We start from the raw sequence: 144,179 nt of genomic DNA, 5'->3' as shown, positions 1-144,179 counted from the left end.
TTAATGTGCGCTTTGATGTTCATCTTCAATCTTAGTTAGATAACTGAAACTTATACGGTATCAGAGCGATATTGATTGATTTGCTGAATTCCATTGTCGTGTTGATCGTTGTTGAAGATTTGTGATGAAATTGATGTGTTTGTTGAAGATCTCTGATTAATTGAGTGACTAAACGTCTTGTTCATCTCAAAAAAGGTGTTTTCTAATTCGATCTACGATTTATTGTTACAAAATCTTTGAATGTTGATATTTAATTAGTTGGCATAAGAAAATACACTCGATCGATTATTTCTTATCATCGTTTTGTTGAATCTATGACTATTTTCTTTCGATCTTCTCGATCGTTTTTAATCTCTCCCTGATTTTCTTCCTGATTGATTGTTTTTTTATCTCTGTCAAATTACTTTGATATCTCTGATTAATTGAGAAGCTTGTTATTGTCCTGTTATTCTCTGCAAGTTGAGTCGTAATGAAACAACTATTGTTGAAAGTTATGGTTGATTCATCAACTACACACACAAATCAAGTTAATCAGACAAATCAAGATCCATCGAGTATATACTACATTCATCCCTCTGATTCTTGCATTATCAGCATGTTTCAGTCAAATTTAAAGGATAAGGTTTTAATAATTGGAAGCGGAGTATGATGTTAACTTTTTCTGCTAAGAACAAATTATGCTTTATAAATGGCACAATCAGTCTATGTTAGGAAATGAGTAACACACGGGGGGGGGGGTGAATGTGTTTTACTGTTTTTAGGCTTTTCTTGAAAGTTTTTGGCTTGGTTGAACAAAGTAAATTTAATCTTGTAGAAATGTGTTACTGCATGAATTTAAACATGCAAGAATAAGGAATACAGATCTTTTCAAAACTCAATTTTGTATGAAAATTAAAAATGTTTTGCTACAAAATTTCTAGGCTCTTTGATGTTAAAGTGCTTAACTTCTCCTTGAGAGTGTTACAAGAAATTTGATCTTAATTGTTTTTAACTGACTAAAGGACCAGTGTTAACTTTATAACTTAGTTAACTGCTGGTTTACACAGTGTGTAATAAGACATGCTATTAGCTTTTCTAAACCGTCACTTGTCATTTCTATTTATAGAAAAGTAGATCTTCCATTTCTGGCTTAGCATATCTTTAGCATCCCGTGTTCACTTTGATCTTTCTTTGTCAGTTAATCTTCACCATTGATCTTGCACATTCTTCAAGCTGCTTTTTGTAGACTTGTCAATCCAACTATTGGATTGTTTGTTGATTGTTTATCTTGGATATTGAACTGATCTGCAACTTTGTACTTTGAGATTGTACATCGAGATCTCCAGTTTAGGTCTATAGAACACTTGACATCTTGATAAGTATATTGTCTTATCGAGATCTCTAGTACTCTATATTTAGTTTGGCTTGTAGAGGTCTTCAGTTCTCTATAAGAGATTTTAGGCTTGTCGAGATCTCTAGTCTTCTCATCTTCACTTTGACTTATCGATAACTCTTAGTTCTCTAGTGGCTTCTTGACTTGTCGATATCTCAGAGTTCTCTAGTGAATTTTGACTTGTCGATATCTCTAAGTTCTCTGGTGAATTTTGACTTGTCGATATCTCTGAGTTTTCTAGTGAATTTTGACATATCGATATCTCTGAGTTCTCTAGTGGAACTTGACTTATCGATAACTCAGAGTTCTCTAATGAATATAGACTTGTCGATAACTATGAGTTCTCTAGTGAAGAAGTGACTTGTCGATATCTCCAATCTTCAGTTCTTCAATTTGGCTTGTCGATATCTTTCTGAGTTCTCTAGTAGCTTTCCTGACTTCTCTATAAGCCATTCTGGAGTTCTCGAATGACTTCTCTATGACATTAAATATGTGACTTGTAGAGATCTTGACTTAGAGTATTATTCTCCAAACAAATTTATTCAACTCCAAGCTTCTTTAAAATTCTTCTGAGGCATGATCTTCTTGATCTTCTTCCAGATAGAATCCTTAGGCTTGATACTGTTTCAGGAAAAAGACTCCAGTCTGCTCCTTTGCATTTTTACTGACTTTAAGTGTTACAAGTACAAAATGCAGACTAAGATAACAACACAAATTACTTAGGGTTGACCCCAAGCTTAGCTGATTACTAAAAATAACAGTTCATTAATCTCATCCTTAGATCAGATGTCCATGTGTCTTGCTTCATACTTTGATCAGGGACACTAATGATATTGTTATCTTCAATGATCTTTGACATCATCACTTATATATTACAGTATACCCGAAGATGTTTCTTCTGATGAGTATAAGGCCTGACAACGCTGCAATGACCTTGTTATCTCCTTGATCTTGTTTAATTTGGATGAAAATATAGCTAGGAGTGTTTTATTTCTTAAAACTGCTAGAGCTATATGGAGAGATTTATAGGAAAGTTTTGGCTATGCTTCAATGCCTCAAATCTCTTCTCTAGAACAAAAGTTATATGAACTACATCAAGAACAACTTAATGTATCAGAATTTTATACAAAACTCAAAACCCTATGGGATAGTTTGGATGATGCATATCCCCTGCCTACTTGCACTTGTGAGAAATGTTCCTGTAATTTGACTGGGCGAATTTAGAAAATGCAACAAGAACAAAGAGTTCTTTAATTCCTTATGAAACTGAATGATAATTTCTCAGCTGTAAGAGGAAATATCTTACTGATGGCAGCAATGCTGAATGTGACACAAGCTTACAGGTTAGTAGCTCTGGAAGAAAACCATAGGGAAGTATCAAATCAGACTTCTCAAAATGATGCTTTGGCATTTGTGGCTGATAGAAGAAGGTTCAATGGCAATTACTCTAGTGCTAATTTCAGCAACAATTCTCTAATCAACAATCATATCCTACTTCTTCACATCAGGATTCTAATTTCCAATCTCAATTCATCAGAAAATCCGGGAGTTCTTACTACTGTACGAACTGCAAAATCAATTATCACAGAATTGAAAGATGTTTTAAAATTCATGGGTTTCCACCTTATTTCAAATATAGGGAACGGAAAATAGCTTCATTTTCGCAGCATGCTAATATGTCTAATTATAGTCGCAATCATACTGATGATCAATTGGTTTTTAACTCCAATTCTATTTCTACCACTGTTTCTACCTCTGTTCCTCATATTTTCATGGATCAGTACGATCATTTGATTGAATTACTTGGAAAACAGAAGTTTATAGACAGGGATCAAGATATTCATAATCACAATAAACATACCTTACTTGCATGTAAAATGTGCTTATTATCTTCATTTACTAAAGAGTGGTTTCCAGATAGTGGGGCTACAAATCATATCAGTCCTTATCAAGATGATTTCTCTGCTCTGAATCCTATAGCTGAGACAAACAGTTTTATAACTATACCAGATGGAAGTAAAATTAGGGTAACACATGTTGGAACAGTGATTTTAAATGATAAAATCATATCGAGCAATGTGATTCTCGTCCCTACTTTCAATTATAGGTTGATGTTAGTCCGTAAACTCTGTCAAGATATGCATTCTAATGTCATATTTTCTGCAACACAATGTCATCTTCAGGACACTTCTGAGAAGAATCCACCACTTCTTCTTGGTGAAATCCACACCAGTTTATATACCGTTACCCCTCAACATGTTGTCTTTGCTCCTCATTTCTTTTAATCTTCAGCTGCATATCTCAGCATTTCAGATGATTCAAAGCTAGGGCACCTTCATTTGGGACATGTTCCTTTCTCCAACTTAAAGCTTATTCACCCTACATGTAAAGTGCAAGAAGATACTATTGATTCACTTTGTCAAATCTGTCCCAAATCTAAGCAAACTAGGAACTCATTTTCAATTAGTAGTATAAAAAGTCCTGTTATTTTCGAATTGTTACATGTGGATATACGGGGGCCTTACAAGGTTAAGAATCATAACAATTATAATCAATTTGTTACTATAGTTGACGATTACAGCCGTTATACGTGGGCATATTTGGTTAGATACAAGCCTGAAGTTCCAATTGTCCTCTCCAAGTTTATTGTGTATGCTGAAAATAAATTATGCTGTAAGGTTTTAGCTATACATTCAGATAATGCTAAAGAATTTACTGAAGGGTTTCTGAAATCATTTCTTCAATGCAAAGGTATTATACATCGTACTAGTTGTAGTTACACACCACAACAAAACGACGTTGTGGAATGGAAGCATCGCCATCTCTTAGAAATAACCCGAGCATTACAATTTTAGTCCATTCTACCAGCTAATTTATGGGGTGAGTCCATCTTATGTGCTACATACTTGATAGATAGGATGCCCCTTAAGAGCATTAATAATAATACACCATATTACAGACTTTTCAAGACAACTCTTTCTCTTGATAATTTGTGTGTGTATGGTTGTTTGTGTTATATTTCTTCATTTAAACATACTCGTACAAAAAAAACTCTCGTGCCAGACCTTGTGTATTTGTTGGCTACCCCCCCCTCTCACCAAAAGGCCTACAAAGTACTCAATTTATCAACTTATGAGATATTTGTGTCTCAAGACATTGTGTTTTATGAACATCATTTTCCCTATCATCTATTATCCAGTCAATCCAAATCTCATTATTTTTCATCCATATGTTTTCCTACTGTTACTATTATCGTTCACCCATCCCACTTTGACAATGTCACCACATTATCTAATTCTTCTATCACCATAACTGCTATACATGACACTAATTTTCCTGATCATTCCACTACAACTCTGATTCTGCATCTAGTTCATATTACCATTGTTGTTACTAATCATCCTTCTCCTGTTGAGGATGATGCTTTTGTTACTGTTGGGATCAATTCTGTTCTGGAAGTTCTTCAATCTACATGCATTAAAAAACCACTAGCCTACCTTCAGTCCTATCATTATAAACTTACCACGTTACAAACTCATTCATCTCACTGGTGCAATCTGGTAAAGTATGATGATATGCCTTCCTATTACAAGGCTTTTTTGGCTCATCATGAATCTATCATTGAACCTACTAGTTACACAAAGGCTTCTGCTAACCCATTATGGGTCGATATTATGAATGAGGAGATTACAACACTCAATTCTAACCACACATGGGATCTCGTTGACTTTCCACCCGGCAAGAAGCCCATTGGGTGTAAATGGGTCTAAAAGACCAAATTACATGCTGATAGGTCTTAGGAATGCTGCAAAGCACATTTGGTCGCTAAAGGATTTACTCAATGACACGATATTGATTACGAAAAAACATTTTCGTCTGTTATCAAAATGAGTTCTGTTCGTTGCCTTATTGCACTTGCTGTTAACCATAAATGGCCTTTGTTTCAACTAGAAATGATAACCTATTTCTTCATGGCGATCTTAGTGAAGAGGTATATATGAAAGTCCCTCCGGGTGTTCCTCATAAGGCTAATCAGGTTTGTCGTTTACGAAAATCCCTTTACGGCTTAAAACAAGCCTCTCGCAAGTGGTTTGAGAAGCTAGTCAGTGAATTAATTTCTTTGGGTTATGTTCAGTCATGAAATGACTACAAAATATTTATCAAGAGGTCCTCTAATACTATCATCATTGTTGCTGTTTATGTCGATAATATTATCGTTACAGGTGACAACTTTCAGAAAATTGACGATCCCAAGTCTCATTTGGATCATGTCTTTAGCAGCAAGGACTTAGGTATTCTTCATTAATTTTTGGGACTTGAAGTAGGTTATGTTACGAACGACATTATCCTAAGTCAGCGAAAATTTACTCGAGAAATTTTAAGGGATTGCACGTTCGATATTTCAAAACCAGCCGTGATACCATTATCATTATATTTGAAAATTTCATCTACAAAATGTTCTTTATATTCTCATACAGAGTATTATCGTTCTCTTGTGGGCAAATTGAATTATCTAACAATTGCACGCCCAGATATTTCCTGTGCTTTCCAAACTTTGAGCGAATATATGCAGGATCTTAGACTGCCTCATTTTGATGCTCTTTGTCACACTATTCTTTATGTGGATCATACAGTTAGTCAAGGAATTTTACTCAATGCTGCATTTTCTCTTACTCCAAGCATTTTCGGACTCCGACTGGGCTTCTTGTGTTGATTCTTGAAAATCTATCACATACTATATCATGCTTTTTGGTGATTCTCCAGTGTCTTGGAAGTCGAAAAAATAATCGATCGTGTCTCGTTCCTCAGCAGAGGCTGAGTATCGTGCAATGGACTATGCTGCTTCTGAGGTAACCTGGTTAGTTCGTCTTCTCGAAGAGCTTGGAGTTACCAATCTTAAACCAGTTAAGCTTCACTGTGACAATCAGTCCGCCTTGTACATAGCCAAAAATCCGGTCTTCCACGAACGAACTAAACATATTGAACTTGATTGTCACTTTACTCGTGACAAAGTCCTCCAGGGTTTACTTCAACTTTCTTACCTTCCTACTCAGCACCAACTAACAGACATTCTCACCAAGATATTACATTCATCTCAGTTTAAGGAGTTGCTTTCCAAGCTGGGTATGTATATGTCACACACCATCTCTCCATCTCCCAGCTTGAAGGGGGTATTGGTTAATCTATCAGCATGTAGATTCCATCTCAGCATAACTCATGGTTTCTGTTTATTTAAACAGCATGTCATAGCTGCCACGTGGGCGTAACAGAATTAGTCACTTACACCACATGTATATAATTAGATAGACTTAGATGTGAAGAAACTAACGGAAATACAATGATAGAAATACAAACATACGTTTTCCTCTCTATAAATAAACACTGGTTCTTGTAGATAAAGTTTCGATCGTTTCTTTCATACTTGAATGTTAATGTGCGTTTTGATGTTCATCTTCAATCTTAGTTAGATAACTGAAACTTACATAACACTATATTACTAGTATCCCAACAGTTGCAAATTAATGTTTATCGACTAATATAATCATGGCTTCCTCTTGAAGATGGAAAGAGAGATGCAGGGGAGAACATATTACCTTTTAGTGGTTAAAATTAATTGCAGTACTTCAATCAAGGGTGAAGGTTTGATATCAAAAGATGTAAGAGTGATTTCTCGAAGAATCATCATGAGTGAACGTGTTGATTATGTTTGTGTTTTATATTCACTGTGGTACCCTTTTAAAGTACATTCCAATTTTATTAAATATTTGATGAACTTACTTATGTTCAATGAAGTGATTTCAGTGAGAAATTCATTTAAGGGCATTACTGGTTTTAATTTTAGTAACCAAGATCATGAAGGTTTTTGTGGGTTTAATTTTATTTGAATATAAGAAATTTTTGGAATTGCAATACTTCTTTTTGGTCAGATATGAAAGACTAGTGTTTAATATGTGTATATGATTATCTGGAACCAACAAGATGAGAATTGCACTAAGAGCATCTCTAATAGAGGCACTCTCTAGGGGTGCCAAAACTTGTCAACTCACTAAAAGTAATAATTTTTTATTTTATCTTCCTTCCATGTCAACTGTAACAGCTTTTATCTCCAATAATTAACATCTTTCTTCAAGTTGCCTAAATGGTCCCATATTTAATAAATAAATGAATAGAATACAACAAAATAGGAAGGTATAAATATAAAATTCTAGTACAAAAAGGTATTTTAACTACTTAAAGGGGGTACCAAGGGGGTGTCAAAAATTGACAACTTTTCTTGACACCCTTTGAGCACGCTTGCCTCTCCAATAGGAAGCAGCCAAAGGTGCTTGCCACATGGATGTTAGGCCCCTTACAAGCACCCCTATCGGAGATACTCTAACAAGTTGAATTAAAAATGTGTGCAAGATTTGACAAAAAATAAATTATGCAGAATATCAGGACAACCAAAAATCATTGCTATATATTGTCACAAACTCTTGACTTGAAGCAAAAATAGCAAAAAGACTCCCTTTTTGGAAGGTGCTACAAATTTGGGGCCTGTTTGGCAAATCTTATAAAGCAGCTTATTGGCTTATAAGTCCGTAATAGTTTATTTACGAGTGTTTGTCGGCCCAACTTATAAGTTGAATATATAACTTATAAGCTGATAATTTGAATGTTAGGGCCCGTTTGGGGTTTCTTAAAATTTGTAACTTATGACTTAAAGTTGGAAAGTACCATATAAGTTATATGAACATCATAACTTATAAGTTATTTAGGTGTTTGAATAATTTTAAGTATAAGTCGATGATGTGTTTGGTAAATTATAACTTGTCAAAATTTTTAATTTAAATTAAATTGACAATAACAATTAGATATGTTAATAAAAGTTATTCTATAGAGTAATCTAAGATTCGAATTTCAACAACATAATTAATTCTTAATTAAAATATCATAACTGAAACACATGATTTACCTACTTGGATCGGGTCTATAATTTTTTGGACCTCATTCACTTGAAAAAATCCATGAACCTACTTATATTAAAACTTAGTTTAATGGTTTAAATTATCTAAGGAATTTACGTAATTATTTCACATGTTTAACTAATGTAAATATCTATTTTATTAAAATATATATTTGAGAATAATTATTCAGATATACTAACTTTTTCATAACACGATGTAAATAATAAAGTACTAAAAATAAATATAAAATAACAATAAAATAATTATTTTAAAAAATAAGTTGAATGGCGGTTATAAAAGTACATGTGTGCTCACTTTCTGATTATCTCATTTTTGGTTGATATATGATCATTTTAGAAATTCTGCCAAACAGTCCATGTTTGTTTAGAATGGGCTTTAGCCCATATATGAGGACAAAACGGGAATCCAAACAGGCACTTAGTAACGACGTATTTTTTCAACTTATTTTTTTTATCAATTTTAGTTTTAAAATATATTTTTTTAATATTAATCTAACTTAAAATATAAGAATTAAGATAATTATATTTAAAAATTATTTATTTTAGTTCATTTAAATAAAAAAATTATGACTTATAAGTTAAATTATCCAAACACTTGTATAACTTATAATCATTTATCAATTTATAACTTATCAGTGACTTATTCATTTAAGTTAGAATAAGTCACTTATTTTAAGATTTCATAAACGAGCACTTGATTATAGGAAAGAACTTGGTTGCATAAATGGCTAAGCCAAATAAATGTACTTTGATTGATCTTTCTTATTATGTAAATTAAAATTTAGGCATTTTCCTAGCATGTTATGCAAAACATGACTGTTCACCATGCATAACATAATTTTGTGCGAGTAAAACAAAGGTTCCACGCCATAAAAAAGTCATGCACAAAAATAAATGTCCTGCAAACAGGAATGGATCGAGGAGTTATATTCCGGGGGACACCGACCATATTTTATGAATACACCTTTATATTTTTAAATTTTCAGAAAACACTTTTATATATTTTAAAAAAAATTAATAATAAAAAATGGTAAAATTTTATTTTAAGAGTAACACGTGTCCCCTGGTGCCGCTTATTAGATTCTCCCTGGCCTACAAGTCAAATTTGCCTTTGTTTCTTATTTTTTTTCTTTTCTAATTGATCTTTCTTAATATGTAGGTTAAGGGAAAGAACTTGGTTGCATGAATAGCTAAGCCAAACAAATATATACAATTTTTACTTATTTCGCATATTGAATAAAATTTGATTGAGCTAGGATAAACTACAATTATAATATTTTGTTTTCATATCATTGGATTGCAGAAAATTGTAGAACTTTGTTACTTTGAAATTTGTGGGGTACTAGTTTGATTTTTTTGAATTGATGGAGCACAAATAGTTCTCGTTTTTCTTTTCAGATATTTCAGAACATTTTTAAATAGATGTTGATGTTGGCGTAAAATTAGACTTTTTTTCCTTTACCAAAATAAAAATAAAAAATGTGAAAGTATTTTAAAGTTAGCAACATGATGAGTACCGGGGTCTCTGCAATATAGTTTTTACACACCGTTTGAATATATTGCAATACCGTTTTAAACATACCAGTATAGTCTTCCACTACTGCTCGTCTTTTTGATACTTGTTAATTAGACTTCTTTGCCTTTATCAAAAAAAAATCTGATATATTTTCTCAATTTAAAATTACAAAAATTAATAATAGCATAAATAAAATAAGCGATGTTATAAATATGGTAACTCGTAGTATAACTATGTCCTCGTATTCTTTCGTAGATCAAACTTTCAGCGGGAGTGATAGTCAAAGATTGTTTTATGAATGACTTGTATGTGTAATTAAACTTTTGCGGAGTACGAAAAAAATGAAAACCAAATTAATGAAGGTCGATTGTACTCTCTTTCATTTATTGCTCTCACAAAGTGAGTTGCACAAATCAACTAAAACTCCATTTTTTTATTTTCATCTACCATTCTTGCCCCTTAATTTAAATTTACGGGTTCTCTCAAAGTCGAATTATAAATATTTCATGCTAATATTAACATTATTTTTGGACTATTATTGTTCAACAAAAATCTGTTTAAATTTTTAGAAATATCATTCTTCTGACGAGGTATGATTTTTATAACAATTTGATTATGTTTTTTTTATAATTTGATTTGACTATGGTAGAAAGTGGATTACTGGGTATGAATTATGATATTCGAAAGTAACAGAGGGGGTTTAAGATAGCATTAGGAAACGTGATAATCGTGTGGTGATTTATTTATTTATTTTTAAAAAAAGTGGAACCTGAGTAGTTGTGGGAAATTGAATTCAAATTAACAATTTTAATAGTAGAGAAAAATATCAAAACTTGAAATTTTGATAATTTTATATCATATTTATAGGATGTTTCTTTAATTAATACATTTTAGATTATAGATTCGTAATTAGTACATTCAAAATACTGCAGATATTGTATTCTCACGACTTCCCCTAAGCATTAATGATGAGACGCCCAAACTCAGACCCATTGCGCAAGAAATAAAAGCAAAATATGAAATAAAAGACAAAACAAATAAAGAAAAAACAATACAACCGGAGTCTTTATCACTACCAATGTCCCTCTTTGTCAAATAAATCTTATCCAAACTTATCTTCAAACCCCGAAAATGGGGGATTCTCAACCAATCCTTCCCTTATCAATAGTAAAATTCAACATTGTAATATCAGTTTTAATTTTTGTTTTACCTGGTCAAAATATCCCTTCCTCTTCTTCGTCAGGTAGTCAAAACATCCCTCCCACTTCATCGGCTCGTCAGAACACCCCGTCATCTTCATCACATTTTCAAGACATCCCGTCATCTTCATCACGTCCTCAAAATATCCTGTCACCTTCGGCTCAGTTTGTTCCTACTCGTTAACAGTGCCCATACTTATCGGATGCTTCAACATTGGGTTCGGGACAACCAATTTTCCCCGATGATTATTTATGGGGTCGGTTGTGAAGCCCTCAATCTCGGGGTTAGGAATTGAGGATCCACACACCTTTAAACTATTATAACAATAACAGATATAATAAACCCCGATTAAATACTAACAGGATCTAAACAAGATTAAGTTTTAGACAAGATTATAACTACCAACCAGAATAAGTATATTACAACCCAAAATATAATTAAATTTAAAATCATTCGATTCCGATATGGAACCGAAAGATAAACCATTGTATTTGATAATAATAAAATAGCTCTTCCAACTAACACGTTTGCTCACACACATAACAACTACCTGATCTGACATCTGGAAACCTACAACACGGTAGGGACCGTCATGAACTCTCTTACGAGCGATGCACCTAAGTCTGACCATCTTCTTATTTAACTGTCATGGTTAGATTAAAGTAAAATAAATGAGCACAGAAGCTCAGCAAGTAACTATATAAACAGTTCTACAATACAACGGTAATTCAATATCCACTTTGAGGCATTCTACTTTAAATCTCTAGGTGCCCGCTATACAAGATTGGCTAAGTAAAAGTTATGAAGAAGGTTTGGGATTTCAAAAACCAAGGCTCGGGATGGGGTGAAAGTCGACATTCATCACAAATCATTAGCAGGATTTCAATGAGTTGCTCAATTGAAAGGAAGCATCTAATCAAGCTTCGAGAATCAATATAAAAATCATTGCAAAATAACAGGGTTCTAAATTCCACGATTTAAACGAAGATACAACTCAATCTATTTCATTTATTTTCATTCTAAAGAAACAACTGCATAAAAAATGTAATCATTTTCTCTTTTATTAAACAATACGGAACCCTTGATTGGAATACTCACCTTATTAAATACAATATGGCTCCATCTGGTCGTTATGGTACCTATGGCAGTATTTCAGCCTTATATCGGACTAGCCCCGCTAGCCTCTTACATGACTGGACTAGTCCCGCTAGTCTCTTACGTCTCTATCCAATCCATCAGAAAATCATTTGGAAAACCTTAGCTTTGGAAGTAGGAAAAGTTGACTAAGTTTATTTTATCATTACCAAGAATGTGAAATCATTTGGACTCAATCAAGTCAAAAATCATTCTTAAGTTCAAATCAAGATTTCAAGGAAAATGAATGAATTGAAAGTAAACATGGATCAATACTAGAGATCCCGATGAAAGGATAAAGAGGGTATACTAGTTTGTGATTAGAATATTTCTAAAGATCAGCACATTAACAAGGTATAGGGGTTGTCGAAGAATCCAGGTTAATCAAGACATTGCTAAGGAGGTTTATAAATGTTCTTTTAGGTTTACGAGATCAAAAGATAACAAAGTAATGAAGCAAGGTAATAAGTATCAGGATCGATAGGGATTTGCAAAGAAAAATATCAGGGTTTCTCAAAAATCAATGACAGGCTTATCATAAACATCATAAGAATTCACTACTTTATCATGGCATTGATAATATCCTCTCTATATCCAAATCATAAGAGAAGGCATAGTTACTTGCCTTAAATCGCTTTCCTGCTTAACGGGTACTGAGCTACTGCCACCTAAGATATCCTTCCATTTCCTATGCCTCTGTTATCCGAATATACAATCCAAAACAGAATCCCTAATTAGCAACTTTAGTTCAAGAATCAAGCATAAATTTTAGTTCAATCCAAGAACCACTCATTTGAGTCATTTTCTTCAAAAACCGAACCTCATCATCCAAATTTTCGAACCAAAACAATAGGACCAAACCAAGAAATTAAACATGCAACCTCTTAACGATATCAAGCATACTTTATAGATTAAATCTAAATGAATCAATCACATAATCGAACTTAAGTATGCCATAACAAATCAACCAAATAATTCGAACATTTTCTTTTTTATACTATACTAAAGTACCATTCGGCTTTTCCACTAAAACCAAATGCATTCACTCAAAATTAACATGCATACTTTAATTATAATCCTAGTCTTAGTTTCAAATCAAAACTTATAAACAACTTTATAAATCAAGCTTATCATACAACTCAAACCAAATTTTTATATAAAACCGAAAGTTATATTCGGGTTTTCTAAAAATAGTGACATGCAACCATTGAAATGAGTTTTTCAGAATATATAGAACTCAGACTAGCATCACCGTTCACCATCGGTTCACCGGAGTTCATCACCTGTGGTGGCAAGGGTTCAGGGTTGCCAATAATCGCCCCCCAACTCGAAAACCTCGCCAATTTTACTAGAAAAATTACCATCACTAACCTGCAAACATCAATCAACTAGAAATCAGAAAAAAACAAACAAACTCAATCTTTAAATAAATCAAAAACCCGAATGAGTTTCTTTCTCCCAACATCAAAACACACATACAACCATATTTAGGCATATATAAGGTATAAGGAAGGTATATCATAGACTTGTGTTTGATTTTAATCCAAGATCCATGAAGAATCAAGAGAGGAAGATAGAGTTCGAAGAGAGAGAGACTCACCCGAGAGAGAGAGGGAGAGTTCGAGAAGAAGAGAGAAAAAGGGAGAAGAAAAGAAAGAAAGAAAGAAAGAGTGAGTGGGTGGAGGCCGGGGGAAAAAAGAAACAAAGGAAGGGGTATATATAGACATGGTGCAGGGGCACCATGGTCTTTTGCCTCCAATAAGTTCATAATTCTATTTCCTTTTTCCTCTTTTTTATTCTCAATATCCAATAAACTCCAAATGATCAAATATTATGGCTTTATATATCTGAAAATGGTACCAATACTATTTTTAAGTCAAAGAATATGAATTTAGCTATCTCCCCATACTTTTAAATAAAATTTTGAGCGAATAGATTATTTGTTATGGATTTTACAAATAAATCCCAAATAATAATAATAAACTTTATAAAATCATTTTAAAATATCAAAATATCCAAATAAATCCCACTTATATTTTTAAAAAGTCCCTTGAACTATTTTGAAGGAAATAAAGCAAATTTCACATCTTGATCAAATTTCTATAATTTTATAAGAATGTTTTAAGACCAATAAAATCCTTATAAATCTTTTTTAAAGATATTTAAAATACCACCGGGCGCAAATTTGAACACTCATACATCAAATAACATGCAAACACAAAAGATCGTCAAATATATTTCACACCCATGTTCTTAAATACTTTAAATCCCTTTTTATCACGGGTTCCATTCAACCTGACGTCCCGACGACACAGCTTTAATTCCTCAGCTGATTCATCAAACTGGAACGAGTTACTTTACGTTCTCAGTTACTCTTATACAACAATGATAATTAACCACAAAATTATTTAACCTTTTATTTTTTCATATAAATTCACATTTATAGCACAAAACTATAATTTATTCATTTAAACACATCGCAAAAATCCCAGTCGCTACAATCTACCCCCTTAAAAGGATTATGTCCTCAGAATCTAGTCTAAACAAACAGTTGGGGATACTTTTCTCGCATTTCACTTTCTAATTCCCAAGTTGATTCTTCTATCTTAGGATTTCTCCACAAAACTCTAACCAGAGGCACCACTTTATTTCTAAGCGCTTTCTCTTTTCAGTCCAGAATTTGAACGGGTTGCTCCACGTAGGATAGATCTTGCTGAATCTCCATTGGTTCCAACTCGATCACATGACTAGCATCAGCATTATACTTTTTCAATAGAGACAGGTGAAATACGTTATGAAGATGTTGCATCTGCGGAGGTAACGCTAACTTGTATCCCACTTTTCCGACTTGCCTTAACACCTCGAAAGGTCCAATATATCTAGGACTCAACTTCCCTTACTTCCAGAATCTGGATAGACCTTTCCATGGATAGATCTTTAGCAGTACTTTGTCTCCGGGTTCAAATAGCATATCTTTTATGTTTTGATCTGCATACTTTCTTTGTCGATCTTAAACAGCTACCAGCCTTTCGCGAATCACTTCCACTTTCTCTTTCGTTTGTTGCACTAATTCTGGGCCCAACAGCTTGCGCTTGCCAACTTCATCCCAATAGGTAAGGGATCTGCATTTTCTCCCATACAACGCTTCATAGGGCGGCATGCCGATACTCGCGTGATAACTGTTATTGTAAGAAAATTCAATCAACGACAAATGGTCGTCCCAATTTCCTTTGAAATCCAATGCACAAGTTCTCAACATATCCTCGATCGTTTGAATAGTCCTTTCGCTTTGTCCATCAGTCTGCAGATGATACGCCGTACTCATTTTTAACTTAGTTCCCAAATGATCATAAAATTGTCGCCAAATCTCGAGTTAAATCTCGGATCTCTATTAGATACGATAGACACTGGTACTCCATGACGCATTACGATTTCATCCAAGTACATTTTGACCAACTTTTTCAATGAGAATCTTTCGTTGAAAGGTAAGAAATATGCTGACTTTGTCAGTCGATCGACTATTACCCAAATCGCATCATGATTAGACTTGGTCGTAGGCAATCCTACTACCAAATTCATCGCGATATGCTACCATTTCCATTCAGGTATGTCTAGTGGCCGAAGCAATCCACTCGGTCGCTGATGTTTCGCTTTTAGTCTTTGACACGTATAGCATTTACTTATCCATTCCGCGATTTCCTTTTTCATATTCGGCCACCAATAATTCTCTTTTAAGTCCTTGTACATTTTGGTACTTCCAGGGTGAATCAAAAACCTCGAGCTATGCGCTTCCTGAAGAATCTCGTGCTTTAATTCCACCATATTGGGAATCCAAATATGTGAGCCGACGCGGTATATTCCGTTTTCATCCTTTTGAGCTCTAATTTCTTCTCATTATAATTATCCTTCTCGTGGTTCATCACTTGATCTTGATAACATCGAATCTTTTCCAAAATTTCTGGCTGAAATGTCATCGCATATGTTGCTTCATTTACAAGTTCTGGGACTTGCACCTCTATTTCCAACTTCTCAAATTCCTTGAATAATTCTTCAGACGAAGTTCACACATTCAATCTTTCCTTGCGTCTTAGCGCATCCGCTACAACGTTTGCCTTTCCAGGATGATAACTTATCATATAGTCGTAGTCTTTAATTAACTCCAACCATCTCCTTTGCCTCATGTTCAACTCTTTCTGCGTAAAGATATACTTTAAGCTCTTGTGATCTGTATAAATCTCACATTTTTCTCCGTATAAGTAGTGTCTCCAAATATTAAGAGCAAATACAATTGTTGCTAATTCCAGATCATGCGTAGGATACTTCTGTTCGTGCGGCTTTAACTGCCTTGACGCATATGCTATTACCTTTCCGTGTTGCATTAACACACAACCTAGTCCTTTATATGAAGCATCGTTGTAGATTACAAACTCACCCTTCTCATCGAGTAGAAACAACATTGGTGTTGTTACTAACCTCTTCTTTAGCTCTTGAAAACTTTCTTCACACTTATCCGTCCAAACAAACTTCTCATTCTTTCTTGTCAATTTAGTCAATGGGACAGCAATCTTAGAAAAATCTGTAACGAATCTTCTATAATATCCCGCTAATCCAAGAAAACTTCTTACTTCCGTGGGAGTCTTTGGTCTATTCTGTTGGATTTTAATCATCACGGAAGCATGGTAAAACAATTTTACACATATAAAATCCAAATAACAGCATATAAATCGTGATTAAAATATATGGGATCGATTTCTAACCTTTAAAAGCGATCCAAAACAACGAGCGGAGATCCTTAGCAGCTGATCCTCAAGTGTGAAGCACTCCACCGGTATCCACCAAGAAAACGATGTAATGAAGGAGGAGGAGGCGGAGAGAATTAGGGTTTTGTAAAAAATTTGGGTTGAGGCAAAAATAGGGTTTATAATGGTATATTTATAGGCAAAATTTTCAGCTGAAAATTTCTCATAAAATATTATTATTATTAACCCTTTATTATTCTCTCTAATAATTAAAACACCTTTTAATTATTAATTCTTTTTCTAAACACTTTAGAAATATTTCTCTCTCTTGATTTAATTTCCAAAAATTAAATTCTTGATTAATAATATTAAAAACTTTTCTTAATTAATTTATAATCAATTAAATCTCATTTAATTAATTATTAAATTTGCCAATTAATTATTTATTTTATAAATAAATAATTATCAGCCATTATTAATTAATTCCTCCACCATTAAATCATTCTCTTTTATGGTGTGACCCTATAGGTTCAATATTAAGCCGGTAGTAGAAATAAATAATAATAAAACTATTTTATCATTATTTATATAAATTCTCTAATTCATTGAATATGATTAATTAATTAATCATATTTATTCTACATCGTGAGGGATACTTCTCAGCATATCGCGACTATCCGGATAATAAGAATTCACTGCTTAGAATACCAAGAACCTATTCAGTGAGTAGTTACCGTACAATTAATTGCTTATACCCTGCAATGTTACGATTAAATACAAGGCATGGATCTGGTGTCAAGCCTATCTTATTTAATCACTTGCTATCCCATTCACTATGCTTAGTTTTATTTAATGTAAATTAGAAACTCCTTTCTAATTTCATTCACTCTGGCCAGAGATTCCTGAACTAGCATAAGTGGATCAGCATTGAACATTCTCTTCCTTCACTGGAAGGGGTAGATCCTTTATTGATCATACACTATCTTCGTGTACAAATTCCTATTCCCAGTAGAGCCCTTATAATTGTCCCTGGAGACTAAGAACTAAACCAAAGCATAGTTCAGTGTACACAAGATGACTATGATGACCTCAAGTCTAAGGATACTTGTACAACTATCACTATGTGAACAACTGCTGACACGTGAGTGAACTCCATCAGTTGTTCAGCTCTGTGAGTCATGTTCAGTGAACTTATTCTATAATAAGCACCTACATATTAGCTATAGTGTCACCACACAAATGTCTATGAGAACAGACATCCTTCATAATGAAGCAAGCATAGTATGTACCGATCTTTGCGGATTATTAATTACCAGTTAGTAATCCTACGACCAGGAACTATTTAAGTTTAGAGTTATCATCTTTAAGGTCTCATTATTATGATCTCATCATAATCCATAAAAAACTTTACTCTAAACTGTGGTATATCTTATTTAAACACTTAAATAGATAGAGCCCGCAATAAAAACAGAACAAGTCTTTTATTAATATCAATGAAATCAAAACAGATTACAAAAAAGTTATTCCTAAATCCTCATACATGATTGGACTTAGGACATATCTCTTTCATATCCCAGTTCATCACAGCTTCTTTCTTTGCGGGATCTACTTTGATACCTTCACTATAGACTACACACTTGATAAGTTGACTATTTGTTTGTAAAAACTTGATTCCTTTGTTCTCCGGTTAAAATAATATTTCTACACTTAAAAACTCAATAAATAAATATTCATTTGTTGTTACCGAGGTGGTAAAAATTTGGTAAATTAATAATATCAGTTTTTTGGTATGCTTGATTATATCTTAAAAAATTTGTTTTGTTTGGTATGAATATAATGTAAACCATACTTTTGTGGAGGCTATTAATTTTAATTATTTTATTATGTAATGTATGTGAGTGTGAGTGTGTGTGTCAGTTTATTTAGTTTTAATATTGATTTGTTTGCTAGTTATCACTATTTCATTTTTATATGCAACAGTTTCATGTGTTTTTAGCTAAGTATATTTGTGTTTGTTAGTACTGGTGTAGTTTATTATGTTGCTCTTTATTTAATGAAAAGATGGAGGAAGTGTAGATAAATGAAGTGAAAGAAATTGAGGGATGGTGTAAGCACATTTCTTTTTGAAGCAACTAGACAAACTTGAAGTAAAGAAAGGGTTGTATTACTATAAGTTCTTATTTTATATGAGCTTGAGTTCAATAGTTGAATATATCTCATTTGATTTTTGCTTACATGGTTTTTTGTATGACTTCTCATTGCCTGTGTTTCCAGGGTGTCGGATACACAGACTCACCAAATTGCTGCCCGAAAGGGGAAGCAGATGGAAACATTAAAAGCCGCTTTGGGCATTAGATATCCCGAAAAAATCAGAAGAAGCCAGGTAATCACTCAGATGATGAAGAGAGTGATTTTCAGTGAACAAAAAAACTCAACCAAGATGGCCTATATTTTTGTACTTACAAATAGACTTTAAATTTAATTGTTGACGACTTTTTCTTCTTTGAAATCTTCTCTCGTCAACCCTTCACATATACCTCTTAGCTGTTATCTCCATGTCAAAATATGCAGTGAGGGCATTTATGGGTCTGTTGGGACGAAATAGAAATTAAAAATATTTGATTTCTTGATTCTGCAACAAGGCTGCACCTTGAACCCCATCACGTACAAAAGAGAAATGTACAACTTTTTAGTATTAAATAGAATGAAATATGGAATTTATTCGGTATACTGGATTTTAATCTCATGGTCAGAAATTATTTTATACTTAATGATTAAGGTATTAAATGCTTATAACATTCATATAATATTTTTTTTTCATTCTCTTAGTTTAAGTTTTGTCATGTTCTTTATTTTGCAGTCGTGATCTTGAGCAGTCTGGAGAAGTGGAGTCTCTTTCATTAGAAGGTGATTTTGGTGGCGGATTGGTTCTTGAACGGATGATATCCTTGCCTAATGATGAACCAAAAGTTGTCCAGATTAATTCAAGCATTGTAGCTCGCAGTGTTGGTGCTGGTTCCAGACGATTTTCAAAGTTGAGTCTTTTACTTCTATTATATTCAGTGTATTGTCTAAACATCTTATTTGACTTGACTTTAAATATTATGTAGGCTTGTTTGCTTGAGGGTGCACCCTAAATTTAGCCTTTTACATCCCACAGAATCATATGTCTCATTTGTTTCGGTTGATGGATCTAAGCATGATTGTTGGCCAACTTCCAGTGAGCAGAGTTATGAAGGAGACCTTTGGCCTAATGGTATATATTATGTTTTTTTTCTTGATATATGTGCAAACCATAAAAAACTTATATGCTTACAGAATTTTCCTCTGGCTTTGTCCATTTGTACTTGGATATACACTCTGAAAATTATCAAAAATAAATTTAGGAACCTAGTTCCAAGCCATTTTTTATTCCAACAATTTGTAGCTATTAATTTACGCCAGTTAACTTTTTCACTTGAATATCATGTCTAGTGAATGGATGTTTATGGATAAATGCCTTGGTGTGGCCTTAGTGAACACATTTAATGTCAGTTAGGTTTACAAGTGTCTCATATATTGGGGAACTGGTACAGTTAACTTAAAACTTTGGTCCGAGGATAGGCCTGTTTCAAAAAACTCACCTCTTACAATTTGTCACAAATATGAGGTGAGAGGAGTCTAGGAGTAGATTAGAAGAAATTTAAACCTACAGAATGTATCTAGTTGCATTTGATTGTGTACTGTAAATTCTTTTCTCAGGAGCCTGATTCGTGCCTTCCCAATTAAATATATGGTAATGGTGTAAAATTAGTCTTATCTTAGTATCAAATATGTTATATCCTATTATCGTTGCCAACTTAATGTCGAGTGCCATTGTCGCTGTAGTAGTAGTACGAAATAACCATGGCTTCCATTCTATAGCTTTCCATAGAAGAGCCGGGTCTCCCATCCCTCATCTACTATCAACCACACCATTAGGGAACACAGTCATTTTCTTAAATCTATCATATTCTCTCCTATTTTATTCAGTCTGGTGTGAGGAGTAGTAAGACTACTTTAAAATAATATAGAGATTTAAGTATTTTATTGAAAATTTTGCAGGTGCACAAAATTGTAATGAAACAACTGCTAAACAACAGACTGTAGACCCTCAGATAAACTCTGATGTGCCAAGTGCCGATAATATCCCTGCAGGTCTAAGTACTGATACTTTTCTGCAGTCCACTCAAACTTCTATTCCATCCACCACTGAGGCAATCCCCATTCTTGTTGAAGGACAATCCACTCATTCTTTCAATCCACCTTCTATAGTTCTCCATGAACCTGCTGGTGATGTAGTTGCAGAACAGTCCATTCAACATGAGACCATTGTTGTAGAGTCACCACATCATTCAACTGGTACTGAGGTTCTGGAGATAAATACTGAAGCTCCACCTCATATGGCCACTATTCTTCAAGATTTTGAGTTAAATGTTGAAGGCATGGCAATTTCTGTAGCAGCTGGATCATATACTGCTCCTATTGATGATATTCTGATAACTGCTGATGCTGAAGATGAAGTGGCACAACTTGATAAGTAGACGGTTGCTGATGAGGAATTTAGTCATGACAGAGAACCCGATGATGGAAAAATTCAAGAACTTGATGATGAAATTTTCTTTCCTGAAGGTATATCAGAGAGGGAGAAGAAGCAGAGGTTAGCTGAGTTAAGACCCAAAGATGAGAAGGCACATCCTGATGCTGAATGGGATTTTAATTGGAAGGAGTTCTCATATCCCATCTCTGTTGTCAATGCATCTAATCATTTAGAGACAGAAGAAAAAAAGATTACAAATCCTGATGTCCTTGTTCATCTCAAGGCTTCTTCACTGTTGGTCAAGACTATTCAAACTACTCAGGAGAAAACTAACTCTGAAATTGTCAAGCTTCAGGAGTCCTTCTTAAAAACCAAGCTCACTGCTAATCATGAGATGACCAAACAGATTAGACTTATCCTGACCAGACAATATCTATTGGAAGCCAATCAAATTAGGTTGGAAGTGTTAGGCCCTTAATTAACTGTAGAAGGGAGGGTGAATACAGTTAATACAATCTATTCGACAAAGCTTCAACATAATCAACAGTTTTTATTTTGAATGATAAAAACTTATTACAAATGTACTATCTCTAAAGGATGAACAATTATCCTTGAGAGCTGCTAGGTTATGCGAAAGATATAATAATGTCGCAATGCATATAGCATGAACCTAATATGTGCTTTATATAGAGCACAACTACATAATGTATAAGGAATCCTATTCTATCTACAATAAGAAAACCTATATAATTGCTTCTGAGATAAAGTACTTCACCGCCTTGAGTTCCTTTTTCCTTTTCCTCATCGAAGATCAACTGATGTGACAAATACTGAGTTCATTATCCGTTGACATCATCATCCGTTGATATCATCATTCGTTGATATCCTATCATCCGTTGATATCTCATCATCCGTTGATGTCATCAGCATCCGTTGATATAAAAGTTCTGAAATGAGCTTCTCATAGTTTCTGTTTGATATCATCAATTGCTCCTAACAATCTCTCCCAACTTGTTCATTATGGAAATATGGACAAGTTTCAATTGATGATGTCAAAACTATCTAAATGCAGGAATCGAGTATGCATATTCAATCTTGCTTCAGTGAATATCAGACTTTACTCTTCATCCTGAACTACTTCTTTAACTTGAGCTATGTCAGAAGTTAACTCCACTTTATCAGCTCATAATGCTTCCAAAATCTTCCTTCTTTGACAAGCTTGGATGATTTCTTCTTCTTCACATTTTTTTCAGTACCATGAGCTTGAACTTCTATATAGATTGGATCCATCATAGTTTGAGATTTAGATTTCTTAGATACTGACTTCTTCTTTGTAACAGCTTTGGCTTTAGACTTTTGAGATATTTGACTTTTCTTCTATCTTCTCTTTTCCTTTAAGCTTCTTGTCAGCAGTTCCAATAACTTATGATCTGAGAGATCTTTCATCTTCTTCCTGACTGATTTCCCTTATAACTATACCTCTGGTTGGTCTGTTAGAAGGATCATCTTCATAAAGTACTTAAGAAATAACAGCAATATCAACATTTGCCTTCTTCATAGAATTTTTGAAGTCTTCCTCCATTTTCCTTAGTTGTTCAAGATCAACTCCAGGATTTTCTTTTGCAAATATTCTTCTACTCACCTCAGAGTCAAATAATTAAATCTTTGGATCCTTATAGAACAGAGTTGTCTTTCATCCTTTAACTTTCAGAGTTTGAAGATATTGACTTACTTCAGCACCAACTTCTTTCTCCAAAATACCTTGGTCTTCATCAACAACAGTTGTGACTTGTGAAGATTGTTGCATTTTAGTAGTCACAGTCAAATCTTCAACTCTTCTTTCATTCCTGTTACTTTCTCCTCCTTGTCTAGACAGAAATCTAGTGATTTCTTTTGATGAACCACTAACTCCAACTAGTTCTTCACCTCTTTTTATTTTTGCTCTCCTTCTGTTCCCCCTTATTACCTCAATCAGAATTTTCATCATCAGTGCTTGTCAATGTCAGCTGCTTGCATTTAGATTTAATAATTTTCTCCCCCTTTTTGGCATCATCACCAAGAACTAGAGAAAGAATCAGCTCCATCGGATTCTGTACTTCTGTAAGTATCAGACATTTGAACTTGTTTAGCTTCCAATCTAGCGTGATTGGCTTCAATTGCAGTTTATCTGGAAACTATTGGTGATTTTTTTCCTGAATTTCCTGATGAGTAGTCAGCTTTGAAGCAATCAATGATTCTTTGATCTAATTGATTTGAGTAGTAGTTGCTTCATGAGCTGTGTGTAAGGACCTGACAACTAAAGTTAATGCTTTCAGATGATTAAGCTCAACAGGAATTGTAATCTTCTTTTTTGCTATTTCCAGAAGTGTAACAGCTCGTGTTCTGGAAATGAGATATGTATCATCTTTCCAATAAGCATTCCAGAGATTATCAGAATAATCATGCTTCTTCTTAGCATCTAACTCCTTCATTTTATGTTGTCTCGCATGCATAGGCATATCTTTAGGAAAGAAAAGATCATTCTCAAGATCTAAAATAACATTAGAAATATGATTTTCTTTACCATCATTAGATTCTTCAATAGCAACTGGATCTTGCACTAATTGCTGAACTTTATCACCAGCTTCAGCATGTAGAATAGAATGAGAAATTTGTGCAGTAGATGATCCAATAACTTCAGAAGCTTCCACACCTTCAGCAGTTAACTCCACATCTTCAAGTATTGTAGATAAATGAATTGGAGCTTCAAGATTAACTTCCAAGAGCTCATTTCCTATAGAATGCTGTGGTGATTCTGAAATGGATGAAACTTTATGAATGGGCTGTTGTGCTATTACATCTTCAGCAACAACATGGATTTCCTCAGGTGATGAAAAATTAAAGTAAATGGACTTTTTATCAACAAAAACAGGGATTATCTCATGTGGTGGAATAGTAGAATGTATGGACTGCAAGAAAGTATCAATACTTAGATTTGCAGGGATATTAATAGCCTTTGATACATCAGAGTTTTCCTGAGATTCAACATCCTGATGTTCAACATTTGTTCCTTTAGTACTCTGAGCATCTGCAAACATTTAGCAAATAAATCTTAATCTCTCTATTCTTTTACAATAGTCTCACTACTCCTCACACCACACATCTCATGACTTTTAATAGTCAGAGCTTCCTCACAAGGATTACTAAATACTATCTCTTTCACTATTCAATCAATAGAAACTCCTCAGCCACCGTAGCATCCGAGGTTGCATTAATGGAGGATACATCTACCTCTTGTTTTAAGCGAGACCGTTGTGACTCCCTCACTACCTGGAAATTAAACCATTGACGAATGTTGATTTGTAGTATTTTATTCAAGAAAAAATTGGGAATCTCTTTATGATAGGATCATGATCATTTTAAAATTAACAAAATCCTAAAGTTAATATTAAGTTGATCAGATGCCTTCCAATGAGTCCAATGCATTAACCCCTAGATTGACATGGAGTGGGTTCGCCAAAGCGAAGTACTCTTATCTATCGCGGGAGATGTGTTGAAGTATATTGATACTTTTTGTCTATTGGGTTTGACTTAACTAAGTTACCACAATAGGATTGTGAACTTAGAGGCATAAAGTTTGGCGAGATTTATTAGATAAATAAGAACAAATGTTGTTCCACCAAGCTATCCAAGAGTTATATAGTTGATATAATTGACAAATGTTGTCTACCTAAATAATCATGTTTTAGGAGAAAAGCCAGAGTTGACCTAACGCATGGTGAAATATGGATCTTGGCTCACTAGAAAGGATATAAAAGAAAATCTTTCTAAATTAATAGTTAGGGCTATTGATTTGATAAAATAGTGGGAGATATATATTGTGAATATATATATATATATATATGAAAAATCACTTGGACATAATTTAATGATCATCTGTAGACTAAGTCATTTTAAGCACTTTAATATTGTAGATATCAAATGACAAATAACACAAATGACTTCTTTATGTAATAGTCTTTGAGAAGGACAAGCTGACATGAAATAATTTTCTCGACTAACATGGGAACTTGAGGATTGTCCTCAGGTTCAAGGATGTCACCCAAACCCCTCCCTTATTTCTTCTAGCTAAGAATGAAACATGTGCTGAACAAAATGCTTACCAGAAGCAAATTGATTAAGCAACGGATGTTTCATGTCTCCTGCTTGTAATTATGAGTGTTGAGCTTTAGAAGCAACAAGAGCATACTGATGCTTATGATATCATTGAGCACCTTCAAAGGATATTTGAAGGATAGGCTCGTCAGAAAGATTTGACAATAATAAGGCACTATAATTTTGCATTAATGGGAGAATGATATCCGATTAGACAACATGTTCTAAATATGATAGGTATATGTACCTTGATATTTTGGGTTTCAAGAATAGTCTAGAGACTCATCTTGATTTGATCAAACAATCTTTGAACAACTTCTATTCTTAGATTGTTAAGAACAAAAGGAGTGAGATAGACAGAACACTCACTGAGTTGTTAAGCATGTTTAGAACTGCTGAAAATAACACGGTAAATGCATGAATTACGTCCATATTGATGGTGTACACATGGAATGCAAATGGGAAAGGAAAGTGGACAGGCAAGGTAAAGATTTGATTTTATTCTGTGTCAAACCAAAGTCCAATCCCAAAGGGCTTTTGAAGCCTGATAGTGGTGTTGCTAAAGGAGATGATTGTCATTTCTGTGGAAGTAACTGGATGATTGGGAGTTAAATTATCGAGCTTGTTTGAAAGATCTAGATAAGAAGACTAGCAATGGTCAAGCTTCAGGTATCAGGTTAGAATTGGAGCAAAAGTTGTTGCTCTAGTTGAAGGAACTCGATACCTATTTTTGCCCATAAGGCGAGATTGAGAACTTGATAAATTGTTATTACATGTCTGCCTTTAGCGGATACATTAAATCAATTTCTTGTCAGGACATGAAATGTTTTCATTTTAATTAAATAAACATTAGTTGTTTATTCTATTTAATGATAAGGCTTATAATGTTGCACAATTAGTTAATAATTTATATGTTCTAAGATGACTCAAATCAAACATTACCTCTAGCATTGTCGTTAAGCCATATTATCTCATGTGGTGGAATAGTAGAATGTATAGACTGCAAGAAAGTATCATCACTTAGACTTGCAGGGAGATTAATAGCCTTTGATACATTAGAGTTTTCCTGAGATTCAACAGCCTGCTATTCAACATCTGTTCCTTTAGTACTCTGAGCACCTGCAAACATTTAGCAAATAAATCTTAATCTCTCTATTCTTTTACAGTAGTCTCGCTACTCCTCACACCACACATCTCATGACTTTTAATAGTCATAGCTTCCTCACAAGGATTACTAAATCCTATCTCTTTCAGTATTCAATCAATAGAAACTCCTCAACCACCATAGCATCCGAGGTTGCATTAATGGAGGATACATCTACCTCTCCTTTTGCCAGGAAGGATCCTGCCTCTCTTAAATTCTGTTTTTCTCTCAATCTTTTCACACATCTCACATAAAAAGGCTCAGAAAGATTGTCCTACAGAAATAAGAGGTGGCTAAAGAAGGTGATCTGTGATCATACAACTAGAGGTAATCCTTAAATAAGGTCTAGAAGTAATCATGTCAACAGGATTTATATCATGAAAAATATTATAAATATTGAAAGAACTAAATCAGTATTTAAAATAAATGCTAATAAAGTAAAAATAGAAGTTATACCTTGTGAATTAAAAGATGCATTTTCTTTGTAGACATTCAGTGGTAGTACTGATAAAATATCAGTAGTAGAATAAATTTTTCCTTCAGCATCTATAATAAGAGTAATCGCTGAACGAGTAAAGCTTGTATTGCAACTTTGATGCAATGGTTCTTATGTAGCTGGAGAATCAGGAGTTGTTGGATGACTTTGACAACCAGGTTCTTGTGTACTCTTCTCCACAATTACAGTAATAGACTTTTGAACAGTTTCAATCAGAGGCACTTGTTCTTCAATATATGTTGCACCACTTTGAGGTGCAGGTGTTAGTGTTTGTTCCCTAGAGACAACACTATGATATTTTAGTTTAAGATATTTGGATTATTAATGTTTAAGTTCTATCGATTATTCCCTTTATAATTTATTAATTCTTAGTTTACTGCGATATAAATGTTGGATTAATAAATTTCCTTGGAATATAATATGCAATTTTATATCTCTAAGTACGTGACTTAGAAATGAGATTATGAGAATAGTATCAATATTCCTAAAGGTCCCTGATCGAGTATTATTATTAAGGGACAATAATAATGCATTAAGACTGGTGTGTTTGGTGACTGATGATCACATCTCATTGATCATAGATATAGTGATACTAAAGTAAAAAACACAGGCAGATGTAAATGTACATGATGCTGGACAGACCCAATGTGAGATTCTCCATGTATGTTGTGTCATAAGTAATTCTCATTGTGATAATGATGTAATGGTCCTTAGACTTGAAATCATTATATTTTATATGAGAATTAATGTATTTTGATTACATTAAAAGTTACCTTTGACCGGGTAATGATAAAAGTGTATTTCGGGTATATTATGAATCGTATGAGAAATATGAATGATCTAGAAAAGATTTATCCCTTCTAATTTTAGGAGTGATATTATTGGCCTCTTGTGTAAGCTAGACTATGAAATGCGTGGTCACGCTTAAATGTTGATTTGATATGATAGTCTACTCATTGATTAAGGAAACCTGGATTAAATATTGATGACGATGGCACATAACATGCCTCTAGTTTAATCTATAATATGTGATTAAAGGGATTATATTACATTTACATTATTCACGAAAGGTTTAATCGATCACCGATTCAATTATTATTATTTGGGTAGTAATGATGTATTACTAGATGTCGCTCATTGTTTACGATTTTAAATTAGATTTAAAATTCGTTGCCAATGTAATAATAACCTATAGGGTCACACACAAAGAATGCTTGAAGGATTATTTTATTTAAATTAGATTTAAATTATATTAAAGTAATTTGAATTATTTATAATATTAAGTATGACTTAATTAATTGGATAAATATTGATATTCGAATTTACTAATATTAATTATGAAATTCAGTTGTTAAATAATTAAGTGTAACTTATTATTATACAAATAGAAATTTCGAATTAATAATAACTCTGAATTAGTTAAGAGTTATAATTTTTTTTCTACTCTCTATATAACATCTCTTGTGTGGCTGATTTTGTGTGCAAGACTTTTACTAAAACCCTAGCCACCAAGAGAGAAGATGGAGAGAGCAAGAAGAAACGAGTTTGTGCTAGTACACATCCAATCCTTGAGTTCAAGCATTCGTGTGGATACCGATAGAGCGTAGATCGCGAGAGCAGGATGCATGGTGATTGAACAAACTTTGGATCTCCATTAGTCAACCAATTTATAAAGCTTCTTAAGGTAAACAATCTGATCTACGAATTAAATATCTATTTTTCGCATGGATCCTACGGTGGGTTTCGAAAATTCTGATTTTTCACGTTTTTAATTACTATTTCCGTTGCATTTATGTGCTCGAAATCCAACAACAGGTTCTTGTGGGATTGGATCAGGAGATGTAGTTGTTGTACCCCTTTGAGATACAAGTTCTTGTGTGCTTGATCCAGTGAAAAGTCTTTTCCCTTGCACCCTCTTGACACTGGCTTCTACTTGCTCATGAGAGACTTCCCTCGCTCTCTTGTGATATTGATGACTGGAGTTTCAGACAACTCTACAAGTGCCTCAACAGTAGATTTGATGTCATAATTTAGATTTGATGCACTCTGTGTCTCCTCGGCAATTTCCTATTTAAGCTTGAGCAAGTGCTGATTGAATAGGCTTTGACCAATCTTCTTCTCTTAGGTCTGGGGTTTGCATTAATATCAGCAGCTGTGTCTTTTTTAGTTGATGAAACAACTAGTTTTGGAGAGAATCAGATGAAAGGTTTGGAAATCTAGAAGATAAGGTTACATTGTCCTCATCTGAATCTGATTCTAATCCAGCAAGTACAAGTTTCCTCTTTACAATTTCTGAAGGTTTTGAAGAATGGGGAACTTGAGACGCTTCATCTTTTGACTTAGCTACAACAGGATTTATAGCTCATTTTACCAAGTCTTTCTTTCTTTTTATAACAATTGTCTTTTGAGAGACACCCGAGGTGGCTTCTGTTTGAGATTGTTCCGGTGGATGAGTTTGTGTTTGAGTTGTTGTGCTGAGGTGAGCTACAGGGGGGTTTCCAATGGTGATTTCCTACAGCTTAGCACTTTGACTGTTAAGCAAACCATAAGTTTCAGGAAGCCTTGCTAAAAGCAAGTTTCTTGCAACTAGTGGAAATCTCAAAGGTGCTAAATTCAACCGCTTTTCATCTTATGAAATTAAGTCATAAAATGCCCTTTTTGTCAACTTAAACACTGACACTATTTGATTAGAGGGGATAGGGATATTAGGAAAATAAACATTGGAAATCAACTGACAGAATATAACATAATATACTATATTTATAACAGCATTTATCCTATCACCAATAAAAGACAGAACTACTCTACCATAATCATAATGTGAACCATGAATTAGAGAGTACCCTATCTGCTGTGTCATACGGCATCAAAATTTGAAGATTTATTGTTGAAGGCCTTTGTGATGCAATCAAAGAAGAATTTACATTCCTTCCTTAGCCCATTCCTTTTTAATTGACCAAGGTTCTTCAAATCCTTGTCATAGCCAATCTCAGTAAAGAATCTCCTCATCTCGATATCACCTGCCAAACTTGAGTAGGAGGTATGAATAGGCAACCGTAATGCATCCCTTACAGTTTGAGGAGTTACTACCCTTGTTGTATTGTCAAATTCAAATACAAGGCTTGGAGATCCATTAGCTCCCCTATCATCAAATAATCCAGTCCTCCAGATAGCAAGCACCTGGTCATCAGAGATTGTGGGTGGAGCTGTGAGAGCAAAGCCAATCTCACTAGACCTAAGAAAGTCCTGAAAAATGTGAAAATCAACTTTCACGTTGTTGTTAGACAGGATAGCTGAATAGTTGTTAGTCACAAACTTTGCACCACCATAATCAAATGGTTTCGAAGCAACATGTGAAGTCATGGTAAATTTTCAAGAAAGATTTATGAACAATATTTAGGGTTTCAGAGTTTACGATTTTGAGAAGGGTAAAATAGCGGAGATAGGATATCACAATTAAGTAATGTATCATCTAAAATCAAAAATTGATTTTATACAACACTTTTCTCCACTATATTAGTCGCGTTCAATTTAATAGGACACCTGGTGATATACGATTGACTTAAAAATAAATCATGTAAACGTGTGTTACTATATGCACAGTTCCCGAGAATAAAGTTATCCATTAAACGAACATGTTCCAAATCCTTAATCAACAGCAAACGCCTGTAACCATGAAAAATTTCCCATCTGAGGCGAACTTCAACCTCGTAATTACAATGCTAATTTAAACAATATTTTCATCAAAATAGTCAATCAAAGTTTGACCATAAACAACATGTAATCACAACTATCAGGATTTATCAACTACTGACATAAACTATTAGTCAAAACAAGTTTAACTAATAAAAGGGCATGTAAGAATAATCAGTAGTTCAACATGCAATTTTCACATAAGATCATTTAGCATGATTTGCATGTTATCATGGTATCAATTATTTAGCATAATAATCAATATATAGCAAAAACTGACACATAATAAGATACCATGCTTCAAAAATATCAACAGACTTAATTATCAGAGTTTGAGAATTGTCCTAATATCATTCCCAATTCATTCATCAATCTTGTGAATGTGGCTTCACAGAGAGGCTTGGTGAATATATCTGCTACTTTTTGATCTGTTGGAACAAAGACCAATTCCACTATACCAGCTTCCACATATTCCCTTATGAAATGGTATCTGATACTGATATGATTAGTCATTGAATGCTGCATTAGATTTCCTATCATTGTAATAGCACTTTGATTATCACAATATATAGGAATAGAAGAATAGCCTAACCCATAATCCAGCAGCTGATTCTTCATCCATAGAATCTGAGCACAACAGCTTCCTACAGCAATATATTCTGCTTCTACAGTTGATGTGGAAATTAACTTTTAATCTTGCTATACCAAGAAACCAATCTGCCACCAAGGAATTGGCACCTTCCAGAAGTGCTTTTCCTGTCTATTTTGCATCCTGCAAAATCAACATCTGAATATACAATTAGCTTAAAATCTGAATCTCTAGGATACCATAATCCCAGATTCATGGTGCCTTTGAGATATTTGAAAATTCTTTTCACAGCTAATAGATGAGGTTCTCTAGGGCCAGCTTGGAACCTTGCACAGAGACATGTAGCATACATGATATCAGGTCTACTAGCAGTCAAATATATAAGTGAGCCAATCAGACCTCTGTAGTTAGTTATATCTACTGAAGAACCAGTATTTAAATCTAACTTGATTGCAGTGGCCATGAGAGTTGATGCAGTTGAGCAGTCTTGCATTCCAATTCTTTTGAGTAAATTCTTGGTATATTTGGATTGTTTTATGAAGAACCCTTCATCAGTCTGTTTAACTTGTAACCCCGGAAAATAACTCAATTCTCCCATCATACTCATTTGATACCTAGATTGCATTAGCTTCGCAAATCTCTCACAGAGTTTATCATTAGTAGATCCAAAAATGATATCATCAACATATATCTGTACTAACAACATGTCCTTACCATGGTATTAATAAAAGAGAGTTTTATCAATTGTACCTCTTGTGAAACCACTCTCTAGCAGAAATAGAGCAAGTGTTTCATACCAGGCCCTTGGAGCTTGCTTCAGTCCATATAGTGCTTTATCCAGTAAGTAGACATGATCTAGATACTTTGGATCAATGAACCCTGGAGGTTGTTCAACATAAACTTCATCTTCAAGTTTTCTATTTAGAAATGCACTTTTTACATCCATTTGGAACACCTTAAACTTCTTGTGAGCAGCATAGACAAAAAAGATTCTTATTACCTATAACCTTGCAACTGGAGCAAATGTCTCATCATAATCAATGCTTTCTTGTTGTGAGTAACCCTTTGCAACCAGTTTTGCTTTATTCCTTGTGATAATGCCCTCATTGTCAGTTTTGATCTGAACACCCATTTTGTGCCAACTACAGATTTGTTCTTTGGTCTTGGCACAAGAGTCCATACTTTGTTCCTTTCAAAGTCATTGAGTTCCTCTTACATTGTTGTGACCCAGTTAGCATCTTGCAGAGCTTCTTCAACCTTCTTAGGTTCAGTTTGAGATAGAAAAGAATGGTAGAGACATTCATTCTGAGTGGTTTTCTTTGTTCTTATACCACTGTCAGGGTTTCCAATGATTAAGTCAGGTGTGTGTGACTTAGACCATTTTCTTGCAGATGGAAGTTGACTTCTAGAAGACGAACCTCCCCTTTGATCCATAAATTCTATGTTATTTGCTTGATTAGTACCACTATTGTTTCCTGATGTTCCCCCTAAATCAGTGTTCCCATTATTATCAGTATTTGACTCATCAGAATTTGAGGAAGATGACTCTGATGATCTTTCTACTAATGTCTCTTGAGTTTAATCACTTCTAGTAGTCTCTGGATTTGAGTCATGTTGCTCCCCCTCAACATATGCTTCAGTGTCAGAAGAATTTCCACTGTTTTGTGGAACCTCAAAGCTTTGAGTGATGTCAGGATTTACTGTATCAGAGTCACGACTTAACAGTTCAGCATAAGGTACTTCATTTTCAAATCTCAATGTGTCATGGTCATCTGCATCTTCTAGACCTGTTATCTTCTTGTCATCAAAAGATACATGTATAGATTCCATGATTGTTCTTGTTCTCAGATTATAAACTCTTAAGGCTTTTATAGAGAATGGATATCACATAAAAATTCCTCATCAGCTTTCAAATCAAACTTTATAAGCTGCTCTAGATGAGTTTTGAGAATAAAACACTTACAACCAAATATATGAAAGTATTTCAAATTTGGCTTTTTTCCTTTGACCATCTCAAATGGTGTTTTTTCATGCTTGTTGATCAATGTTGCATTTTGTGTAAAATAAGCAGTTTGCACAGCCTCAGCCCAGAAGTAGGTAGGCACTCCTGCTTCCTCTAACATGGTTCTTGCAGCTTTTATCATATTTTTATTCTTTCTTTCAACAACCCCATTTTGCTGTGGAGTTCCAGGAGTAGAAAACTCTTGTTTTATCCCCTTGAGTTTGCAGAACTCTTCCATAGGGCTATTCTTGAATTTAGTTCCATTATCACTTCTGATGATCTTCACTTTGTATATTGATCCTTTTCCAGCTCCCTCACATGATCAAGAAGAATGGATGGAGATTCATCCTTGGTGTGCAGAAAATACACCCATGTGTATCTTGTATATTCATCAACAATTACGAGTGCAGACCTCTTCTTGGAAATTGACATAACATTCACTGGACCAAAGAGATCAACATGAAGTAGATGATATGGTTCAAGAATGAAGGATTCAATTTTACTCTTGAAAGATGCCTTCCTTTGTTTGGCTTTCTGGCATGAATCACATAATTCATCAGGAGTAAACACTGCATTGGGCAATCCTCTTACAAGATCTTTCCTCACAAGTTCATTGATGTTGTTGAATTTGAGGTGAGAAAGTCTTTTATGCCAGTTCCAGTTGTCTTCCATAGATGATCTACTCAGTAGACAAACTTCTGAATTATCAATTCTTGTGGATACCCTAACTTCATATAAACTACCATGTCTCACACCAGTCAATGTGATCTTGCCATCAGACTTACTGACAATTTCACAATGCTCCTCATAAAAATTGACATGGTAACCTCTTTCACATATTTGACTCACAATGATCAGACTATACTTGAGTCCTACAACCAGAGCTATATTTTCAATAATGACATTTCCAATTTTGATTTTGCCATATCCAAAGATTTTTCCTAAGTTGCCATCTCCATAAGAAACACTTGGGCCAGCCTTCTCCTCAAATTTTGATAGCAGGGATTTATAACCAGTCATATGTCTTGAGCATCCACTGTCCAAGACTAGAACATTCCTCAGAAGTCTTGATATCAAAATTTATGTTAACATTCTTACTATCAGTATTTATACATGCAGAAACATATTTTGTTTTAACTAAAGAGGGTTTCAGTTTATAAAAATCATAATACAAACTGTGATACTCTTTACATGTATAAATATAGTTCCAAACACTGCCACAATGAAAACAAGGATTTGGTGGTTTATATCTAATTGTTCTATTCCTAAACTCTGATTTGGAATGAACAGTTTTTATCTCTTTATTCTTCCTGCAAGAATTAGAAAGATGATTAGTGCTACCACAGTTTGAACAGGTCTTTCTAGGTACATTAGGAGGAGTCACATAATTTCCATTCTTATTAACACCTACCTTGCTATTCCTATTTTTCCTAGACCTTTTCCTCTTGTCTTTCATATGTAAGTCCTTCAGCTTTTGCTTAAGCTGTTTCTGAGTCATTTAACCAATATTTACTGAGTTTGTGTGAACTTGTTCACTCTTTTCAGTAATTAAGTCTGATCTAATTGCTGAGGTGGTACCTTCCTCATGGATAGATTTAACAGTATTAGTACTAGGATTAAACTTAATGGTCTTTATATGAACCTTGTTCAATTTGACCTTGCTATCAGTTTTTATTGGTTTTGTTATCTCAGTTTATTTTCCACTTTTCTTATTAGAATTAGATCTAGCTGGATATCCTAATCCTGATCCCCAATGGCCATTCTCTAATATTTCATGAGTTGACTTTCCTGAGTTGGTCCAAAGTTTAATGACTTCTCTTTCTTTAGCTAGCTCCTTCTCTAGATAAGCATGTTTTTCTAATTTAACATAAACAACATTATCTCTTTCTTTTTGAATTTTTAGCAGGGAAAACAACTCAGTATCTAGGTGATCATTCCTTTTTTTTTTAACACAGAGTTTTCACTCTTGATCCTATTATTCTATAAAGTTTGATCCCTAAAATTAACATGCAGAGACTTAAGAAATAATCTTAATTCATAGATATCATCAGTATCAAATGCAAGATTAGTCTGAGGTACCTTTAATTCAGCATTGTCAGCCTCATCATCAGCATTTGCCATGAGAGCATAATTGATCGCATCATTTGAATCTGATGAATCATCCCAGATTCTCTTCTTTGAGATCAAAGCTTATTTCTTCTCAGTTCTGGGTTTTCTGCAGTCAGTTGCAAAGTGTCCAAATCCATACAGTTGTAACATCTCTCTTTTGACTTGACAAGTTTTCCAGATCTAGATTCCCTCCAATCAGTATTTCTACTTTTGTTCCTCTTATCAGAGTTTGAGGAACTGGAACCTTTTCTGGAAAATCTTCTCTCTTTCTTGAAGTTTCTGTAGACCATCTTCTTGAAACTTTTTACCAGTAGGGCAACCATTTGATCCATATCTTCATTGTCGTTGTGATCACTGTCAGTATCTAATTCAGTATCAGTATTTGAGTCATCATCAGAATTTGATGATTTAGTATCTGACTTTACAATCAGGGCTTTCCCTTTGGAGTAGCTTTTCTTCCTGGTTTTCACCTTTGGCTTCTCTTCAACCTTGAGTGCAACTAGTCTAGCTTTTGATCATTTCCTCTTGCTTCTTTGCTCCATCTCTAGTTCATGAGTTTTTAGAACTCCATAGATCTCATCTAGAGGTATGTCATCAAGTTGATAGTTATCCCTTATTGATGTGACTTTAGAGTCCCACTTTTCAGGAAGAACAAGTAGGAAATTTAAGTTTGAGTCTCCAAAACATATTCTTTGTTGACAATGGATAAGTCATTCAGCAACTTCTGAAATCTATCATAGAACTCAGCTAAGGACTCATTGTCCCTTGAGTCAAAGTGTTCATCTTCTTGATAGCAGTTGTACCTTGACACTTTACTTCTAAAGCATCCCATATCTCTTTTGTTGTCTTACATCCAATGCCTCTATTGGACAAAACACTATCAAGACTGTTCTGCAGGATATATCTTACCTTGGCATCCTTCATGATAGACGAGATATCTTCAGGAGAGTAGTCCTTCATGTCTTCTCTGGTTCTCCTGCAAGCGAAACAACTACCTTCATTGGTCTATGAGGACCATCATAGATCCTGCTTAGTTATTCAGGATTCGTGGCTTCCAAGCACATGACCATACTGACTTTCCAGATTGGATATTCATGTATCTTCAGGATAGGCACCTTGATTGCTCCATACCTGCTTATGTTGCTGCTTATCTGTGATATGACAGGGGTGGTGGTTTCGGATTCTGTGTCTCTTCTTCTTTGTCTCCCATTGTAGATTGATTTTCAGATCTTAAACTATTTTTATGTTAACAGCAAGCTCTGATACCAATTGTTAGGCCCTTAATCAATTGTAAAGGGGGGGTGAATACAGTTAATACAATCTATTCGACAAAGCTTCAACAGAATCAACATTTTTTATATTGACTGATAAAAACTTATTATAAACATACTCTCTCGAAAGGATGAACAATTATCCTTGAGAGCTGCTAGGTTATGCGAAAGATATAACGATGTCACAATGCATATAGCATAAACCTAATATGTGCTTTATATAGAGCACAACTACATAATATATAAAGAATCTTATTCTAATAACAATGAGGAAACCTATAAAATTGCTTCTGAGATAAAGTCCTTCACCACCTTGAGTTCTTGTTTCCTTTTCCTCATCGAAGATCAACTGATGTGACAAATACAGATTTCATTATCCGTTGACATCATCACTTGTTGATATCATCATCCGTTAATATCCTATCATCTATTGATATCTCGTCATCCGTTGATGTCATCAGCATCCGTTGATATATAAATTCTGAAATGAGCTTCTGATAGTTTCTGTTTGATATCATCAACTGCTCCTAACATTAATCAAGCCAAAATGTCTAGACAACTGGACGAGGTACAACAGTCTATGGAGATGATAACTTCTCTACTCCTTGGAGATGATGCCAAAAAGGGGGAGAAGATTGAAATCTAAATGCAAACAACTTAAACTCACAGATGCTGATAAGGATGGTCCTGATGGTGATAGCAAGGGGAGCAAAAAGCAGCTTGTTTCGAAGAAACAAGGTAGAGATCTGGTTGGTACTAGTGGCACATCTAAAACCACTAGTCAATCTAGACAAGGTGGAGAAATGAGGAGATCTGGAAGACAAGCGCAAAGTAAAGAACTGACTGTGACTGAATCACAAACTCTGAATGTCACAAATGTTGAAGATGACCAAGGTATTCTGGAGATAGAAGCTGGTGCTGAAGCAAGTCAGTATTTACAAACACTGAAAGTCAAATGGAAGAAAACAACTTTATCCTACAGGGACCCAAAGATACAAGCTTTTGATTTTGAGGTGAGTAGAAGAATATTTTGAAAGAGAAAATCCTGGAGTTGACATGGAACATCTTAGGCATATGGTGGAAGAATTTAGACTAAACTGATCAGAAAATCTTGCCACTATCTCACCTTATGAAGATATTCCTGATAGTAGACCTACTAAAGGAGTGGTAATTAGAGAGGTCAGTCAAATTGATGCTGAAAGGCCTTTGAGGTATCAAGCAATTTTAAATGTTGACAGGAGTTTTAAGGGGAAAGAGAAAATTGACAAGAAGCCACATCCAAATCCTAAAGCAAGATCAAAGAATAAATCATCATCAAAGACCACAAAATCATAAATACTAATAGATCCAATATATTCAGTAGTTACTGCTTATAATGATGTTGATCAAGAAAAGATTTAAAAGGAAGAAGCCGCTCAGTCCAACAAGAAAAGGAAGATGATTTTTGAAGCTGACTGGGCTAAAAAGTTATTATTGACATCAACCTCTGACAATGCTCAGGTTGGTAAAGAAACAATTGTTGAAGCTCAACAAGTCACAACTACTAAGGGCCCGTTTGGGATATCTTAAAACAAGTAACTTATAACTTAAAGTCGAAAAGTGTCATATAAGTGAAATGTAAATTATTACTTATAAGTTCTTTAGGTGTTTGGATAATTTTACTTATAAGCTGGTGATGTGTTTGGTAAATTAGAACTTATAAGTTTATTTTTTATAAAATAATATAATAATTTTATTACAAAAATATAAAATTAAAAGAAAAAATTAATTAACAACTTTTTTGAAATGAGAGAAAATGAAATTGTGGACTTTTAAAAATTTAAATTATATAAAATATGAAATTAAAATAAAATAAAAGATATTGCGTAAAATCCACGATCAGAAGATTAAGAAAAAAATTGATATATCACGAATAAAAGACTGATTATACAGTTGAATCTCGAGAAAATAATAATCGATATAATAATAACTTGTTAAAATAATTTTCTTTTCCGATTCTAATGAATATAATGTATTGTTATTTCCGGTAAACTAATAAATATACTAAAATAATATTTTTTATTGTAACCAAACATAATACATTAAAGAGAATTAATTATAATTAATTTATAAAAGAGAAAATAAGTTGGATGAAATGATGAAAGTATCACTCGGTTAACTTTCTGCTTATGGAAGATATGAAGCAGTTAAGCTGCGTTTTCTAAAGTTGCCAAACAATAGCTATAAATTGGATTGGTCATTATCATCATTTAAGTTGGCTAAATGAACCCCCAAAGAGCCACTAATACTACTCAAGTTGTTGATAGTTCAAGTCAAAGACAAGTTGTTACAAATACTGATTCAGAAGACTTAAATTCTGATATGCCAGAATTGACCCTTGAAAAAAAAAATTACTTAGGGGAAGCAAGCAACTGGCACCAGTAAGGGATTCTTCTGAGACTATAAACAAGATTATAGTGGAAGTGTTCAGTCTAGAAGAGCTAGTAGAACAAGTGGCTTGGGATACTCAAAAGCTGATAAGTATATTACTGAAGCTTTGGTTTTAAGGGACACTGGATATCTGACAGGAATTGGAAACAATACAAAATTTGAAGATTTATAGAAAATCTTATCAGTACAAGTTGTCACTGATAGAGTTGGAGAAAAACTCATCTATTTTCTGGAATCTGGGAGAAAGTTGAGGCTTGATCAAGAGCAATTGAAGAAGAAACCATGGCAGAAGTTATAATTTGTCACTACTTTACTAAAGCATATTCACGAATCTGGACATACTGTTGATATGCCTATTGGAGGAGCCAAGATTGTTAAGTTCTTAGGAAGAGAAGTTCTTACTTTCAGTCCTGATGGAAAGAAAATTGGATTTCTGGAATTGGATGACTTAACACTTGGAGAATCAAATCTACATGACCTCAGAGCTGCTGTCTATCAAAATGATGAATCAATAGAGGAGCTCAAAGATATTAAACAGAGAATGGAGATGTATGTAAATGTGCTTGAAGGACAACTGCTCAAGCAATTCCTTGATGAAGCTACTGATTGTGCTGAAGTTCAGAATTAGTGATAAAGTCTGGTAAACACTGAATGTAAGATTATAATATTCATTTGTATTTCTACATTTAGATAGTTTTGACATCATCAATTTAGAACTTATCCAAATTTTCATAATGCACAATTTGGGGGAGATTGTTAGAAGAAATTGATGATACCAGCTGATAAACTATCAGAGTTTATATTAATACTTCATATCAGTATTTAGCAGAAGCTGACGTCATCAACATTTGTTATCAACATTTGATGATCAGTGAATGACATCAGTACTTAGTCACTTCGGCTAAAAGACATGAGATATTGAAGAAGGAAAGGATTGCAGAATACATATCGGTGAAGGACTTTACTTCTGGTAGCAATCAAATTAAGGATATGTTTTATGATTCCTTATTTGATTGTGTAAGAGCAAGTCCAACAGTCTCTTAACAGGTTCCTTATAAATATTATAAAATATTAACTCTTAGTGATTTAAGACATGATTTTGAATTTGAACTCCAACAATGATTCTTATCTTCATTCCTTATTATTATAATAATAATAAATTTGAATGAGATATGAAAGGAAGAGAGAGAAAACAATTTTTTATTGATAAAAATGAAATAAGGGATGACTTATGGTTTCTTAAAGATAAGGCATGAGAGAGGTGTCTTAGTGATATAAGGAATCACTACGACACTGTTGAAGTGTAATTTTTTGTCATATTTCTTATATTTGGAGTTAAGAGCATGTTTAAGGGAGCTGTTGGACTTGCTCTAAATGTGCAGTATATAAGCACATATTAGGTTTACACTATATGTGTTACGAATTGTTTTATCTTTCATATAACCTAGTAGCTCTCAAGTATTATTGTTCATCCTTTAAAAGAGTAGTTTTATACCCAGTTTTTATCATTCAACACAAAACTGTTTGATCTTTTGAGTTCTTTGTTCGATTAATTCGATTTGTTTGCAATAACTATATTCACCCATCTACAATTATATTAAGGACCTAATATGCATATTAATGATCACTAATGGGAACAAGGATTCAAATACTCTCAAATATACGAATTATTACTACTAGTTGGAATCAATTACAGCCAAAATCATGCTTAAATCATGTAAACAATAACTCATAGTAAATAACATAAAAAAACATTGAACTTTATAAAACCGAAACATAAATCATGCCTAAAATTGTTCAAGTATGTTAAAATATATGCTGCCGGTTATCGCATATGAACCAACACCACCTCTTTTATAATTATAACAGATTTACAAGCTATCAACAATTTATCACATATACAATTAAAAATAAAATATAGACATAATTGGACTCATCTCAAATCCTATCCCCGAGTAATAGAGTAGTAGATTAGTAGACTGATTTATAAAAATTCGGAGATATTAGATCCAGTAATTTCTTTTCGAACAAAATAAATTGTTGGAACAAAATTTGGTTTTCAAGTGGGCTCACTTCTTATGGGCCGAAGCCCAATGCAAAGCCCAAACAAAACATTGATCTGCTAATATTTATTCCCCAAGCAAACCCTAGAGAGAGACTGAGAGAGAGAGAGAGAGAGCGCGCAGCGGCCGATCTAAAACTTCAACAATCATGGTAAGCTTCAATTCACATCTTCACATGTATATACATATATATACATACATGTTTGTATCTATATATAATTCAATTTTGTATGTATAGACGTTCAAGCGTAGGAATGGTGGGCGTAACAAGCACGGCCGTGGCCATGTCAATAATATTCGTTGCTCTAATTGTGGCAAATGCTGCCCTAAGGTACTTATATATGTATATATGTATGTATATATAATTTTGAGATTTTATATTTTATTGTAAATGATTGTTGATTTTAGTTGAATTATATGTTGTGGTGTTGATTAGTTTAGTTTGTTTTGGATTCGTGTGTTTAGTTTTTTGTTTAGATGTTTTGTTTCGGGTTTGCGTAAAAGGTTTCGATATCTGGATGAATTTAGGGGAGAAATGGAGTAAATGAATTGCTGTTATAGAAAATGAGGAAATATTAGGAGGTTGTGAAGTTGCAGTGATATTCGAGAAATTCGTATATGTAATTGTAATAGTGTAATGCGTTGATGTAGTCTTTGCAGAACCGAATTATGTTCTAATTTGTGTTTAAAAGTTTTATCGTTGCTAGTAGAGATTTTAGCTATGCTATTTGTGTGTGTCAAAATTAATGTAGAGAGATGGACACAATCACACTTTCGTTTGTTTATCGTAGTATTTGTAAATTTTGATAGGATAGGGCGAGGATTGTTATAGTTTAAAGTTTTTGTTGAAAGATAAAAAGGTATACTGGCACTAAAATTGAAGATCTATCTATAGTATAGGCCTGTATCTGAGAAATGTGTTTGCTTTGTAATTTCAAACTTTATGTATTGGTCTCTTGATAAAATTATATAAGTTATTGCTATTTAGTTATCTTATTTTTGAAATATCTTGCTAGTTCCGATATCAATCATGCTTTTATTTTCTTGGGAATGTTATCTACGTTGGATGTTGGTTATTCTGTATTAGTATGTAAAATCAGAGCTAAGAAATGGCCTTTGTGTCTATATCTATGGATTACGCCTTGTTCTTATCATTCAAAATAGTTGTTAGTCGTAACATTTCAGTTTTGTTTGTTAGGATAAGGCAATCAAGAGGTTTCTTGTGAGGAACATTGTGGAGCAAGCTGCTGTTAGGGATGTGCAAGAGGCCTGTGCTTTTGAATGTAAGTATCTGTAATTTTGAGGTCTTTTTCTTGCATACCATTTTCGATGGCAATTAAATGTGACTTCGTATTATTAACAGTGCTTTTTCTGTGTATTGATTATCAGCCTACACACTTCCCAAGTTGTATCTGAAGATGCAGTATTGCGTGTCATGTGCAATTCACTCCAAAGTGGTCAGGGTCCGCTCCCGTACTGATAGGAGGAACCGTGAGCCTCCAAAGCGCTTTACTCGCCCAAGGGTAAGCTATCTTATCATATTATCTCCTTGGTATTTTTTTGCATATATTCCAATCACTTTCCCGGAATATTCAGTTTTGGGAAAATGGTTTTAGAACTTAAAACTATCTGGGTTATAATGATGCGTTTTTTTTCTCAGGATGATCTTCCCAAACCAGGCCAACCACCTAGAGCTCCTGGAGCTCCTGCTCCTCCCCGAGTTTAAGAGCTTTTCCCACCATCTTTACTTCTAGCACCTGGGATTTAGATTTGATGGATTTCTAATGTCCTTCATGTTCTAAAGTTTAGACCTTTCTAATTTTTGTTTAATTTTCTTGTTCGTGTTGATGGAGACATTGAGATTTGAATTATAATTAAGAATGCCAGTGACACAGTTTTGTGCAGACATGGAATTTTCCTTATATTGAATTTTTATGTTTGGTTAGCATGTTCATATGAACGATGTAGTATATTTTCCTTTCAGCTCTACAATGGTATTTGGGTGTTGGAACTTTGCATATGATGATATCATGATAGAGAAGCACTGTCTGTGATTGTTTTTTTAACTAAAGTCTGTGATTTTAACTAAAATCTTCAACTGTCAGCATAATTCTATTATTTTTTTTACTGTCTGTCTCTAAAAAGTTCATTGATAAATTTGCTGTCCCCCAAATCAGTAAGATTGCTGGATGCTGTGTCCCAAATCCGCAAGATTGCTGGATTTACTTGTCTTATAAATCGAGCAAGGTTGATTGGTAGCGTTTGCATACCCTAGATTTGGAGCTTGATTATATCGTTTTTTGCTCATTTCCTTGCGTTTTGGTAATGCATTCTATTTTCTGTGGTCTCAGAAACAGAAAGGTACATTGCAGCGATTGCCCATTCTTTGCAAAGCCTACATCAATTGTAATAATTTAATGTATTGATTTAGTCTTTGCTCATTTCCTTGCGTTTTGGTAATGCATTCTATCATAGACGTACCTGGAATTCGCAATCTATGATTTTTATGAATTTGCTGTGTACCAAATCAGCAAGGTTGCTGGATTTACTTTTCTTATAAACCATGCAAGGTTAATAATAGTAGCGTTTGCATACCATAGGTTTGGAGTTGATTATTTTCTTGCTCATCTCCTTGCGTCGAAGGTGATGCATTCTCTTTTTGTGGTCTCAGCAACATTAAGGGGCAGCTTGGTTCGTCATATTCTGGAATGGTTCCGGCCATTTCAACCCCTTAGGCGTTTGGTTTTGAAAAATAGAATTTTATACTTATTCCTTAGTTATGGGGTTTTTATACCAAATAGGGAGGTGGGTATGTGGGAGGGGTATGAGTATCAATTTTTATTTCACTATTTAATTTTTATTAAGCAATTAAATATAAATATTTAGTACTAAAAGAAATTTATGAACAAAAAATATATTAAAATAATAATAAAATTAATATATTTAATTAAACTAAAATTATTGACTTATCATATTTTAAATTAGAAATATTTATTACAACACTCAACCAAACATATGATATTAGATATAATACATGATCTTCATACCACTCTAACTCGATTCCTGATTCTAACCCGATATCTCATCTTGAACCAAACGACCCCTAAGGTCTATTGAAGCAATTGCCCATTCTTTTTGCGGACAATATATGTGTACATTCCTCTTCAGCTTCTTAGTCAACAATGCAACTACTTCCTTAATGTCCATGGCTCCTTTCACTCACCACCTCCTTTTCTTTTGTACACAAGCTTCTGAATTTTCTGAATAAAACTCTCACAATGCAGAGGTACTTTCAGCAATGATGTTGTCACACGAGGCTGAAACAAACACCAAACCATACCTTTTAAGCCTTATTTCAAAGCTTCAACAAGAAATTACACAGTGCACATAAGAGACTACATATAAACACTTGCATCTTTAGGATTTTTTCTTCAGCTTCTTTGCCGTGACAATCTCCACAGTCCTCTTAAGCTTCTTAGTCAAGAATGCAGCTACTCCCTTGATCTCCACCCTTGATGTCCATTTAAAGCCACTAATATATCACTCTTAGTTATTACTCTAAAAATATTCCTATACAAACTATGTTACTCCGACTCTTCTGTTTAAGTTACCGTTCCCGTGTCGGACACTTGGACACTCGGACACTCGGACATGACACTTATTCCATGTCGGATCCTTTGACTGAACTATGGACACTTTGACCAATTTATAGATCAAATATTAGTCACATTTGATATTCAAATTACATATTTAAGAAGAAAAAAGAAGCGGGAATGAGATAAAAGTAGGGAAGATACTAAATTCGCAATGTTCTTTAGAAAATCAAGTTTAATCGTACTCATATTGTTACTTTATTCTAAGATATCTAACTTAATATACTTATTTATTGATAAAAATATGTCATGTCTCCGTATCCGTGTCCAAAAATCGGAGGTGTCCCCGTGTCCCCAATTTTTAGTCTTCTTAAGTCCGACACTCAGATATGTGTCGTGAACGACAATCCGTACATATAAATACGAGGAATTATGTACAATTTGGAAGTAGAGAAGTCGAAATTATGATACTTGGGCCATTACATATACTAGTAATTTTACCGTGGGCATGTTTGTCAACAATTCATAAGGTAAGCCCGTAACAATTTATTGATTACTGTTTGTGGACCCAATTTATAAGTCGAATTTATAACTTATAAGGTGATAAGTTGAATGTTAACAACGACCTACTTTTTCTCAATTTATTATGATTTTTCACTTTTTTATTTATTTTAGTTTTAAAATATATATTTGTAAATGTTAATCTAATATTAAATTCACGAATTAAGATAATTATATTTAAAAACTATTTATTTTAGTTCATTTAAGTAAAAAAAATCGGACCTATAAATAAAATTATCCAAACTCTTACACATCTTATATTATAAATCTTTTATAACTATAACAAGCTTATATGTAAATATATATAATGTAATAATCAAGGACACACCGGGAGAAAATAGTAAAATACTATTATAAGTAGATTATTTTCTACGTTACTTCGCCTCAACTTTCAGCTCCATTTTATGGTGGTAAGAGCCGTGTATTGAGAAGTACAAAATTAAATATAGGTAGTTTTTTACAATCTAAACTTAGACTTTCATGATTACTAAATTTAGCGTGTAAAATTGTGCCATCCACAGGTTATAAAATTTTACTTTGACAATCACAAATCATATTTATATTATAATAACTTATAAATATTTATGTATTTATCACTTATAAATCACTTATTTATTTTAAATTATTAATTACTTATTTTAAAATTTCTCAAACGGACACGATATGTATCCTCCGAATATTAATTACTTATTTTAAAAATTTTCAAACGGACACGATATGTATCCTCCGAATTTTCATTTACACCAGTGACATTACAACACAAGCGTTGGGCCATCTCATAGTTGTGATCCAAAAATTCAAATTTGGATCATCAACTGATCCAAATTTCTGACCAGCTCGAACAGTGTGATCCAAATATTTGATTTAAATTATTTTTTACATATAATAATATATAAATATCATATTAAACAATTTTATCTTAAATTTATCGTTTAATCATTATTAACAATTTATATAACATTTCATAGATTAATTAAAAAAAATACACATAAAAATATTAAAATTGTGCACTTAATTCACGAAAAACACATTTATTGCAATAATTAACATACAAAATATCATTGATATACACTAATTTTCTAAATTAGTATATTCTTCCCACAAATTCTCAATTAATGCATCTCTAAGTACAATATGTGTCTCTTTATTTTTTATTTTTCTATGGCGGTTCAGGAATTCAAAATCGAGGAAATGAAGATGAAGGTCAAGGATCTCAAAATAATATGAACAGCTATCTTGATTATCTTAGAGGAATTATATAAATAGTTTGTCCGACTAAATCAAAATTTTATGTTTCCAATTATAATTTTCGAGTCATTTTGTGTGTTGTAATTTCTTGTATGCATTTTATGTATTGTTTATTATATGCAATGTACTTCTATTTAAATTTTAATGAAATTATATTTTCTCATTATTTTAAGTTTTATTTAAAAAATAAATTTTATTAACTATTAATTATATTCTGTTATTAATTATATAATTAAAAAAATCAAAAATTAATTTAAAATCTCATAAACTACAAATAACAAAAATATTATTTTATATTAAATCAAGTGATCTAAATTTGGATTAGTGAACAGTAGTGATCACTGTTGGAATGAAATTTGGAATAATTTATACCAAATTTGGATCTTTGGATCACCGTTGAATTTGCCTTTATATTCTCATCACTAAACCACTAAACAGCTGAGTATGCAAGTGAGTATGCAGATAACAAGTTGACATATAACCACAGCCTTTTGCCGTCTCCATGAATCCTGTTGATAAACAAATCAGGAAATCACAAATTCATAACATAACGTTTGAAAACATTGATTTCATTTAAAATCCGAAATTTTAATTCTAGAATTTGAAATTCAGGATTTTAATTTCAAATCTTTTGTTTGAATATTCAAGAAATTGAAATTCAAGAAATTGAATTTCAAAATTTTGTTTTAAAATTTTTCTTAAAACTTGAAATATTTTTTTTATTTTCTCGAAAAATTGAAATATTTATTTTATTTTATTTATTTCAAGATAAATTTCCGAAATAGAATCCCCAAAAGAAAATTTTGAAAAAACTTCTTGAGGAAAAGGTCCCCGTTAAACATTTCCTAGATTTTTTTTCGTTCTAGCAAATTTTCCGAATAAACATTTTCATCCGGAAAATTTTCCGAAGTTTTCGGGAAAAAAATTACTAACAAAAAATTTCTGAGAAAAAATCCCGAGAATTGATTTTCGGGAAAAATATTTCCGAGATGTTTCTCGGGAAAAAGTTCGCGAGAAAATTTTGCGAAACAAGTTGCTCGGGAAAAAACTTGCCGAAAAATATTCTCGGGAAAATTTTTCGAGAAAAGTTTCTCGAAAAAATTCCCTGGAAAAAATTCCCAAGAAAAAATTCTCGGGAAAATTTCCCGAGAAAAGCTTCTCGAAAAAAATTTCGGGAAAACATTTCTCGGGAAAAAGTTCCTGAAAAAAATTATAGGGAAACAATTCCCGAAAAAACAATACCGAGAAATATTCTCGGGAAAATTTTCCGAGAAATGTCTCTCGAAAAAATTCCGGGGAGAAAGATTTACGAGAAAATGTTCTCCGGAAAAAATTCTCGAGAAAATATTCCGAGAAAAGTTTCTCGAAAAAAATTTCCAGGAAAAGTATTCCCAAGAAAATGTTCTCCGGAAAAAATTCCCGAGAAAATTCTAGGGAAAAAATTCCAGAGAAAAAGTTCTCGGGAAAAAAATTCCCGAAAAAAAATTCTCGGAAAAAAATTCCCGAGAAGAAGTTCTCGGTAAAAAATTTCCGAGAAATAATTCTGGGGAAAAAATTCTCGGGAAAATTTTCCGAGAAAAGCTTATCGAAAAAAATTTCCGGGAAAACATTTCTCGGGAAAAAGTTCTTGAAAAAAATTATAGGGAAACAATTTCCGAAAAAATAATACTGAAAAATATTCTCGGGAAAATTTTCCGAGAAAAGTCTCTCGAAAAAAATTCTCGGGAGAAAGATTCCCGATAAAATGTTCTCTGTAAAAAATTTCCGAGAAAAAGTTTTCGGAAAAATTTTCCGAGAAAAGTTTCTCGAAATAAATTCCCTGGGAAGAATATTCCCGAGAAAATGTTCTCCGAAAAAAATTCCCGAGAAAAAGTTTTCGGGAAAATTTTCCGAGAAAAGTTTCTCGAAAAAAATTCCCGGGAAAAATATTCTCTGGAAAAAATTCCCGAGAAAATTCTCGGGAAAAATTCCCGATAAAAAAATTCTCGGGAAAAAATTCTCGAGAAAAAATTCTCGGGAAAAATTCCCGAGAAAAAGTTGTCTGGAAAAAATTCCCGAGAAAAAATTCCCGGGAAATAATTCTCGGGAAAAATTTCCCAGATAAAAGTTTATAAAAAAAATTTCGAGAAATAATTTTCGGAAAAAAGTTTACTGAGAACAATTCTCGGAAATTTATCTGAAAAAAAAAAATTTAATAAAATTTCAGTAAAAAAATTTAATTTGAAATGACATGTATTTTGCAAGTATTGCAAATTCAAAATTTTAAACTATAATTGGGTTGTATTTGAACAAAATCCAATTCCAAATTCTTGGTATTTGCCAAATACCAAAACAGCAGATTTGATCAAATCTAGGATTTGAAATGAAATCTATGTATCCAAACGGGGCATAACAGAAATTGAATGTATATATACGGGTAAACCTGTTTTACTCGGATTTTTCATTTTAGCTTTGAATACCAATATCGGACATTTAACACTTGGCCAGGAACGCTCGGATTTGGATACTTAGGCCAAAAACATTTAATAAATTGTGACACGGACTCGGCCCGGTAAATACCCGAATAATCCGAAGCTGATATGCTTAACCCGAAATAACCTGAAATTTAGAATAAACCAATAAAATTAAAATTAAAATTTTTTAATTTGCAACATTAAAAAAAAAGTTATGCTAAATTAACATAATAAATTAAAATGTAATAAAACACAATATTACAAATGTTTTATAAAAAACCAGCCATGTATATACATATATAATATAAATATTAATTATTAAAAAAAACAACTCGGGTTCGGGTATTTCGGGTCAAACCGAAAATGACTCAATTTTCGCGAGTAAATTTTTACCCAATCCGAACTTGACCCGAAAGTAAAAAACCTCAACCCTAATTCATACTTTTACGGTTGGATTCATGGGGTATTGACCCTAAATATCATTACTTAGGGTAGAATATAGAATGACCTTGAATGTCACTTTTTAAATTGTTGGCCCCAAATGTCACTTCAAAACGGGGTTTCAGTTGAAATTTTTTAAAATAAACGAAAACACAGTTTCGTGTTAAGTTTTTCTATTACAAAACGCAACTTGAAGTCATGTTTTTTAAACGATCAGTAAACTCTGTTTTTTTTAATAAAAGAAAAACACAATTCCGTTTCATGTTTTTGTTTAAAAACGTGGTTTCAAACTGTGTTTTTTTATGAAAACGCAATTTCAGAAATTGTTTCGGTCAAAAACGCAATCTCATCTTTAGTTTATGGATATAAAAACGGGGATTCAAACTTAATTTTCCGTAAAAACGCAATTTCTAATTGAGTTTTTCTCGGGATGCAATTTTTTTGTTTATATGAAAACGGTAACCGAAACAACGTTTTTTATTTATATAAAAATGAGACTCTATTATAAAATGATATTTGGGTCCAATTATTCAAAAAATAACATTGAGGACTATTTCACGCCAAATAGTTACATTTGAGGCATTTTTTCGATGATGTCGGGGTTCTGTCATTTCTGACTTTGTCACCATAATTAGAAGTCTAAGGTTTTTACAAATATGCATGTAGCTTGTATCTTTTGTAATTATAAAAACCGTTAATTTCTTTTATTTATAATTCAAAACAAAATGTAACAGTAAATATCACATTAATCAAAATAATATTCTGGCATAGAGTAAAGTTCTATGGAGTCCACCTTTAATTGGAGTCTTCGGAGTCCATATATGTTCTGCAAGTAAAATATAGCTTAAAATATTGCAAAACATATTATTTTTCGACAAACATCACTATTCTATCAAAAATCTTGTAGATTGCATACATTTTACAAGCAGAACATTGCAAAAATATATATTCTACAAAACATGTTTAGTTTGAAGAACATAAATGTTCATGTTGCAGAACATATTGCAGAACATACATATTGTACCGTAAATATATGAGATTTGCATGATTTTGTTGAAGTTATGCTATTTGTATAACATGTTTTGCAAAATAACACGTTTTACAATATATTTTATTTGCAGAACGTAGATGGAGTCCGATGACTCCGATAAAAAGGTGGACTCCATAGAACTCATTTATATTTAATATAATATATTCGGAAGAAGAACTATAATGTAGTTCTCAACTTAACAACATTCCTAGAGTACAACTTAATCAAATAATATCTATAAATCCAAACTACTAATATAAACACTGATCAATACCGGTGCGTCAGAATTTTGTAAACTTTAACCAATACAAATGATTCATCAGAGTTGGTAAATTTTGATGCAACTTTGTCGATCCGCTTTGAGAGTCATCAGAGTTTGTAAACTCCAATTATTCTTATTAAAAAACAATTATTAATGTAAAAAATATAACAAAATTTCTCGCTCAGATCGCCTCACATTCAACTTTCGAGTCGAGGCGCGGGAAAAGGCATACGATATAACCCATTAGAAATCGGGTGAGTAACAAAAATAGCCCATTTTTAATAAGAGAATGACAAAAGTAGCCGGTTTCAAAAAAGTGGTCAATTTTAGCCGGCGAGATACGCATTCGAGAATAGGGTAATACATATTACGCATTTGTCATAAGAGTAATCTATATTATATTTATATAATTTTACTGAATACGCAAATGGGGTCGGAGTATTATATTAGTTAAGCATTCTTTGAATGCGTATTCTACTCTGATAAGCATTCATTGAATGCGTGAGCTTATTATTAGAACATTAGACTGCACTAACCATCTGACATCACATGTGATAGTTTTTAGTTTTTCACCTTTCTTTTTCTCTTTCCCCACTAGCAAAGAGTAGGGAATATTACGCAATCAATAAAAGGGTATTAAAAAGGCCATAATTGGCCAATTTTTCTAATGCGGTTAGTTTTATTAAAAAATTCTGAAAACAAGTCATATATGTCATTTTTTCTTAGAAATCCATATCTTTTAACAGTTGTACACACTACACTTGCGCGTGAACTATATAAAGTCACAAACTCTCCTTTACTAATTTAACGTGAAAACAAACCTACACTGACACTTTCAAACTAGCAAGTTTTATTCAATTTATTTATAGATTATATTAAGAAAATTACTTAAATTCAAACATAAAAATTTAAACTAACATATCATGAAAACGGGTAAAATGGTTATTTCATCACTGTAGTAACTTGCAACTGAGTCATCAAGTTAAAACAATTTTCAGTCAAATCATGAAATATTTTAAAACTTACAAATTCATCACTGCCGTCAGTTCCGTTAAAATCCCTAACGAAAAAATGACGTGACATACTCTCAAGTTCATCTCAACTTTCAATTAGGTCATTAACTTTATCTCAATTTTCAACTAGGTTATCAACTAAATTTGATATTAAAATATATTAAATTTAAAATTGAACATACTCATTTATTAGAAAAATATCATAATTTTCAGTTTAATTAATTTTTCTCCGAACAGGGCACTACACTTTAATTAAATTTAAATTTGTATAACCATTTAATTTATAATTTAATTTATACTTTATTTTTTTAATTTTTCCTGAATGTTACACTTTAATTAAATTTAAATTCGTACGTACCATTTCAATCCATATTCTTATAATCGATACAAGTGAACAAATATTTAGATATCACATTTTTTTCCGATAATTTCATTTCCTCCATAAATAATGTTGATATTTTCCGTGTGATTAAAATAGAATTAAAATATAAAATTGATAAAATATTGTACAGAATTAATCGGTACAATAAAAGAACTCCCAAAAGAAGATAGTATGCCAATAAATTCATAAAGTGAAAAACATATAAATTATTTTATTTCTCAATTCAATTTTTCTGATAGTAATAATTGGTACCAATAATTTTGATTTTTTTTTGAATGATTACAATTTAAAAAATCATATCAGTTTTTTTAAAAATATTATTTGATTTGTTATATTTTCAATATTACATTTTTTTCCCAATAAGTGACCTAATCGAAAATTAACACATAATTCAGTGATGAATTTGAAAATTTAAAAATGATGTAACATAATTTAACGGTCTCCGTTAAAGGTCAACACATTTTTAACGGCCGTACAAGTATTCTGAATTTCGGTGATGTGATTGCAAGTAATTACAATTTAATGATGCGATTGAGAGCTTTTTTAACTTGGTGACCCACTTGCAACTTGCAAGTTACTAGTGACTACAGTGACCAAATAGCCATTTTACCCTGATGAAAACTCCAACAATTAATTTTCGGCAATTCCATCAACAGCACGTGTAAAATGTGACTTAATATTATCATTTTCTAACCCAGCACACAATATTATAAATTTTATGAATTGAGCGTGATGGTAAAGGAAGTTTATCTTTTTCAAATAATGTTAAGAATCTAAAAGTCCAGTCCAGTCTACCCTCATTACAATTATATTTTTCAAGTGCACAAATTTGTAGTAAACTATTTTCAAAATGAATAAAGCATCATGGATATTACATGTTTAGCCTAGCAGATGCTCAGCACTGAAATAAAGTCTGTGTGAGGATTTAAAATTCTCTAATTGACTACAACAAAAAAAGAACAAAAGAAATCAGCTAGCTACATCAAAATTTTATTCAAAGCAAAGGGAGGGAACATTTTAGTCTTTAGACAAACCAACTTGCGAAAAAGACAATACAAGCTTCGTCACATGGCGGATATATAAGTATCGATTATTCAACTCCTGATTATGTAGTCATTAGAAACGGTTTAATTGCTTCAATTCATAAATATGAACTCTGAAAAGAAAATTCTCAAGAACAAAGTTTTTCTATTTTTCCAGAGACTTAACTGGTTCTTGTCATCATGTATATTAGTACATCAGAAGACAATCATTTGCAGTTAATTAGGTCAAGAATCCTACACCGAGAACAAAATAGATATATACGCATAAGGGTCTAATTCACAGCATTTGGGCACAAAAACAACTGTCGTCAAATTAACAAGCTACTGCATTAGATAATCCAGTCCACTGCCCAGATCGATTCTACCTAAAAGCATCCTTTATAACAAGTTCACATGAGAGTCTAGACAAAATAAAATATTAACTGGCTTTCACAAAGTGGTTTGACAGTAGCTTCGCAATCTCAAGAAACTTAACCTGAACTTTTCCATCGAATATAGTCTTCAACTTTTCATCACAAAAGATCACTTTTTTGTCAGCTGGGTTCTGCAGGAAATAAGTACAGTAATTATTCAAAGAGGCAACAATAGTGTAAGCCAATTACCAAAACCAGCACATCTGGTAGCCCACAACATAAGCATGACAACTCACAACCCCATATTCAAAATATTTCCCAACACAAAGATGATGTTTCTCAAACACTGTTTCTTTTGGCATTTCAAAGACTGTATCTATATATATATATAGGCAAGTGCTCAAATACAAACCAATATTAGAATACAAACTACAAACCAATAAGAGTCACATGTTTAATCCCTTTCTCTTTCTTCCATGTGCATTATGTATTATTTCCCCTTCGTTTTTTATTTGACTTTTCCCGTTAATCGGTTAACTTTTTTTAAAAAAATTTGTTACCATATTTTTCTCCATCTCCCACTCATCAATTTGCATAGCATATTTGCTATATTTTGACGAGAAATCAGTATTTAAGATTAAATGAATCACTAAGCTGAAATCAGTACTATTTCAGGAATCAGTAGATTTTAGTGATTCTCGTAGGCATAATTACTGATTTATCGCCGAAATATATCAAATATGGTATTCATACTGATTGTTGGAGGATGTAGAAAAATACAGTGAAGTTAGATTTTAAAAAGAATTCACCAATTAACGGAAAAATTCAATTAAAAATAGAGGGAATAAGGTGGAGTTGTGTGTGAGATGGTGTAATTTGTAGTTTGTATTTTAATTTAGTTTGTATTGGAGTAAGACTATATATATATATATATACCAATTCAATATCTTTTATACAGGTAACAATAATGGTGAGGTGAAAAATTTAAAGAGCAAACTAACATGTATCATAAATGAACATGTACAATAAACTTAGATATTGATTAGAAAATGGAATAAAGTCCGAAAGAAAACGTGCTCCGAAAACTGCCAGAAAACCATATCAATAAAAATAAAGGTTCAACAAATCAAGACATCTAAGGGGTAATGACTATGATCAACTATTTCACAATTTATTTGCAGATGGCACTCTTAACAAACTATCCACATGCAAGAGCGAACCAGAAGTTTGTATTCCCTCAAAAGACAATTATCTTAATAGCTTCAATGCAATCCACTGACTAAACTTGACAAAAAAAGTTGCACACGATCAACCACTATGGAATATAAACCCTAACTGTACCTCAAGAAAGAGCAAAAACTAGGCAAAATTTCATATACAAACACCACATCAACCATGTAATTGTACCAATAATCATCAGCAGAGTTTCATCACGTTATAATAAAAAAATTCCTCCACACTTACTCACACTTACTTTTCAGTTTCACTAATAATCTAGTATAATATCCTACAAAATCGTCTCTTAAATCCATCAATTAATTAATATACGAACAGCGTATAGCACATTAATCATCTAATTTTACTTCCAATCATCAACAGAGTTTCATAATATTTTGGTTTCACGTTCTCTCACACATCAATATAACACTCCGTATATATCTAATCAGTGCATATAATTAATAATTGTACTCATTATTGACAAAGTTCAATCATAGCATGATCTTACCTTTTTCATTCTATACATTTTCAACAAATAAATATAATATATAATACAATCACCCCATAAATCCATAATTCAATCGCTGTACCGCAGATAAAGAGGTCTCCGACGCGACTCTCCCGGTAAGAACCACTTTTTCAATTTTGTCCGGGTTCGGTCAGGAGGGACGAAAGAAAGTAGATGGTACATTTTTACACTTACAACATCAAATAATTTAGAATTTAGACCTAAAATTCGGAATATTCTATAGATTCGTTTATTTTATAGATTTTATCCACATCAAGCATCTAATCATTTCGGCTTTTCTCATCAACAATAAAACGTAATACACACACAATCAGTACATATACTAATCAACACAATCGCCTCTATTTCCACAAAACGTCAAATTAAAACTCTACCTGAAGATTATGAAGCTTAACATACAACACATTAAGCATTGAATTAGACTTATAATTATCGTCATACTAGGATTATCATAATCATTCTAGCACAACACATATCTAATACATATATAATTAACTTCACAATCGCCTTTTCAACACATAACAATATACAGCAGAACACATAAAGCATTTACATATTTTTATCACACAACGACAACAAATTCTAACATGATGCATACCTACCGAAAACATATAAGAAGCTACACAATCATCTCGTAAACTCGTAAAACACTAAATAAATAAACAATGCATAAAAAATTAACCATATACTTACACTCCAAATAACAAACACACACACACACTAAATAAACACAATATTCTACAACAAATAAACACAATATTGCATAATAAGCTATACAATCATCTCGTAAACTTGAAAAACATTCGAAAAACAAAAAATACACAACAAATTAAACAGCAAACTACACTCCTAATCACACAATTAGGACAAATAAAACACGAAAATCACTCAATCGCCTCGTAAACTCAAAAATAATCAAATTAAAAAACTACCTGAAGATTATTAGCCTTAATATGCTGCCAAACTTTCTTCACAGCTTCAGTGCGAGACGATTCAGGAGCTCCGATAAACTCGGAAAGCACCGGCGAGATCGGCATCGGTTTTAGTATACCGGTAAGCTTCTTCGGACCGGTCGAGGCTTTCACGGCGGTTTTTTTCACGGTCTTTTTGACGGCGGTTTTTTTGACGGAGGCGGTTGTGTCGGCGACGGCGGACTTAGCGGCGGCCATAACAGCACTGTATGAGCGTGTGAAAACCCTAGGGAGTGACGTCATTGTTGATGAATTGATTGAAACGTTGAGTTTGTGTGTGTTTTTATAAACCCTAGAAAATATATTTAGAATGAGAGTGAGAGAGAGGGAAAGGGAAATTAAAGGGAGAGAAAGGGGGTGGGTTTGGGCTTTTTAAGTTTGGGCCTGGGAAAGAGCTGCAATATTTCATGTTCGTTTGGAATTTTTTTTTCAAAAAGTACTTAAACTATCTCGTACTAACTATTATTTTGAAAAATTTGAAAAATGCTGCTTTTCAGAAATCATTACAAAATGCTTAATTGCCGTTATATTATTGATTATTATCTTATTAATCATATGAGACTTTCATGTATACATATGAGTTTCACTAATAACAATCATGTTATATGTCATTTTAAAATAGTTTACATAATACTGTGTGTTATTTTCGTATATCAATTTTATGCAATTTTTATGATAGCTATCATTCTCGGACACTAATTCTATTAGGTTGTCTTCACTTGGATGGAATGGAATGAGGAGATAATGAAATGAAATTTGTACTATTTTTTTGGGGAAATTGGATGAATTATTTATAATTTTCATTCTTTTCCAAACAATTTAAACTAAACTTTTGACCCATGTGTTTTGGAGGGAATGATCCATTCTCTTTTCTCATCATTTTCCATACAATATTTATCATGAAAAAATTTTACTCACTCATTTTCATTTACTATATTCTCATACATACTCTCTTTTTTCATATATTTTGCTTGTAATTTTCATTCCATTCATTCTCCCTGATGGTACACACCCTTAGTTCTGTCTTAGTTGATGATGATAAAGAATCACAAACCAATTAATTAATTTTATCAAATCTTAATTATTGCATCTTCTTTTTTGAAAGATTTTTTTTTCATTTATAATGATTTGTGATTCTAAGGATACATCTTAGTAGTTCCAACATTCACACTGACTTAATTAATTCTATCTCAGTAGTTCTCAACTTAACAACATTCCTAGAGTACAACTTGATCAAATAATATCTATAAATTCAAACTACTAATATAAAGTTACATTTAAAACAAATTTCAGTCATGTGCCTTTATAAAGTTGACAACATCTGGGTACAAAACATCTTTAGCAGTCATTGCATTGATAAAATCATAATGAGCATAATTATCTACATAAATTTCATGAATGTTCCTATGAGACCTCAAAATGGAAAGAGTTCTTTGCACATCTTTTGGATCAGCAAGTGCATCTAAACCTCCATGACAGAACAGCAAGGGGAAATCCTTTGGTATGCTTGTTTGTATATCATAAACTGGAGCTTCTGGAACTCCGTAATGTTCCCGATTCGTGGCTGGATTCCCGTAATCGTATTTAGAAAATATTCCGGTTCTGATATCTACATGTACAAAAACATTTCATCGTGTTTAACCAAATGATAGCTTTTATAATTAATAACATTTATTAATAAGCGAAACTCCTTCTTTATGTACATTTTAAATGTTTGAATAACAGAACATACTCTGAGACAAATGCGTCAAGGTCTTGATAGAAGCAGCTTCGGGCCAGTTATGCAGGTACAGGTTAACCGTAGAGGCATTCATACAACAGTTAGGGCCTAAGTAAGAACATCATAGACAATATTCGAATGAGCATCTGTAATGAAATTACCTAAGGATGCCGAGGACTACAAATAGTATCTCGAATGTTACTATAGACTGTTTTTATGTTTGTGTTTGAATTTTTGCGAAAGCACATAGATTGAAGTACATATGTTTACCTGAGAATTTTGAAAAGACCTCCCAACAATTTATCCCCGGAACATTACAGAAAGCATAAGTAATGGCGCTTAGCGGTTGTCTGTAGAAAATGATCATAAGCTTCATTTAATTTCTATTACTTATATTAAGAAGAATGTACACTTACGACTTATAAGTCAATAAGCCACTTATATACTGGTGGCCAAACAGGCCAAAAACAGAGGTTCATAATAGTAGTGTGTTCTTACACTTTAAGATCGACAAATGGGATCCCAAATGTTCCAGCAATCTGTTAAACCAACATAGATATATATATTAGGAACAATTTGATAATAATTTCACTGATTTAATTTTTACAGATCTTTATTACATTTTCTTCCAGTCATCTAACAATCTAGTCTTGACATCAACTTTGTAAAATGAAAAACAGAGAAGATTGATATGAAAAAAATAAATGATTTAATTGTCTAAACCATACCTCACCAATATAGGCTTTGGCCGAAATAACAACAAAATGAGCTCTTATGTGGTTCAAGAAAGCTATGGGGCTTAAGAGTGTCGCTGTTTTCACTTTCTCTTCTACTTTCCATTCAGAGAAAGCTGCAAAAAATTGCGTAGTTCCCTGCCAATATACAATAAATACATTAACATACGCACACACACATATCACAAACTATGGTGTGCAGGGGTGGAAGGGGAGGGGGAGATCATGGGAGGTTGAAGCCCCGGCTGACCTCGTCAAATAAAGTTAAACAATTTTTTTTAGTCCCAGTTATCTTGAAAAGTGAAGTGAATATTTTAGTCATACATTTAACCCGCAGGTCTTTTAAGATCCTGGTTCCGCCACTGTGCAACTAGGTAACGAAGTTGTCAAGGGTGCATGTCGGTAAAAATAAGAGAAGTTTAGGAAAATTCTAGATGCTTACCAGGGAATGACCTATAAAGTGGACCTTTTGGCCTGTATGTTGATTCACAAAATCAATAAAAGCGGGTAAATCATATTTTCCCATCTCAGAGACTGTAAAGTCCCAATAATCATCCTGTCAATTCATAAAAACATTCAGCGGAAGATGGTAGATATTTATAGAAGATAGTATAATATTTTTAAAATTTTCTAATTACTTTACCGAGGAAGAAATGTTTTCTGAGACGTGTTTTCTGCTGTATCGAGTGCCTCTGGTATTACCTAGCCACACATCAAAACCAGCCTCAACCAAGATTAATGGTAAGGCTTGATCAGCATGGCTTACTGTAAACCAATTTGCTGCATCCTGCAATGTACATAAACAAGTATGTGCAGTATGTTCTTAATTTGATCCCAATTTTCAGTAACAAACAATGCTGCATTAGAATAAAATGAGAATAGTACCACTAGTATTCCATGTTGAAGATAAACAGGTGGTTTGTTTCTTCTACCAGGGTAGTTAATTCGGCCTTCAGGAAATCTATGCATCCTTAGCACATACCCATCATCGGTTATCACCTAAAACATATGAAAAAAACATTAATTGATTAGTAAACAATGCACATCTTCACTCAACGTTTCACTATAAGTAATTGATGCTTCGGACTCCAAGGTACTACGTTAGGTAACCAGCTCATCTAAAATTTTAATACGAGTAAGGATTGCCAGGATCTTATTGTAATATTCTAACAATTACGTAATTTACACAAATAAATAGGGTGATATTAAAAATAAGTTACTTACATTATAATCTTCACATTTGTAACCTTTGGTGAGGGAATCATCAAAACAAATAGTACTAAGGTCTGGAGGATATTTAGAGTGATTACTATGACCAATATTATGCTGGCTATGTACTAAAACACCTACTTTAAATAACACAGCACACATCAACAAGCCATACACAGCCATTTACAGAATCAAAAAAGGATTTATACATGCATAATAACAGATATAGAGTGTGTGCTACACTGCTATGTTACATGTAACATAAATCAGTACTGTGAATTTGCGAAAATTGATGATGAAGGTTTGATAGTAACTTATATTATATACGTAAACAATCATGCACGCGAATCGAATGAATTCTTAGTGATGTTGAAGTTAGTAACAAGTAAGAATGTGTTTTGAAGGCATAGAGATTATAGTGTTGTGTATGGAAACATCAAACACCTCATCTGCAGACATAATAGTCCCAGAAGATATGATTGTGTGCATGCATTTTAGCATTATAATGCTCCGTCTCCAAACAATCCTATCTAATGTCATGTCGCGCGACCCCGGAGAGTAGAGGCCTTAATGTCCAACTTAATTAAATTTAAATTTGAGATCAAATATGATGAAATTTGTAACAACTATACATTACACATTTTTACAATTTCATTCATAATTACTATCCTATCCTAGTGCCTTTTGGTGATATGGTGTGTGATGATTTGATCTTTGTATCAAGTGTTAAAAATTAATGTAACTTTTTTTGAGTCATTATATCTTGGTTGAATAAGTTGATTACAAGATTGATTTCTTAAATGTTAAAGCCCCAAATCCATATTCATATCATATTTTAGGTGTAATTGATCCTTTCAAGTAATATATAAGATGTGTTCGGATGTTTATCTGCCATCTTAAGGGGGTTACGTAATATGAAGCACTTGCTGCATTTAATAAAATTACAATTTTTACACTTAACTAATCAAACAAGATTATCGAAATAAACCTCCTTATATAAGAATGTCCACTGTTAAACTAAACAGAAATTTTAGCCTGACATATAACTTAAACTAGACTTTATCAAGTACAACTTAGTTCATAAAAATTACACTTAAAATATCTACTATTAATTAAATCTCTTCATAAATTTGACAACATCTGGGTACACAACATCTTTAGCAGTCATTGCATTGATGAAATCAAAATGAGAATACTCCTCTATAAATAAATTATGTATATTATGATCCTTCAGTTCTGATCGAACTCTACTCACATCTGCCGGAGAAGCAAGTTGATCTTTACCTCCAGAGCATATAAGCAAGGGAAATGTGTTCGGGATTTTTTGTAAATCGTAAATGGGTGCTTCTGGAACTCCGTAATGTTCCAAATTAGTAGCCGGATTACCATAATCATATTTAGCGAAAACTCCGGTTCTACAACCTACTCGCAGAAAATTAAAAAAAAAAGATTAAAGTATATATGATTAGTGTTAATTAATCACATTCAATAACTGAAGACTGCAGTATAAAATATGCATCTATACTTGCAGAGCATGATGGTTATATAAATCGACTAATTTTTCAAAATTACTGATGAATCGGCCAAAAAATATTTTACAGACTCGATAAATCGCTGAATCATTCTATTTTTTAAAAATTATCGATAAATCACAAATCGGCAACTCAACTGATTACTTCCGATTTCCGAAATCTGTAATCGTCTTGTGGAGCAGTATTGTAGTGAACTTACTTTGAGCCAGCTGTGCAAAAGTTTTCATTGAACTTGGTTGCGGCATATTTTTCAAGAAAAGGTTAATGGCCGAAGCATTCAAACAGCAATTAGGACCTTACAATGTAATTAAGAAAGTTATAAATGCATTAGTTAAAATATTTTGATTTTGATGATTTACAAAGGATGAAAATGACCTAAAAATTACAAACAAAAAATTAGCAGAGATAGGGTCTATTAGAAGAGTCCACCAATTTACTCCAGGAGTGTTACAGAGAGCGTATTCAATGGCGCCAAGCGGTGGCCTATTCAATTTGATCAGCGGAATTCATTAATTCTCTGTAATTATAATTAAGTGAAATATGTTTCAGAATGATGAAACCGTAACTCTCAGATGCCAGGGAAATGAAAAATTGTTATAATATCTTTTCAGAGTTTTCGAGATGAGCAAAAATTTAAGATTAAATTTCAACTATTGTTTTAGGACTTGTTGGAGCTCAGTTTGTTGTTAATGGTTTTCGAATTTAACGGGATATTCAGGTTTGATCAATCTCTGTATGGATGGCTTACTGATCACAAGGAAGAGGTTACAGTAATGACTAGTTCTTACGTTTTTAGATCCAGATGTGTTATCCTGAATGATGCAGAAATCTGCGGAAAATATCAGAGTAACTCTTATTTCAATGTTGATGAAATTAATAACATATACTCACTCCGTCCTAATTAGTTGTATCTTGATGGTAGAATGACCAAAGTTGACCAAAGTTTGACTTAATATTTCGAACATGTTCATTATTGTAAATATTCAATCAAAATTGCATAGTGTCATAATCAAGCATATTGATCAAGCTGCTCATATCTTAGTTTTTAAAAACAGAAGTTCCTATTAGAAAACAAACAATCTTGAGAATTTTTAAAGTTTAATATTATAAATAAAAAAAAAATCTAATACAATTATGTGTTGGAATTTAGTTAGGTATCAACCTTATTAATAAACTTTACTATATGTTTCTATGGAGGTTAAATATAAACTATCATTTCGATAAATTACAGCGTTGTGGTCGAACTTTACTAGTTTACTACTTTGGTTGGTGGCCACCGCCAGTGGCCTTCGTTTCAAATTTGCAATATAGCGGCTAAACATTATGACGAAAAGCTAGAGTCCATCATCTTCATAGGGCTGAAATTAGATGAAAAGAATACATACCTCAGCGATGTAGGCGTGAGCTCCGATGGAAGATAGGAGATTAGTAACGTGATTCAAGTAAATAATTGGGCACAGAAGTGTTGCAGATTTCACCATCTCTTCTGTATTCCACTCGAGGGCTGCCACCGCAAGCGTAGTACTCCCCTTGCAATTCACAAAAGCATAAATGTTTAGATGTTGAGTAACAAATTCATCTAAAACCTAACGATGTTAGAGAAAAACCCTAATAGGATCATATAATTAACACTCTCCCTCACTCGAGGGTCGAGCCCATTTATGGGTCGAAGAGTGGAACACCTGGGATTGCAGAGAGTCGAACTTGAGTCCTCTCCCGCCTAAGCTGTGATAATATGTTGAGTAAACAACTAATCTAAAACTTTAAGGTGTTAAAGAAGGCCCCAATAGGATCATATAGTTAACATCAGACAGAATGCATCTAATTGATATATTAAGAGCTAGCTGCATTAGTAACTGAATCTAGGTACTTGTAGTGGAATGACATTCTTACCAAGGAGTGGCCCGCATAATGAACCTTCTGGCCAGTTTGTTCGTACACGAATCTAATTGAAGCTTGTAGATCATACTTCCCCAGCTCATCGGATGAGAAGTCCCAGTACTCATTCTGTCCATTCAATGCAGTGTCAGTTATTTTATATACCGGGATTTATAAATTTTTATTTTCTCAGATTACGATATCTGGTTATGATAGCTATTGGTGGTCTATTGTTGATAGTCGGTGATGGTGGTAGGAGGACAGTGTGATGACATGTGATAAAATGAGGTTTATAGTGGTGGTAAGTAATCGATGAAGAGCATAACGAAAAATGGCGGTGATATGCGGTCTGCGTGGCCGTTAACAATGATTGTGGCAAAGCGGTGATTTCCTTAAATAGTCATTAATAGTGATCGAGAATTGATTTGGTACTTTTTTTTGTTTAAATATCAAAGTGGTCACTCTACTGAAGGTCATATATCAATTTAATCATCAAATTTAACGGGATATCATTTGGATCACTAAAGTAATAAAAAGTATCAAACAGATACCTGAAAATATGTGCTCGAGAATTAAAATTTATTTTATGGAGTTCTAAACATTTTTTTTAAAATCTTATTACAACCAAATGAAAAGTTATGAATTCATAGTATATTAGATGTTTTTTTGAGATTTTTAAAATTTTATCTACTAATTATTTTTATTTAAATAAAGCAAATGACTACAATATTAGAAATAAATAGTAGATAAATTTTAAAAAATCTAATTATATTATAGAAAATACTAGAATTCATACATTTTCATTTGGTTGTAATAGGATTCAAGAAAAATATATAGAACTCCATAAAATAAATTTTAATTCGCGTACACATATTTTGAGGTATATGTATGATATTTATTATGACTTTGATGATTCAAATGATATCACGTTAACTTTGATGATTAAACTGATATATGGCGTTCAGTTGAGTTACCACTTTGATATTTAACCCTTTTTTTTTGTCGAAAAAATTGATCTCATACTGGTTTCTAGTTTCTCGGCTAATATGGTAGAGTCTGATCAGCATGACTGTGTGAAAACCAAAGCATTCCATCCTGCATATTTACTTAATCGTAATCAGTAATCACTATAAATTAAATAGAATAACTAATAAAAACTTAGGGTCTTTTTGCATGATACCGATGAGTGTTTGTCGACCCCATTTATAAGTAGAATTTACAACTTATAAACTAATAAGTTGAATATTAGCAACGACGTACTTTTTCTCAACTCTTATTTTGATTTTTCATTTTTTAGTAATTTTAATTTTAAAATATATGTTTATAAATATTATATTAATTCAAAACTCATGAATTAAAATAATTATATTTTAAAAAAAATATTTATTTTAGTTCATTTAAGTAAAAATAATTATGACTTTCAAGTAAAATTATCTAAACACTTTATATAACTTATAATTTTTAATCTACTTATCACTTATAAGTCACTTATTCATTTTAAGTCATAAGTTACTTAATTTAAGTTTACCCCAACAGACACTTATTCTATATTAAAAGATTAACGGTTTTTCTATTGTGTGCCCGGACACATGATTGGTAGAGTTTTTGCGAATGCAGGGGTCATCACTATAAAAAAAAAGAACAAATCAAAATGTATTAAACTTATAATTTTCCTCACTTATCATGTGCTCATTGGCACGTAATAGAAAATAAAAACGACATATTAATCTATTTTTCTATTAGTCCATGTTGAAGGTAAACCGGAGGTTTTCTATTTCTCCCGCGGTGGCTGAATAGACCTTGCGGAAACCTTTCTAATCTTAATATGTATCCATCATCTGTTATCACCTGCATCAGAAAAACTGGAACATATTTAAAAAATATAACTGAGTACATTGATGATTTGTTATATACTTGAAATAATTAACCACGTCTCTCATGAGTTTAAATACACAATTGAGTTGATTAAAAAGAGATCATAATATGTACAATGTACATGATGTATGGCTTTATATTGATTTACTTACATCATAGTCCTGGCATTTGTAACCTCTGGTGAGGGACTCATCTGAGCAGATACTAGTCTGGTCCGGTGAATGTGCAGAGTTATCGAATATTAGCTGGCTGCTTACCAAGAGGCGTAAATTTGAGAAAATGGCACCGATCAACAAGCAATACAGAGTCATTTTTTTTTATAATTAATTAACTAAAACGGTGTTTGTTCATGCATTCAAATGTATATATACAATGTGTATGATCTTCGACTACGAGGGTTCTAATTAAGCACACAAATGGAATGATTCGTAAGGGTATCTAAGCACACTAATTGAATGAACTCATGTTTAATGTTGTCGTAAAAAGCTACATGTTAAATATACCAATGCATCTCATCTACAGATGTTCAAAAAATCCGAACCCCGAAATCCGATCCGATCCGAAAAAAGTCCGAAAAACTCAATCCGGAAAAAAGCTCAGCCCGGTTCGGCTCGGCCCGCGGGCCTTAAATGAACCTTATTTATTCTCGAAAATCCAGCCAGGCCCGAAGCCTGAAAAGCTCGGATTTAAAAAAGCCCGGGTAAAAGCCCGGTTCGGCCCGGATAAAAACCCGGGTTTTTTAAAAGCCCGATTAAAAACCCGATTTTTTTATAAAAGTTTAAAAATATACAACACTTTTTATGATTTTTAAAATATTATATTATAATATTAGAAGTAATTAAGGTATATATGATTATTTATATATTATATTAAAAAATAATTATTTATTTCGATATCTAAACTACTCTTTCTGATATATTAAGATATTATTTTTCCTGGTATTTAAACTACTCATAATTCGAGTTATAAAATATTAAATTATTTTTTTAATATATAAATAAAAAGCACGGATAAAACCCGGTTCGGCTCGATCCGGCCCGCGGGCCTAAAACGGGCCTCCTATTTCTTAGGAAACCCGGCCCGGTCCGGTCCGATTTTTAAAAAAGCCCGGCCCGATCCGTTTTCAAAAAAACCGGGCTTTTTAAAGATCTGATAAAACTCGGTCCAATAGATTTTTGTGTATCTCTCATCTCATCTGCACCGAAGAACAGTAGTTATATCGTAATACTGATAGAGCACAAATGAAATTTGTTAAATGGTTATATTAAAAGTTATAGGAAAAGTATAAAAGACTCGGTAAGCATGTTATACAGATGTGATGCAAAAAGTGCGTATTGCGTCCGTTGAAACAGATCATTTGTACGGTTTCTCACGTGTGTTTCATATGCTAAAGAACTCATGCGTCAGTTGAAAATTTATTTGGAAATGTTTTATGTGTCGTTTCTTTGATTGACACAAGAATTAGTAAAACTCAATTCAGCGAGTGTTGATTAAGGGAGAGAATGTTGAATATAAATCTAACTTGAAAATTATTTCACTACAACAAAACTAGGTAAAAAAACAAGGTCTTTACCGACCGAATAATTTCAACCAAAAATGATAGGTAGGAGATAACAACATAAGTGATTTGTTTTAGCGGCCAAAATAGTGATCATTTTTATGTGACCGACTTCGGACGGTTATAAGTTTCTGGACCCACTTTTGGTCAAATAGTGAAATCAAATACCACTTGAGGAGTAATTTTCGACCACATTATACTAAGTGGTAGGTTATAAGACGATACTGATTATCTGATTTTATGGGACAACTTTTTTTGTAGTGTTTCTTAAATGGTTGAATTATTTTTGGTTGATTTTTTTTCCTGATATGAATCAACAGCTGCAATTTTATTTTGAATGAACTCAAGTTGTTGGGTAGTATTAAGAGTTTTAGTTCCTAGTTTGTTGGATGAAGACTTATTACCCAGTATATGCTTGTTATTGTATATATATTTTTTCTATCTTGAATAAGAACACTGTTTACACCAAAAACAAAAATAATAATCAGTCGTGAATAAAAAGACTAGTTCAAAAGCGCTTCTTCTTTTGTGTCATACTTATATACATGGGATATATGTAAATAGGGAAAAATTTCACAGCCACGGTTGGCTCCACGTGGCTGGGAGCCAACAGAAAAGGCTTCCGCAATGAAACAATGCGGAAGACATCCGCTATGATACATTGCGGAAGCTTCCGCAATGAAACAATGCGAAAGACATCCGCTATGATACATTGTGGAAGCTGCATTGATACAATGCGGAAGCGTTTTGTTTTTTTTTTAATTTTTTATTAAAATAATATGTGCTTTAAATGTGTTTCTGATTTAAATATATTTATAATTTAAAACAAATATAATATTTATATGATGGTAAGTAAGGGAAGTGGTTCTTTTTTTTTTAAAATTTTGTTCGATGTTTAATTCAATATAAATCTCTTTCTTAAATTTTATTAAGTACTTTATTTAAAAAAAAATAAAGATCAAACATAAGACTATAAATTCAAATTTATTTATCATCAAATTTAATAATGAAGATTTAAGTGTTGAAGATAACATTAAACATTCAATATTAGAAATTTCAAATTAAATGATATAACTTACTTATAGACATTGTACTCCATTCATACTTATCAAGTGCTTAATATATTTTCTCAACAAAATAATATTTATTTATTTTTTCACATACCTATATATTATAAAAAACAAATTAAAATTAAGTATTATATATTTAGACATTTTTTAAAATATTTAATGTATTTTTTTCATCAAAAAAGGCAAAATATACAATAATAATAATTACAAAAAAAATTAATTTTTTGATATAAAAAAATTATGTAATATTGAAAAGTAACATGAATGTTATTATGAATTTTAAAATTTTTTTACTAATTATTTTCTTCACAATAAAAAAAATCAAAAAATAAACAATTATCAAAACTGCTTCCGCAATGAACCATAGCGTAAGCTTTTGCATCATTGCGGAAGGAATTAATGTTTTGACAGTTTCTGCGCGTTTTAGCGTGTGGGTTGGCTGAAGCATTAAATACACCTTCCGCAATAATTCATTGCGGAAGTGTGCATTAAATTTGTCTTACCAACTTCGTTTTTTTGCTTTGTAAACCCAATTTCACCATTTTTCTCTATCATTTTTCAGTTTGGAGCCAAAAAGAGGTTAGTTTTTCTTTACTATTTTTAATGGCATCTCATTTATTTAATTATTCAAGTTCATCTAGTGAGCCAAAATTCTTAATGAGGTTAAAGCCGACTACAAGACCGAATATAAGGAAAGGAGATTGATATTTAATTCCGCCTTGAAAAATCATGCTTCTTCTATTTACACAAAAAGAAATGTTTAGGCAATTATTCTAATCATATATTGTCATTTTCATTAGCCCCAATTAAACAAGTATTTAAACAAATATATATTTAAATACTAAGAAATATCCTTAATTGAAATTATTAATTCAAATTAACCTAATAATTATTCATAACTATTCCAAACCATTTATCATTAGTTTTAAATATTAACATAATTATTCGAATGAAATTCACAACTCAAAATTAAACCTAAATTCATTTCTTAACTAATTTATTTCAAATTAAAAAATTAAAATGACCTAATCCTTATTTCAAATTATTACTTTAAATTCAAATTAATTATTCTAATCATATTTAGTCATTCTAATTAGCCCAAATAAACAAGTATGCCTAACTCATATATCTAAATACTAAAAGCATGCCTAATCACCCATAATTATCCCAAATCATCTATCATTAATACTAAATTTAATCTAATAATTCAAATTAATATGTATATAATTAACCTAATTATTCGAATGAAATTCACAACTCAAAATTAAACCTAAACTAACTTCTCAACTAGTTTATTTGAATTAAAAAATTAAAATGACCTAATTAATCCTAACCATAATTATTATAAAATCCAAAATTCAACCTAAATTCGAATTAAATCACCACAAATAATGTAGAACATAAAATTCGAACTAAAAATAATCAAATCAACATATAATTCGAACTAAAAAGCATAACATCGACATTGAATTCAAAATAAAAATTCATAATGCATTTTATTCCTAATTAATCCTAACTCTAATTGTTAAATAAACCTAAATTCGAATTAAATCATCAAAAAAATCAAGAACACAAAATTCGAACTAATAATCATCAAGTCAACATATAATTCGAAACAAATTTTAAAAAAAATCAAGTACATCATGTGTGTGTATAATCAAGAACAATCGTGTGTGTATGTATTTATAGTCGTATATATACATACATCTCGTGTGTGTATACGGTGTGTGTGTACGGTGTGTGTGTGTACGGAGAGAAAAACAAACCTCAGAAAATCGAGGAGGAAGAAGAAGAATGAATCGCCTGAAAATAACCTTGAAATCGTCTTAAAATCGGTGTGGCTGTGTGTTTTTAGTGTTTTAATCGAATGAAAACTGTTAACAGTTGCTAATTGTGTTTATCAGTTAACGACTTCCGCAATCATTGCGGAAGTATTTAGTGCAAAAGGGTAAATTCAATCCTTCCGCAATGATTCATTGCGGAAGTCCAGACTTCCGCAATGATTCATTGCAGAAGCCATGAGTCCTTAATCATTGCGGAAGCCACCAGTCCGGGTTAGTTGACTATGAAATAGACCCCAACCAACCATGGTCCTTAATCATTGCGGAAGCCACCAGTCCGGGTTAGTTGGCTATGAAATAGACCCCAACCAACCATGGTTGGGAATGGCACCCATGTAAATATACACAAATTTTTGTTTACAATGTGAATTATTGTATGTGTTTAACATGTGATTCAAAAACTAAACAATACGACATAACAAAATTATTAAAACTCAGTTCTAACTAATCAAACAAGTTTATCAAATACAAAACAAAAGTACATAATATGACAAAACAAAATTAAATAATGAAATCAGTTTATCAATTTGCTAAACTAAACAAAATTTTCAGAGGTGCACAGGACTTCATTAACATTTATTAAATACAACTTAATTAGTTCATAACTTACTCTCAAATCATCTGCTACTAATTAAACCTCTTCATAAATTTGATCACATCAGGGTACAAAACATCTTTAGAAGTCATTCCATTACTGAAATCCAAATGAGAGAACTCATCTAAATATAAATGATGTATATTATGATCCTTCAGTTCTGATCGAAGCCTATGTACATCCTGTGGACTAGCAATTTGATCTTTGCCTCCAGACAATATAAGTATGGGTAATGTTTTTGGAAGTTTTCGTATATCGTAAACAGGTGCCTCTGGAACTCCGTAATGTTCCAAATTAGTAATTGGATTTCCGTAATCATATTTACCAAATACTCCTGTTCTAAGCACTGCTCGCGAAAAAATAGTGTTAGTACTTCTATAAGTGTAGACTGCAGTATAAATATGCAATGTACTTGTATAATATTGCAGTGAACTTACTTTGAGACAGATGTTCGAAGACTTTCATTGAAGTAGGCTGTGGAAGATTTCTCAAGAAAATGTTGAAGGCCGAGGCATTCAAACAACAATTAGGACCTTGCAATGTAATTAAGAACGTCATAAACACCATAATTAATTAAATGGGATTTAGTTTTGATGATAAACGATACAGTTAAACCTCGATGAAGTAATAATTGACAAAGTAATAATTTCGCTAAAATAATATTTGTCACCGGTCCGAACATAATAGACACAATGTATGTTTACTCCCGATAAAGTAATAAACTCGCTAAAGTAATATTTTTTCTTGATCGCGACCCTATTACTTTAAAGATCGCGACCCTATGTTTAACTGTACATGATAAAAATTACTCACTACGTTTTTTTTGTACATGTCGCTTTGACATTTTGCACATATTTCAAAGTCCTTTGATTACATATTAAAGTATTCTGTTTTAAAAAGTAATAAGTTGATAAATACGTGTTTGCACATATTTCAAAGTCTTTTGATTACATATTAAAGTATTCTGTTTTAAAAAGTAATAAGTTGATAAATACGTGGTTGAAGAACATTACAGTATAAAATTCAAAGTGTCGTCTATTCTGGAACTGACGGAGTACAAATCAAAATATACCTGAAACTGCGTCTATAAGAAGAGTCCAACAATTCACACCAGGAGTGTTGCAAATGGCAAACTCAAAGGCGTTCAGTGGTGGGCTGTTCAATTTGATCAATGAAACTAATTAATTTTTATTTATCTTTTCTTTAAATGTAATTGACATTTTAATACAAACCATTAACATGCACTTACTATTTTAGATCCAGGTATGATATCCCGACTGATGCAGTAATCTGTGAAACAAGTCAAGAGTAATTCTTCACTGCTTAATTTTAGATGAGATTTGTGTAGAATAATTAATCAATTGTCTATTTTAAAGCAGTAAAAATTCATGTTTATTAGATATTTTTATGAAATTCTATGTGAATTTTGAATGTATTGCTTAATAAGACAATAATATCCGTTAAGGAATGTTAAGTAACTAGCCACTCTGAAATCTAAATATGTTAGAGAAATTGGCTTTTACAGAATTTTAGAGCAACTTCAATGGTGGGTGTCAATAGGGATGCCAACGCGCTATGTGACATGACGTAACCTAACACCCTTGTTAGCACTTCATTTGAATTGTTGGGATGTCATTAGGGTGCCAAGTGAGCTGTCATGAGACGTCAATTTGGGATTTCAAAAGTTGACATCCCATCAATTAGGTTACCAACTTCATTTGTGGTCCCAACGATGAATATATTATCATGTCATGTGACATGACGTAACCTAGTAACCTAACACCCTTGTTAGCACTTCATTTGAATTGTTGGGATGTCATTAGGGTGCCAAGTGAGGTGGCATGAGATGTCAATTTGGGATTTCAAAAGTTGGCATCCCATCAATTAGGGTCCAACTTCATTTGTGGTCCCAACGATAAATATATTATTATGTCATGTGACATGACGTAACCTAACACCCTTGTTAGCACTTCATTTGAATTGTTGGGATGTCATTAGGGTGCCAAGTGAGGTGGCATGAGATATCAATTTGGGATTTCAAAAGTTGGCATCCCATCAATTAGGGTACCAACTTCATTTGTGGTCCCAACGATGAATATATTATTATGTCAACTTCATTTATGGTTCCGATGATGAATGAACTATTATATCACTAATATATTTGTATTATACATTTTTCTAGTAAAGTTAGTGAAGTTGGCGGGCAGGGGTGCCAATCATTTGAGTATTTTGTCAAAAAAAGAGTGTTAAATTTGATCCGGAAAAAGAGAACATTAAAAACAATATTTTTGACTATATGGCAAAGTTGCCACCCCCTTCAGGGGTGCCAACCATCGAAGTTGCTCTTGTAATTAGTATTATAACAGTCTGTTTTGCAATGTAGAGTAGCCGAAAAGATGAGAAAGATGCATACCTCAGCAAGGTAGGCGTGAGCTGCGATAGATAGTAGTAAATTCATGTGAGTCAAGTAAAAAACTGGGCATACGAATGTTACAGATTTCACAACTTCTTCTATATCCCACTCCAGGGCTGCTACAACAATCGTAGTAGTCGCCTGCCAATCAACAGAAACACGAACAAATCCTTGCGTCGACACATATATGCAATCAAGATACTAAGAACTAGCTGCATTAGTAACTGAATCTAGCTACCTGTAGTGGAATGATATTCTTACCAAGGAGTGGCCAGCGTAATGCGCCTTCTGGCCAGTTTGTTCGTATACGAATTTAAGTGAAGCTTGTAGATCATACTTCCCATACTCAACATATGAGAAGTCCCAGTAGTTATCCTGTTAATTCAATGAAGTGTTATAGGCACTTTTACTGAATTCTGTTTTTTCATTAAGTTAATATGAAAATCAAGATTAATTTATACAATATATCTACTCTAATTTTCTCTTGTTAGAATTCATAGGAACTGTGTATTTAACATGTAGTTAAGGTAGTAACGTCAGACAAATAATAATGTATGTCGAAATTGCTAAGAGCAACTCGAGTGGTTGGCACTTTCAAGACGTGCCAATTTTTCCTATCATGTAAAATATTAAATTTTACATTTATCTCTGTCGAGCCGGTTGCTCTAAAACCTTAAGGGGTTAGGGGAAGGTCCTTCACATGATCTTATATTAACTCAACAATCTCTGTTGCAGGTCTTTTTTGGCACCCTTATGTGAAAAATGCTCCAATAGTTAGCTCGCATACAAAAAAGATGTCAACTTAATTTTTTATTTGTGATAGGACCATAAATTAAGTTTGCACCCTATTTTATGACAAACTTTTGCTAAGTTAGCACCCCATGCCATCTTACTTGGCATCTCATTAATATATCCCTACAAAGTGTACCATGTCACGTCACATGGCATGGACACCCCACTTGACATCCGGTTATTGGAGTTGCTCTAACTCCTTCGATTTACATGCATGTAATAGTAAAGTATAATTACCGAATTAGTGAAGTTTTCTGAGATGTGTTTTCTGCTGAATCGACTGCCTCTGCTGTTACCCATCCACACATCAAAACCAGCCTCGACCAAGATTAATGGTAGAATCTGATCAGCATGACTGTGTGAAAACCAAATCATTGCATCCTGCAGAATTACTTATTTCTGAATACTTTCAAAAAAACAGAGCAATTGATAAAAACTTGTTTATAATATAAAAAAGATCAACTGCATAGAGTTACCGCTATCAGTCCATGCTGAAGAAAAACTGGCGGTTTTCTATCTCTGTCGCGGTGGCGAACTCGCCCTTGTGAAAATCTTTCGAGTCTTAATATGTACCCATCATCAGTTATCACCTACGTCACAGAAAAAAAAGTACATATTTAAGCACACTGATGATTTATTATAGTTTTTGTAAATAGAATAATCAACTCTGTCTTTCTTAGGGTTGGTATTTTCTCAAAGGCTAAGTTTCACAAGAAGATAAGAGCATCTCCAAGAGCCTCTTTGTACGAGTTCTTAAGTTCAAAAATAAAGAAGAACGCTTAAATTGTTAAGAGGTAATAATTTATATTATATTTAAGAGTGAAACGCATGTTCATTCCTAAGACCGCTTCCATGAGTTTGAAATTGATTAATTAAAATGAGGATCATTGACAACTAATTAAATTGATTACGAAGAGATCAGGATATGAACATGATCTGTGGCTATATACTGCTTTACTTACATCATAGTCCTCACACTTGTAACCTCTGGTGAGGGACTCATCTGAGCAAATACTAGTCTTGTCAGGTGGATATATCGAGTCCCCGAATACTTGCTGGCTACTTACCAAGACGCGTAAATTTAAAAAAATAGCACCGATCAGCAAGAAATACACAGCCATAGTTTTTAACTGATGAACTGAAACTGTGTTTTTTCATGCATTCAGATGTGTATACATAATTAATATGTAAGATTTATGAGGGTTCTAAGCACACTAATCGAATGATTAGTAAGGATATCTAAGCACGCAAATTGAATGAACTGCTGTTCAATGTTGTCTGAAACTACATTACCCTTTGACATATAGAATCTTACAAGCTACATGTTATATATACTAATGCATTCCATCTGCACTGAAGAATAGTAGGACGTGCAAGTTATATCGCAATACGTTTAAAGAGATCATTTGTGAGGATTATCACAGGTGTTTTTTAGGTTAATTTTCACAGGTGTTTCGCATGCTAAAGAGATCATGCGTCAGATGAAAAATTGATCGAAGAGATTTGATGTGTTGATTCTTTGACCGATGCAAGAATGACTAGAAACGAGGCACGAAATCATAGGTAAGCACTAAAATAACGGGAATAATTTTTTGAACCCGTACAAAATATTTTAGATGCATAAGATGTTAAAAGGGGCTGATAAGGGGCAATTCAGTTGTTGCAACATACCGAACAAAAAGACACGTTTATACGGTATGTGTATAATATGGTTTTTGCTATAATGTTAGATTACTCTGTCTGATGTTAATTGTAATGGAGAGAAAATGTTAATTGTAATGGAGAGAAAATGTTGCGGTTAAATCTTGGATGTGGCAACGAGTGTGAGTTTTTGGCTAGGACACATTAAAAAATTAAAGAGAAAAATGATTCTTACGACATAGGTAAGTCTCGTATGAAGAAAACCATGGATCAAAGTATTGTCCCACTTACTTTCACGTATTTTTATGTATCATTGTATATCATTTTGTATCTAAAACAAACATATCTGGGCACACACAAGCTCGTGGTCCTTGAGAAAACAACCTCTTCATTCTTTGGAATGAGAGTAATACTGCATACAGTGTACCCTCCCAGACACTGTCCTAAACTGTATTTACTGGTTCGTTTGATTGATTGATATATTTATACTAGTTAAAATTAAACAACATATATTCCCGAATTGATCTTAAATTTTAAAATTAACAAAATAATTGTGAAAAAGAGTTAAAATTGGGTCGAAGGATAGAGTGCAATAATCTTGTTATCAAAATCAATTAAGGTCCGATGGATAAAAGAAGTAGAAAATGAGGGGAAAACCAAGACCGGTGCAAATGATCAGTGATGTAAAATATAATCGAAATAGATTGCTCTAACTAATTACCCTTTTTTCCTATGCATTAGTATAATTTGGTCCTTAGAATTTGTCTGTTAAACGTCCTCTGTATTTGTCTGTTGCGAAACTAAATTTATTGATATTTTTTTTATGAATTCAAGTAGCATTGGGATCTCAACCTTCACATTAGAATTCTGAAATACACGGAAACTTTCACATATTGTGTTAATTACTTTCCGTAAAATTGAAATAATGAGATTGCTAAGATGGCGAAGAATGGATTCAAAAACATATGAAGAGAAAACTTAGTACTACATTCATACCCTAATTCTTGAACAGAACCTAGAAAATAGCAGAGACAATGTGAAAAATAATAATCTGCAATGTTATCAGTAAATCAAACGACAAATCAAAGAAAAATGTTTTAGCTAATCATTGTAAAACCAACCCAACTAATCTGAATCGGCCCAACGAAAATCTAACCCAACTAACCCATGGGTTTAGATGGTTCGGTTTGGTCGGCCCAATTAAGGATTGGTTTGAACGGGTTTGCTAACCCATGAGCAGCCCTACCCGTAAGTGTAAAAGTGGCCAAAATAATTAACTCTGTATTTATAAAGAAAGCCTAGACTTAATAATTATCGGCTGATCAAGTGCTTCATAACTTTAATTTTTACTAGACTGGGTTGGCATACTGGCTAGCCAAGGCGGTGGGAGCATCCCAGTCTGATCATTTACTGTCTGCAGCAAAGGAGGTAGCATGCCATACAAACCTCCCATCTCTTTCAATGCACCGCCAGAGCAATCGCCACTCGGACCACTCTCACCAACACCATTACCTGTAGCCCCTGTCCAGATATTAATCTTCGGTTGCAGCCCATGAACCGCTTCAGCATTAAGCTTGGAAATATCCTTGAACGTGTCTCCATCGATCATCATGTAATCTCGGAGAGCATTGTAGTTCCCATCCAATTCCTTGAGAAGGTTTCCAACATAGAAGCCTTGTGCTTTTGCTAGTTCTATCTTTCATTTTGCTTCCTTTTTTTTCGAATACAGTTCCTTTTGCTAGAATGAGTTGTTATAAAAGTATAGATGTTGCAGATTCTTGTTTCATATAGTAAAATGTAATGGATCCAGATTTGAGGGGTCATTTGTATATTTATATTAATATACATGTTTATATTGTTTAAAGTTATTTGGTGACATCCAATCCTGACCCCAAATTTGCGGATGTCACAATTCGCTGCTTACTAAACTTGCTATAACGACAATAATGCCAACCACTACTTATGCACAACCATTTCTTAGATTAACTAGTATACATTTCTGTGTATGTGTTTTTTCTAGAAAGTAAACAGAATAGCGAAATTTGTAGCTAATCAAAAGTGTGTACATTGTACTTGAATGTCGTAAAGTGCTGCCTTCTTTTAGAGCGGAGTGGCTACATTGTTCAAAAATTCTTGCAAGAATCCCCATTATGTAGATAGGACATGATCAAGACAGAATTGAGTGTACATTAGAGATGCACAAAAAGTCCGGGCCCGAAAATCTGACCCGACCCGATCCGGTCAAAGCCCGGTCAAGCCCGGCCCGGTCAAGTCCGGTCCGGTCAAAGCCTGGCCCGGTCCCGGCCCGGGCTTCGGGCCTCGACGGGCCCTATATTTTTAGGCAAAGCCCGGCCCGGTTAAAAGCGCGGGCTTCGGCCCGGCCCGACCCGATTAAAAGCCCGAAAAAGCCCGATTATTCTAATATATTTTCTTATATATTTATAAATTCACATTTACTATACATATAAATAATACTTTAAACACATATATATTTACATATTTGTGATTAATAATATTATTTATATACTTCGTTGCATAAATAATGAAAGAATATATAATAAATACACTATATATATTTGGATATCATTGTCATGAATATTTGGATATCATTGTTATCATAACAATGATATCATTGTTATCATAACAATGATATCATTGTTATCATAACAATGATATCATTGTTATCATAACAATGATATCATTGTTATCATAACAATGATAAAATATATCATATAAACATGTTTATTTTTTGCCGAACTTAAATATTTTCAACGAAGTAATGTTTTCCTAAAATATTCCATGTAAACTAATACATTTTTACGATAATCTAGTTGCTAACACATGTATTCTTCGTAATCTCTAATAATACTAGCTCCGATTTAAATTAGAAAAAAGCCCGGCCCGATCCGATCCGGCCCGAAAAAAAGCCTGGTTAGGCCCGCCTCGAGGGCCCAAACGGGCTTTGAAATTTCCGGAAAGCCCGGCCCGGTCAAAGTCAAAGTCCGAAAAGTCCGGCCCGGTCAAAGCCCGGGGCTTTTAAGGTCCGGTCAAGGCCCGGCCCGGTGGGCCTTTTGTGCATCTCTAGTGTACATGCAGTATACAAGTTATTGTTACCTATTAAGAATATACTAGCATAAAAGCATGTGTTCGTTTATGCAGTATTTTTAAATAATATTTATATGTTATTATATTATTTCGAGCGTAAATATAATATTTTATTCTTTGACAAAATATGTAAATATGAAAATGTAACATTTGCAACCTAATAGCATTAATAATAATAATAATAATAAGTACTATGTTTTTTAAAAAAAATTATGGATCAAAAATACATTTGAATTGGTTTTTCTATTTTCAAATTCGTTAGGATATAAGGTCATTATCATATTATCTATATGTTCAAAATTACATTCGAAATAGATACTGAAACTTTTAGATTTTAAATATATTATACCACATTAAAAGTATTTGTAATTTATTGTTGAAAATTATTAAATTATTTCATATAATATAACATGATTTTGATGAAAACATGTTCTTGATATGTGAATTACGATATCCTAAATCGTGATTAGATGAAGATGTATGATATGTGTTATTTTATATTTATTTCTTTTTTTAGCATAGATTTGGTGTCATAGTTAAGTAATATATGATGGGGCATATCATAAACATAGTCTTTTTTAGCATATGTTGCACACACTTTGTATAAATAGAAGTTGGAACATATGTTGTATGTAAAAAAACTCATACCTAATTTTATTATAAAAGTATAATTGAACTACTAACCTTATAATTGTACCCAAATTTTTTTTGATATCTTTAATGTAGTTTACCCTTTTAATTTTCATATCAACTATATAGTACTTCAATGTCTTACATTTTTATTGTTAATTTAAAATATTAGAAGATTATTACTTTGATACAGTATGTTATAAAATTGACTCGTTATAAAAATTTAATTTTTTATCATTAGTTTTCTGAGCTTGATGATTAAGACTTTTAATGATTTTCATGTAATTGTTATAAACCAAATCTCAAATAAATAATTTTCTACAATTTCAAATAGCAAAAAGAGAGTAGATATGAGTTAGGCCCTATAAAGTTCATAAAAACATGAAATATTTAGCTCAATTAGTTGTGTAGTTACTATTTTAGCTTTGAAGAAACTCACATTTTTAAATAATTTTTGATACTCCTATTCCTTAAGGGTGAGTAATGTAGCATATCATGTTCAATTGTTAAAGATCAAATCGGATATTCGATATTCTGAATTATGAAAAAACTATTTTTGTTCTAATTCCCTTTAACCAGATATTAGTTTTAACCATATCGCCTGAGATTATCCGATTCGGGATTAATTCTTTATTTTTAGTTTAATTTGTAAATGATTAATCAATTTAATTGTAGTTTGATTCATTTTTTAATTTGTATGTTATATATTGATTGACGACATATTATAAATGATAGTTTTAAGACTTTAATATAAGTAACTTATTTCTTTATTTTATTTTATTTTAACCAAGTAAAATTTATAACTCAATTCTTTTAGTAGGTCTTGTAAACGCTTTTTATTATTATTTGGTTGACTTTTGATTAAGAATATAGAATTCCCCTAAATTCACCTTTAAATCATATGTTATAATATTTCAAATTCATATATCATCAATATTACATAATTTAGATATATTTTCTAACATCAAATTTGATGTCTTTGTCACTATTCTTATATCTATATTTTTTTTAAAAAATTTAGTTACACGTCGAATTCTGAATTCATAAATTTAAAATAAAAATAATCTAAATAAGAATATTCTTTCAGTTATCTTATTTAGTGTTCTCCAAAAAATTGTAATCTCTTTATAAATCACCTTTTATAATAATAATAAAAATTTAATATGATATAGTCCATGTTGAAAGTCCATCAATTTTTCCTTTCAAAGATGCTTACTGAAATTTTAATTTTTGTGCTTAATTAATTCGTCACATTCATGACTTAAAGTTTCTATAATATTGTACTGGTACTCGTTTAAACTATTAAGTTAGATTTGAATTCGTTCATTTTTATTCGAAATGAGTTATATCTGAATCATGGTTCAAGCTCGATTATTCAGATTCTTTTTCATTTTAAAATTCATTTACGTGAATTATTAATTTATAGGTAGCAATCTACATTTAAACAAAAAATGAGACTTACCTGAAATAATAACTTGATCTCGAATAAATAAGATATTAAAGAGAATATAAATACAACAGTCTTAATGTATGTGGTTAATGTTTTTTAATAACAAAGTGAATGCTTGTGTAGCGAAATTTTAATTTTTGTGCTTAATTAATTCGTCACATTCATGACTTAAAGTTTCTATAATATTGTATTGGTACTCGTATAAACTATTAAGTTAGATTTGAATTCGTTCATTTTTATTCGAAATGAGTTATATCTGAATTATGGTTCGAGCCCGATTATTCAGATTCTTTTTCATTTTAAAATTCATTTACGTGAATTATTAATTTATAGGTAGTAATCTACATTTAAACAATATATGAGACTTACCTGAAATAATAACTTGATCTCGATTAAATACGATATTAAAGAGAATATAAATACAACAGTCTTAATGTATGTGGTTAATGTTTTTTAATAACAAAGTGAATGCTTGTGTAGCTCAAATGGTTTATGTGGTGTTTTTCAATTCAAGAGATCCTGTAATTTTTTATATATAAGGAGGAGTTAGGCTCAGGTTCTGAGGTAGGTACAGGAGGAAGGCTTGAAATGTACCTGTTGGCTATTATATAGATAAAGGATTTTCACATAAATTTAATGAATTACATAGTTAGAGAATTGTAATTGTATGTGGTTGTACACATTGATCTATTCAGTATGCTCCTCTCTATTTCATGCAATTAGTGCAGATTAAGGCTCTTGCCCTGCTTTAATATAACTATAATCAGGTAATGAAGAAATTACGCAGAACTCATTAAAAGTGCTAAGTGTACTTAATTACCAGATTCAATGAACATAAAATCTAAGTTTGGTTTTGATATACAGAAGGCTTTTGTGCTGATACAAGTCATGTTAGTCTATAAACTAAACCAAGGTGAATATCGATTATCTATCAAGCGAGATTTAGGTATGTTAACTGAGAATGTCTTGGAGCATGTTTTCTAGCTCTGGATACATGAACATCTGACGACAAAGCTGTTTTGAAACGTCATAAAATGATGCAAATAAGTGAGAAATGAAGCATTCATCTGCATAGCTGCATATTTGCAGAAAAAGAGAAACACCTGCAAATTAGGTTTAAGCTAACTAATTGATTAATGTTTTATTCTGACGTGATATGAATGTATTTAGAACAATTAATACAATAATTAGCTGTCAATCTGGCCGGAAAGGTCTGTTTACACACAACATCCGGCAGGTTGACAAATTAACAACTAAACATACATATCTTATTAATTTCCTTTGATAAAATTGATAATATCTGGATAAACAACATCTTTTGCGGTCATTCCTTGAATAAAATCTAAATGGGCATAGTTATCGACGTAAAGCTCGCGAATATTACGACGTGATCTTAATTTCCCGAGCAAAATATGAACGTCCGTTCTAATAGAAAGCGTATCTATGCCACCGTAAATGAGGAAGAGTGGGAAATCCTTTGGAATTTTTTGGAGATCAAAAGGAGGCGGCTTAGGTTTTCCGTAATGTTCCAAATTTGTCATCGGATCGCCATAGTCATATTGCTTAAACGATTGTTCCCGCACACCTAGAACATTAGTTAATCAGGGAATGTCTGAATAAAACTAATTGAAAATCAAAATTCACGTAGTTTGCAGGCTATTGCGTGAACCCGTAGGATTTATCCAGTACGCACCCGAAGGGTAGCGACTACGGGTTACCTATTAATTGATAATGTGCACGCGTTACTGACCTTGAGCCCAATGCACCAAGTTCTTTATTGATGTAGGTTGTGGTAGGCTTGCGAACCAAAGCTCAACAGTAGAACTATTCAGGCAGCAGTTCACGCCTTCATGAATTCAAGATCTCATAAGCCAAATTATCTAACTACTAACTAGTATTATAACAAGGAGCGATGATCTAATTACCCGTAAATAGTGAAACGAGCTGTTCGAAACAGTCTACCCCTGGAACTTTACAAAGAGCTCGAACAATGGCGCCTACGGGCTGTCTGCAGAAATTGATCCCAGAAATTCGATTAATAGTCTTTATTTAAAATCTCTGCACTTTATGTAGCCAATTAGGTTGTAATAATGTGACTAACACCATTATATTGAGGTCTGGTAGTCCAAACGTTCCCGCGATCTGTTCATCACAAGATCACGCAATAATCAATTGATCTGTTTATCAGATATCCAAGTTCATGATCATATGTTGTTGATTAAAAAGATAAACATACTTCACCAATGTAGGCTTTGGCGCATAAAGAGACAATTGTAAAAGGCATGTGGTTCAAGTAAACAACAGGGGAAATCATTGTCGTTGATTTAACTCTCGATTCGACTTCCCATAAGGAGAAGGCAGCAAACATCATCGTCGTTCCCTATCAACACGCGCGCGCACACACATTGTATAAGTGTAGGATTACACAAAATAGATTATAGTAACTGTAATTGTAATTTGTACCTGGGAATGACCAATGTAATGGACTTTTTGCCCTGTTTCTTGGTAGACTAAATTTAAAAAAGCCGGTAAATCATAAATCGCCATGTCATAGTATGTAAAATCCCAAAAATTCTGTAACAAAACAAAATCAAAAACCAGTAACATAAAATTTTTCATTTTCTTTTGAAAACGAGTCTGGTTTTTATATTTTTAAAATAACCAAAACAACGTACATCCGGTAAAGTCAAATTATTAGACGACACGTGTCGTCGGCTATATGTGGTGCCTCTGCTATTAGCAACCCAAACATCATAGCCCTCTTCTACAAGTACCAGCGGCAAAGCTTGATCTGCATGACTTACTGTAAACCAACATTCTCCGTTCTGCACAATTAAGAGTTAATATAACAACAAGAAGTTCAAAGTTTATGAATCTTTGTAGATATAATTTAATGGGTCATGTTCCTCGGCAATCGTCAATCGTGTGTGGGTTAAACTTTATCTAACATACTATTTCAGGGGCGTCGGATTATTTAAAGGGACTAGATCTAAGGAATTTTTTTTAGCATTCCGCGGATATTTTCGTGAAAAGGCATTTGCGGAAAGGAGAAATGCCCTTCCGCGGAAAATATCAATATCCGCGGAAGGCTAAAAAAAATTCCTTAGATCTGGGCCCTTGAAATAATAATCTAAGGGTGTGTTAGATATGGCTTATATAACACACGATTGTTAGGGATTAACACCCTAATTTAATTTAACTAAAGTAGAGATCAACACTAATACTCTCTTCTTGTTCTTAGCTTACCTGCAATTACCATTAGTAATTTAACTTAAGTAGAGATCAAAACTAATACTCTCTTCTTGTTCTTAGCTTAATTAGCTGCAATTACCATTAGTATCCCATGTTGAATGAATACTGCCTTTCTCGTTTTCCCTTCCATTTGGCTCTCTTTCGTTAGACCTTCCCGGAACCTCCACAATTTCAATATATACCCATCTTTTGTAATCACCTATAACACAAAATCATAATATTGGTTAACAAGAAATGAAAATTTAGTTCTCTAGTTTTTTTGAATTTTTTGTCGAAATTGTTTTGACACAACCGATCAGACCTTTTGCGACAAGGCAATAATATCGGTTTTTTAAGTGTCATAATTGACCGGACACTACCACAAAAATGAACTTAGGATACACCACTTACATCGTAGTCCTGACATTTGTAACCTTTGGTGAGTTTTCGGTCGCCGGAACATAGACTAGGAGGGTGTGCTGCAGTGTAGTGATCATCATCATGAGCAGCTTTTTGTAACTCATCACTGCTTGCAAAACTCGTTGTTACAATAACTAAGCCACTTATAACTAGCAACCAGCCTCGCATAGCCATTTCTTGATTCAATATTTACATATACAGGGACTTAATTATAATTATAAATAAGATGAATGCACAACCTATGTAGTTAATTAGAGTGTATCCGTGTATAAATTGTGTTAAGCAGGATACATTTATATACACACACAGTATGAATTACGTAGAGAACAATAAGAAATGTAATGCCATTTCTTATTAGTTAAACACACGCGCACACACACCTTATTTTTATTAGTCAATACTTAATCCGAGAAAGAAAGTAAGGAAAATACCGGTTGGGCGCAGATAATATTATTCGCATTTTTTTACAAGAAATTACTCGTATAGTACGACATGATCACAAGAAATTGCGGGATCGATCTTACAATTTAACCGAAAATAAACTAGCGAAAATATTTAAACTTGGGTTAATAAATTTTTGCTCACTAAATATTTGAACATGGGTTAATAAATTTTTTCTCACTATAACTTCTATAAATTTTTAGGATTAAAAATAAAGTTTTAACTACTCTTTAAAAGTTAGCATGACGGGAATGGAGGTCAGTTCCGACTTTATTCCGTCACACGATTGCGAGAATCACGAATACTGAGTGTACGGTGTACAAGTTGTTAATGTTGAGAATGAGCAATGTCAGTGGTTGGGAAACATAATATATATGCACACATATTTTGTTCAGTATATACATTGTGTGCAGTGTATAAATAGAGAAATGTACCTAACATGCATGTTTTGGCTTGAGTCTATTAAATGGATTGATATTTGTATTTATGCGACAAAGGAGTTTGATACACATCTATTAATTTGACAAAAAGAGTTATACAAGTTATATACATATTCAGTTATGCATACATACTTTGATGTCAGCACAAACCTCAGTTTATTGGCATATTATTGTAGAGATCATTTTATATGAAAGATATCTCATTCAGGAAAATATAAACGGTGATTGTATAACTTAAAAAAAATTAATAATATAAATAAAAAGGTGCTATAATTTTTTTATGTATCTTAGCCAATAATCTTGATGATAATTTCGCTAAATACAATTAAAGATAAAATTATAATTTAATTTTTTAAGAGTAATGTTAGAGATAATAAACGGGGTACCAAAATTTGGTCCCGAATGACGTGACATTCCTTACTTCACAATCTGGGACGATGTTATTGTTGAAATTTATGTGCTACATGATGATTCACTATTATTAATGAGATTTTCTATGGTGTGTCGAGAGGCACACAATAATGACTAACTCCCATATAAATGAGCTCTTCTTATTGGTGGTTAAATAATAAATGTTAATGGTCACTGCATTCACATCAATTCCACCAATGAAAAGAGCTCATTTTTATTGGAGGTTGTGAATAATGTGTGCCCAAGGGCACACGAAAGACCGATTATTAATTGATTCATAAACAATCACTACATAATTCGAGTACCAGCTAGATACTTTAACATTATTCATTCTTTGAAGACCGATAAAATTGTCGATGCTATAGGTCTTAATTTACAGCTTTTTTTGAAAAGTTAAGAAACTAATTGGTAATTTTGAAAAACAACTTCTTTTATAACCTAAAATGAGCTTTTATAGAAAGTCTACCCATATATTTGAGAAAACTATTTATCCACTTTTGCGAAAATATTGGTTTCAACGTCAAACTTGACAAAAAATTATATTATACACCAAAATGCAGATTTATTGAAAAAATATCCAATTCTTACAATAACACTCATTTTACGTGCACTTTTTTTTCACGAAACTACAATTTTAAACCAGAATTCTAAATTGAGCATTTAATTCAATTCATCTTAGGTAGGATAATATATATAAGTTCATGCTAGTTAGTATGGGAAAATCTTTTCACCCATATGCATGACTGCAGATTAAGTACCTGTTTGACAAATCTTATAAGTCACCTTATTGACTTATAATCCCGCAACAGCTTACTAATCAGTGTTTGTCGACGTAACTAATAAGTTGAATTTATAATTTATAAGCTGGTAAGTTGAATGTTAGTAAAGACGTACTTTTTCTCAGTTTATTTTTGATTTTTCATTTATTTTATCAATTTTAGTTTTAAAATATATTTTTTTAAATGTTAATCAAACTTAAAATATAAGAATTAAGATAATATATTTAAAAATTATTTATTTTAGTTCATTTAAATAAAAAAAATTATAACTTATAAGTTAAATTATTCAAACACTTGTATAACTTATAAGCATTTGTCAACTTATCACTTATTATTCACTTATTTCATTTAAGTCATAAGTTACTTATTTTAAGATTTCCCAAACCGACACAAATAGCTACAGAAAGCTCCTTCATGCTCTTTTTCCTTTGATTCAGGACATTTAAAATGTTGCTGTCCCAAGAAGGTAGAAGGTAGAGAGCTCAATTTGAAATATTTTGCTATTACCATACTCATAAGCCTTTTTTCAGACATCAGCTTAGATACTTAGAATTTATCACATGATTTTCTTACAGCACGATGCATGTACAAATATGGTCCGTTTGGGAACCTGAATTCCGCTACACTTCAAAAATTTGCAATGAAGTAAAACTGATTTTCGCAAGGATGCCTATTCCCTGCGTCATAAATATATGTTGAACATTCGGTGTTTAATAAGCTAGGCTGCTTAATTTACGTCAGGGGTAGTGTAAAACTCACTAACAATACGTCCCGATCTTAATTTATCAAGCAATATATAAACATCCTCCGTAATGGAAAGCAAATCTCGGCCCCCCCTATATGAGGAAGAGAGGAAAATTCTTTGCAAATACTGATTTTCGAACACCTGCATCATTAGTCAGAGTGATTTTTAATAAGTGCCCGTTTGAGAAATTTTAAAATAAATAATTATAAATGATAAGTAGATGAAACACTTATAAGTTATATAAGTATTTGGATAATTTCCTTATATGTCCGATTTTTTTTTACTTAAATAAAATAAAATAAATAATTTTAAAATATAAATATCTTAATTCGTGAATTTTTAAATTTAAATAACATTTACAAACATATATTTCAAAACTAAAATTAAAAAAAAACGAAAAAATCAAAATAAGTTAAGAAAAAGTACGTTATCACTAACATTCAGCTTATAAGTTGTAAATTCAACTTATAAGTTGGGTCGACAAACACTCATAGATAAGTTTTTACGGGCTTATAAGTCAATAAACCACTTATTTGGCATCACCCAACCAGGCCCTAAAACTAAATGAAAAACACAACTTATGAAACAGATACTTGAATCAAATCAAATGCATGCCAATATTCATATGCAAATGCATTTTCTTGATTTAATCATATGATTTAGTATCTTCTTTCTTTGATCTGTTATTGACTCATCTTCATGTCAATACTACTAAAATGTAGTAAAACTGTTTGTGCGAACAATACTGAAATAGAAAATGTCCATAAATAGGTATTTACGTGAGTTACACGAGTACACAATGTATTTTAATAATATATTTAGTAATTTTTTTAATCAAGTTGCATAATTACAGATGTGTTATTCGTGTATTTACATAAAAAAAACATTTGTGGAACATCAAGCTCGTACCAAATGTAATGAAAAGTATATAAAAGGTACTAAATAGCTACTATGGTTAATAAATGAGTAAAAGAGGAACTAGAGAATATTACCTAATTAGAAAAATAGGGAATTGTATGTATATTACTAACCTTGACCCCAATGCACCAAGTTCTTGATTGATGTAGGTTGCAGCTGGAAACTTAACCATAGTAGCTATTTATCACTGACCTATTTTGAAATTTATTTTCGGACCTTAGTATAACTTGTTATTATTGATTAAACTTATGCCATGAGATAATGTAGTTGACCTGTAAGGAATGAAAGAAGCCAATCAAAACAGTCTACCCCTGGTACATCACAAAGAGCTCGAATAATGGTACCTATTGGTTGTCTATATAAATAATTCAAAGAAAAAAGATTAAAAATCTTTATTTAAAATGCATTTATTAAAAAGAGCTTAATTAGGTACATGCATGTCAGTATGTGTGTTTTGTAATAAGTAATAATAATAAAAACTCACATCATTACATCAAGTGCCGTATCCAAAAAGTTTTAGCAATCTGTTATGAAAAAAAATGCAAAATTCAATAATTTTGTATGTAAAATTAAGTTGATGAAATGCGGATCAAATGCCTATTGAGTTTATGACTTTATGTCATGTTGCATTTGATTAATAAAAAAATGTAATCAATGTGTAGCTCGAACCTGATAATGTTCGACTCGTCATCGTCATACTACTAGTATTTATAACAATATTATTAGTTACTCTCTATATCTCATTAAATTCTATATATTACTTTTTAACACGCTTTTTAATACTTATTTAAAACATAATTTCACAATATTTTTTTTTTAAAAAATTTCTGAATAAAAGTTTTGTGTTTAAACTTTTATTAAAAATAAAAATAAAAAAACTTTATTAAACTATATTTTATAGAAATCTCGAAATACGTGTAAATAGTGAACGTATATTATTCAACGGGACGGAAGTAGCAGTTATTAGTTAGATATTGGAATAGTAAAATCTAACGACAAACATACTTCACCAATATAGGCTTTGACTGACACATGGAAGGCTCCAAACAATATTGTAGTTCCCTATCAACACACACTTGTGTTATGAATCAGTATTATCGATTTCGAAAATTATAACTAATTAGTTAATTTATCGATTAATTATTTATCGGTGATTTTTTGAAATCGAGTGATTTATCAAAAATTTATGAAATCAGACAAATGTTTTTTTGATTGATTCACCGACATGATTTATCCACGTTGAAAAATTGACATGGAATTAGTGTATAATTTCACAATAAAAAATGTGATAATTTTAGTTATAAATTGTACAATGTAATGAATTTTTTGTACTATTTCTAGGTAAACAAAATTTTAAAAAGCAGGTAAATCATAAGTTGCCATTTCAGAGCAGGTGAAATCCCAAAAATCCTGTAATAATATGAATATAATTAATAATATAATATTTGTTTTTTTTGTAAATTAGGTATAACCTAATATAATTTTCTTCTTCAAAATTTATATATATAACATAGAGAATAAGTAAAATTTCATGAATAATTATCTTCTTACTGTAAACAACCCATGCTGCATGAACACTGGTTGCTTCCGTTCTCTTTTACTCTCTTTTGTTCGACCTTCATTGAACCTCCACAATCTTAATATGTATCCATATTCTGTTATACTCGCTCTGTTTTTTCATATGTCGTTTGACTTTTGTGCACACATTAATTTTTAAGTCCATTAACCACATAGTTAAAATAATAATTTTTAAAAATTTCTAAGTCCATGAAATTAGATGACTATTTGATAAATTTTTTAATTTATACATATTTTGAGATATAATATATAAACATAATATTTTTGAGAAGGTTTGTTGGTGAAACTAATAGTTACATCTGTAAAAGCTGAAAACATCTTTTTCCAAAAACATGGGAACATGCTTTTGCTGACATCTTTTTCCAAAAATATGGGGACATGCTTTTGCTAACAGACCAAAAACGCATCGACAGACAGCTGTTTTTAGAATTTAACAAACACATCTAACTAACAGTTTTTCAGCAAAAAACTGATGTACCAAACGGGGGCCTAAGCCTCTCGTCAGATCTTAATCGTCTATGACGGCCCATTAAAAGTTAAGCCCGTAAAGGCCCAACAAAAACTTTCTCAACCCAACCTCCCTAAATGGGCTTAATATATATAGCTTAAATAGTCTCAAAACAGCCTCGATCTTGGCGCCCAAAATTCAATCCAAAATCTCCCATAATCTGAGCAGAGGTTTCACAAATATCATCACAGAGAGATGTATCTATCTATCATGTATGTAACAGTGTATGAATTTCTAATCTTAACTCCATTTTTTTATTTTTTATTTATTTTATTTATCTAGAGAGATGTATGGTAAATTTGTGTATGTTCACTACCTGATTGATCAGTGATTACCTGTTGATTTTGCAATTGTTTTTAAGGCTTCGTTTGTTTCGCGAAGTTACGGAATAATATTTTCGTGTTTTTGTACTTTCGTTTGCTTACGAAAATTAGTTAAATTAAAAATGTGCAAGTCCGGGGAATAATAACAAAGGGAAGCGTAGTCTCAAAAACATTGGAATATATTTTAGTTACTTGTTTATTTACCTTGCCTGATATCTCTAGAAAACACTGTATTTTGCGCTAGACTTAAGTGTCTTCAAATCGAGAACGATTATTTGATACATGTTAATTTTTATTACTTTTTGTTGAGTAACCGGTTCGTTAAGATTTTAGATGAGATTTTAGACGAGCTTGTTATTCAACAAGCTTAGGCCCAAATGGATCTTATGCTATATTTTCTTCAAATCCCATTCTTGGGTTGAAGAGTGGATCACGGGAGCCCAACTTTGGGGCATAAATTGTCTTCGTGTCCATAATAAATTTTGAAAATATTGGAGGTGGTATGGAGTTGAACTTGAGACCCCCGCCGACCAGAGCTCTGATACCATGTCGAGAACCAGTCCATTTTAAAACCTTAAGGTTTTAGATGAGCCGGTTACTTTCGAGTGAGGGGAGTAACTATATGATCCTATTGGAGCCTTTCTCTAAAACCTTAAGGTTTTAGATGAGCTGGTTGCTCAACACTTTTATCTGGCGCGATTAGTTTTGAAGACATGAGAGTACTGATTAATAGAATTGGAAGCTATAAAATATTCTCGTGTGAATTGTATTAGCTGTTCAAATCCATGTGAAAAATTTGTTAAAACTATACGATCAAGGGGTGATGAGTGTTACATTTGGATTAGACACTGGTTCAGCTGCTACGCCTCACTTCTAGTGTAGATTAATTGTTTATGTAAGCACAAAGGCTTCACGTGCATTCGTATTTATACTTCTTAAAATGAGCACTATAAAATTAAAGACAGATTATTAGGGAGTTAAACACATCCCGGTAATAAATGATGTTCTATGTTCAGAGATTATAATTTTTACAAATATCATTTTCAACTGCTCCTGCATTTTTAAAGTTCTAACTATCGTTCTTATTACCTAGTTATTTGTTTTCAGAAAAGTATATGTTGCTTCCCGAAAGTGTTTCACATACATTTTAAATTAGTCTGCAGATGCATAGAGGTATGTCTTTTTTCCTTCCTCTTAATTTAATGCAAACCAATATATCGTGCTTTTTTAATGAAAGTTTCTTTTTGTCCTAGCATATTGTCATGATTTAGTGCAGCAATCTAAAAGTTTTTCTATATTATGTAAACCATGCGTTGCCAGAGGGGTAATACATGTAGTTACGATAGGGTGATTATTAAAATCTGGCAGCATATTGGCCTCTAGTCTAATATTATTTTTCAGCTATAGAAATAGTTAGCTCTTCGAATTTTCTCTTCAACAAAGTTGAGTCCTCTGCTAGATCTACTTAATCACCTCACCCGTTGCAATGCTAGATATGCAACTAGTCGATAACCAACTAACATCAGTGCCATAATAAACACATCAATAGCTAAATTGTTTAGGCCCATTGATTTCACGGCAGGAATTTCTGCAATCCGGCAATAGATTCCTTTTGAGCACTCATACATGTCATCCTCATTGTATTGTACGCCAAGAAGAAGCTTGTAACAATAGTAACTGTAGCTCAAAAATTTTAACCAAACTATGAAAGGGGGAATATGTCGGACATAGTATCCTCCCGCGATGAGGAAAACAAGGGTTGTGACGGAGGCTAAAGTAGTCGCTTGTTTCAAGTCCATTAGTATGGCGCCAATTGCTAAGCCAAGGCTTTGGGCGACAAGGACATTGTAAAGAACCACAAGAAGAGTGAGGATGAATGTGACAGGATCAGGTTTGAGCCCACCCATCCAATAGATTATGAAGGTAAAGGCAGTTGGAAGTGCCAGCTCGAGGGGAAGGTCTCCAATTGTTCTAGCTAAGAAGTATGATGATAGGCGGTACATTCCAGATGATCTTTCTTTTATAAGCATACTTCGTTCTTGTGGGAAAGTGAAAACAGCGTTGTAAAGTGGGTAGAATCCCCAAAATACTGAGAAGAAGAATATCATAGCAATCTGCATTAAGAAACACAGGTTGAATAGCAACCAGAAGATATTAGATCTTGATATATCTGTAAATTTATGCCATATTGAAGCCTAAATTTTTGTATAATGGTTTCACTTTGAAATTCTTACACGATCGTCAATATGCGATTCTGGTGTCTTCCACCATAACAGCCCTCCAAGTGTAGCGACACTTAAAACTTGGAAGATCCTTAACTTATTGAAGGCTTCATACCTCCTCTCTCTTAGTCCCCTCAAGAGCAATACCTTGAACTGAATCCACCAGCTTGTGCACCATTGCTCCGACTTCACAAACCTTTCTGCTTAATATACATTTAGGCAAACAATAGTTGTGAATACTCATAATTACGATATATGGAATGGGATGCTGACTATGAGATAGCTTTCCAGTTAGGATGTTGATATATAATTGTTGCTTTTAAGTTAACTGACTTGCCGAAAGAGAAACGTGGAGAAGAACCTTACTTGTCGAATCATTCTGCGTGTGATTGTAGTTATTGACATCTGCATTGAACAGCTCAGCTCGCAACCTTGGAGAGATACTATTTTCATAAGCTGACATGAGAGTTTGTCTTACAGATTTTTTCTCTTGTTCTGTTGTTTCACCTTGCTCAATTGTTTGCATTGACTCTGGTCGTATTCCTGCAGTATAAATTTTCAATGATTATATATAAACCTATTTTATGTCAAATGAACAATGAGTACGCTGTATATTATAACATGGCAGGCCCCTGTGTGATATATTACCACTTGAAGTACAATAATGCTTCTGTGCTTGTCTTTGAGTTATGATTATTCTTGAAAAATATAGGTCAAGTGCGATGAGTGTGAAATTAACTTTTCTTTATAAACTGAGGTGAGTGGAATTTCACACTTTCACTGTAGTAGATTTATGTAAAGGGATAAGCTTTGCAGTTATAGCCATCACAATCAGCAAATGATAAACCCTCTAATTTATGTGAGTTTCCCAAATAAAAAGTGTGGGTACGTAATTGCAAGAATAAAAGACTGCTTAATTTTAGTCCCTGGCCTCGCATAAACTCTTCTTAGTTAATGCTTTCAAATTTTATGTAAATCTTAAGCCCATAAATATATGCTAATAGCACACAGCATAAATAAGTAAAAGAACATTCTAGAAAGTACCGTTAGCAAGATCAAGCAAGACATCAGCTGGGTTCATAGACATGGATGTGGAAAAACCAATAGATGAGAAGTAGTCCAATGCTGTTGATGCAGGGCCATAGTAAATTGGGCACCCTTCGGACAGCAACACTAGCTTATCAAACATATGGTAAAGCCGGCTTGAGGGCTGGTGAATTGTAGTGATTACCGTACGACCACCACTAGCTAATCGTTTGACTGTTGTTAGGATCCGCTGAGCTGTAGTTGAGTCTAGACCCGAGGTTGGTTCATCTAACAACAATAAGCTTGGATTGGTGAGCATCTCTTGTCCTATGCTCACCCTCTTTTTCTCCCCACCTGAAATGCCCCTAAATAGTGGACCACCTATCATGCTATTCTTGCACCGAATGAGCCCCAATTCTGTAATAACGTTCTCCACATGTTCCACTTTTTCATCACGCGTAAGAGTTTTGGGAAGTCTAAGAAGTGCAGTATACAAGAGTGTTTCGGCTACAGTGAGATGGGGATATAGCACATCATCTTGGGCAACAAAACCTGTACGCCTCTTGATGGTTCCTGAGAAAGGATGACTGTTATACGATATCTTGCCTGATATTTTACCTGTCAGGCGCCCCCCAAGGGCGGTAAGCAGGGTGGTTTTTCCACTGCCAGATGGACCTAACATGGCTAGTATTTCTCCTGGGCATACCATTCCTGTTACACCATTTAGTATTGTTTTTTCTTTTGTGCGCAGTGTACCACCACACCATGTTCCTTTCTGCTCATAGCTAACTTTGTATACGACCTCCTCAAACTGCAGACAACATAAAAAAGTTAGTGAGAAGGAGATAATTATTCATCACAATGCTCTTAAAAAAATTTCAATATGTAGAAAACTAAAAAACCATGTGGTGTGTAAGTGTGTTTGTGTCTGTTCGGACGAGTGAGTGGGGGGGGGGGGGGTAGAGAGATATATCTATAGAGAGAGGGGGCGGAAGAGATACCTTCAAAGTTATAGGGTACAAGTTTACTTGTAGATGAGACTTAGACTGTGAGTTGGTCTCTACAGGGTAAGCAAGATATGGTATGTCATGAGGCTCTTCTGACATAAGCGGTGGACCTTCCATGGGTTCACTGCCAGCATTATCAGGTTTTGGCGCCATGCAATGTATAGACATGACCTGGATTAGTTATGGTATGCGGATGTATTTTGTTGAACGCTGCAGCTCTGGTTGAGGAAGGAGTAGAATTTCCAAACTTGGTTTCTTTAGCTTGGTTTTCAAACTGAACCTTGTGCTACAAAGAACTTTATAATCACACAACTACACAAAGACAACGATCTCTAATGTATAAATAGACACTGATGTAGGCCTAGACTCGGTGGTGAGTTCCCACCTCTTTGAGTACAAAAGGTATTTATAATACTAAATTTAGTCCATTACCTATTTTATGATTAATTTTCTAGTTCTTCCTTTAATATATTAACATAAGACATAACCCTCCCCCCCCCCTGCTTTCTCTATGTTAATGTGTGTCTTTCATCATATGACGTTTGCTATTTCTTTAATTTCCCTTGTGATCTCCCTCTAGTGAGCAATGCTGCATGGATAGTCATGCAGCTCATACCAAAACTATAAAATTTAATTTGTGGTAAAAGTTAAAAAAAAAGTGTCGTTGAACGAAATCATTTTAGGTGACTTCCTATATGATGACTGTTTGAAACTGCTCTTGTTTAGTTAGTGATTCCTGTAGCAAGTGGGGGCACACAGCAACCAGAAATGGCAATGTCCTAAGTTATTTCAAGAACATGAACTTTGTTTGTTGGGTTTGTGATATTATTATTTTTCGTTATCATATTATGACCTTTATTCTTATGCCTATGTTTTTAACACTTAAGAATAAATAAAATTGTTTACTTCGAAATAGGCAAGGATAGTGGTTTCCACCTTTCACCTCAATCATCTTTTATTTGACAAGTATATTACTTTAATCATCTTAATTTTATTGGATTTACTTTATATTGTTTTTGTGCATTATTCTGGTTTATGTGTTTTCTCCAAATTTTTCTTCTCTCTCTCTTATTATTTCTGAATTTACTTTTGAGTGTTTTCTTGGTATATTTTCTCTGTGTTGTGGTATAGACAATACTGAAAGCCTCAAAAAAACCTGTATCTAGAAAAGCTACATAACCTAGAATTTAAGTTATAGTTATAAAGTGACTACTTTATTTGTATACCCAGATAGCAGATGGTGAAACTTTATAAGTTTCTAATAATGAGTTGAAGGCAAAACGAATACAGATGGATCTTCTTCTGTGTGTTTATGCGCTAATTGAAGGCCCTATGTATCAGTAATATTAAATCAGTATCGTATTGTTTGCTTACAAAATGGTAATAAGAACTAGGAAGCTTTGTAACCAAGATTTCATAGGAAAAGGAATGGAAAAAACGACCATGTAGATACTTGTCATTTGCTTTATGCATGCAGAGTACAAAAACTGTGGTATATGTATTGTTTTGCTATCCTCTCCTTAACAGGATTGGAAACATGGTAGTCAATGTTTGGTGTATAAGCAAAACTTCTGAGAGCTCTTATAGTGACATCATTTTTACTCTGTAATAAAGAAAAACAATCTTGGGGCTGAGTAAGTGAGAGAGATTTTGAACTACCCTTTCTATTTGTTAAACAGTACCATTATTTGTACTTTTAGGGTACACTGGTCAGCCACTAACTTTATGAGTTCAATGAAATTTCACTTTTCTGAGTGAGAAAATGTGGACTCCTCAAATTTATTTTTTCATATGGGGCACCATAAAAACGAAACTACATGTACATTCCATTTCGAGAGATACATCTCCAGAATTAGAAATACAACTTCCTTTCCAAAATTAAAGATGCATCATACATCTCCATTCTTTGAAAAATATGCACTTCTGATATTTTGAGATTTAATATCGCAGCAGCAATTCCCTTTTTTTTATTTTAAAGCATATTTTTTGGAAAAATAAATTGGTCTTAGAATTTGGTTGTCATTAGTATATAAGTTTTTTCTTATTAATTATTTTAGGGCTTACAATATATGAAGATTTTTAAGTTTTGTGCCTTTGACATGATTTTTACAGGTAGAATAACTTAATCCTAAGAGGATGTGGTGAATATACTGCTAAAGATTGAACAGGCAAAGTGTGTTATTAACTTGTTGATTTACACTTGTGAAATTTGTATTGAAGGCATTAGATACTTGAACACTAGCATCTAGAAGAAGAAGAAGAAGAATATGTTGAAAAGTAAGAAAAGCCAGAAGCTTGTGGGAGAATGGTAAGGTGTATTTAATAGTCTTAGAACATCAAGTAAATAGAATGAATGGTGTTTTTCCTAGTAAAGCCATATCTGATTCTTATATTCCTTTTCAATTATTCTAATCTTTTGATATCATACTGTAGTTTTCAACATTCGAACGCCGAAATATTCGATGACAACTGTACTTGTTATTTTAACACTAATTTTACTAGAAAGGTAGTGTTTTGATGCCAAGTAAAGTATTGGTCTTATAATTAGCACTCGCTTTAACGTAATTAAGTATATCTTAGAGTGTCTAGGAGAAAATGATTAAAGGAGAAACCCCATCAATAAAAGTAAATGTTTTTCTTCTTTAATGTGTTTAGTTTTGCAGAGCACTAAAAATCGAAAGTATGGGGCCAGATGTAGGCAGTATATTTTTTTTCTTTTGGAGAGTAGGAGACTACTTGAAACCCTGGGTGCGCATTATATATACACATGATATGATGTGCTATCACAATAACATTTTCTTTTATACTTATACTAATCCTGCTTATCTCCCAACTTGTTTATTTGCATCCTAACAACTTTCTTCATCAACTCTTTTGCTTTTCCGCAATTTGTTAATTTTTTTCTCTTTTTTTCTAATATTCCAACTCGCTGTATGATCTTTATATCTAGACGCTCGTGTCGTAGAGTCCCTCCCTCCCCAGTAAATATATTATGCATGACAAAGAAAATATATTCCAACCCTATAATATTCCAGGCAGCTAATGAATCAAGCTATAGGTGTATCATCATATTTTTATGCAGTATCACACATATAGATGGTAGGAAATTGATGTATAGCATCTAGATTTTAATTTTTGTGCTCCACTAGTACTTTGGTAGGAAATTGATGATCTTCTTTAATTTTAAGTTCATATTTTCATCTGCTCTTTTAGCTCAAGGATACCTGATTGCATGCATGACCAATAAACTGTAAAATTTAGTGGTAGTAGATTTGAATCTAAGCTCACTTATACAGTATGTCTTAGCTCAGATGTAATAGGAACTTAACACAAGTCTGAGACAGGTTTAGTACTTGATAAAGTTAGACTCTCTGTTATACCCACTAAGCCCCCCACTAGATTTAAATTAAATTTCGGGGTCCGTCCTTGTTAGCATGTCCAATCACATTTTACCAAGATGGAAGTACAATGCACACTATCCACATAGCAGTAGGCTTGTTACAGTGTTCCCACATGTGTTTTGATACAATTTTGGGTCTAAAACTGAATCCTAACCAAAATTATGCGGTTTCAGAATTAGAAATTACGGTTATGGTTTGAAGCGGTGTGTTTCGGTTTTAAAACCAACCACATCAAGTTTAGAACAATCTTAATAATTATCACCAATTTGGTCAGAAAATTTGCCCTGCAGCGAATCGCCTGAAGTCCTGACCCATGGCTAATATCAGCAGAAGAATGCATAAGAAATACTCATAGTGCAGAACAAGCTATGTGAAATCCTTGTAATTTACCTTTGTTTGCCAAGACATCAACATGGAACTTTCGCAATTATTTTCCAAAAATTGGAAGTCAAAAGTGTTAAGAATTTGAGAGAGCCACAAGAAGTGGAAGAAAAATCTATTGCTAACAAAAGGTAAGGTAAGTACAGACTTTTGACCGTTGATAGAAAAAAGATTTTGATTCCTCTTTATTACCCATTTTTCAAGTAAAATATATTGCAATTCTAATAATTCTTTTTTCTGGTCTTCATTATTATTCATCCATCAATATTCAATAGTTATAGCATATCAAGATTAATATTCTCTTCCCCTTTACTAATTTCCCTTGTGTAAGTGCCATGTCAAGCAATTGGACGGTAAGGAAAGTTTCTTGATTCGATATCTTGATTATGATATATAATGGTATTTGATTCTAGTGTTGCAGATATGATCGTGTTTAGATGCAGTTTTTTCAGAAATTGTATTTCTAGAATCTCAATCGGTACCCTTCTTTCTCCTTTTATAACACGAAGTCGAATTGTATTGTCTTCTGACATGTAAATGAGTTGGTAAGAGTGCCGATTATTGATCAAAGCTTCCATTCCTGGTTTGAAGGGTCTGGTTTTGTCACTCGGTGAGTCCAATTTACATATCGCGTATTAGGCCTAAAGACGGTTTAGCGTGATACTGGTTGCAGTGTCCGGACTAATATTACTATTAATCAAAATCGAATTGATTCTAATGTGGCCAATTGATTTAAAAATTTGATTCACTGTTGTCAATGGGTCTTATATAAAGATTAGCAGATAATGGTGTAATACATAATAGGTTAAAATTGCCACCCCCATTATTTACCTCTCCAGTCTCGACTGAGTGAGGAAGTGACAAAGAGTTGTCAATTTTTTGTTGTTTTAGTAGAGTTGGTTAGTTGACACGTTTTAACCACTAGCTCAGGTGTTAACTTTGTCTTTATTTGGTGTTAATATATCATTAGCACAAGTAAGAGTGATTTTTATAATGCAAATCCTCTTATCATTTTGATTTCTATAATGCAAACCCTCTTGTGTAGCTATATCATTCCTTCGAATTTGTTATGATTGTTTGTCATTCTAGTTTTAGTGAAGTTTTTCTTAGGGTAAATTTTTGAGTTTTCCCTCTCCTATAGATCAACAAAAAAAAGAATGGGGGAATAAGGAAAAAATGAAGCTAAAGATGAGAATAAAGTGAGCATTCCAAAAAGAGTAACAAATTTCAACCCCAAGAATTTGGGAATATATGTTCTTACATAGTGGATAGTATAAACTTTCTAGGCGTCTAATAGTTACGATTTACTTTCTGCGATTAATAGATACCGTAAACTGAAAATTTCAAATTGAAGTGCGGTAAAAATAAATGGATCCAATATATTTTTATGAGAAAACCTGATTCCTTATCATGAATAGTATATATAATAAAATATATTGTAACAATCATCGGTATTCGGGCATCTAGTCTAGGAATATAGACCATGCCCATGTATCCAAAGGTAGCACTTTCATTTTCATTACTTTGACACTAATATTCATCATGGTATAGGAACAATTTTTGTTCCATCCCACATCAAAAAAGGAGAGTAATAAGATAATAAGTTGATAATCTTCACATAACATTACTTGACATTGCCAAAAGGTAGCTTTACAAGAGATTGGACAATGCAATATTTAGAGTCTTGGTAAGTTTTTAACTTGTGTGGGTTGAATTAAACTGAAATTTGTTCATCAGTTCCACATGGAATCCCTTTCATCCACTAGAAAATAAAGGAGAATCACATCTCATGTGATATGAAAAAGTAATAGATAAAGCAGTGGTGCTGCACTTCTAGGTTTTAGATGGTGACTAGTCTTTCTTGTACTATATATAAACTAGTGGTGCAGCACTTCTAGGTGTAAACCAAATATACACACACACTTTAGGATTTGATTGATGGATTTAACTTCATTAAACCATAATCAAATCATCAACAAACACAAAACTTTTGTTGTTTAAAATAATCATATGGATTAAGGCTTAATAAAATATCCTATATTCCATTAAGTATGGTTGTGGTTCTCCCCTTGAAGAGTCCTACACTGTTGGTGGTGGACAATTAAAAATAAGTCTATATCTTTTAGATATTAGATACTTTTAATTAGCGGAAAAGAAGAGTGGTAATTACAACTTACTCCCTGTTTTTTGCCTATAAGAACAATTTTGAAGTGCATAACATTTTTTTTTATATACAGTAATATTCTAGAAAAAAATTCATTAAATGGACATAGAGAGCTTGAAAAATCATCTAACTATGAAAAATATTTTATAATACATTCATAAACCTACCAACAAGCCTCTCTAGTATTTCTTACCGGTGGTTTGGTAAAAAACAAGTTTGTCAACATCAATGATAATTTTGACGTGATGACATGTCAATTGATGTTGAGTTTCGAATTAAGTATATTAGCGCATGTGATTTTATTGTACATGTTATAAGTGGGTTTCAGATCGACCTAGTTTTGTTATTTCTTACCATTACACATTTAGAGATCAATCTAGTCGATCGTGTGGTTGTGCATGTTATAAGTGGGTCTCGTATCGACCTAGTTCTGTTATTTCTCACAAAATAAAGTTTACGGATCACTTAAATATGATTGAGAAAATTGCCAAAAAATGATTTTACAAAAATAACTTGTCAACTAAAATATTCGTGAAATCATTTTTTTCTTTAAATTACTTTAAGTAGGGGTGTAATCGAGTCGATCCGAGTCAAATACCGTCAGACTCAGCTCGAACTCGATTAAAATAGTTCGGTCTCGAGCTCGAGTTTGATCGAGTATTTAATTTCAAGCTCGAAACTCGGCTCCTAAAATATTCAATGGACTCGAGTTCGACTCGAATATATTTCAGCAAATACTAACAAAAACTCGAAATGGTTCGGCTCGAGTTCGATTCGATTATATATAAAAAATTACAAATAAAATACTAAATATTTATATTAAAATATATTTATAATAAAAAAATTAAAAAATAATAGAGACTCGATAAAACTCGCGAACCATACGAGCCGAGTAATATGAAGCTCGAGCTCAACTCGGTAAATAATTCGAAAAACTCGAGTTCAACTCGATTATTACCGAGCAAAATTTCAATATTTAAAGAACCGAATTCGAACAGCTCACAAACGATTTGACTCGTTTACGTTCCTAGATTCAACTAATTTTCGACGGGACAAATGAAAATTTTGTTACAAATGTGCCGTTCCAAATGTGGCATCCCGTTTTAAAATGGGACATGAAATGCTCAACTACAAAGACATTATTTTTGCTTTAGACTGTTAGAGTACGAAAGGGCATGGATCGAACTCAACTTTGTCTGAATTTTTTAAAAATCAAGAATCTAGGCTATATTTTGTGTAGTTTACGTCAAATGTGATGTATCAAGCACATCCCCAAAATAATAGAGCTTATAAGCTTTTTAAAATGAAGAGGACAAGGAAAGCAAGATCAATGCCGTCGATCTCTAGCTAACTGCCATTACCTATTTATCTTTCATAAAGTCACATATCTTTGTTTCAAGATTTTAGGTTTAACAAATAATTTGTTTTAAAGAATGATAATGACTTACACTTAAGATGTATTACTCCAATAATTAAAGATGATCATAGAGTTTACTATATCTAGTTTCAACTTGTAGCAACTAGCTCTAGTGTAGTTATAGCAAGAGTATTTTCGTTTCGTGCGATAATTAATCGATGGAATTCATAAAATGTCGTAAAAGTTAAGAGGGTGTTTAGTTGACTTTAAAATAACCAGGAACTTGAAATATTCAGAACTGTCATTTGATAGAGTTATTTGGTTAATAAAAGTAAATGAAGTTAAATTTTGTTAGAAGTTTGAATTCTCATTAAAAATAAGAAATTGCTAACTCTTGTAATTTCCAAAGAAAATGTAAATTTACATGGTCAACAACTTCCTTTTATAAACCAAACAAGCATTAAGCTATTATCAAGTCTAAAAATATTTTTATATTGACAACTGAAATCAACTGCATGCAATTTTTGACGAGTTTCTGCAACTACATGCAACCTTAAATCAACTAAAAAAAAAATTTATTCAACTAGTTACATATTTGGTTGATTTTAGTATATTCTGTATTTTTGTAAAAATAATCAGAAGACAGTAAAATCGCAAAAAAACTTAAAAAAATTAGTATTTTTGGTAAATTTTCAATAATAAATTTATGTATTATCGCGGGTTATATTCTTGCGACGTAATTCACGCATAAATTTTGTTGAAGGTAGTTATGAACAAATATCTTTCGCAACTACTTTTCATGATGCATTCAAGGTTCTAAACCAGACATATCACCTTCTATATGGATTTTATTTCAACAATTAAGTAGTAACCGATAAATGTCTATCATATCTATTTTTCAAGATACATTCTAGGTTCGAAATTAGGCATCTTAATACTATATGTGAACTGTTGATGAATTTTTGTACACAGTATTATTGCCGCAAGTTCACCGATCATATTTGGTTCGATTATAGTCCGTCCATTACTTGTGAAAAAAGCCACAAATGGTGGAAATGTTGATGAATTGCACACACACATAGAGAGAGAGACAGAGACAGAGACAGAGAGAGAGAGGGGGGAGAGGGAGAGAGAGAGAGAGAGAGAGGAGAGAGAGAGGAGAGAGAGAGAGAGAGAGACGGAGAGAGAGAGAGAGAGGAGAGAGAGAGAGATGTGGTTTGTTCAATAATATCCAAACAAGTAATGCGAACCAAACAAGCTTTCACCAAGAAGATGAGGTCTGTGTACTTGTTGAACTCAGCTTTACAACATAATCTCAAGTCTATGTTGATCAACTTTACAGCCCATTCTCCGGGTTTTGTCGATTTCTTATCCTTATACATTGCAGTCCACTGATTTCCTAAAATGTTGCATGTAATTGAAGCATGCATTAACATGTTATACATGTTTGTTTGTTGGTTGAAAATTGAAACTCTTTCTTAGGTTATAAGGAATATGTTCTTTGAACCCAAATGGTGTCATGTCAAAGTACAAACATAAGGAGAGGTGATTAGTTAAGGAAGGATAGGTAACTAACTGATCCAAGATCTTATGATGAGGACACCAATGAATAAAGATAAGAGATTTTTTCATGTTCAAAAGTGATTTGGTTGCTCTCGTGTTGTTTCTTTTGTTGCATGCTAATTAATCTCGAGTCTTGATGTTAATTATGTAAACGTAGACAGTGACGGAACCAGGATATAAAGGCTGGCATATCCGAGGCTGAAGTCTCGGTTGAGCTGGAACAATAAGCGAAATATTTAAATTTAAATTTCAATATATCCTTAGATATAGTCTTGACAAACGCCGATAACTAGAGATTTTTTTTATAAATTAATTTAGTTCCGCGTCAATTTAAATTCTGGTTCCGCTACGTAGACGGTGAAGGATCATGTCACCGAACATAGCTTACAGGTAGCTAGCTAGCCCATGTGAAGGTTCGATGGATATGTACCAAACACAACAGATTATGTTCTACAAAATGCATAAGTACGTTTCTGATCTTTTGCTTAAAGATCTATTACGTCTTATCGGATCTTATCATATGCGGGACGTCCCGATCGGCAAACATACAAACAAATATTCAAATGGCTCGAACTGAGCCTCCTCCTAAATCGAGTTCTGATACCATGTTAAGTAATTGGTACATCTAAAATCTTAAAATGTCAGTGAATATCCCAAAAGGATCTTATACCGACTAGTATTGAGTCAATGTAAGTGGTCCTCGTAAATAAATTGTTGTCTCCTGTAAATCGGTCCCAAATTATTCATCGCAAAGAATCTAAGAAATTTCAGGAACGGCTCTGTACATAACGAACTGTTGATAGGAACCACTGGGTGGGAGGACGTGGAGTTGGAGAGCGACTACATATGAGCAATAAGAGAGGGAGGAAGCTTCAGATTTGGAGACAGCATAACCCACACCCGTGCCTTGTGCTTTGATTCTTTTTTCCCTAGTTGTACTCCCACTTGCTTAAGAGTCTGTGTATGTAATAAATATCCAACTTCTAGTTGATGGTATTGGTATCACTGCATATCAGCATATACTAGCAGTGTCAATTATGTAAGAATTTAACGAGGATCACGTTCCATGAATAACACACGTTACAAGAAAAACGAACATTTCTGACCAGCTGAAATGGTCGGAAAAGGTAGTCATAACTGACTAAAAACAACCGACCATCTAACTTGGTCATAAATAATATCATTACCGACCAACACTGGTCGGCCATGAATATCTGACCTTTTAACTCAGTCATAAATAATAGGGGTCGGTTATGAACATTTTAGGACAGGAATACGGAGAACGAGTATTCTTACACGTATTAGGACGGAAACACGGAGAACAATTATTCCACAAATCGTTTAAATTTACCCCTGCATGAAGATCTTAATTTCTATACAACTTAAAGATGATAGGGCACATGATGATTTTTTCGGTTAAAGATCTAACTCGAAATTTAATAATTAAATTATTGGAGTGATACAGACGACAAAGAGGCATGATTTAAATCAGTTCACACCCCTTTTACACAATATAAAAAAGGAACAAGTTGATGAAGGATAGTGATGGTAGATACCAATGATGAAAGAGTAGATTAAAAAGATAGGAGTTGTTAATGTAATAGAAAGAAATGGAACAGTTTATAAAGAAAAAAAAATCAAGCTCTTAGGTTGTTAAAGGTGGGGAAGATAGAGTAATAGAAATAAGTGTATGTTTATCATGATTCAAAAATGCATATAATAATTGGTAGATGATGATTGTGAAGCTAGAAAATCTTCAAGATTTCATATATATTGCATAGACAGCATGCGCACAAATCTCTTCTTAGCATCATCATTGAAGTGATCATCTTCCATATTATAGAGTTTATTTGTTTGTAGTGTTTTGGTTGGCTTGGTATTTTTTTTTTGATTTTTGTTGATGATGATGTTGTTCTAGTGCGTGTGCGTGTGTGTGCAGCTCTTTTGGATATCTATTGTAAACTCAACCTGTCCCAAAATTTAACAAGGTACTAAAACTAAAAACTCTATTTATTTCGGTAGGATATGTGTGTTTTTCGGACATCCCAACCGGTATCATGCTGATTAAACTAGTGACACTTCAACCTAGAGTGAGGGGGGAGGGGAAATTTCTGAACCTCCCAGAATTCGGACCTTGAATGCTTTATTCAATAACCGGTTGGAGGGAGGGAATTCCTGAAACTCCCAGAACGGAACTTGAATGCTTTGATCAATAACCGGTTCTCTCACCGGCCCAGCCCACGCTTCTGAGGCCTATTATTATAAATTATTTAGTATCCAAAATGAAACAATATAAATTGGCGTTCTACACCTCAAATATGTTTAACTTTGGAACATTGCAAATTAGATTATCGATTAAATAGCAGTTTACATAAAATTCCTCTGTGTTCTCGATTGTGATTTTTATAGTACTGCATATTAAACATAAATACATTAATAAAATTTTATATGTATAGAATCAGAGTATCAGTTTTTTCACAGTAGCCTGTATAACACATCAGGAGCAGGTATCTGGCTAAAATTAGAAGGTTCTCAGCATTCAAAATTATTTTCAAGCCGCAAAAAGTAATCAATACATGCTGTTTGGTTATTTTCCAGATTGTGATTAAGAAAATCCAATAACTTTCTTTTGCTTTACAAATGGAAAGACATATAAACTGGTGACCAATTTAGATGTGCTTTCATGTGAACTTTAGTTGTAATAACAGGCCCATAATTTTCAATCCCGTTTTGATGTCCAAAAAATATAGTTGCACTAAAATGTCATACAAGTACTGGACTCCATGCTGGTCTCCTAGAAAACAAAGATCTAGTTTCAATACAGAAGACCGAGCATTGCAAGGTCCTCAACTCATCAATCTTTGTAATCAGATAATTTATACTCAAAAACTAGAACAGGCCATTCATAGTCCAAATAGAAACCTTCGCAAAGTCCAACAAATTATTCCGGGAATACAGTTCACATAAAAGAAACACACAAGCTTTAGGAAAGATCCAGATACGTGTAGCACTTGAAAACTTATTTCACAAAATTAAAGCTGATTTTCTTTAACACGGACAAGCAACAGTCACTTGTGCACCCAGGCAGGTAAACATAAGGCCGGAAGCTCTGATATCAAGCATTAGCGTCTAGACCGCCTATCACCACTGCCACCTCTATCTTCACGCCTATCACCCCCGCCTTTCTCTTCACGCCTATCACCCCCGCCTTTCTCTTCACGCCTATCACCACCGCCTCTCTCTTCACGCCTATCACCACCACGGCCTCTATCTTCACGCCCATCACCGCTGCCTCTATCTTCACGCCTATCACCGCCGCCTCTCTCTTCACGCCTATCACCGCCGCGGCCTCTATCTTCACGCCTACCACTACCACGGCCTCTATCTTCACGCCTACCACTACCGCGGCCTCTATCTTCACGCACATCAACACGCCTATCCTCCCCACGCCTATCATCATTGAGCCCATCACCACGCCTATCATCATCGCGCCCATCACCACGCCTATCCTCACCGCGCCCATCACCGCGCCTATCATTGTCATGTGACCTCTCCATAGGTCCAGAATCATCATGTCTAGCTCTCTTGTATGGATGATTTGATCTCTCTTTCTGGAGGCTTCTATTATCATGCCTTTCCTCCTCCTGCCTTTCATCTCTACCACGATAATGCTCCTTGCTAGTGTCATACTTATTATCCTCTTCTTCGTCATCTCTTTTGTGTTTTTTTCCTTGCCGTTCTTCTTCGCCCTTAATTTGTCTTCGATCCCCTTTATCATCTTCACCTCTCCTGTGCTTTCTTTCTCTCTCATCATCTTCATCTCTGTTGTTCTTTCTTTTTCTCTCTCTCTCATTAACTTCAACTATGTTATGCTTTCTTTCATTGTGATCTTGCTCATCCTCGATTTTTCTTCTATCTCCACCAGGAATATAATCACTTTTTCCCGCATTCCTCAACTCCACTTGCTTCTTTTTATGCTCTTCCTTATAACCTGCATTCTTTGACTCAACTTGCTTTTTTTTATAATCCACCCTACTATCAGAATCAGAATCATGCTCCGAATCACTCCGTCTGCTCCTAGAAACCAGTTTCACCTTGTGAGGCACACGTTCAGGTGTTTCATCACGACGATACCTCTCATTATCTATACCACCTCTCCAACGCAATTTATCATCAATCTCATCAGCATAGTCAGAATCATCACTGTCATGCCTTCTATTCTTGAGCTTCTGTGATGATTTCCGGCTTACATTTCGAACACCTGGGTCAGATTTCTCATCTGAATCACTTGACTGCCTAGTATTGTGATGCTTCTTCCGATTATGTTTTGCATGTCGACCTCCACTCCCGGAGTCAGAATCGGAATCAGAATCATCACTATCATGCCTTCTACTCTTCTTGTGCTTCTGTGATGATTTTCGGCTTGTATTTCGAACACCTGGGTCAGATTTATCATCAGAATCACTTGACTGTCTAGTATTGTGATGATTCTTCCGATTACGTTTTGCATGTCCACCACCACTTCCAGAGTCAGAATCGGAGTCAGAAGAACTATCGTCACGATGACTAGCCCGGATTTTCTCATATTTCTTTTTACTCCTCTTCACCTGCTCAAGGCTACTGTCACTGTCTGTATCAGAAGGACTATTTTTCTTTTGGGGTTTGGAAATTTTAATCCTATCTCTCGGAACTACATCCTCATCTTTAAGACCCTTCTTCACTGCATCGTCCTTTTCCTCTAAAATATCTCTTGAGAGGAACGGAACAGAAGCTTTATTTCCAATTTTAGGAATAGTTTCCAGCTTCTCATCATCATCACTCTCTTCATCATCTGAGTGATTACCTGGCTTCTTCTGATTTTTTCCGGGAGATCTAATGCCCAAAGCGGCTTTTAATGTTTCCATCTGCTTCTCCTTTCGGGCAGCAATTTGGTGAGTCTGTGTATCTGACACCCTGGAAACACAGGCAATGAGAAGTCATACAAAAAAACATGTAACCAAAAATCAAATGAGATATATTTAACTATTGAACTCAAGCTCATACAAAATAAGAACTTATAGTAAGACAACCCTTTTTTTACTTCAAGTTTGTCTAGTTGCTTCAAAAATAAATATATCCCTCAATTTCTTTCACTTCATTTATCTACACTTCCTCCATCTTTTCATTAAATAAAGAGCAACATAATAAACTACACCAGTACTAACAAACACAAATATACTTAGCTAAAAACACATGAAACTGTTGCATATAAAAATGAAATAGTGATAACTAGCAAACAAATCAATATTAAAACGAAATAAACTGACACACACACTCACATACATTACATAATAAAACAATTAAAATTAACAGCCTCCACAAAAGTATGGTTTACATTATATTCATACCAAACAAAACAAAATTTTTAAGATAAAATCAAGCATATCAATAAACTGATATTATTAATTTACCAAATTTTTACCACCTCGGTAACAACAAATGAATATTTATTTATTGAGTTTTTAAGTGTAGAAATATTATTTTAACAGGAGAACTAAGGAATCAAGTTTTTACAAACAAATAGTCAATTTATCAAGTGTGTAGACTTATTATTTTAACTAGAGTAAAAACACATGAAACTGTTGCATATAAAAATGAAATAGTGATAACTAGCAAACAAATCAATATTAAAACGAAATAAACTGACACACACACTCACATACATTACATAATAAAACAATTAAAATTAACAGCCTCCACAAAAGTATGGTTTACATTATATTCATACCAAACAAAACAAAATTTTTAAGATATAATCAAGCATATCAATAAACTGATATTATTAATTTACCAAATTTTTACCACCTCGGTAACAACAAATGAATATTTATTTATTGAGTTTTTAAGTGTAGAAATATTATTTTAACAGGAGAACTAAGGAATCAAGTTTTTACAAACAAATAGTCAATTTATCAAGTGTGTAGACTTATTATTTTAACTAGAGTAAAAACACATGAAACTGTTGCATATAAAAATGAAATAGTGATAACTAGCAAACAAATCAATATTAAAACGAAATAAACTGACACACACACTCACATACATTACATAATAAAACAATTAAAATTAACAGCCTCCACAAAAGTATGGTTTACATTATATTCATACCAAACAAAACAAATTTTTTAAGATATAATCAAGCATATCAATAAACTGATATTATTAATTTACCAAATTTTTACCACCTCGGTAACAACAAATGAATATTTATTTATTGAGTTTTTAAGTGTAGAAATATTATTTTAACAGAACTAAGGAATCAAGTTTTTACAAACAAATAGTCAATTTATCAAGTGTGTAGACTTATTAATTTAACTAGAGTAACTAACGAATCAAGTTTTTACTAAAAAAAAAGTCGATTAACAAGTTTCTAGTGCATAGGTATTATCTTAATCGAGGTTATTAACTAATCAAGTGCTTACTAACATATCATGATGAGTAACAATTAATGAATCAAGTCATTAACATTTCGTCTAAATAACATATCGAGTATGAATCTATCAAGTATCTAATGTACACATAAAATCAATGAATCAAGTATTTACAAAGTAAGTATCATCAACACCATAACTACCAACAAAAAAATTATCTAATCTTGGCTTAATCAAGTGTTTACTATCAAATGGTCAATTTATCAAGTTTCTAGTATACGTATTATCTTAATCAGGGTTAATAACTAATCAAGTTCTTAATAACATATCGTGATGAGGAACGATTAATGAATCAGGTTTTTAACATTGCTTCTAAATAACAAATCATTTATCAAGTTTTTAGTTTACACATAAAATCAAACTGAAGGTTATAACTAAACTAACAAAACAATTATCTAATCAAAGCCATTAGTGAAACAAGTACTACTTTATCAAAATTTTATTTCTCACACAAATTATCTAAATTAAGCTTACAGAATCATCAAGTATCAATCTATCAATCTTCCACAAACACATTAAACCAACAAAACAAATTACACAATCGAAACTATTAAAAAACAATAATTAATCGAGCTTATCAATATATAGCCTTATTCATCAAGTTTTTACCACACTAATTCAACAGTCTCCGTAACTGTTATAAACATATCAAGTTTCTATTACTACACCGTCTAATTCACAATTGGACCGACAAAACAGAGCACACAACCAAACTTACAAATTCATCAAATTTTCATTTCTAAAGCTATCTTTTATAATCAATGTTAACAATATAGCCTTATAATCGAGTTTCTATTACTACATCACCTAATTCACAATCGGACCGACAAAACACACAAAACAATCAAAACCACAAATATCATTTTCTAAAGCTACCTTTCATAATCGAGGTTATCAATATAGCCTTATCTATCAAGTTTTTACCGCATTAATCCAACAGTCTCCGTAACCGTTATTAACATATCAACTTCGACACAACACATTACACAATCGAAATCACAAATCATTGAAATTTCATTTCTAAAGCTACCTTTAGTAATCAGAAATCACAAATCATTGAAATTTCATTTCTAAAGCTACCTTTAGTAATCAAGATTACATATAAACTCTAATCTATTAAGTTTTTACCACATTAATCCAACAGTCCCCGTAACAGTTATTAACATATCGACTAACTCAAAATTGGACCGACAAAACACATTACACAATCGAAACCACAAATCATCAAAATTTCATTTCTAAAGCTACCTTTAGTACTTGAGATTATAAATAAACTCTAATCTATTAAGTTTTTACCGCATTAATCCGACAGTATCCGTAAAAGTTATAAACATATCAACTAACTCAAAATTGGACCGACAAAACACATTACACAATCGAAACCACAAATTCATCAAAATTTCATTTCTATAGCTACCTTTACTAATCGAGATTATAAATAAACTCTAACCTATCAACTTTTTACCGCATTAATCCAACAGTCTCCATAACACTTCCTAACATGTCGACTAATTCACAATCGAAACAAAAACTCATTGAAACATAATTTCTCGCTACCTTTTCTCATGAACAACAACAGCCGAACCCCCGCCCTCCCTCTCCGCCTTATCAGCAGCCTCCAACATCCGTCTCGCCTCATCGACTTTCACCGCAACCTCCTCATCACTATACCCCTGATCAATCAACTTGTCCTCCAATACAACAAGCTTCAGCTGGATCTGACGCTTACGATCGTGTTCGAGAATGTCTTTATTGGGCTTTTTGGAAAGCCCAGCAGTGCCTTGATTGGAATCGAAGCCTTTGGGGTCGAGCTTGTTGGATTTGGGGCGGACGAAGAACTTGTTGGTCTGGATGTAGCCGTTGGTGCCGGAGCCCCGGGCGGTTTGTAATCCGATGCCGTTGTACATGGTGATGAAACCCTAATTGAAGAAGAACAAACCCTAATTGAGGTTTGAGAATTGGGGGAGATTTAATTTGGGGATCGTGTTTGATTGTTATGGTATGGTTGGTTTATTATAGGTGTGAGATGGGCCGGATCTGGATATCTCGGCCCTGGGTGGTGTTTTTTCGTTAAAAAAAAGAAATGTTAAATTCGGAGCAGTTTTCTAAAATTCAAAACTGAAAAGAGGTGAAAAAACTAAGGGGTGTATTGAACTTAAATTTTAAAAGGGTTAAATATCAAAATAGTCACTAAACTCAGGGCATTTATCTAGAAAACTTACTTAATTTATCGGGGACTCGTATGCACTACTTTAATAATGAATAATGATACTGCCGTTAATGGTATTTGTTGACCTAACGGAAAATAGGTTGATCTTGACATGTATACTTTAGTAATGCCGTTAGTGGTTTTTTTTTTTCAATTTTAAAAAAAAATGAAACAGAATATTGATAAAAAGAATATACTTTAAGAAAATTAATTTAAATCACACTCATTCTTTTGAATCTTATGCAAAAAAAATATTTTACTTGAATTTTTTTAAAATTATATTGTGATTTATGGATTGGTCATAATTTTTAAAAATAAGCGTAAAATATAAATGGATAAAAATATTATACAACAAAATGCTTACAAGATAAGAAGACTCGTTTATTTTTAACTTTAGATCAAATTTTTTTAATACAAAATCTTTGAATTTCTTTTTAATTTATAAAAAAATTAAAAAATAAAATAAAATTTACATTTACTTTTACTTTTAAATCACGGCCATTTTGCATTTAATTTATAAAAAAATCAAATGACAATGTTGACTAAATAATTTAATGAACTATATTTTTTCGCATCAAATATTTTAATATTGACAATTTTGATAAACAACCACAATAATAATCTATCTTTTCATTTTTATGGCATTAAAGATAAATGAAATCTATAAAGAATAAAAATACTTTTTTTATCCAAAAGATAAAATTAAACGATCATTTGAAACATAAAAAAAAACAAAAAAAATCATAAAAAAATAAAATTAAATTGGGCATGGCTATAGTGGAAATCAATAATTATATACACCTCTAATCTAAAGCTATAAGGACGATGAAAATTTATAAATCAAAACCCACTTTTCAGGTTTAGTGAGTCTTTCCCTTCAGTTATGTATACTTATGTGAGGTGAAAATTGAAGAATTTTTTTTTTTTCATCTTCTGGGTGTACAAAACTTGAACTAGTTGTTAGGTAGATGTTGAATCAAATTAATTTGAATCTGAGTGATGTTTTTTACAAATAATATAAAATATACTTACATGTTTGAAAAGTTAAAATTGTATTACAGAGGCTAGGAATCCACGTAGTGTTACAGGTGTAGCCACCTCTTTCCAACTGTGAGTTCCGTTAAAGTCATAACTTTTAATGTTAGGTCAACGAACACCACTAACGGCAGTGTCATTACTGATTACTAGAGTGGTGTATACGAGTTCTCGATAACTTGAGTGAATTTTTTGATATATAACTTTCAGTTTAGTGACCACTTTGAGATTTAACCCAATTTTAAAATATTTTTTTTCATTCATGAAATTTAGGTATATTCAACTAGAATTTTAAAAAATGTATTAGAATTTTATGGTATTCAACTAGGATTTTAAATTATGCTACAAAATCTGGTGGTATTCAATCAGGATTTTAAATTATGCTTAAAAATCTAATGGTATTCAACTGAGATTATTTAAAATCCATTAAAATCTGATGGTATTCACAAGCTAACGAATTTTTTTGGACTTCATGATTTTGTGGGATTGTTCAATGTATTTTATGGTTTTTGAAATCCCACCATAATTCATGAGATTTTGAAGAATTGTGTTTAAATCCTAAAGACTCTTCATCAACTCTACGATATTTTATCTAGAATCTGCGTAAAATCAAAATCAGATATAATTCATTAAAATCTATGGATTATATATAATGCATTAAAATCTTAGTTCAATACATCCCCTAAAATCTCTTATCTCTTACTATATATTATATGGTTACCAATGGTAAAAAAAACCATTTTAATGGCTGCGAAATCACGATTTTGCCCTTTTATATTGAAAAATTATAGAAATGTCATTCTTACACAATTTTTGTTAAAGTACTAAGTAGAATTGGCGTATCAAATGGGAATTGAACCCCTTGCCACATACTCACAAATTTCATGTCACTACCACCATGCTATGTAACTTTTTGAGTGCAAATTTAAATTCTTATTAAATAAGCCACATTCTATACTTTTATCAAATTCTATTTTTTATTACTTTCACTTTGAGTGAATAAAATGTTGATTTATACTCCCTCCGTCCCGGTGGGTTGTTTACATTGGGGGACGGGGGATCAGAACGCATTTTAAGGCGCCCGTAAAACATGGTTCCCTAAATAATTTTAAATATTTTTTTCTTTTAAATAAAAATATAATGTTTAAACTTTTATACAGAAAAAGAAAAATTCTAAAAAAAATATTATAGAACTATATTTTATAGTAGCCTTAAAGTGCGTGTCAAGCATGAGGCAAAAGTATATAAAGAATCCAGTGGGACGGAGGGAGTATCATTTAAGTGACTCCACTTTTTAGTTTTTATAGTTTTATTCTAAATTTTCAAAAATGTCACCACATTGTTATTTAAGCAAAAAATGTAATGAAATTCTGTTGGTATCAAGAATCGAACTCGTGACTGAATTTTATCTTAGAACCATGATGTTATAATGAATTTTGATTTTATATTAAAAGTTTTATTAAAAAAATTATATTTTTTCCTTCATTTTAACTTTTGAGTAAATAAAATGATAGTTTATACAATTATATAGCTGCAATTTACATTTTGTACTTCACACACACACACACACATATATATATATTAATTATGTTATAATTTTTATGATATAAATATTTAATAAAATTAAATACTTTTTATATCTTTTTTGGATTTCTTTTCAAAAAATCATAATTCCGTTTAATTCAGTTTAACTTGTGTGTTTATCAAGTCAAAAGTATTCGGTTTAATCCGGGAGTGTTTGGAATGAGTATTAGGATAAAAAAATCAAATATATTAAAAAGTTAGCTTTAAAAACTAATTCATTAGGCCATCTCGAAGAGTCATTTTAATGGCGGTAAAATCACGACTTTGCCCTTTTATGTTGAAAAATTATAAAAGCGCCAACCTTGCACAATTTTTGTTAAAAAAAAGGAGAATTTGATTATCGAATAGGAATCGATCCTCTTACTGTTAGGTAATGAATACAACATAGAGGGGGGTGAATGTGTTTTGGACAATTTTAATCTTTATGAACTGTTTTCGTATGGTGAACAGAGTAATCTAGTTTGTAGAGATAATATATTTCAACAGAATTGGCAGAATTAATAAAACATGCTTAGGAACATACTATCTTTCAAAACTCACTTAATTTTGTATTAAAATCAATTATGTGTTTGGCTACAAATTTCGGGGTTCTTGTTATGTTAAGAACTCAGCTTCTCTCTTGAGAGTTACAAGATTTTTAGATATCTTTGTTACCAACTGAAATAAAACATCCAGTGTTTACTTTATAGAACAGTAACCACTGGTTTTACACAGCATGCAATAGCATGAACTAAACCCTACTTTAAGTTAACTAAAACTTTCGATTTCTGGCTTAGTGTATCTTTGCAAATCGTGCATGTCTGTGACTTTTCTTTGTCAGTTAATCTTGGCATTTGATCTTGTACTCGTCAAGCTGCTTTTGTAGACTTTTCAAATCATTGATTCATTTGTTTGTTGATTGATAACCTTGGATATTTAACTGGTATGCACTTTGTACTTTGAGTTTTACCTCGAGATCTCCAGTTTGTTATATAGAGAACTAGACATCTCAATAAGTATAATGGCTTATCGAGATCTCTTAATACTCTGTAGTTGATATGACTTATCGAAGTCTCTGAGTTCTCGAATGTGAAATTGACTTGTCGAGATCTTTGAGTTCTCGAGTATAATCTTGACTTATCGAGATCTCTGAGTTCTCGAGTGTAGCTTTGACTTATCGAGATCTCTGAGTCCTCGAGTGAACTTGACTTATCGAGGTCTCTGAGTCCTCGATTGAACTTGAATTATCGAAGTCTCCATTTCTTTGTGTTAGATATATTTGATAATGTCATGGCTAATATGATTTATGTTTAGTTTTCAGATCTTACTTAAATAGGATAAATCAGTACTTACTGGAAGTCAGGACTTAAGAATATCAGTACTTATATTATCAGAAGATAATTATCAGAAGATGGATATCAGAACTTAAGTACTGAAGGACGTTCAGATAAGGACAACAGCCGATTAAAGGAAAGAAGATCGAGATAAACATAAGTAGATATATGCATGAAGAAGGAATTCTATGAAGAATATAATACTTGGAAGAAAAGATATCTGATTGATATATTTTAGGAAGCAGAATTATATTCCATATCAATTAGCGATTATCTTGTAACTGTGTAGTATATAAACACAGACATATATTCGAGAAGATTATTCATTGTAACTCTAGCAGCTCTCGTGATATTTGTTCATCACTGAGAGGTAACAGTTCCATACTGTAACAGAGTTTATTGTTTCAATAAAGTTTGTTTTCTATTACTTGAGTTATTAAAGTTCGATTTGATTGTACTATACACTGTATTCACCCCCTCTACAGTGTGTGTGTGTGACCTAACAAGTGGTATCAGAGCCTGTCTGTTAACACACAAACAGTTTAAGATCCAAACACAATCATGTCTGACACAGAAACTCCAACTAAGCCCACCAAAACTGAAGAACCTCCAAAGACACAAATTCAAAGTCGGTATGAGACCATCAGAGTTCCCATATTGAGACCATCTGAATATGCCATATGGAAGGTGAGGATGACCATGTTTCTGGAAGCTACAGATCCAGAATATCTTGATAGAATCAAGGAAGGACCTCACAAACCAACCAAGCTCGCTGTTGCAGTTGCAGGTGAAGCAGCAAAGACTGTACCAAAGGAGAAGAGTGATTACACTGCTGAAGATATCGCATCAATTGCTAAAGATGCTAAGGTACAACACTTACTGCATAGTGTCATTGATAATGTAATGTCAAACAGGGTAATTAACTGCAAGACTGCAAAGGAGATATGGGATGCTCTGGAAACAAGGTGTCAGGGAACTGATACAATTAAGAAGAACAGGAAGACAATACTCACTCAAGAGTATGAACACTTTGACTCAAAGGCTAATGAGTCATTGACTGATTTATATGATAGATTTGTCAAACTCTTGAATGATTTGTCACTGGTTAATAAGGAGTATGATCTTGAAGATTCAAACCTTAAATTCCTGTTAGCTCTTCCTGAATGCTGGGATTTGAAGGCAACAACAATAAGAGACAACTACAATCTTGATGAAACAACTCTTGATGAAATTTATGGAATGCTCAAGACTCATGAACTTGAGATGGAACAAAGAAGCAAGAGGAAAGGTGGAAAGTCAAGGACAGTTGCTCTTAAGGCTAAGAAGAATCCCTCAAAGCACCTACCTCAAGGAAAGATAAGGGTAAAGCTCTTTTCACAAAGTCTGATACTGAGTCATCAAGTTCTGAAAGTGATGATGACTCAGAATCTGAAAGCCTGCCTGAGATGGATGCTGATGAAGAGATGATGAAGCTGTGTGCTCTTATGGTGAAAGGGATCACAAAGATTGCATACAGGAAGTTCAGGAAGGGAAAGAAGTTTTCCAGGAAAGGCACAAGTTCTGATAAGAAGAATTTCATAAGATCTGAGAGCAGAGGAGGAAAGTCTGACAGAGGAGATTATACAAATGTCAAATGCTACAACTGTGGTGAAAAATGCCACATATCTCCTGATTGCAAGAAAGTGAAGAGTGACAAAGGCAAGGCTCTTGTCACAAAGAAGAAAAGCTGGACATACACCTCAGATTCTGAAAGTGAGGAAAATTATGCCTTGATGGCAAATGCTGATAAGGCAAGTGCTGAAAGAAGTTCTGAAGCTGCTGAATCAAAGGTACCTCAAACTACTTATGCCTTTCATACTGATGATATTAATGAGTTGAGAAGATATCTTAAAACCATGTTTGTTAGTTATAGAGATCAAACCTTAACATGTGAAAGATTAACTTCAGAAAATCTTGCTTTTAAGAAAAGAAATGATTTCTTAGAAAAGGAGTTAGTTATGTTCCATCAAACTCAGAAAGATAGAGATGATGCCTTTTATGTGAGGGATGAAGTGCTAACAATGAATGAATCTCTAAAAACTGAGTTAGAAAAGGAAAGAGAGGTTATCAGGACTTGGACCAACTCTGGCAGAACAACTCAGAATTTGTTAAGTAGTGAAAACTGGAAAGAGGGCTTAGGTTATGGAGAGGATAAGAAAGATAAATGAACTGAAGATATTAAGCATGCAGTTGTTAAACAAAAGCCAAAGTTAAAACCTGTTAAGTTTGTAGTTATAAAGTCTGATAATGAAAAATCGGAAGTTAAAAAGGAATTAACTTCTGACAAACTAAAACAGGAAAAGATAGGTGATGTAAACATAGGCTTAATGACTAAGAAGCAGCTTAAGCATAAGCTGAAAGATGTTAAGAATGCAAACAAGGTAAAATCACCTAGGAAAAATAGGAATGGAAAGGAAGGTGTGAATAAAAGCAATGATTATAAGCCTGTTCCTAAAGCTCCTAGGAAAACGTGTCATAATTGTGGAAGTTCTAACCATCTGGCTTCTTTTTGCAGGAAGAATAAGAACATAAACTCCTTACCTTCAAAGTCAGGAGTTAAGAGCCAGTCTGTTAGATATAAGCCACAAAATCCTTATTTTCATTGTGATAGTTTATGGCATTCCATTTATACTTGTAAGGATTATCATAGTTTGTACTATGATTATTATCAAATAAAACCTTCTTTAAAGAAAGTTTCCATTGTTCCTTCTAGTGTAAGTTCTGATTCAAAGTCTGATAGTGTAAATTCTGATAAGAAAAATGTTAACTTAAACTCTGATGCTAAATCCGCTGCAAATGTTAACAAACTTAATAAGGCCAAAGGATCCAAGAAAGTCTGGGTCCTTAAAACTAATCATTAGTGGTCTTTGTGATTGCAGGGCAACAGGAAAAACATCCTAGTTCTGGACAGTGGATGTTCAGGACATATGATTGGAAATAAAGCCCTGCTATCATAATTTGTGGAGAAAGCTGGCCCAAGTGTTTCTTATGGAGATGGCAACATTGGAAAAATATTGGGATATGACAATATCAAACTTGAGAATGTCATTATTAAAGAAGTAGCTCTGGTCTCAGGACTTAAACACAATCTGCTGAGTATAAGTCAAATCTGTGACAGAGGTTATCATGTGGATTTCTTTGAAGAACAATGTGAAGTTGTAAGTAAATCTACAGGCAAAGTTGTTCTGAAAGGATACAGGCATGGTAACATTTATGAAGCCAAGCTTTCAATAAGTAATGATGGTTCTGCAATCTGTCTAATAAGTAGAGCATCAATTGAAGAAAGCTGGAATTGGCACAAGAAACTCTCTCATTTAAATTTCAACAATATAAATGAGTTGGTCAAGAAAGATCTTGTGAGAGGACTGCCAAAGTCAGTATTTGCTCCTGATGGCCTTTGTGATTCTTGTCAGAAGGCTAAACAAAGAAAATCCTCATTCAAGAGCAAGACCGAATCATCAATTCTTGAACCTTATCACCTACTACATGTTGATCTATTTGGTCCAGTAAATGTCATGTCTATTTCAAAGAAGAAATATGCTTTGGTCATAGTGGATGAGTTCACCAGATACACATGGGTGTATTTCTTGCACACAAAAAGTGAAACGGCATCTATCTTGATTGATCATGTCAAGCAACTGGATAAATTGGTCAAAGATTCTGTGAAGACAATAAGGAGTGATAATGGTACTGAATTCAAGAATTTGATAATGGAAGAGTTCTGCAAAAACCATGGAATTAAGCAGGAATTCTCTGATCCTGGAACTCCACAGTAAAATGGAGTTGTTGAAAGGAAGAATAGAACTCTCATTAAAGCTGCACGTACAATGCTTGATGAAGCAAAGCTTCCAACCTATTTCTGGGCTGAAGCTGTGCAGACTGCTTGTTTTACTCAAAATGCAACACTCATTAACAAGTAAGAAAAGACACCATATGAGATGGTGAAGAAAAAGAAGCCAAATCTGAAGTATTTTCATGTATTTGGATGCAAGTGTTTTGTTCTTAAGACTCATCATGAACAGCTATCTAATTTGATCTAAAAGCTGATGAAGGAATCTTTGTTGGATATCCACTTTCCAAAAAATCCTTCAGAGTCTATAACTTGCGAACAAGAGTGGTCATGAAATCTATAAGTGTCTCTTTTGATGATTAGAAGATTACTGGACTTGAAGATTTTATTGATCATGATCAGCTGAGATTTGAAAATGAAGACTCAAATTCTGATATTGAAAATCCTGATAATCTAGATCCTGATACTACAAACTCTGATGGATTAAACTCTGATGTTATTGAAACTGTGGTGACTACACCAAAGGAAGATGCACCTATGCAGGGGGGCATACTCAAGATCTAACCACATCTCAAGAAGCATCAGAACATACATCTGGCTCTTCAAGTTCTGATTCGTTAAGTTCTGATAAGCCAAGTTCTGATAGGTCTGAAAATCTAAATTATGAAGAATCCAACTCAGAGAGCATAGTTTCAGGGGGAGCATCAGAAAATGAAAATGAAGACAACATGGATCATGGGGGAGCATCCAGTTCTAGAGAGAACCTTCCATCTGCAAGGAAGTGGACTAAATCACATACACCTGATTTGATAATTGGAAATCTTGATGCAGGTGTCAGAACTAGAACAACTACTTCAAATGAATGTCTTTTCAACTCTTTTCTTTCTCAGACTGAGCCAAAGAAAGTGGAAGAAGCTCTTCAAGATGCTGATTGGGTGCAAGCAATGCAGGAAGAGTTAAATGAATTTGAAAGAAACAAAGTCTGGACCCTAGTGCCAAGACCAAAGAATAGATCTGTTGTTGGTACAAAGTGGGTATTCAGAAACAAAACTGATAGTGATGGCATAATTACAAGGAATAAGGCAAGGCTGGTTGCAAAAGAATATTCTCAACAGGAGGGAATTAATTATGATGAAACATTTGCACCAGTTACTAGATTGGAAGCCATAAGGATATTTTTGGCTTATGTTGCTCATAAGGAGTTTATTGTCTTTCAAATGGATGTGAAAAGTGCTTTTCTCAATGGAGAATTGAAGGAAGAAGTATATGTTGAACAACCTTCAGGCTTTGTAGATTCCAAATATCTAGATTATGTCTACAGGCTTGATAAAGCACTTTATGGACTTAAGCAAGCTCCTAGAGCATGGTATGAGACATTAGCCCAGTTTCTTCTGGAAAGTGGATTTAACAGAGGAACAATAGACAAAACACTGTTTTACCTCAACCATGGGAAGGACTTGCTTCTGTTCCAGATATATATTGATGATATCATTTTTGGTTCTACAAATGACAGACTTTGCAAGAAGTTTGCAAAATTAATGCAGTCAAGATATCAGATGAGTATGATGGGGGAACTTAGCTATTTTCTGGGCCTTCAAGTCAAGCAGAATGAAGAAGGCACTTTTATTTGTCAAACTAAGTACACAAGAAACTTGCTGAAGAAATTTGGAATGCAAGATTGTTCAAGTGCATCCACTCCCATGACCACTGCAACAAAACTGGACAAGGATACTGGTAAATCAGTAGATATTACTGATTACAGAGGTATGATTGGCTCTCTACTCTATCTAACTGCTAGTAGACCTGATATCATGTATGCTACCTGTCTTTGTGCAAGATTTCAAGCAGATCCAAGAGAACCTCACTTAACAGCTGTGAAAAGAATATTCAAATATCTTAAGGGAACAGCTGATCTGGGATTGTGGTATCCCAGAGAATCAGATTTTAAACTAATAGGTTACTCAGATACAGATTTTGCAGGTTACAAAATTGACAGGAAAAGCACAAGTGGAAGCTGCCAATTTCTTGGAGGCAGATTGGTTTCTTGGTTTAGCAAGAAACAAAAGTCAATTTCCACATCAACTGCAGAAGTAGAGTACATTGTTGCAGGAAGCTGTTGTGAACAGATTCTTTGGATGAAGAATCGGTTACTGGATTATGGGTTAACATATTTCAAAATCCCTATTTACTGTGATAATCAAAGTGCTATTGCTATGACAGGTAATCCAGTTCAATACTCAATGACAAAACACATCAGCATCAGGTACCACTTCATAAGGGAACATGTGGATGAAGGTACAGTGGAATTGCACTTTGTTCCAACAGATCAACAACTAGCAGATATCTTCACAAAACCACTGTGTGAAGCTACTTTTACAAGATTGGTAAATGAACTTGGAATGGTTTCAGGTTCTTTCTCTAAATCTGCTTAGTTTTGTTCTGATGCATCAGACTTTATAATCAGTATTTACAGAAATTACTCTCTGTGTGTATTATGTGCTAAATTGAAAATTGCTTAAGTACTGACTGTTGTCTGATGTGACTTTCTAAACTCTGATAGTGATATGTCTGTTTGTGTAACTATTCAATCTTATGAGGATACCTGTGCTAGCTGCTGACCTAGTAGTCTTTAATAACCTAGGGATCCCATGTTAGAAGTAATTATTTCTGTGGAAATCTATTGACACAAGCAAATTCTGATATTGAGCTTAGTTGAGTTTACTTTGTCTATCTTATTACTAAGTCACAAACTAGAATACTGCTTCTCATATGTTAAGTTCTGATGCTAGTAAATATGTTGAATGTCCTAAGTGCTGATACACCTCTCTTATCAAAAGAAAAAGAAAAGAACCAAGGATTAAAATCAGGTACTCCTTTGAGATCTAGAGTAAAAATGTGGAAGGGACGACCCAAGTGCATTGCTGGTATTAAGTAAATATGCATCAGAAAAGCAAAATATTTTCTTGGTGACTTTTCACACTCTATGGTTACTGGAGAAATACTCTGATAATAGCATAAATTCTGATAAGCATTCGTGACTCACTTACACTGAGAAGCCACTGTAAAATGGAATTTAAAAAGATGCACAAAATTAGCACAAATCTGTTGAGGTAGACTCAAGCATGAACTCATTCAATAGTAGGCTTCAGAATAATGACAGGTCTTGAGTAAAGTTTTAGTTCTGCCTTATTTCTAAGATGTACTGAAGTGAATCAGACTTTACTCTTTGTCTGATATTTAGCTTAATGCACACACTCAACACTCCATATGAATAATGAAAATTTCTGTGGTGATCTATGCTATTTTAGATGAACAGTTTATGTATCAGATTGTTGCACGTTCTAATGATTAAGTTCTGAAGAATGTATATCAGAATTTGTGTGAAGAATTACAGAAATAGCCATTCACTTTTCGAGTTAAGAAATCAAGTTCTGATGACTGTTAAGTTCTAATATAAGTCTAAGTTCTGATATTAAATTCTGATTCTTTACTTGACTTATTTGTGGATAAAATTTAAAAACAGTCTCGGTTTAAACCAGAATATGTTGAAGTGGAAGATTAACAGTCACTATATTTAGGGATAGTGGTACACATACATGCACAGTCATTTTTACTTGCTTCTTATGCGCATTAAACCATGTTTTACCTTTCCAATGACTGTTTTTCTTTTTCCAAGTCTAGGGAGACGAGGTAGAATTAATTCTACCTGTTAGCATTAAATTCCTTGCGTCTCCTGGCATTCTTTTGCCTATATAAACACCCACTTCACATCAGCCTATACATCAATTCTTTTATCACAAACTCACCTTCATTTTCTTTATATCAAAAACACCATGGTCAATTACAATATGTTTTTGAACTATGAAACATTCAACATGGAGCTGAGCTGTGAAGCCTGGCAGCAGGAATGACACGTCACTGCCATTCCTGATGAGATATGGGACTCAGTTCCCCAGGAGGTACTCACCCACCTCCTGTTCTTCTACATGGACTACCATCGCCATCTGGAGCGATTGGAGGAGGAAAGGCGGGAAGCTCTCCGCCAGCAAGAGCGAATCATCAGACTCGCTATTCTGTTTGTCGAGAGTAGGAAGAAGAAATAACTTATTTTCTTCTTCTTTTTTTTCTTCATCGTCAGCCTTGCCCTGCTTCTTGAGCTAGGACTAAGGCTGTTGATGTTAGGTTTAGAAGCTTAGGACAATCTTGTAAAGCTCTGATGTAATTTAAATTTCATGAATGTATTCTCTTGATATATTAATGGAATTTCCTTTTTCTTTGCAAGTTTTTATCTCTGAGATGTTTGTAACTTAAGTGCACTGATAAATCCTGATATATCCATGTTCTGATGACCATTTCTATTTTGATTTAAATTAAGTTCTGATCTTAAAATTTCAGTACTTATTTACTTGATTTATTTTGGTCATTCTCATTCTTGAATTTCTCTCAGAATATTGGAGTTGCAGTGAAAAATAATTGAATAAGTGGGAACAGTTTAAATTTTGAATTAAAACTGATTTACCTCGATTAATGGAATTAATGGGTAAGTGGAACGGTTTTTCCTTGAAAAACTGCAAGTGGGTAAGTAATGATTACTGTTTTCCCGTGCCCGTTAAATATTCATTATTGTTGCATGTCTGACAGGTGTCCAACGGTTATATTTTTTTACCAAGTATAAGTAAGAGAGAGAGAAGATTATACAATCTTTTATTTACTTTTTCAACTTTATCTCTCTTTGTTGCTTTTACTCTCTTTAATCTCCTGACGTTGATTTTTCATACAGACATTTTATCAAACACCTAACAGGCACTCTTAAATCTCGATTTTTCTCATGGCACCTAAGGATTTGATCATTGATGGAGCTAAATTTGTTCCAAACAACTATGCTGCAATTCTCAATCATGCTGAAGCTCCATCTGTATTTACAAGAAGGATGTACTTTTTCAACCTCGGAGGAATCAGCTCTTAAAGAATTAATGGCTAGTTTGGGGTATGAGCAGAGTTTGGCAAAGCTTGGGCAGTTGAAACGGGCTCATATCATGAAGGAATGGAGCTTCTTCTTTGACTGCATCACTAAAGCTTTTGGGAATAAGTGTTCCAACTTTGATGTCATCCCTATAATGAGTTAGCACATCGGGTATGCTATCATTAACCAAACTCATTTCGATTTTGCAAATGCTATGATAGGTTTTATTGGGGATAGGATGACAGAAGATAGGAATGTTGTCTACTTTGCTAGATTTTGTCAGCTTATATATAATTTTTGTTGTGCTGATGAACCCCAACCTACCACTTACAAAACTCCACCTTTCAAAATTGCAAAACGAGCCTTTAATGATTTGGTAAATGCTGATCTTAAGAAAATAGTGGTTAGACCTTTACAGATTCCTCAGTCTGTAAAACAGATCTTGGTAAATGCTGATCCTGACACCTATAGATCTGTTTATCCTGATATCCAACCTACCACCACATCTCAAACACCACAACAACCAACAGAATATACCACTCATACTACTCAACCATCCCTCAGAACATATCTCAAATTATATCTCTCCACTTCACAGACAGCTCAACCCTCATCCTCAGCACCTACTGTGAAGCCTTCATCTTCCAAGCCTAAGAGGACAAAGACTGTTCCTCAAACACCTCAGAAGAGAAGGAGGATTGTTTTGAGAGATGAATCTGACAGTGAGGAACATGTTTCTACATCAGAACCTGTTGTCAAAGAAGCTGAGAAAGTTCATTCTCGGAAGGATTCTGGAATTGGGGGATCTAAGCTTCTCAAAAGGCTGAGAAAAATGACTACTACTGAAACTCCCAAGGAATCCCCACCTTCAAAGAGATACAAGAAACAGAGAGCTAAAAGGCCAGTTTCAGATGATGAGGAAGCAGCAGCTAAGGAAGGAGATCAGGAATCTCTGATCTCACAAGAACCAGAATCTGCTAAAGCCACTGCTTCTCCATCAACGCCAACTCAGGAAGCTGCTACTGAAAAGGCCAACACACCATCTGTGTCTCCTGTTCAAAAGTATGTATCTCCTGTTGATCCAGGCAAAAGTGCTGAAATTGATATTCAGAACCTGGTTGTGCCTGAAATACTTTTCTTATAAGCTCCAACAACAATTCATCCATTAACAACACCTGTTAATGATGCTGCTCAAACTCCAGAACTATCTGCTACACCTTCTCTGCATCTAGATGCTGATGATCAGAATATAAGTGAGCATCAGGATATGGCTGTTGATCAGAACTTGGATCCAGATCAGCACTTCGAAGATGATGCCGAAGCCTCAATTGCTTCTCATACTGTTCTTTTGTCAGAAGATGCTACTTCTGTAAGTTCTGATGCTGCAAATGCTGGAGATACTGGTGATGCTGCTCCAAAAGCAGATACTGATGAAGCAGGTCCTTCAGGACATGACCCTCAACAAACTGTTCTTAAATCTGAGTTAGTTAAGAAGTTTGTTACCAAAGAAGCACCAGTGCCTTGGAGTGAAACTCCTGTAGGACAGGAGTGGACTAAGGAATGGAACTCAGTTACCTGTGCTCCATCTGCACAGCATCTTGCTGAGCACTTGACTAAAGCTGATGAGATGTTAATTACTGATGATTTCAAAACACAGCTTAGAGTCACTGCATTGAGTACTAAACATCTACAAGGTCTTCATTCAACTACTCATGCAGAGTTACATAAGATTCAGGAAGAATTAATGAAGCAAGAACATGTTCAGAAAATTGACAAGAAAAAATTCTTCCAACCTACCTTTGATAGAGTTGCTTATATTGAGAAGACTCAAGAGACACAACAAGCTCAGATTGATGATATTCTGAAAAATCAAGCTTCTCAGCAATCTCAACTTAATAAAATCCAAGCCTCAGTGGAATTGCTTGTCTCTCTTCTCTTACCTGCTGATGCCAAAAAGGGGGAGAAAGTAATTAAGTCCAAATGCAAAACTGATAAGACACTGAAGGGGAAGGATGATGAAAAGGATGATCAAGGAAACCCTAGAATGGGTAGAGGTCATAGTCAAGGTAGAGGTTTCTCATCAAGGAAAGCTGAAATCACAAGTCACAGAATAAGTTCTGATGCTGGAAAACGAATTAGTTCTGCTACTGGTAAAAGGATAAGTTCTTATGAACTTTTAGATCTTGATGAAGAAATGTCAAGACAGTTATTTCTTCAGGAAAATCCAGGAATGGACTTGGAGAGTCTAATGGAAGAAGAAGTCAGACTTAAATCAGAAAAAGTCACATCTAAATCTGTAGCTTCTGGTAAAAAGACACTTCCAAAACTCAAGGGCATTGTGATAAAAGAAAGGACAAATTCTGAAGCAACCATGGCTAAATCACAACTGCAGATAGATCCAAGGTCCAAGGGCAAAGAGAAAGTTGGTGAACCTATCAAGGTTTATGTGCCTCCTGTGAATGAAGAAATTACTGATGAAGATGATGATCTTGCTCTGACTTCAAGAAAAGTTCTTAAGACAACCTCTGACATGGCTCAAGTTGTTTAGAGTCAAGAGACAGTAAGTTCTGATATTTCAAAGAAGCAAGTAACCTCTGACATAGCTCAAGTTAACTTGATATCAGAAGATAAATCAAAGACACTCCTACCAGGATTCACTAAAGCAAAACAAACTCAACCTTTGAAGACTGCTGTAAGTGGTTTTGAAGCAAGAGTAGTTACTGGAAAGGAAACAAGAGACAAAACTGGATTGGGACGTGCTGATGAAAGAAGAATACAGAACACTACCAATGATCCAACTTCCTTGAGTGAACCAGGTATTGGAGCAACTCCTGAGAGATAGAATCAACTAGAATCTGTGCAAATGGTTTACCATACCTACTTGAAAGAACACATCCTGTTGTACTTCATGACAGATGGTAGGGTTTATCATATAAGGGAAAATGCCATTCCGCTGAAGTATTTTGAAGAACTGGAGCATGTATTATTCTTACTTCAAGTGAATGACAGAATAACAGAAAGTGCTGCAAACTATTTGAAGAATCAGATTCAGAGACAGAAAAAGCTTTATTTTGTTAAGTCTGACAGCACATATCTTCCAAAGTACAGAGATCACAAGGGTGATATAGTTGAAATGAAGCCCAACACTGCTAAGATTATAACTACCTTTCTGGGTTACAGGGCTGTGGAATTCAATCTTGAGTCTGATAAGGCATATTTGATCAGACTGGATCAGGATATAAGAAAAGCTAAGATTAATGATCTCAGGGCTGCAATATATCAAATTGGTGAAGAGCAGAACTTAAAGATGCTAAAAGGAGAATGATTGATGAACTCAGATATGGTGAGAGATGTTTGTTGAAGGACTATCTCAGAACAACTCCTGACATCAGAGAGATCAGAAGATGAAGCCAAGTCAAGATCTACAACTGCTTAAATTCTGATATGAATACAGACTGAAGTTGTTATCAGAAGTTAAAGATTGGTAAAGCTTTAAGGACTGTAAGTTATAGTTATCTAGTCTAATTCTCATGCATTTGTACTTAATGTTTTTGACATCATCAAATATCTGTTAAACTTGTATAGTATGCTAATTTACAAGTTGGGGGAGATTGTTAGATATATTTGATAATGTCATAGCTAATATGATTTATGTTTAGTTTTCAGATCTTACTTAAATAGGATAAATCAGTACTTACTGAAAGTCAGGACTTAAGGATATCAGTACTTATATTATCAGAAGATAATTATCAGAAGATGGATATCAGAACTTAAGTACTGAAGGACGTTCAGATAAGGAAAACAGCTGATTAAAGGAAAGAAGATCGAGATAAACATAAGTAGAGATATGCATGAAGAAGGAATTCTATGAAGAATAGAATACTTGGAAGAAAAGATATCTGATTGATATATTTTAGGAAGCAGAATTATATTCCATATCAATTAGCGATTATCTTGTAACTGTGTAGTATTTAAACACAGACATAGGGTTTACACTAAAAGTGTTATAATATTCGAGAAGATTATCCATTGTAACTCTAACAGCTCTCGTGATATTTGTTCATCACTAAGAGGTAACAGTTCCATACTGTAACAGAGTTTATTGTTTCAATAAAGTTTTTTTCTTGTTACTTGAGTTATTAAAGTTCGATTTGATTGTACTATACACTGTATTCACCCCCTCTACAGTGTGTGTATGACCTAACACTTTGCATGTAGAATCAACTTATTGATATCTCTGAGTTCTCTAGTGATATTTTGACTTGTCGATATCTCAGAGTCTTCTAGTAAATAAATGACTTGTCGATATCTCCAATCTTCATGTCTTCAATTTGGCTTGTCGATATCTCTGAGACTTCTCTATAAGCTTTTCTTAGCTTCTCGATAAGTCATTCTGGAGTTCTCGAATGACTTCTCTATAACACTTAATCTGTGACTTGTAAATTTCTTGACTTAGAATGTTTTTCCCAAAACAGTTTTATTCAACTCCAAGCTTCTTCACACTTTATCTGAGGCATGATCTTCTTCCAGAGTTTATTTTTAGGCTTGAGACTGTTTACAGAAAAATACTCCAGTATAATCTAATTACACTTTTACAGACTTAAGGGTTACAATACAAAATGCAAACTTAGATTATCATATAACTTACTTAGGGTTGTCAATTTGACTTAGTCTTGTTACAGCACATGCATGTCTTGTACAACAATCTCCCCCAATTTGTGAGAAGATTGTTTATCACAAATTCATGTCTGTTAACAAGACTAACCCCAAGCTACAATGAACAATTAAACTTTACATACAAAATTGACAGAAATACATCATTTGACATTGAGTGATTATAGAAGTTTTAACAAATGTATTTGTTACATGAATTCCTCATAACCAGGCTCCTTTCTAGTGAGATCTTTAAGAGTTACTAACACTTCCATCACTTCTAAAATTTCAGTTCCTCTCAAAGCTTCCACTAGTTTAAGCCACTCATCTAATGAATAACTGTTTAAGTAGCCAGCTCTAAATCTAGAGAATCTGCCAACTTTTATGTTCAGAAAATGTCCATCTTTGGAGAGTTTGCTCATCCCTTTTGCTTTAATCTCATTCGATCTTTTCTCAATTCTTGCTAGTTCTTCTGCATACTTCCTATCTCTTTCTTCCTTTTCAGCCTTTGCTCTTGCAATTTTCTCATCTCTTTCTTTCACCCATATACAATATACAACTTTCCAAAACCTTGTGATTGTATCCTTATCCTTCATCAAACTGATCACTCTTTTGAATTCTGTGGTTGAAAGTGTGTCCATTAGGTTACTGCCAAGTAGAGTGAAAGAGCCATCATAATAATAAATTCTGACTTCTGTATATGATACTACCCAAAATCTGACTATTTCTTCAGCTAGCTGTTGAAAATATTCTTCATCCGTGAAGCACCAGTTTAGTGGCAGAAAGTTAGGTTGATCATAGCAATTCCAGAGTGATCTTTCAGTAACTTGCAGTTGCTTTGTTTTTCTCCCAACAGATTTAAAGTGTGTCTTGGTTGGAGGTTTATATGAAGGTAAGGTTGTGATTTTCTTCAAGTAGTTTGGTCGGTAGTGATTGGGATTTTGAGAAGTGAATTAGTAGTTGGCTTGTATAGAAATTTTGGCTTAGAGGTGAGAGATGGTTGAGTGTTTGAGCTAAAAGGTTTGGTAGGTTGAGACTGATTGATTTGGATTTGTAGGATTTATTGTGGTTCTGAGCCATCTTGCCTTTTCTTTCTCTTTCTTTTTTCTCTACTCTTCTTGTCATCTCCCTTCTTCTCATCCTGCTTTTTGTCATTGCTACCAGTTGCCTTTGAAGACTGACTTGGATTTGAGCCAGAAGGTTTTTATTCATCATGCTTCTGCTCATCATCCTCCTTGTCATCTTTTAAATTGAATTGAGTGGTTGGCAACATGCTGTCAGGATTCAGTAGTTATCTGTCTAAGATATTTATCATCTCCACATCTTCAGCCTTCTTGTTCTTTATGTATTTTAGATCAGACTGAATAGTCATGATCATCCTTATGTTTGATCTAACACGGTTTTTAGGAACAGTAAGTTGTTTGCATTGTTTGGTTCTTGGGCAGATATAGGCCACTCCTCTATTTAGGTATAGATAGGCTTCAGAAAAAGCTTCGATCTGTGCATTTTTAAGCTCATGAAGAAGTTGAGTGTCCTCTGTGATGACTACATGCACCTTGTCAATCACAATATCTAGCTCAGATGCCCTTAGAGTTCTGAGATTTGACAGAGATACTTGAAGGCATCTATCCACACCACCATAATTAATATTGACAAAAATCCTCTTCTACAAGTAGTTCTCAACATTCACAACTACTGCCCTGATGGAGTTGATAGTCTTGATCAATGCTCTTTTGTATGTGATGTAGTTATTTTGAAGAGACATCCTCAGGACTGCAATAAGTTTACTGAATTCTTGATCTTGATTTGGTACTTCTGCAGCCTTGATGAGTCTTTCTTTTCCCACATCTTGAAATTATTGAGTTTGTGAAGAACATTGACCAAGTTGAACTAATGTGATAGGCTCTTTAGATTTAGATTTACCAGCATCCTTGGATTGTTGAATCCTAGCTTCAATTTCCCCTTAGTCTTGGTGACAGGCATGATTACGGGAGTTGGTAATTCTGGCCTTATAGCTTCAGGTAATAAGGGCAGTGGTATGTTGAGCTTCCCCATAATGGCTCCCAAAACAACAGAATTTTGCATTTGAAGATGCTTGTGAGAATCCACCAGGGTTTTTATGTCTGCCTTGAAGATGCTTGTTGAGCTTCTCCATAATGGCCTTATAGCTTCAGGTAATGAGAGCTTGTACTTGTGCACTTAGTGAGTCATTAGAAGATTGGAGAGAAGACACTTGTTGTTGAAGTTCCTGAACTTGTAAGTGAGAGGAGGATTGAGATGTGGATGAAGTAGAGACCCCAAAGGTATCCTGCACAGCCTTCTTAATTTCTTCCATGAGCAAGGCTGAAGGAGTGTATCTGCTAAAGTGTATTTGATCCAGCTTCAGTCTTGAATCATTAGAATTTGTGATGTGATTTTGAACTTGGTCATGCAGGACTACAATCGAAGTTCTCATGTTCTTGATACTAGTTTCCTCTCCACTTAGATCATACTTTGACATCTGATCAACAAAGTTTATGAATTTGTTTTTTATCTCAGTTTGAGAAGGGATGATTTGATCCATCTTTTCCCTCACCATCTTCATTATTTTGTCTTGATGTCCAGTCAATATAATTTGAAGTGCTTTTCCAAAATTGTGGAAAGCCTTGATTTGAGCCTTGTATACATCATTGATGGCATCATACACTTCCTGAGGAGTTAGAGATCTAGTATTGTTTCCCAGAATAGTGATATACTCCTCCCTGAACTTAGCTAGCACAACATCCATTTCAATAGAGAATTCTTTATCTAGCCAAGCATCACAGTTTGCATCATGACCAGCTTCATCAACAATCTTGGCTTGATTGGCTTCAACATCTTTCTGGTAGGTAAGTATGATAGCTTGATAGTCCTAATTTAAAATATTGGATGTCAGCAGCTGTTGAGAAATTTTTGCAAGACCTTCAAGCTAGTCAACTACAAGGTCTTCAATGGTCGAAGGTTGATCTGCAGTTTCTTAGAGCCATTGGGAGATGAGATGTAGTTGTTGAGGTTGAGAGGTTGAAGGTTGATGTGTAGGATCAGAACCACCTGTGACAGGAGTCACAGTTTGACTCACAGATTTCTCTGTGTTTATGACAGTGTGTTGTCCTCCACTTGTAGTGGGAACCTCCAATTGAATTGGAGGGGATTTGACTGGGTTACTGTCATGTACACCAGCCTCAAACCCATGTGCTTCTTGCAAAGCACTGTCACATGAATATGATATACTTGCCTCTCCCATAGCAGAGTCATTGGCAATTGTACTCCCAGCTTCAATTGTTAGAGCAATTTCAGCTAGGGTTTTGAGGGGAGTTGTTCCTGGAACAGGAACCTCCAATTGAATTGGAGAGGATTCAGATAGCTCCCCCTCAGGAGACTACCCTCAAACCTAAAAGTCTGTGAAAGCTGATTTGCACATGAAGGTGCATTTGTGATCACCGTGGGGAATTCAGTAAAAACTGATGAATCCCCCATATTTGTGATGGTGTCATCAAGGTCTACCCCAGCTTGTAGCCTCTCACCATCTAAATTTGGTGTCTGGGTGGTGAGCAAGGTTTTATGAACCAGGTCACTTGAATGTGGCAACACTTGAGGATTAGATTCAAGTGTCTCAGTGTAGGAAGAAGAAATATTATATATAAAATTTTGAAGTTCAGGACTGAGTGTTGGCAGCTCCCCCTGAATGGATGGGCGGACTTCAAGGGATGTGCTCTCCTTGTGTGTGTCATCCTTGTTTCTCCTTCCATACACTTGTATTTGTTCAAGTGATGGTTATGCAGACTCTTTACATGGTGCATTTGGGAGAATGCTCTTTTCAATAGTGACACCCTGTTGAGAGGATGCCCCTAGGGTCTGTTCAAGTCCCTTGTTTACAACTACATCCATTTGAGAGAATGCAGATATTCCTTGTCTTAGGATGAAGAGTTAAGGATTCCAATTTCACCTACAAGTCTAGTGAAAGTTGTTTCATCCAAAGGTTTAGTAAAAATGTCAGCTAACTGTTTTTCTGTTGGAACAAAAATAAGCTCAATGGTACCATTTCTAGCATGTTCTCTAATAAAATGGTACCTTACATCTATGTGCTTTGTTCTACAATGATTAACTGGATTAGCCACAATGGATATAGCACTATTATTGTCACACATAATTGGAAATTTGTGTCACACTAGACCATAATCTATCAGCTGATTTCTAATCCAAAGCACTTGAGCACAATAACTTCCAGCAGCTAAGTATTCAGCCTCAGCTGTGGAAGTTGACACGAATTGTTGTTTCTTGCTATACCAGGATACAAGTATTTGTCAAAGAAACTGACAGCTTCCTCTAGTACTCTTTCTCTCAACCCTGCATCCAGCAAAATATGCATATGTGTATCCAACAACTTCAAAACCAGTTCCCTTAGGATACCATAATCCCAAGTTTGGGGTCCCCTTCAAGTATCTGAAAATTCTCTTCACAGCCATCAAATGTGATTCTTTTGGATTGGCTTGAAATTTTGCACACAAATATGTTGCAAATATGATGTCTGGTCTACTAGCAGTTAGGTAAAGGAATGATTCAATCATTCCTCTATAGCTTGAAATATCTACACTTTTTCCCTTTTTATCTTCATCCAACTTGGTTGCTGTAGACATAGGTGTAGATGCAGGTGAACAATCAACCATGCCAAACTTTTTCAATAAATCTTTGACATACTTAGTTTGGATGATGAAGATTCCATCACTTCTTTGGCTAACCTGAAGTCCAAGAAAGTAACTTAATTCCCCCATCATACTCATTTCATATTCACTCTGCATAAGCTTAGAGAATCTTTGGCAAAGCTTTTCATTTGTAGAACCAAAGATGATATCATCCACATAGATCTGAACTAGAATCGAATCATATCATCACCATGCTTCTTATAAAAGAGAGTCTTGTCAATGGTACCTCTAGTGAATCCATGTTTAATCAAAAATTCTGACAGTGTGTCATACCAAGCTCTAGGTGCTTGTTTAAGTCCATAGAGAGCCTTGAGTAACTTGTATACAAAATTTAGAAATTATGGATCTTCAAAGCCAGATGGTTGTTGCACATAAACCTCTTCTTCCAACTCACCATTGAGGAATGCACTATTCACATACATTTGATATACCTTTAAATTTGAATGTGCAGCAAATGCCAGGAAAATCCTTATGCTTCAAGTCTTGCAACTGGAGTAAAAGTTTCATCATAATTAATTCCTTTCTCCTGTGAGTAGCCTTTTGCAACCAACCTTGCTTTGTTTCTGGTAACAATTCCATTTTCATCCATCTTGTTCCCGAACACCTACTTTGTTCCAATAATACTTTTGTTCTTTGGTGCAACAACCAATTTCCAAACTTTGTTTCTCTCAAACTGATTTAACTCTTCTTGCATAACAGATATCCAATCAGGATCAAGAAGGGCTTCCTCAGTTTTCTTTGGCTCAACTTGTGACAGAAAATATGCATGAAGACAACAGACAGATATCAAAACCCTGGTGGACTTTCACAAGCATCTCCAAATGCAGAATTCTATTACTTTGGGAGCCATCATGGGGAAGCTCAACATACCACTGCCTTCACTACCTGAAGAAATAAGGCCAGAATTACCAACTCCTCTACTCATGCCTGTCGCCAAGACTAAGGGGGAGATTGAGGCTAGGATTCAAAAATCCAGGGATGTTAAATCTAAGTCTAAAGAGCTTATTCAGGTTGGTCAAAGTTCTTCACATGCTCAAGTCTCTCATGATGTTGGAAAAGAAAGATTTCTAAAGGCTACAGAAGGACCAAATCAAGATCAAGAATTCAGTGAACTTGCAGTACTAAAGATGTTTTTTCAAAACAACTACATCACCTAAAAGAAAGCATTGACCAAAAACATCAACTTCATTAGGGCAGTGGTTGTGAAAATTGATAATTTTTTGGAGAAGAGAATTGTTGTGAATATCAATGATGGTGGTGTGGATAGATGTCTTCAGGTGTCTCTTCTAAATCTTAAAACTTTAAGAGCATCTGAACTGGATGTAATGATTGAAAGTGTAAATCCAGTTATTCAAGAGGACACCTAGTTGCTAAAAGAGCTAAAAAATGCACAGATAACAGCTTTTCCTGAAGCCTATCTATATCCAAACAAAGGGGTAGCCTACATCTGTCTAACAACCAAATAATGCAAACATCTCACTGTTCCTAAAAACTGTTTCAGATCAAATATGAGGTTGATCATGACTTTGCAGTCTAATCTAAAGTACAAAAGGAGCAAGACGCATGAGGATATGGAGCTGATAAAGATCTTAAACAGATACTTAATGAATTACGACACCATGTTGCCAACCACTCAATTTAATTTAAAAGATGATAAGGATGATGATGAGCAGAAGCATGATGAGCAAAAACCTTTTGGCTCAAATCCAAGTCAATCTTCAAGGGCAACTGGTAGCAATGACAAGAAGCAGGATGAGAAGAAGAGAGATGAAATGAGGAGGAAAAAGAAGGAAGATGGATCAGGACCACACCAACAAACCCTAAAAATCCAAACCAATCAAGCTCAACCTTCAAAGCCAACAAACTCATACACTGAACCACCTCCTACCTCAAACCCTAAATTCTTGTACAAACAAACTGTTAACACCTTTCTAAAAATACCAATCACCTTAAGCCAAATATTTCTCAAGAAAATCACAAACCTACCTTCTGTCAAGCCATCACTCAAAGTTCACTACAAGTCTGTTGGGAGGAAACCTAAGAAAGTGCAAGTTACTGAGAGGGCCATCTGGAATTATTACAAGTAAAGTGATTTTCTACCTCTAAACTGGTGCATCTCAGATGAAGACTACTTTCAACAGCTAGCTGAAGAAATGGTCAGAGTTGGGGTTGTAACACTAAGGGAAGTAAGAATCTACTATCAGGATGGGTCATTTACCTTTCTTGGCAGCAACTTAATGGACACCTTTTCAACCACATAAATCAAGAGAGTGATAAGCTTACTAAAGGACAAGGATACTGCAACTAAGGCTTGGAGATCTGTTTGAGCTGAATGGGTAACAGAAAGGGAAGAAAGAAGAACAAGAAACAAGGCTGAAAGTGAGGAGATGAAGAGAAAGTATGATGAGATAGAATTGTTTATTCAAATATCTGAAGATCTCAAGGCAAAAGGGATGAGCAGAGTTACCAAGGATGGAAGATTTCTAAATGTCAAAGCTGGCAAATTCTCAAGATTTAGGATTGATTTACTGAGTGGTTATTCAAAACATGACAAACTCAAACTTGTGGAAGCTCTAAGAGGGACACCAATCATAGAGGAACTGGAAATTCTTGTATACTTAAAAGACCTCATTAGAGAAGAAACGGGAGATACAATATTTATCTAATGTGTGTTTTTGTTGAACTCAAGAAAATCACCTAATATATAAATGTAATATTTGTGTCAATTTATATGTAAAATCTATCTGTCCATTGTAGCTTGGGGTTAGTCTTGTTAACAGGCATGAATTTTTGATAAGCAATCTTCTCACAAATTGGGGGAGATTGTTGTGCAAGACATGCATGTACTATAACAAGACTAAGTCAAATTGACAACCCTAAGTAAGTTGTATTGTAATCTAAGTTTGCATTATGTATTGTAATATTTAAGTCTGTAAAAATGTAAATAGACTAGACTGGATTATTTTTCTGTAAACAGTCTCAAGCCTAAAAATAAGCTCTGGAAGAAGATCATGAAGATCATGCCTCAGAGAAAGTGTGAAGAAGCTTGGAGTTGAATAAATCTGTTTTTTAAAAAACATTATAAGTCAAGAAGTCTACAAGTCACATATTAAGTGTTATAGAGAAATCATTCGAGAACTCCAGAATGACTTATCGAGAAGTCAAGGAAAGCTTATAGAGAAGTCTCATAGATATCGACAAGACAAATTGAAGACATGAAGATTAGAGATATCGACAAGTCATTTCTTTACTAGAGAACTCTGAGATATCGACAAGTCAAAATGTCACTCGAGAACTCAGAGATATCGACAAGTAAATTCTACATGCAAAGAAATGAAGACCTCGATAAGTCAAGTTCATTCCAGGACTCAAAGATCTCGATAAGTCAAGTCCATTCGAGAACTCAGAGATCTCGATAACTCAAGATTATATTCGAGAACTCAGAGATCTCGATAACTCAAGATTACACTCGAGAACTCAGAGACTTCGATAAGTCATATCAATAATAGAGTAATGAGAGATCTCGATAAGCCATTATACTTATCGAGATGTTGAGTTCTCTATATAACAAACTGGAGATCTCGAGGTAAAACTCAAAGTACAAAGTGCAAACCAGTTAAATATCCAAGATTATCAATCAACAAACAAATCAATCACTGATTTGAAAAGTCTACAAAAGTAGCTTGAAGAGTACAAGATCAAAGGCCAAGATTAACTGGCAAAGTAAAGTCACAGGCATGCATGGTTTGCAAAGATACACTAAGCTAAAAATAGAAAGATTTGATTATCCAAAAGTAGGGTTTAGTACATGCTGTTGCATGCTGTGTAAAAAAACAGTGTTTACTGTTCTATAAAGTAAACACTGGATGCTTTATTTTAGTTGTAACAAAATAGATCCGAAAAATTCTTGTAACTCTCAAGAGAGAAGCTGAGTTCTTAACAACTAAGAACCCAGAAATTTGTAGCAAAACACTAGCTTGATTTTAATATAAAATTAAGTGAGTTTTGAAAGATAAGCGTATTCATGTGCATGTTTTAATTATTTTGTTAAAGCACATTATCTCTGTAATACAGATTACTTTGTTCACCATTCTTAAAAGTTCAAAAGCCATTAAATTATCTAAAACACATTCACCCCCCTCTGTGTTATATTCATTACCCAACACTAACCTCCTCTGTTCCTTCACATAAGATCTCTATTTTCTCCCAGATCTGTTTGGCTGTGTCACTGTTGACAATGTTATTGTACATTACATTGTCAAATGACTTTATCAAAATCAGCTGCAAGCCACTATCTAGAGAAACTTTTTCCTTTTCAGGTCCAGTATATTTTGAAGGATCTTTAGGAGCATAATGTGCTGAAATCACCATGTCTCCATCTGTAGATTTCTCATCTCTTACCATGGGAGTGAAAGGCCCATTTTTGAGGATCTGATGTATAGTGGATTTGCCATCCTGATAAGCAACAACATTTTCTTCTTCCATAATGTATAGTTAGATCTGTCAAAGGTAGGGATCTTGATACTGCTTAACTTCTGTGTATTCATTCTTCCAAGATTTTTAATCTGTTTTCTTTCAGATTTTGCTCTAATACCACTTGTTAGGTAATGAATACAACACAGGGGGGGTGAATGTGTTTTGGACAATATTAATCTTTATGAATTGTTTTTGTATGGTGAACAAAGTAATCTAGTTTGTAGAGATAATATGTTTCAACAGAAATAATAAAACATGCTTAGGAACACACTATCTTTCAAAACTCACTTAATTTTGTATTAAAATCAAGTATGTGTTTTGCTAAAAATTTATGGGTTCTTGTTATGTTAAGAACTCAGCTTCTCTCTTGAGTGTTACAAGATTTTTAGATATCTTTGTTACCAACTGAAATAAAGCATCCAGTGTTTACTTTATAGAACAGTAACCACTGGTTTTAAATAGCATACAATAGTATGAACTAAACCCTACTAAGTTAACTAAAACTTTCTATTTCTGGCTTAGTGTATCTTTGCAAATCGTGCATGTCTATGACTTTTCTTTGTCAGTTAATCTTGACCTTTGATCTTGTATACTTCAAACTGCTTTTGTAGACTTTTCAAATCATTGATTGATTTGTTTGTTGATTGATAACCTTAGATATTTAACTGGTTTGCACTTTGTACTTTGAGTTTTACCTTGAGATCTCCAGTTTTGTATATAGAGAACTAGACATCTCGATAAGTATAATGGCTTATCGAGATCTCTTATTACTCTGTAGTTGATATGACTTATCAAAGTCTCTGAGTTCTCGAATGTGAAATTGACTTGTCGAGATCTCTGAGTTCTCGAGTATAATCTTGACTTATCGAGGTCTCTGAGTCCTCGAGTGAACTTGACTTATCGAGGTCTCTGAGTCCTCGAGTGAACTTGACTTATCGAAGTCTCCATTTCTTTGCATGTAGAATAAACTTATCGATATCTCTGAGTTCTCTAGTGATATTTTGACTTGTCGATATCTCAGAGTCTTCTAGTAAAGAAATGACTTGTCGATATCTCCGATCTTCATGTCTTCAATTTGGCTTGTCGATATCTCTGAGACTTCTCTATAAGCTTTTATTGGCTTCTCGATAAGTCATTCTGAAGTTCTCGAATGACTTCTCTATAACACTTAATCTGTGACTTGTAGATTTCTTGACTTAGAATGTTTTTTCCAAAACAGATTTATTCAACTCCAAACTTCTTCACACTTTCTCTGAGGCATGATCTTCATGATCTTCTTCCAGAGTTTATTCTTAGGCTTGAGACTGTTTACAGAAAAATACTCCAGTCTAATCTAATTACACTTTTACAGACTTAAGGGTTACAATACAAAATGCAAACTTAGATTATCATATAACTTACTTAGGGTTGTCAATTTGACTTAGTCTTGTTACAGCACAAGCATGTCTTGTACAACACTTACCTCATACTTACAAATTTCATGTAACTACCATCATGCTACATAACTTTTTGAGTGCAAATTAAAATTCTTATTAGATAAGCCACCTCCTCTCCTTTTATCAAATTCTATTTTTTTACTTTAACTTTTGAGTAAATAAAATGTTGGTTGATATAATTTATATGACTCCGCTTTTTTAGTTTTTGTAGTTTTATTCTAAAATTTCGAAAATGCCACCACTTTGTTATTTAAGCAAAAAAATATTGAAATGTGTTGGTATCATGAATCGAACCCGTGACTGAATTTTCATCTTAGAACCATGGTGCTATAATGAGTTTTGATTTTATTATAAAAGTTTTATTAAAAAAAATTATATTTTCTCCTTTTTAAATTTTAACTTTTGAGTAAATAAAATGATAGTTTATACAATTATATAGCTGCAATTTAAATTTTTTACTTAGACTCACACACGTGCGCGCAGACACACGCATGTATCAATTTATTATCAATTATTTTGTAATTTTTATGATATATTTATATATATCATAAATTAAATATTTTTATACCTTTTTTGGATTTATTTTTAAAAAATCATAATTCTGTTTAATTTAGTTCGACTTGTGTGATTATCGAGTCAAAAATATTCGGTTTAATCCGGGAGTACTTGGAATGAGAACTGGGATAATATATATATATATATATATATATATATATATATATATATAGAGGGTTTATTATAAAACTAATATATTCATATCTATAGTGTAACTCCAAATTTGGAGTTGCACGGTGGTTTCATTTATTTATAAAGATAGAGTAATGCATCGTTGGAGCCCCATAACTTCATACATAGAGTAATAAATGAAGTAATATGGCATATAAAGATGTGATTGCAGATGGCCTTAGTATAGATATGTATCATATAAAAAAATTACATATTACTTTAAAGATAAAACCAACCGAAATAATTTACATTACCATATTCTTATCATTAATGTACACATACTCCTGGATACCATAAAAATATTAATTATAATTCATTATGAAGGTAAAAATCTTAATTTTGTACAAAATCGGACATATATAGATTATACAACAAGATAAGTAGTAAATTTTGTAAGACTCTTAAATAATTAGGTAATTGTGTTGGTTCAATATTTTTTTTACCTTCTATTCATTTTTAGACTTTTGAATTTTTAATCCGAGTATGTATGAGTTTGACCCGAGCTAGACTCAAAATCGGGTTTTATTCGACTAATGCAATATCAGCTCGTGAATAAGTTTGATTATGTGTACTCGGTCGATATCTTGGCAAAAATGTTTGAGTTTTAGAACAATAATTTGTATTAGTCGGGCAGTAACAAAAAAATTAAAAAATTAAAATTTGATTTAATATAAATAGTATATTAAATGTAGTGCATTTCATAATTTGTTATTAATTATATTTCCAAAATAAGAAAATTAGTGTTGAAAGTTTTATTAAACTAGCATAATAACTCGTGCGAGGCACGTGTCATTTTCTAGATTTTTTTTGTACACCATACAATTATATTAGTAAAATTCTTGATCGTTTTCTTATTGATAAATATTGTGTAATGTCTAAAATATATCAAATACAAGTTGAGTATCTATCAATGTGTATGATTTTCATGTAAAATATTAATAACGTTCATAACATTTTTTAAAATATCTCATTAATCATAATACAAATTTTTAGTTTGTGTCGTGTAATTTGTATTTACTAAATGAATAGAAGCAGGATAGTCACTGTACGTGTAAAATGAAAAGATTGAAGTTAATCCATCAAATAATGTCAATATATTTACAAAAAGAAACTAAAAATTAATATATATGTATATTGCAGAGTCGAGTAATTTTTTTGAGTTTTGGACAAATAAACTCGGAGTAATAAGATATTTTATTACTGAAGTCATTACTAATTTACAATTACCTTGCTTAATTTAAAAGGATTAGTAATGCATAATTAAAGTGGTCAAGACCTGCAATCTTAATATTCAACAAAGTAGAATTTACACTACAATTAATATAAGTTTATTTTTTTAAGAAAAATGTTATTTTTTTAATTCAACGTTTATGTTGATTTAATATCATTGTTAATGTCTTAATTCATTAACTAAAGTTGATCTCGGTTCTGTACTTAGCTTTTAATCATCTCTATTATACAAAGTTAATTTTATAAGATGTCAGATAATTGTCAATTCATAAATAAAAATTGACATAATCTATTTAGTTTTTAACACATTGAAAAAAACTTAAATTTAATTGATCATTCTTATTTTCAGAACATAAAAGACTTTTTTTTATTTTCTTCTAGTATATATATCAATAACTCTGAAATACACCATTAAAATTGAATCTTTTAATATTGGTATATATAAAGTCACATGTGTGTGTATGTATGCAAATTATTATTTAATATATTTTCGAGTAAATTATGTTGGTCTCATTTATTTATATGCTAGATATCTTGATCATGTATATATCTAATTGTTATTCAGTAAATTACTCAAATAACATGTATTTATGATTATTCAAAAATTATAATTATCTAATAAATAAATTACAATTATTTATATATCGTAGTTGTACTAGCACTGACAATCAAACAATATTTATTTTTACTCAACAGAGCATCAGTCATGGATGTGACATAAAAATAATTCATATATCGTAAAGACTAACTACTTATATTCAGAAGTTTTTTTTTCAAGAATCTGAAAATAAATTTGTACTAATATCATCATTCAAATCATTTTGAAGTTTCTTTCATTTGTGATTCTAATATTTCTTTTTATAGTAACTTGATAACATTGTATATTATTTTTCTAAAATTAAATATCTTCAATTTGATGAATTTTTATAAATATTAGTTGAACTTGTTAATACTTTTAAAATATCGATTAATATTAATTTTTTTTATTTAGATAGCATAACATGGATTAAATCAAATAGTACAATACATTATAACTTTAACCTTTTTTAAATAATTCAAAATAGCTGTACAATATTTTCCAACACTAAATTTTTTTTTTTGTAAATTTATTATTGCTAATTTTAAATATAGTTTTTTCAAAATATTGAATTCTATATTTTTTTCAAGTTTCTTATATATACAGTATATATATATGAGTTAAGTTCTATTGAGTCCTTGTTTTTAGTTGAGTACGGGAGTTCATATATGTTTTGCAAGTAAAATAGTATAAAAAAATTTGTAAAACGTATTATAATGTGAAATCATGTTCTACAAATATCACTATTTTAATAAATATCTTGCAAACCTCGTACATTTGATAAGTTAAACATTGGTGAACATATGATTTTATAGAACGTGATCAGTTTGAAGAACATATGTATTCACGTTGTAGAACACTTAAATATTCAATGTACTGAATATTAATGATATAACACCATAACACACGTTTATATCATGAAGTTTATTATTTTAGCTTTAAAATTATTAGAAACATAAAATCTAAACCAGTAGATTGGATTGTAATATAAAGTTAGTATTTTGGACTCCAGAACTAAAAAAAAATTGGGACTTTATGTATATGATTACTTATAATAACCATATCAAATTGAATAATATAAAATTTAGGATTTGTCTCGCAAATCTTTTAAATATAAATATATCCTTAATTAAATAATTCAATCAATAAACTAATTTTTTATGAAGAAGCGTCAAATGTCTTAACATTTTTCAAATAACATGTTAATGAAAATTATTAATTTTACTTTATAGTTGTAGTTTAATTTTTTCTAAAGAGAATGAAAAAATAGGACTTCAGACGCACCTCTTTATAAATTCAACATGATTGAATAATATTTTAAACCTAATTTTTTTAAAGTGAAACATTAATAAATAAATCAATTTAGTATATCTTCTTAGTTTTAACGGAGCTTGTGACATCTCATGTCAAATTTTGAATATATTTAAATATTGGGTCAAGTTCCAGATGTAATAATGTAAAACCAATCAGTTAGTAATTTTGATA

At 33.1% G+C, this 144,179-nt stretch overlaps 7 protein-coding genes and 1 long non-coding RNA gene across 10 annotated transcripts; 2 read left to right on the top strand and 6 right to left on the bottom strand.

Moving 5' to 3' along the window:
* Nucleotides 1-41,422: 41,422 nt before the first annotated feature.
* Nucleotides 41,423-43,365, top strand: LOC141670634 (small ribosomal subunit protein eS26y-like). The gene is made up of 5 exons (XM_074476577.1): nt 41,423-41,568; nt 41,656-41,748; nt 42,616-42,700; nt 42,807-42,940; nt 43,078-43,365. Exons 1-5 carry the CDS (start codon nt 41,566-41,568, stop codon nt 43,141-43,143), a joined length of 381 nt encoding a protein of 126 aa, XP_074332678.1. The 5' UTR covers nt 41,423-41,565; the 3' UTR covers nt 43,144-43,365.
* A 10,335-nt stretch (nt 43,366-53,700) lies between these two features.
* LOC141670615 (upstream activation factor subunit UAF30-like) lies at nt 53,701-56,836 on the bottom strand. Its single transcript, XM_074476549.1, has 2 exons — nt 56,476-56,836; nt 53,701-53,987 (listed from the first exon to the last, which is right to left on the bottom strand). The coding sequence occupies exons 1-2, from the start codon at nt 56,755-56,757 to the stop codon at nt 53,862-53,864; spliced, it is 408 nt and encodes a 135-aa protein (XP_074332650.1). The 5' UTR covers nt 56,758-56,836; the 3' UTR covers nt 53,701-53,861.
* Nucleotides 56,837-57,747: 911 nt separating this feature from the next.
* Nucleotides 57,748-63,936, bottom strand: LOC141670879 (triacylglycerol lipase 2-like). 3 transcript variants are annotated; one of them, XM_074476924.1, is made up of 11 exons: nt 63,603-63,936; nt 63,095-63,238; nt 61,462-61,599; nt 59,854-59,967; nt 59,612-59,755; nt 59,411-59,524; nt 58,963-59,106; nt 58,733-58,773; nt 58,505-58,584; nt 58,247-58,342; nt 57,748-58,123 (listed from the first exon to the last, which is right to left on the bottom strand). In XM_074476924.1, exons 2-11 carry the CDS (start codon nt 63,188-63,190, stop codon nt 57,804-57,806), a joined length of 1,287 nt encoding a protein of 428 aa, XP_074333025.1. In that variant the 5' UTR covers nt 63,191-63,238; nt 63,603-63,936; the 3' UTR covers nt 57,748-57,803. The 3 variants fall into 3 exon arrangements, with proteins under 3 accessions (XP_074333025.1, XP_074333027.1, XP_074333028.1); XM_074476926.1 differs by lacking the exon at nt 63,603-63,936 and adding an exon at nt 61,909-62,226 and having other exon boundaries at nt 61,433-61,599; nt 63,095-63,216; XM_074476927.1 differs by lacking the exons at nt 61,462-61,599; nt 63,095-63,238; nt 63,603-63,936 and adding an exon at nt 60,193-60,486.
* Nucleotides 63,937-70,553: 6,617 nt separating this feature from the next.
* Nucleotides 70,554-74,990, bottom strand: LOC141672701 (triacylglycerol lipase 2-like). Its single transcript, XM_074479348.1, has 9 exons — nt 74,694-74,990; nt 74,208-74,321; nt 73,969-74,112; nt 73,201-73,314; nt 72,940-73,080; nt 71,776-71,816; nt 71,599-71,681; nt 70,964-71,059; nt 70,554-70,872 (listed from the first exon to the last, which is right to left on the bottom strand). The coding sequence occupies exons 1-9, from the start codon at nt 74,850-74,852 to the stop codon at nt 70,559-70,561; spliced, it is 1,206 nt and encodes a 401-aa protein (XP_074335449.1). The 5' UTR covers nt 74,853-74,990; the 3' UTR covers nt 70,554-70,558.
* A 6,677-nt stretch (nt 74,991-81,667) lies between these two features.
* LOC141670806 (triacylglycerol lipase 2-like) lies at nt 81,668-84,494 on the bottom strand. Its single transcript, XM_074476808.1, has 9 exons — nt 84,200-84,494; nt 83,889-84,008; nt 83,233-83,382; nt 83,021-83,131; nt 82,794-82,937; nt 82,659-82,699; nt 82,483-82,565; nt 82,308-82,403; nt 81,668-82,142 (listed from the first exon to the last, which is right to left on the bottom strand). Exons 1-9 carry the CDS (start codon nt 84,380-84,382, stop codon nt 81,829-81,831), a joined length of 1,242 nt encoding a protein of 413 aa, XP_074332909.1. The 5' UTR covers nt 84,383-84,494; the 3' UTR covers nt 81,668-81,828.
* Nucleotides 84,495-90,164: 5,670 nt separating this feature from the next.
* On the top strand, nt 90,165-96,902 carry LOC141672302 (uncharacterized). Its single transcript, XR_012555442.1, has 3 exons — nt 90,165-90,240; nt 91,445-91,524; nt 96,719-96,902. It is a non-coding gene; the product is annotated as an uncharacterized LOC141672302 (long non-coding RNA).
* Nucleotides 91,618-94,926, bottom strand: LOC141672301 (ABC transporter G family member 14-like). Its single transcript, XM_074478869.1, has 5 exons — nt 94,601-94,926; nt 93,618-94,410; nt 92,940-93,116; nt 92,586-92,773; nt 91,618-92,465 (listed from the first exon to the last, which is right to left on the bottom strand). Exons 1-5 carry the CDS (start codon nt 94,772-94,774, stop codon nt 91,821-91,823), a joined length of 1,977 nt encoding a protein of 658 aa, XP_074334970.1. The 5' UTR covers nt 94,775-94,926; the 3' UTR covers nt 91,618-91,820.
* A 9,445-nt stretch (nt 96,903-106,347) lies between the features above and the next one.
* Nucleotides 106,348-111,952, bottom strand: LOC141672636 (uncharacterized). Its single transcript, XM_074479287.1, has 2 exons — nt 111,500-111,952; nt 106,348-108,425 (listed from the first exon to the last, which is right to left on the bottom strand). Exons 1-2 carry the CDS (start codon nt 111,847-111,849, stop codon nt 106,595-106,597), a joined length of 2,181 nt encoding a protein of 726 aa, XP_074335388.1. The 5' UTR covers nt 111,850-111,952; the 3' UTR covers nt 106,348-106,594.
* Nucleotides 111,953-144,179: the final 32,227 nt, after the last annotated feature.

The sequence above is a fragment of the Apium graveolens genome, chromosome 7 (genome assembly GCF_009905375.1).
Source record: "Apium graveolens cultivar Ventura chromosome 7, ASM990537v1, whole genome shotgun sequence".
Taxonomy (NCBI): Eukaryota; Viridiplantae; Streptophyta; class Magnoliopsida; order Apiales; family Apiaceae; genus Apium; species Apium graveolens.
The sequence above is the reverse complement of the archived record's forward strand: the minus strand, read 5'-3'. Positions and strand labels throughout refer to the sequence as shown.

What these genes read in the sequence shown, in the direction of transcription:
- LOC141670634 (XM_074476577.1), top strand. An exon ending in GTGGCAAATGCTGCCCTAAG is followed by an intron (nt 41,749 to 42,615) that starts GTACTTATATAT and finishes TTTGTTTGTTAG; the next exon opens with GATAAGGCAATCAAGAGGTT. An exon ending in AGCGCTTTACTCGCCCAAGG is followed by an intron (nt 42,941 to 43,077) that starts GTAAGCTATCTT and finishes TTTTTTTCTCAG; the next exon opens with GATGATCTTCCCAAACCAGG.
- LOC141670615 (XM_074476549.1), bottom strand. Translation starts at nt 56,757, where the DNA reads ATGACGTCACTCCCTAGGGTTTTCACACGCTCATACAGTGCTGTTATG. An exon ending in TTAAGGCTAATAATCTTCAG is followed by an intron (nt 53,988 to 56,475) that starts GTAGTTTTTTAA and finishes TATTTCCTGCAG; the next exon opens with AACCCAGCTGACAAAAAAGT.
- LOC141670879 (XM_074476924.1), bottom strand. Translation starts at nt 63,190, where the DNA reads ATGGTGAAATCTGCAACACTTCTGTGCCCAATTATTTACTTGAATCAC. An exon ending in CTTGCTTATATGCTCTGGAG is followed by an intron (nt 59,968 to 61,461) that starts GTAAAGATCAAC and finishes CATATGTTTTAG; the next exon opens with GTGATAACCGATGATGGGTA. An exon ending in GGTCTTTTCAAAATTCTCAG is followed by an intron (nt 58,343 to 58,504) that starts GTAAACATATGT and finishes GTTCTTACTTAG; the next exon opens with GCCCTAACTGTTGTATGAAT.
- LOC141672701 (XM_074479348.1), bottom strand. Translation starts at nt 74,852, where the DNA reads ATGGCTGTGTATTTCTTGCTGATCGGTGCTATTTTTTTAAATTTACGC. An exon ending in TCATACCTGGATCTAAAATA is followed by an intron (nt 71,682 to 71,775) that starts GTAAGTGCATGT and finishes CAAATTGAACAG; the next exon opens with CCCACCACTGAACGCCTTTG. An exon ending in CTTCGAACATCTGTCTCAAA is followed by an intron (nt 70,873 to 70,963) that starts GTAAGTTCACTG and finishes TTTCGCGAGCAG; the next exon opens with TGCTTAGAACAGGAGTATTT.
- LOC141670806 (XM_074476808.1), bottom strand. Translation starts at nt 84,382, where the DNA reads ATGGCTATGCGAGGCTGGTTGCTAGTTATAAGTGGCTTAGTTATTGTA. An exon ending in ATTACATTGGTCATTCCCAG is followed by an intron (nt 82,938 to 83,020) that starts GTACAAATTACA and finishes GCGTGTTGATAG; the next exon opens with GGAACGACGATGATGTTTGC. An exon ending in CCAAAGCCTACATTGGTGAA is followed by an intron (nt 82,700 to 82,793) that starts GTATGTTTATCT and finishes TGTGATGAACAG; the next exon opens with ATCGCGGGAACGTTTGGACT.
- LOC141672301 (XM_074478869.1), bottom strand. Translation starts at nt 94,774, where the DNA reads ATGTCTATACATTGCATGGCGCCAAAACCTGATAATGCTGGCAGTGAA. An exon ending in TGTACCCTATAACTTTGAAG is followed by an intron (nt 94,411 to 94,600) that starts GTATCTCTTCCG and finishes TGTTGTCTGCAG; the next exon opens with TTTGAGGAGGTCGTATACAA. An exon ending in AATCGCATATTGACGATCGT is followed by an intron (nt 92,466 to 92,585) that starts GTAAGAATTTCA and finishes TTCTTAATGCAG; the next exon opens with ATTGCTATGATATTCTTCTT.
- LOC141672636 (XM_074479287.1), bottom strand. Translation starts at nt 111,849, where the DNA reads ATGTACAACGGCATCGGATTACAAACCGCCCGGGGCTCCGGCACCAAC. An exon ending in GTTGTTGTTCATGAGAAAAG is followed by an intron (nt 108,426 to 111,499) that starts GTAGCGAGAAAT and finishes CTGTGTTTCCAG; the next exon opens with GGTGTCAGATACACAGACTC.